Source organism: Arvicanthis niloticus, chromosome 20 (assembly GCF_011762505.2).
Source record: "Arvicanthis niloticus isolate mArvNil1 chromosome 20, mArvNil1.pat.X, whole genome shotgun sequence".
NCBI classification, from domain to species: domain Eukaryota; kingdom Metazoa; phylum Chordata; class Mammalia; order Rodentia; family Muridae; genus Arvicanthis; species Arvicanthis niloticus.
Window position 1 is genome coordinate 50466711 of NC_047677.1, and position 138006 is coordinate 50604716.

Sequence of the window (138006 nt, forward strand, 5' to 3'; positions counted from 1 at the left end):
AAAATTCTATTCTATCTCTCTAGTCTAACTCTATTCTAACTAATTTAACTAACTATTCTAAACTAACTCTATTCTATTTGTCTTTTCTAAGACCCCTTTTTTTTAACCCTTAGTCCTTGTGCCTTGAGGGACTCCTTGAGACCCTTTAAGAACAAATCACGTTTGCTCAATGCTTGTCCCATAATTGCGTTGCTTTTTCTTACCTTCATCGGATCAATCTCACAGGCGGGTGACTCTGTGGTGATCACAATTCGGATCTTCTCTCTTCTCTCTGGAGAAGTGTTGATCCTATGCTTTCAGGACGTCCCTGTGGAAGCAACGTTCGATCAGACCCCGACCCACAAAGCCCCACGTTGGGCGCCAAGTGCCCCGGCCCACGGGGATTCGACGAGACCTTAGGGAAGGGGGCGAACGAATGAAGGGACAAGAGACACAAAGAATGAGAGCAAGTCTGAGGTTCTGATCAAGCTCTGAAACTTTAATTTTGGGGGCAGGTTATAAAGACATAGCAAACCGGGAAGTTTGGGTGAGGGTCATTGTTTAGGGCTATCTTACTATGGAATCCTTACTGTCTAAGACCTTCCCACTGTCATAATCTTATCACCCTAGACCATCCCACTGTCATAATCATATCACCCTAGACCATCCCACTGTCATAATCAGCTCCAAGGAAATGCCAGACGTTCTTTAGGTTCCTAAGACCTGAGACCTGTGAATGTCCTTTCTTAACCTTGTACTGACTAGACTTTCTAAAACACCAGGTAATTTCCTGGGCTTGGCTCCCGGCATAAAAGGTTCAAATGTCATCTTTCATACTCGATATACATATGAAACCGCAATATAATAAATCCTTTCTTTTTAAATATATGACTGCTCTAGCTGCATGTACACCTGCAGGCCAGAAGAAGGCACAAGATCCCATAACAGATGGTTGTGAGCCATCACATGGTCGCTGGGAATTGAACTTAGGACCTCTGGAAGAGCAGCCTACTGTTGAGCCATCTCACCAGCCTAGTATAAGAAATCTTAATAGACTTGCCTTCTAAATGATTTGAAAGGTCAAAATAAGAGAACATTGTATAAGATAAAACTTGTGAACTTCCCTGGTGCAGCCTACACAGTGGCTGCCATCTCCTGCAGGGCATCCTAGCTCCTCTCAGACCCTCTGGGAAACCCCAAGGTCATCAAAAAGAGGACCAAAAAGTTCATCCAGCACCAGCCATACCAGAATGTCAAAATTAAGCAAGGCTGGTGGAAACCCAGAGTTTCAGACACACTCTTTTAGCAACTGTCATTCCACAATTGGGTTCCACAGGGCTATCTTCTGCATACAGAGCCTGCCCTCTAGTGGCACAACTTGGAATGACAGGTGCCTTTTTTTTTTTTAAGTGTGGATCACCACACGCTTATCAAATTGCAGTGAGAAAAAATTAATGATTGTAGCCTTGACAATGATGCTAAGTGTCCCGCGACTCATCATTTCATATCTGGGATGTGGGGGCAGTGATGTAATCTACTCATGTTCTACAAGTTAAAAATGGAGGCAGCTTGTCCCATCAGTCACCAACCAACAGCTACAAGAGTGTCCATGCCTGCTTGGACACTTGCCTGCTCTGGGTCCTGCTGTCTTGGGGCCTGGCCCCTTAGCAACAGCTCTTTTCTTTCTCTCCCCTGGAAAGCTCACTCACCACACATGAGTTTGTCTTCTGAGGCCTAAGGGCTGCACTGTATGAGCAAGCCTGCTTGGCAGAGCGGTGGCGCCATCCCAAGACACTCAGTTCCAGAACAGCCAGAAAAGAAACTGAGTCAAACTCAAGATTGTTGCTGGGTCTCCAGTACCTGGCCACTTAGCTACCAAGGTAAAATGTTCTTGTCCACTGTCCAGGGTGCAAGCTACCTAGGAAAGGTCAACGGCCAATCAGACCCCCCAGTGACGACCAGGAAGTCAAAGTCGGGGGAGGTGGATCTTTAAGGGACATTTCAACCAGATCATAGTAACCCAGGCCTGCAAAAGGGTGCAGGATCATTTACATATGCATTGCTTTAACATCGAAAGCCAATTAGACGCAGTGCTAAGTATCTCCCGTGTTAGTGTTGGGTGACTTCATCCCAACATTCATCCCAACAGCTGTATTTCATTCAGAGTTCTAACTATACCCATTTCACAGATAAGGAAACTGAGGTGGAGGGAGCTTATGCCGGGCCCATTACTTACATTATCCAGAGCTGTAATTATTCTATGTCATGAGAAGAGCAGCGTGAACGGGAGGAGGTGACCAGGGATCAGGACGTTTGCCTGTGAGTCACTTGCAGATGCACCGGCTTGTCTGTTTGGTTGTTCTGGTCTCATTGTAAGTCACTCTGCATGGTCCTTGAAAGAAAACAAAGGAGTCAAAAAGTTCTGGAGAACTTCCCCCACCAGAGTAACCACCGGAACCCTCGTGAATGGACTCTCACAAGAAAGCAGCTTTCAGTGATCAGAGATGCAGGGGCTTTCCCATGTAGGATGCCAGTTCCCTGGAACTTTCTGCCCCTCCCTACCCTCAAGCCTCTGGATAGAATGAGGGGGCAGGACCATCCTGGGGTCTGGATGCCTTTATTCTACCTGCTATTCGTCCAGCCTGCGGGTAGCTGTCCGAGGACACGGGCTTGCCCTTGCTCTCATTTGGTCAGTAGTTATTTGAAGTCTTAGCAAAACTGTGTAAGCTAACATTCATATTCACGTGCAGATTCCTGTGAGTGTGAAGGTCAGAGGGCAACCTCAGACGTGGTTCCTTCTCACCTACTATCCATCCACCTTCTGACAGAGACTGAGTCTCTCACTGGGACCTGGAGCAGGCCGGCCAGCCCATGAGCCCCAGGGACCCCATTGTCTCCTTCTCTCCAGCACTGGGGTTTATAACCATTCTCCATCGCACCCCACTCTTTAAAACTATTTATTATTTTTATCTTATGTGTACAAATGTATGCATGTATACGCACTAGGTTTATGCCTGGTGCCCGTGGAGATTAGAAAATGGCATTGGGTCTCCTAGGACCGAAGTTAAGGATGGTTGTAAGCTGCCATGTTGGTGCTGGAAACCAAATTGAGGTTCCCTTCACTCTTAACTGCCGAGCCACCTCTCCAGCCCCACACCCCTTTTTAATGCACATGCTGGAGTTCTAACTCGGGTCGCCATGCCTGGGAGGCAGCGCCTGACCCACAGACCATCTTACCAGTTCTAATACTTTTTAAAGCACCACAGACAATTCAATCTTAGTTTTCTTCTGAAGCAAGCCCACCTTCCCTTTCCCCTCTATCTATCCCCGACCCCGCACTCCCCTAAGGCTCCCCAGGTTTTGTGAACACCCTCTGGAATTAGACTCTAGTGGGCGGGTGGACCATTTACTAGACAGAGGTAGAGGTAGGTGGATGGGAAGACCAGGGCGCACAGTCATCCCGGCTTTAAGGGCAGGTCATTTGGTAGGTCAGTAGGCAGGTCAGTGGGCGGGTGCCCGCAGCATTTATGAACTAATTTGGCCCAGCAAACATTTTGAGTGTCATGCCTGACAGCCGTGCCTACCCAAGGTCCTCACCAAAGAGCAAAACCAGGCCAGCCCCGATCATCATCGGGTGGCTACGCAGGACCGACCTCTAGTGTGCGCTCCGGGTCAGGTCAGCAGCCAGCTAGCCTTTAGAGAGTGATGGGATTCCTGACTTAGAGGACTGGAGGTGACATATCCTGCCTCATAGAGACAATTAGGAGACTGACTAAGTACCAGGAGGGAGGCCACAAGGATTCCCATGTGAGAAAGAAGGGCATAAACAGGAAACAAATTTGATAATTAAACAAAGGTACCTCCCTCATGCGCACGCGAGGCCAGGCCCTGTAGAAACATCTGAGGAGTCACTTCCTCCCGTGACTCTGCCGGGGAGTCGGGCCCTGGCAAGCTTCAGGCCTCTCAGTTGTTCTGAGCGCACGCAATGCTCTTTCCTTACCGAAGCCCCTGAGAGCTTCCAGCTCTCCCCCCTTACTCACCCACACTTCCTCCCAGTCCCTTCAGGGTTCCAAGGGGTAAGTGTGGTCTGGGAAGACAGCTCAGCAGTGGAGAATGGGGGTGCAGAGGACCCCAGGTCAGTTGCTGCACAAACACACAGGCACATACAGTATACAAAATTTTAAAAAAAAAATTTTTTTGAGACTAAGTCTTATTATGTAGCATCGACTGGCCTAGAATTTATAGAGATCCACCTGCCTCTGTCTCCTAAGCGGTAGGATATAAAGTGTGTACCATCATGTCTGGCAAAAACTTTAAAGTGTGTGTGTGTGTGTGTGTGTGTGTGTATGCAGATATTAAAGAATTACATATTCTTTATATATCATATATTACACATCACATATAACACATTACACATTAAGCATTACATATTATATGTTATATATTATATTTTATATATTAAATTATATATATATATATATATATATATATATATATATACACACATAAGCATTAGGAAGTAGAGGCAGGAGGACTAAGAGTTCCAGGCTATTCCCAGCTACACAGCTAGTAGTAGAAGGCCAGCCTGGGCTACATAATAGATGCCTCGAAAACAAAAACAAAGAAATAGGATTCAGTGCATATATTTAAGTCAGCAAATTTGTTAACTTGATATCATTTTTCTACCTTAAAGGTAGTCAACAGATGAATTAATTAGCTCTTTTTATTTCCAGTGCTGGAGACCAAACTCAAGTTTGGTCAATGCATGCTAGGCAGGTGCCCTGTCACTGAACTATGACCTTACTTCCCAGGAGAGAAGCATCTTCTCGTCAGCTCTCATCTGGATGCCAGTACCTTGTCTGTGGTTCAAATACTAGTCTCCACTTAAGGAGATAAAGGTCTCACGGGACCAGAAAGATATCTCAGTTAAGACTCTTGGGAAGGATAGGATTTCAGTTCCCAGCACCCACAGATGGCTCACAACCACCAATAACTCTACTTTCAAGGGATCTGGTGCTCCCTTCTGACCTCAGTGGGTACCAGGCACACGTGCAGCACACACACGTACATGCAGGCCAAACACTCAAACATGTAAAATAAAAGTCGTTTTTAATGTATAAATAAGTCTAAACTAAAGATAAATTTTAAAGAGAGGGGAGAGAGGAAGGGAGGGAAGGATGAAGAGAGAGGGGAAAGAGGGAGAGAGGGAGAGTAGGAGAGAGAGGGAGAGAGAGAAAGAGAGAGAGAGAGAGATGCCTTAGAATGCAAAGCTTGAGCAACAGCTGGTTTTACCAGTCAGGGAACATCAGGACAGGACTGGAATGTTCTGTCATCTCCAGAAAGCAAAGATGTTTTCAAGAACGCCAAAGAAAGTTCCGGAAAGAACAACTGGTCTGCAAGAGTCTGCCATTGTTCAAGTGAGGACATGTAGGCACAGGACCTGAGTGGCAGGAATGGAGACTACAGAGGCTGTGGAAGCTCCTGACACTAACCTGGCACTGTTCATATGGAGGTCACAGATAGCCTTACAATAAAAAGGAGTAGCCTTCAGAACCAACATGAACAGTAAAGGACCCAGTGGGGGCTGTCTTCCCTGTTAATTGTGTGTTGTAAGCAGAGAAGAGACCTACAGGGAATCACAAAAAAGCAAGTAGCCCTGCATTTCAGCATGAACTTTCATTGAAATGAGGCCTCTGACAAACAAAGACTGGAGAGGTGGCTCTGTGGTTAGGAGCACCAGATGCTTTTGCAGAGGACCCAGGTTCAGTTCCCAGCACCCACGTGGTGGCTCACAACTGAATGAATGGGGTTCTTCTGACCTCAGGCCTGCGTGTGGTTCACAAAATACTCATACACGTAAAATAAATAAATCTAACAAAATCTTTTTTTTTTTTAAGATGCCTGATAAATAATGTCATGGAAGGCAAAAAGAGACGAGAAAGTGGCTTCAATAACAGATGCCAAGATGATAAATTCATACCAAAAATCACAGAAAGGGGAGTTATCCAGGCCAACTCAATTCCTCACTTCCTACAATATTAAAGGACTGTACTTAGAGCAAAAGACAAACAAGAAATGCATGTTTAATAATGATAATTGCTGGAGTCAACTCTTCAAAAGGGGAAATGGATTATGTATTACAGTCAATGGAGACTTTTAAATTAAAATGTTTTCATGTTTATTAGTAGTTTAAGAGTGTGTGTGTGTGTGTGTGTGTGTACACGCATGCATGCACTACATCACATGTGCAGGGAGCAGGGGACAATAGTTTCAGGAATCAGCTCCCTCCCTCCAACATGTGGGTCCTGGGGATTGAACTCAGGGCTTCAGGTCTGACAGCAAGAGCCCTTACCCCATGAGCCATCTTGCCCAAGGGAGACACTAAAATATTTTTTATTAGCTCAAGAAAATAGACTGCAAGCTTTTAAAAAATCTCTGTGAAAGCCGTGTATCTAAAAAGAGTTCTACGATAGCCTGCTATAGTGGCATAGGCCTTTTAATACTAACCTGTAGTCCTACAACACGGGAGACAGACTGGAGCAGCATCACAAGTTCAAGGTCATCCTGGTTGGTCTATTATAGCAAGACCCTATCTCAATCACCATCATCACCATCATCATCATCATCTGACAAAAAATAAAGAACTGGTACATGTCACCACATGAAAAAACACTATGCTAGGGCTGGTGAGATGGTGCAGTGGTTAAGAGCACTGGCTGCTCTTCCAGAGGTCATAAGTTCAAATCCCAGCAACCACATAGTGGCTCACAACCATCTGTAATGAGATCTGATGCCCTCTTGTGGGTGTCTGAAGACAGCTACAGTGTACTTGTGAGTAGGGCCGAAGCAAGAGGGAGAAAGGAAAGGGGGAAAAAGAAGAAGAAAAACACTGTGCTAACAGAAAATAAAGTTTTTATTTAATTTTACTTACATGAAATACTTCAGATAGACCAATTCATAGGGACAGAAAGTAGGTAGCCTAGGCTGGCAGGGGGCCACGGCAAGGCTGCCCTCGGAAGCCCCCCCCGGGCAGGTAACAGGGAGTTAAAGAGTTCACAGCATCCCAAACCTGTGTCGTATTCCTTTGTATAAACACTGGCGTTCCTCTCTCAAGGAGAGACCACAGGAAGCGTTGTCTTCTCAGCAAACAAGGGAGTGTGGCACCACCTTCAGTGTCAGATGTCTCTCTCTACACCCTATTCAGACTGTGATGTCACCAGGCTTCCTCCATTCCCCAACAGCATCACGACTGTCTAGTGATTCTCTTCTTACAGGTAAAGGAACTGTGGCCCAGATGGCCAGTGTCGGGTCACCGAGACCAGCATCCGGACGCTTTCAACTCCAAGACACCGGAAGGCAACTGGGACAGAGGTGAGGAGACTAGCCCACACAGTTAGTAGACATTCCTCCTTCATCCATTATCACCTGTTTCTTTCAAGTCAATAGAGAGCCAGTAGTCTGAGGTTGGGGTTGCCTCTGTAGACTAGACACCTATCTCCATCCTTCCTCCTCAGCTGGGAGGACACCTGAGGCCTGCTTCCATGTACCGGGAGACATTTTCCTTTTTCGTTTGAGAAGCTTGTTAACAATAACAAAAAAAAAAACAAAAACAAAAACAAAACAAAAAATACCTGGAATGTTCTCACAGGGCCCTCAGAAATGTTTGTCAGGGTACAGGGTGTTGTCCTGGTCATGAAGGATTGGGGAAGGCAGATGGATAACGGGAGCTCCAGATCCCACTCAAATTATACAACTCAGGGAGTTTGGGTGTGTTCACAGATTGGCTAGCAGGCAAGTCTGGGGGGCATTTTATTGATTAATGATTGTTGTGTGTGGTCCCAGCCCACTCTGGGCAGTACCACCCCCTACCAGGTGGTCCTGGGTAGTGTAAGAAATCAAGCTGAGTGAGCCAGGGTGTGCAAGCTTCTGAGCAACACTCCTCCATGGTCTCCACTCCAGTCACTCAGTGATGGGCTGAGGAAGTATAAGCCAAACAAACTGACTGTAACTCCACCTTCTGGGGATCCAACACCCTCTTCTGGCCTCCTTGGGTACTGCATACTTGTGGTACACATACATAGATGGAAGGAAAACACTCATATACATAAAAATAAATTTTTTTTGATCAGCACTCTGACCACACCTCAGAACCCTCCACCATTCTGTTCTCCACTGCTGAGAGTCATAGCGGCACCTGCCAAGGCAAGCTTCACTGCATGCTCAGGGTTGTCTGTTTGCAAGCCCTCACCCCCACCCTGTCTGGGGCTCAGTGTCCCCTGCACAAGGGGCACTGCCACACCTTCTGCGGAGGGGGGTGGGAAGATTAGTTAAAAGGATTTTCGTACACACCTTGTCCATGAGGTAGCACACACAGTTAGCTGGTATTTCTGCTAATTACACGGTGCCTGAACACTCCCTGGATGGATGAGCTTGGAGTCACTGTCTCTGCCATCCCTGACTGTGTGAGTTGCTTCATGTCCCTGACTCTGTTTCTCGGTGGATTAAAAAAAAAGAAGAAGAACCTTATAGTACTTTCGTCACAGGTAATGACAAGGATGACATGGTGAGAAGTGTAGAACCTTGCACGGACTGAGAACAGTCTCAAGAGGCTCTGGGAAGGATAGGGACATGGCAGCCATTCAGTGAAGACTGTGCATAACCCAGTGGTTGAAAGGATGGAGTACGAGAAAAAGAAGCCTGGAGACTTGGTGTTGGGTGGAGCTATAATAACTCACCTGAGACAGTCAACTTACAGAGAAGAGGTTTGTCTGAGCTCACGGTTGCTCCTGTTGTCTGAGGGAGGGGAGTTGGCGAGAGACAGCTCATCAAGCAGGAGTGCGCTATCGAAATAAACCATTCACCTTATGAACAACCAGGGAGCAAAGGAAAAAAGAGGCCAGAGTCCCGTGATCTCATTTAACACCACCTCTCTTCAATGATCCAACGCCCTCCCTTGTAGGCCCTGCCTCGTAGAGCTTCCAGTGGCCCCTAAGGGTACCAGGCTGCAGACCAAGCTGAAAAGCATGGGCCTGTGAGGATCACCTCAGTTCAGTGCTGCCTGTGAGTGGATGAGTGGGTGAATTTGTGGATAGATTGGTGGGGGGATGGATGGATGGATGGACTGACAGACAGACAGTGAGAAGATTTGCCTATTCACTTGGTGTTTGATGAGTGCTTGCCCTCATCCAGCACTGTTCTGGAAGAACAAGAATAAACACACGAGTTCCTTATCTCACTGGTACAATTATAACAGGTCTGTGAGATGGACATATAACTTAAAAATGCATATAGGAGGGGCTGGAGAGATGGCTCAGAGGTTAGGAGCACTGACTGCTGCTCTTCCAGAGGTCCTGAGTTCCCAGCAAGCACATGGTGGCTCACAACCATCTGTAATGGGATCTGATGCCCTCTTCTGGTGTGCTTGAAGAGAATGACAGTGTACTCGTATACATTAAATAATTCTTCTGCCGGGATGGTGGTGGCGCACGCCTTTAATCCCAGCACTTGGGAGGCAGAGGCAGTCGGATTTCTGAGTTTGAGGCCAGCCTGGTCTACAGAGTGAGTTCCAGGACAGCCAGGACTATTAATGCACATGGGAGTGACTGTGGTGGGCAACTAGAGAGAGAAATGAGTTTGCAAGCCTGATATGACCTTGGCCTGTGGGAAAGAGAAGCTAAAAACAGTCCCCTACTCTTTCTCTAGAACTTAGGAAATTGAATCGTCCAAGCAGGAGAGAGAGGCATGTGAGAAGGTCGAGGAGACAGAGAAGTGTGGTTGGTTAGGGGAAACATGGCTTATAAGGAAATGTCACAACACAGAATTCTCACCATACATACCAGGACAGCACACCCCACTCCCATCCCTCGGCCTTTACCTGTTCCTCTCCTACAAGTTGCCCAGACTCCCGATCTGGGGTGTTACCAGGGTGTACAGATGGTACACACACCTGGACCACTGAGAGCCAGTACCGTGGAGGAAATGCAGTCATGTCTGTCCTGCTGACTTTTGTCTGTAGAGCCACAACCCCTTCCCCCCCACACCACTCCCATCCTGTGCCAGGATGCTGAGCTCCATGGGAAACCAGAGGGTGGAGGGAGAGACCACAGCTCAACCAAAGGAAGGGGCTGTGTGAGATGGCAGCGAGAACAAAGCGGCAAAGTGGAGGTGGGGATGCTGGCTGTGAGGCCCCGCCCTCTCTTTTCTCTCATCCTTTATCAAGGCTTCTGCTTATTGGGCAAATGTTCAAAGTCTGTGACTGTGCGCAAAAAGCGCTAAGTGATGCGTGCGAGAGATCGTTTCCAAGAAGCTTGACCATCGGGGGAATAAAAGATAAATGAAGGTCACATGACCTTCCCTGGCCCTGTGTTCTGTGAATGGAAAGATATTTGTCTCTTCCTGGCCTGGTGCCGGCTTGGTGCACCTCCTTGCTCCCTCCCTCATGCCCCAGGTGAACTCTCAACTCTTCCTACCGTCCTTCCTCTCCAGGACTATGTGGAACCAACTCTCCTACCTGGACAGGGGCAAAAGCAAGGAATGGGTCCACCCTCAAATTCCTGGGCTTTGATTTTTCTCCCCCAAAGATGGGGACAAGATGGCATGTACAGGGGACCCTAGAGAGGCATAACGGTGGTTAGAAAAAGAGGAGGGCCCAGGTGCAGTGCCGTTACACCCAGAAACAAAGATGCAGAGAAAAATCAAATTCAAGAACTGCTTATGTTTATTGGTGACCAGCTCAAGTCAACAGAAGAGGCTTTAAAAACGCAAAGAGAAGGAGAAACCGTGTGACCAGGCCCAATTATGTATGCTTCTGCTAAGCTCTAACACCCCACACCCCCAATTCCCCCCCCCACTATGCTGCAAACCAGTTGGGAGATTAGGGGGTGCTCCCAGAAGAGCCAGGAGGTCTGACTCCTGGGGGAAGCCGATTCTGACGATTACCCCCCCAGCTGCCTGGTGGGTACCGACCATTTCCCCCCCAGCTGCCTACTGGGTACTGACCATTACCTCCCCAGATACCTGGTGGGTACCGACCATTTCCCCCCCAGCTGCCTGGTGGGTACCGACCATTTCCCCCCCAGCTGCCTGGTGGGTACCGACCATTTCCCCCCCAGCTGCCTGGTGGGTACCGACCATTACCCCCCCAAATGCCTGGTGGGTACCGACCATTTCCCCCCCAGATACCTGGTGGGTACCGACCATTACCCCCCCAGATGCCTGGTGGGTACCGACCATTACCCCCCCAGATGCCTGGTGGGTACCGACCATTACCCCCCCAGATGCCTGGTGGGTACCGACCATTACCTCCCCAGGTGCCTGATGGGTACCGACCACTACCCCCCAAGCTAGTACCTGATACTACACCATTGCTACCCCATATTCCAGAAGGATATGGCATGGGCCTTGTTCCCCACCCAGTTCCAGCCCCTCCACTTCCCCAGGATGTTCCAGGCCGTGGGATCTTCCCAGATAAACCAGGCAGAAGCTTGTGGACAAGAAACCAGAATGGGCTCCTGGCAAAGGCTTCTGCCTCAGTTTCCAGTGAACTGGAACCAGGCTGCGGTCCAGGCTCTGAGTCCTGAGGGTAGGAAGCCTCTGGTGAAGGTTGCCTGACATATGCAGAGGAAGCCTTGGGCAGAGGACCATCTCTGAAAAGGTATGACAGGGCATCTGGCAGCACTGGCTCTAACTGGTCTTCAGTAGCAGCAGCCATCCATTGCTGAGGGTACTCTGAGGGCCAGGGCTCCATGGGGGGCAGCCCCCAGATGGGAGGCCCACTGGGCACCTCAGAGTTGCCCTCAGGTAGAACACCATTTTGTGGAGATTCGCTGAGCCTCGGAAGAACCCCGAGTAACTTATTATTCACGGAGTCTGGCTTGGGCTGAGGCTGTCCAGAGTCAAAGAGGCTGGTGAAGGAAGGTTGTCCTGAATGTGGGGAGACTTTCTCCTCTGGTGCCCCAGTGCTCCGTGCAAAGAGGCCTGAAGGAAATGGAAGATAAAGCAGTCCGTGGGTCAGATTTGGTACCAATTACTCCATTGATTTGCTTGCCCCTTCGCTGAAAGTCCCTTTCTGTATTGGCACTTCCCACTTTCCCTGGGGACCTAAGTGCACACCCTCCTAAAAGTGTGCATACCCCTGGCTTCACATTCTCCCTTAATTCCTGTTCCCAGGGAACCCAGTACCCTCCATACCTGGCAGATACAGACAGATCAGGAGCAGGCACAGGGGAGCCCGGCTCCCACCTGCAAGGCTCCGCATCTTGTTCAGCTCTGGCTTCTGCCCGGGCCCCAAGATAGCAGGCTTTATCCTGTTGGTGGGGTGGAGGACAGCAGAAACAGTCTGGGACAGTGGTTATAGAGACAATGGATCTGCCCAATCCACCCTCAATCTTGATTCGGTCTGTGGCAACAGGTGTCACTTGAAAGTCTCTGAGGAACTGGGTGTTCCTCACCTGGCTACTTCCTGGTACTTCCTGCCCCTTCCTCACCCAGGTGCTCTGATCCACAGGTCACCTCTAGTTGTCAGCCCTACCCTGTCCTGTCTGGACAGCAAGCCCCAGGATGCTGTCTTCAGTATGTTTCTCAGTAATCTAGATCTAGATGATTCGGTCTAGCACCTCCCTTTGTATATGTATATCCCTACAAGCCTACAAGCTGGAAGTCCTGGGGTGCAAGAACTCCCCTATCTAAGGAGCTGCTTCTAGGTGAAGTCCTTAGTCTGAAGAAACAGGTTTATTCCCAGCCTGTGATGTGATATATTAACTTCCCATAGCTCTTTCCTGTAACAAAAGCCATGAGATAACGAGTCGCAACATGTGTTACATTGTTTCTTTATTTTGTTTCCTTTCCTTCGTTTGTTTGTTTCCTTACTGTCTGGTTTTCTTTGGGGGGGGGGGGTCGAGTTGGAGTGGTTAAAACTGAGACTCGCTATGAGATGGGCCTCAAACTTACAATCCTCCTGTCTCAACCTCCCAAGGCTAGGATGACAGGCATGTGAAGTCATACCTCCCCTGTTATCAAGTTTGCAAAAGATTTGTAAGAACAATTTTTAGATTTTACTTATTTTTTTATTTTATGCAGTATGAGTGTTTCATGCCTGCATGCATGTGTGTGTACCACACATATGTCTGGCGTCATAGATCAGAAGGGGCTTTGGATGAGACATTTGTGAACCACCTTGTGGGTACTGAGGATTGAGTCTAGATCCTCTGGGAAAACAGTCAATTCTCCAGCCCTTATCTTATTCTTAATTACGTGTGTATGCGCTCGAAGGAGGGGGGGGGGGGGATGGTGCATGTGAGTGTAGTGCCCAAAGAAGCCAGAATAGGGTGTCAGACTCCTAGAACTGGAATTACAGGTGATGGCGAGGAGCCTGATGTTGGTTCTGGGAACGGAACTCTGGGCCTCTCAAGGGCAGCCAATGTTCTTAACCATGGAGCCATCTCTCCAGCCCAGTCACTATTCTTTACAACAAAAGTCTAAAATGGGTCTTTTTGGGTTAAAACAGAGGAATCTGAGGACTGAGTTCTGTTATGGTGGCTCTAGAGAGACTCCATTTGTGGCTTTTTCCAGTTTCCAAGGCCACCTGTGGTTTTTGTTGTAGTAATTATTTAATTTCTACCCCATATTTGATCATTTAGTTCCCAGATAAAAGACACAAAACCTTTATATTTATGATAAACCTTTAACACATTAGAGCTGGACAGATATCTGTCTTCTAAGCTATTAGTATTTGGGGTTCAGAACAAGGGCTAGAAACCATAGCACATGGTCAGGAGAAACAGCAAGTATTTGAGCAACATCACTGGGGAGGTATCAGGCCAGCACTTAGAAAAGTAGATTAGGGATTACTCACCCCCCACCCCATAATTGTCAAAGCCAAATAAAATAACCATAGTCTGAGTCTCATTTATTTGTAAACTAGTCAGAGATAAGCTGAAATTGGCTGTGCTACAGTTTCTGGCCTCTTGGCTCCCTCCTCCTTCCTTCCAAGCCCCACACAGTAGGTCTTCCCACACTGTATCATCTGGCTTCCTCTTCTGCCTCCCAAGCTCACAATTTGAAACACTGTGTTTATATTGGACCCACCCAGATAATCCTGGATAATCCCTTTATAGTAAAGTCAGGTGACTAATGACCTGAGCTGCATCAGGAGCTTTGTTTCCCTTTGCTGAGTGATATAATGTATCCATAAATTCCAGGGATTAGGATGGTGACATCTTTGGTAATGTTGGGGGTGGAAGCAGGTGTCAGATGTATCCAAAGAATATAAGAGACAGGGGGAAGATGGGGGGGGGCAGTTTAAAGTAATTGTTGCTTTTTTGTTTGGTAGGTTGCTTCCCCCCCCCCCCACACACACACACAGGGTTTCTCTGTGTAGCTCTGGCTGTCATGAAACTCAGTCTGTAGACCAGGCTGGCCTCGAACTCAGAGATTCGTCTGCCTTTGCCTCCCAAGTGCTGGGATTAAAGGTGTGCACCACCACCATCCAGCTGAGTAGTTATTATTTTTGCAGAAGACCAGGGTTTGGTTCCCAGAAACACTCCTCTCTTCACAACCTCCTTAACTCCAGTTCCATGAGATCTGACGCCCTCTTCTGGTGTTCGTGGGCAACAGGCATGCACGTGGTACACAGACGTACATACAGGAAAAACACTCATACACATAAATTATCAATCGAAAGAAGTGTTGGTGGGTGGATATAAGAAATGCTCAGAAGCAGAGCCCCGATCAAGCAGGACTCAGAGTGAGGGGGGGGGGGGAAGGGGGGGGCGCAAGAGGGAGAAGGGAAGGGCATTTAAACAATGCTCTCTTTTTAAAAAAAAAAAAAAAAACTGAGACTTTTTTAAACAATTATTTATTTATTTATTTATTATATATAAGTACATATAGCTGTCTTCAGACACACCAGAAGGGGGCATCAGATCTCATTATAGGTGGTTGGGAGCCACCATGTGGTTGCTGGGATTTGAACTCAGGACCTCTGGAAAAGCAGTCAGCGCTCTTAACCCCTGAGCCATCTCTCCAGCCCTAAACACTGCTCTCTAAAGATCACAACTACAGCCTTGTTGCACTGGGGTGACGGGAGCTCATTAATGACTGGTCTAGTTTTAAACACAGATGCTATGGTTTACATATACTTTGAGGGTATCCCTCACCAGTCTCCAATGTGGAGATATTGAGAGATGCAGGACCTTTAAGAGGCAGGGTCTCTTGGGAGGTAGGTAAGTCACTGGGTAGATTAATGGGGACTTGATGGCATGAATTATCTCCTGTGGGAATGTGTTGCTACTGGAGTGAGCCTTGCTGGCTATGACAGCCTCAGGCCTATAGTCTCAACTTCTTGGAGGCTGAAGTAAGAGGGTCACAAGTTCAAGCCCAACCTGGGCTACAGAGTGAGTTCAAGGGCAACTTGAGCAGGGAAGTCTCAAAAGAAAAACATTTGAAAGGATAGAAAGGAGGCTGGAGTGACGGTCCATGGTTGAGGAGAGCTTGCAGCTCTTGCAGAGGACCAGAGTTCAGTCCCTGGACCCCACGTGGAAAAGGTCACAACCAGCTGTAACTCCAGCTCTTGGGGATCTGACTCTCTCTTCCAAACTCCTCAGGTATCCATACTCATAATGCATATGCCCAAACACATAATTAAAAATAAACATTAATACCAATACTCTTTAAAGTTTTGGGGGGTTGGGTTTTTGTTTTGTTTTTGTTTTTATAGTTCAACAATAGAGCTGGGGGCTGGAGAGATGGCTCGTGGTTAAGAGCACTGACTGCTGCTCTTCCAGAGGTCCTGAGTTCAATTCCCAGCAGCCACAAGATGGCTCACAACCATCTGTAATGGGATCTGATGCCATCTTCTGGTGAGTCTGAAGACAGCAACAGTGTACTCATATAAATAAATAAATCAGCTGGGCAGTGGTGGAACATGCCTTTAATCCCAGCACTTGGGAGGCAGAGGCAGGTGGATTTCTGAGTTCGAGGCCAGCCTGGTCTACAGAGTGAGTTCCAGGATAGCCAGGACTACACAGAGAAACCCTATCTCGAAAAATAAATAAATAAATCTTAAAAACACAATAGAGTGCTTGCCTGATATACAACAATTCAGTCCCCAAAACTTTGAAACATAAATAAACAGCCAGGTATGGTAGTGCACGCCTTTGCTCCTTATACTCCTGAGACAGGTGGATCTCTGTGAGTTAGAGGCCAGTCTGGTCTATACAGCAAGTTTCAGGACAGCCAGGACTATATCAAGAGACCCTGTCTCAAAAAACAATACAAAAAATAAACAAACAAACAAAAAAAAATGATGAGCAACAAAGCAACAGTGAGCCCAGCCTCCTGCTCTGCCATGTGACCTCTCCTGCTCTGCCATGTGACCTCTCCTCTTTCATGATGCTCAGAACCAGGCAGATGCTAGGCTTCTCTTGAACTTTGAAAACCGAGCTTAAAAAAGAAGGAGGAGGAGGAGGACGGAGAGGAAGAGGAGGAGGAAGAAGAGAAGGAGGAAGAGGAGAAGGAGGAGGAGAAGGAGGAGGAAGAGAAGGAGGAAGAGGAGGAGAAGGAGGAGGAAGAAGAGGAGGAGGAGGGGAAGGAGGAGGAGAAAGAAGAGGAAGAGGAGGAGAAAGAGGAGGAGGATGAGGAAGAGAAGGAGGAGGAAGAGGAGGAGGAGGAAGAGAAAGAGAAGGAGGAGGAGGAGGAAGAGAAGGAGGAGGAGGAGGAAGAGAAGGAAGAAGAGGAGGAGGAGGAAGAAGAGAAGGAGGAGGAGGGGAAGGAGGAGGAGGAGAAAGAAGAGGAAGAAGAGGAGAAGGAGGAGGAGGATGAGGAAGAGAAGGAGGAGGAAGAGGAGGAGGAGGAAGAGGAGGAGAAGGAGGAGGAAGAGGAAGAGAAGGAGGAGGAGGAAGAAGAGAAGGAAGAAGAGGAGGAGGAGGAAGAAGAGAAGGAGGAGGAGGGGAAGGAGGAGGAGGAGAAAGAAGAGGAAGAAGAGGAGAAGGAGGAGGAAGAGAAGAGGAGGAGGAGGAGGAAGAAGAAGAGGAGGAGAAGGAGGAGGAGAAGGAGAGGATAAAGAAAAGAACTAGAGACCTGTGAGCTAAAATGACCTCACATTTCCAGGTCTCGGGTGTTTTATTATAGCAACAAAAAGTGAACCAATGCAAATGTATTTGAGGGGCTGGGGGTGTGGTTCAGTTGCTAGAGCACCCACCTGGCATGCACGAAGTGCTGCACCCCACTCCTACACCCTGTAAGACTGTACATGGTGGTGTACACCTGTAATCACAACCCTCAGGAGGCAGAGGCAGGAGAGTCAGGAGCTCAGGGTCATCCTTGGTGTCCCAGTTAGGGATTCTATTGCTGTGATGAAACACCATGACCAAAGAAATTTGGGGAGGACAGGATTTGTTTGGCTCACACTTGCATGTCACGGTTGATCATCAAAGGAAGTCCAGACAGGAGCTTAGTAACTGGACAGGAACCTGAAGGCAGGAGCTGATTCAGAAGCCATGGGGTGGACTACTGACTGGCTTGCTCAGCTTACTTTCTTATAGAACCCAGGACCACCAGCCCAGGGATGGCGCCATTCATATGGGCCCTCTCCCATTGATCTCCAATTTTAAAAAATGACCTACAGGCTTGCCTTAGTGCCCATCTTGTGGAAGCACTTTCTCAATTAAGGCTCCTTCCTCCCTGATATCTCTAAGTTGGGTCAAATTGACATAAGACTAGCCGGGACACTCAGCTTCATAGTGAGTTCAAAGCCAGACTGATCTGCATTAAATCTTGTCTCAAAAATTAAAATGATATATATGCGTGTCTTAGTCAGGGTTTGTATTCCTGCATAGAATATCATGACCAAGAAGCAAGTTGGGGAGGAAAGGGTTTATTCAGCTTACACTTCCACATTGCTGTTCATCACCAAAGGAAGTCAGGACTGGAACTCAAGCTGGTCAGGAAGCAGGAGCTGATGCAGAGGGATGCTGCTTACTGGCTTGCTTCCCCTGGCTTGCTCAGCTTGCTTTCTTATAGAACCCAGGACTACCAGCCCAGAGATATCACCACCCACCATGGGCCCTCCCCCCTTAATCACTAATTGAGAAAATGCCTTACAGCTGGATCTCATGGAGGCATTTCCTCAAAGGAGGCTCCTTTCTCTGTGATAACTCCAGCTTGTGTCAAGTTGACACACGAAACCAACCAGCACAATGCGTCTTCGAAATTCTTATAGTACGGGGAGTTTACTGTTGTTTTATAATATTGGAACTTGAACCCAAGTCCCCACACATGCTAGGTGAGCGCGCTACCACTAAGCTATGCTCCACCCCCTTCTCCCTGTTGGAAATAAGGTCTGACTAAGCCTTCAGCTCATTCTGTATCCCAGGCTGGCTTCAAACTTACCATTTTCCTGCTTCAGGCTTCCAAAGAGCTGGGATTACACAGGTTCTGGGGATCAAACTCAGGTTGCCAGCCTTGCAGGGCAAGCTCCTTTACCCACTGAGCCATCTGGCTGTCCCTTAACCACATTTGTTCTCTCAAGAAAGCTGTGGAGCGCCGGATGGTGGTGGCACACGCCTTTAATCCCAGCACTTGGGAGGCAGAGGCAGGCAGATTTCTGAGTTCGAGGCCAGCCTGGTCTACAGAGTGAGTTTCAGGACAGCCAGGGCTACACAGAGAAACCCTGTCTCGAAAAACCAAAAAAAAAAAAAAAAAAAAAAAAAAAAAAAAAAAAAGAAAGAAAGCAAGCAAGCAAGCAAGCTGTGGAGCAGGTGTCCCTCACTGCCTGAGGAGACACACTGACCATTGCCTGATTTCTCTAGCCCCTTCCCTCCCCCCCCTCCCCCCCCCCCTTCCAGCCATCAATAGTAAGCTCTTTCATGAACTGGCCATTAGGAAACTTAGAGTTTGGTTCCCGGTTTTGAGGTGACATACAGGATCCGTGCCCAATTTTGGGTTTGCCATTTTGAGACAAAGTCTCCCTGTGTAGCTCTGGCTCTCTTAGAGCTGGCCTCGAACTCACAGACATTTACCTGCCCCTGCCTCCCAAGTGCTGGGATTAGAGGCTTGTGCCACCATGCCTGCCTCGCCCAAATTTTTAATATGAACCGTACCAGAGACTAGAGGAGTCCTACGTAAATGTCAGCTTCTCCTGAGGCTCTCATCTCTGGAGCCTCTGAGGGCTGTGCCCCCCTGGCACTGCCTGGAAACAACAACTTTTTAAAAATTATTTATTTAATGTATATGAGCACACTGTAGCTGTCAGATACACCAGAAGAGGGCATCAGATCCCATTACTGATGGTTGTGAGCCACCATGTGGTTGCTAGGACTTGAACTCAGGTCCTCTGGAAGAACAGTCAGTGTTCTTAACCTCTGAGCCATCCCTTCAGCAGAACAACAACTCTTAAGTAATGATAAAGACAGGATTACATGCGAGCCTGCTTGGCCTTAGTGGACCCTGAAGCCTGACTTAGACCCCAGAGCATCTATGGTCAGTTCAGTGTGAAGCCGCTGGTTGTGGACTTGAAGTTTCAGTCTCTGTGAACTCTCTCCTTCCCAGAGGGAGGGGAAGGGGCCTACAGGAGGGCAGAAATGAGTCCCTTTTCAAAAGCTGTGAGAGTCTTGTGCATGGAACGAGGGTCTTCCTAGAGGGACACACACACTCATCTGTCCTTCCCAACCACAGCGCTTGCTTTCACCGCAGAGCTTGGGCTGAGGAGGTGGGGAGGACACTCTGGCTTTCTTTGTCTACCACAGGACCTTATTAAGTAGGGCGGTGAGTCACCAGGTTCGCTGCACTCCCGTCACACTGAGATGTTGTCTTTCTCTCCCCACCCCCAGCTCCCAGAACACCCAGGCTCCTGCTCAGTCTTCAGGAATCTTGCCTGGGCTGGTCCAGCGTCCCAGAAACTCAAGATCGGCAAGGTGACGCTCACTCAAGGAGAAGAGGCTAGGCGGGAGAGAAGGAGAGAATGAGGGCTTTTTGGAGGGGAGGACTCCAGCGTCCGTGGGAAGCACAGAGGGGACAAATTTCTTGGAGGTGAGACATGAAGAGGAAGGATTCGGACAGCAGTCAACTCTGCTGTCAGCTCAATTATAGTTTTCCTTCTCTGTGGGAGGAGGGGTAATATAGGAAACGCTGAGCCAAGTTACGAATAGAAATGGAAACCATGGGCCCTCTAGAGGCACGGGAGGTGTACTGGCCAGGTACTAAGAAGAGACCTAGGACTCTAAGAAGGCAAAAAGTCTGCACAAAGTTCACAAAGTTTATTGAGCCCTGTCCAGGATCCAGATAGAGTCAGGAGTCTGTGTCAGATTCTGTGGATGTCCTGGGGTACACACACACACACACACAGCAACATCTGTGCTTTGGGTGAAGTAGAAACCAGGCAGAAACTGACATGGAGAGTTGGGACGGGGCAGGCAGGAGTGTGTTGGAAATGGGTCTGGTAGGGTGTGGTGAGACTCATGATGAATGGCGGGAACCCAACAATTTAGAGGGCTGCCTGAACGGATGGTAGAGGAGTCGCTGAGAAATGCAGTTTGGTTCTCAGGTGATGGATTGGTCTTTGTCTTATTCAGCAAACGGGTGGAGGCATGCTTGACTTATCCGGGCACCCAAGGTTGAGGTCTTCCCAGTCAAGAACCTGAAAAAGTGCGCTTCAAGGCAGGTAATCGGGCAGAGAGAACACCCTAGCGGCATGGTGTGGAAGCACCAGGAAAGGAGGAAGAAGGTGGAGTCCACCATTTCGAGTGCTGAATAAAGTCAAGAGCATCATCGGGCTAACTGCAGCACGTGAGGCAGCTCTCCCTGGAGGAGGGCAGGAAACTGGGCCCCTGAACGTCTTCCAGTTGGGAGGTGGCTGACAATTGGGAAATAGCTGTCATGCGTGACTTAAGACTTCTCAAGTGGCTCTCCCTGTGGCAGAAAAACTTCAGGATCCATTAACTGGGGCCCCAAAGGCTTCACTTGGGTCAGAATGTTGCGGATGGAACGGCAGGGCACTCTTCCTGGGCTGTTGAGGCCACAGAGCTTGACACCCACGGAGGGAACAGGCTGAGGAGAGCCATTCAGACCCCCATTCAATGTGGAGGAGGGAACAGAAAGGCAGGGGTAACTGGAAGAGCTAGATTTCCTGCCACAGGGCTGAAGGACGATTTTGCCAGTGGAGGAGGAGCTTCCCCCACTGATAGAGCCTGTGCCTGGTGAGGAGCAGGGCCCCTGGGAAGCAGCACCACTGCAGGGGTGGTAGGAGGTACTGGAGCTGCCGGAGGTGATCTGAATTCTCGTACCAGAGCAAGGCCCCTTAGAGCTGACAGAGCCAGTGCCACAGAGCTGGACCCCACCAGAGCCCACAGGCTGGAACACAACGCCCGATGGATAGCCACTGGAACTGGATGAGCTGCGGCTGGGGATGATGGGATTGCTAGAGAAGTACTTGCCCTCAGAGACTGGGGGCCCAGCTGCAAAGGAGGGGGCCCCTGGCGAGCCCCTGATAGGGTTGTCCTTGGTGAAATAGCCCACGGGGTAGATTTTACCTCCACTGTAGGTCATGCCTGGGACCAGATAACTATTGGAAGAGCCACCCACCACCTCGTAGCCACCATAGGGTTTCTGAACAGAGGTGATGGGAGGGCAGGGCTTGCCTGAGGGGCCGCCATTGCTACAGGGCACGCCTTGAAACCCTCCAGGGCCACCAGAGCCATGTTGCTCCACCACCACCACTACAGGCCTCTGGCCACCTGATACGGTGTGAGAGCCAGAGATGTAAGGCCCTGAGTGTGTGATGACAGGCCCCCCACTGCAGGGAGAGTCAGGCGCGTTGGAGCTACAGGGCCGCAGGTTGGAGCTGCTGCTCTGGGAAGTGTATGAGCCTCCAGACTGGGAAGTGCCTGATATTTGGCGGGAAGAATTGTCATCGGTTGGTAGAGCAGAGCCATTTCCTGGTCCTTCCCGGCTGCTTCCTGAACTTCCGGATTGAGAACTGCTGCTTACCCATTGAGAACTGCTGCTTACCCATCTTCCAGACTGGGAGCTACTGCTTCCTGTCTGAGAACCACTGCTTCCTGTCTGAGAGCCACTGCTTCCTGTCTGAGAGCCACTGCTTCCTGTCTGAGATCCGCTGCTTCCTGTCTGAGAACCGCTGCTTCCTGTCTGAGAACCGCTGCTTCCTGTCTGGGAGCCGCTGCTTCCTGTCTGGGAGCCGCTGCTTCCTGTCTGGGAGCCGCTGCTTCCTGACTGGGAGCCTCCAGAGCCAAAAGAATAGCTACTCTGAGAATACCCTGTCCCTGGTTTAAATATCAAGGATCCTGAAGAACCTCCCTGGGAGCTGCTGGATCCACCTTGGCTGCTGATGCTGTTGGAGCCACCTTGGCTGCTGATGCTGTTGGAGCCAGGCTTTCCAATGAGACAAGGGTCATTCAGGGAGGTGATCCTCGTGGGGTCTTTACAGGGGTCCGAGAGGGTCCCAATGCTCTTAGCCAAGATTGCTGTGGATGAGAGCAGTGGTCTGTAAATATCTCCCTCACCCATCATGATGCCCCACCCCCCTCATCTGCCCAGTGTCTCCCAAGAGGAACCCAGGCAAGTTCAGAGGTAGAGAAGGAAAAACCTGGCTGTTATCTATGAAGGAGATGAGGGTGACAAGATCAGGGAAGTTTCATTGTCCAAGCAGTGGGGGGATGTGGGAATGCATAGAGGAGCTCAAATGTTCCCAAGAAAAACAGATGCTGAAACTCTGACATGGTAGGCGTTGAAGAGTACCCTTCAGATAGTAGGGAAGGGAACGAAATAAATCAGAAATGAGACAATGGGGAGGCTGAAGCTATGGGGCAGGGTGATCTGAGGCAATTGTGGATCAGACCATAGAACCAAACATAAGAACAAAGAGGCCAAGAAGGGTTTGGGGCCATTGACTTAGCATGCTCAAGGCCCTAGATCTGGTGGGGGAGGGTGTGCTGAGCCAGGAAGGACTCAGGGAAAAGGGAAGGCTAGTGCAGAGGGACCGGCTTACAGGAGAGGAGCATACTTAGTAACTGACACTCAACCACCAGCTCCGTAGTGAGAGTCCAGACTGGATCCCTACTTCCTGTCCTAACTGTGGCCATACCAGTAAATCAGGGTGGGGGCCAGGATATGGGGTCACCCACTTGTTGCTTCAGAACCTGCCAGTACCAGTGTGACAGGACACTGCACCCTGAGCCACCCATGTTCTTGCTGTCCCAGCCCAGGGTCAGATGCATAAACCTTCCTCCAAGACACGTGACCATTATCAATCCCTCTCTCTCTCCCTGCCCAGCCTTCATATGCACCTGCTGCCCCCGTTCCCTCCACAGTGACTCTTGCTACCTGGAATCATGTTTAGACCTATTCTCCACTGACTCTCCACTCCCAGTCCCATGTTCTTCTTCCTTCAGTCTGTCTGGACAGCTCTCACCTAAGTGCCTTCTGCCCACCGCAGCCCCTTCAGAGTGATACAGCAAGTGACTAGCCTTTTCTGGTTTATATATTCAGAAAGGCAAAGTTGGCCATGCCAACCTGCAGGCCACCATGAAGACCATGTGACATCTCTCTGGACCATATCCCAAAACACCAAACTAGACATCTCAGTTCATAATCGATACTCATACAAGAGCGGTCCAACAGCAGCCAGACGGCTACCGCTGGCCACCTCCCCAACCTCATCTCAAAAAGAAAAGCTGTGAATGCCAGACAGTGGTGGCACAAGCCTTTAATCCCAGCATTTGGGACACAAAGAGGCAGGGTCTTTGAGTTCAAGGCCAGCCTGGGCTACAGAGCTACACACAGATAATAGAAGAAGAAGGAGGAAGAAGAGGAGGAGGAAGAAGAGGAGGAGGAAGAGGGGGAGGAGCAGCTTTACCCCCACAACAAACCATTCCCTTGCCTCTGTCCCTTTAACCTTAACACAGGCCACAAGCGACCCAACCTGAGCATCTAAAGCCATTTTCCTGACCTCTCGGGCCTTCCAGATCCTCAGCTGCAGAGTGAGAAGGAACAGTGAGTCTACCATGCGTATCTCAAAATGCTAGTGTGTTTAAAGTGCCAGCTACAGTCTAGGATTTAAAAGGCTCTGCGCTGAGAGTGGTACATGCCTGCAATCCTAGCCCTCAGGAGGCTGAGTTGGAGGCGAGGCTGGGTCACAAAGCAAGACCTTGTGTCAAAAAAGAAGAAAAAGAAAAGAAAGCAAAAAGGACCAAAGGTCCTAGATCATTTAGCAAGAATGAGGCTTGGAGCCTCACTCCCAGAACCTCAGTAAATATAAAATAAATATATAAGGAATGAGGCTTGGAGCCTCACTCCCAGAGCCTCAGTAAATATAAAATAAATATATAAGAAAATAAATACATGCAAATTAATACATCTAAAATGCTTGTAAAGGAAAGCTCTGAAAATGGTAGCAATTGTTATTTCTGTAAAATGGGCTGATTGTATCTTCCTCTAGTGGAGCTGCCGCCGTTCATATAACAACCTAGAACTTCTCTGTCTTTGTCATATGCATTATTTGAGTCAGAAACTGAAGCTAGATGATATCAATCCCCTCTCTAGGTTTCAGAAACAAGCTCAGAACATTTACACAGGGCTAGAAGGCAGCGTGCTGGCAGAGCTCCTGCTAGACCACTCAGCCACTGTGGAGCAAAGAACAAAAGAATTTGCCTGCAGTGACCACACAGAGGGGGCCAGGCAAGAATGAGTAATCCCAGCTAGAAAGGTCAGGGTCTAGAGCCCTGCCTGTGTCCTTGATAGGGCCTCTCCTGGACCCAGTGCTCTAGATACTGGATGCCCCTAGCATCCCTGACCTCTGGTCTGCATCCCATACTGTCCCCCTCCCAAGGCCCCACACTCCTACCTGGCAGAATGAGACTGGCCATCAGCAATGCCATCAGCCCATGCCCTCCCGCACGCCCCATCCTGGGTGCCCGAGAGGAACCCATTGTGCACGGTGTGACCTCCTGACTGACAGAAGCTCTTGGGCACCGGGACCTTTATGCCGGGGCTGGACATTCTCTGAGCAGGAGTCACTGTGGGGAGGAGGAGGGGTGGAGGGGGAGCCTGCCTGGGGGAAGTTGGCGTGGCAGGAGAAGCTGAGGCAATCTGGTGTCACATCTGCCTACTCAGCAGAAGAGGTGGCTGCAGTAGGGGACCTGAAGCTGCTGGGCACTAGCCCCTACCCCAGCTGGCCTCCCTTAGCTCTTCATTGCCTAACTCAGAACCAGGTGCTCTGCCCCGGGGCCACCTCCTGGAAGCTGGCCACTCTTGCCTAGGGACCCAGTCACCCTGCTCTTACCTCCCTGGCTTGTCCAAGGCCCATCCTCCCAGCATCCCTCCATCAAAGAAGAATGGACAGTGCAGCTTTTCCTCCTGGACCTGAGAAGCACCCTGGCTGCCCCTGCTCACCCCTGCTCAGCCCACTGTACAGTACAGCTCCGCCGGGGTTCACACTGTGAACTATCCTATCAGCTTGGTTCCCCGGGATTCCATGCCTCAGTCTTCTCCTGCTTGGGATCTGAAGACCAGCCCCAAACTCCTGACTCCCTTAAAGCCTTGGCCAAGCACAAGCCTGCCACAGGCCTATTAAAGTGTCCCATCACCAAACAAGCCATTTTTCCCTCTCAGAAACTGGGCATCCACACACTGAAAACCTGAGGGCTCCTTTCTGGGGTCTCTTGGGTCAGCCAGGGTGGGGGTGGGCAGTGGATACCAGAGCTTGGAATAGGGAGAGGCCTGGGCTGGGACCCCTGTCATAGCTGGGCCTCGGTGACTCACAGACCACTCACAGTCCCTATCCCATGGTAGTGACCCAGACTAAAGAGGATGAGCAAGAGGCCAATGAGGATAATTGAGAAGGTAGTGGCCGGGCTGCCCAGTAGCCCGCGCCTTGGCCTAGATGGGCAAACAGGAAGCATCTGAGGTTTGAGCCTGAGTAGGATAAAGGACAGCCAGACCAGCCCCTGGGTTCCTGAAGGACAGAAAGACAGAGCCCTGAGATCCACCAAGAGGAAGATAGTTTCTCCTGTACTAATGTCCTTCCCTCCTCTGTAGCCCAGGCCCCACCCCAGCCAGTTGCTCATGAGTACTGTGGGAGTATCAGTATCAGAGGAAGGGCCCCGAGTTTCCCTCACGCAGCCCCTCCTTCTTTCCAGATGTCCATCTCTTCACAAGGTATCTCTGTCCCTCCAGACCTTGGGTTGGCCTCTTCCTTTCTCCCTGCCCTGCCCCAAGTTCTGGGCCCTGTGGTAGTGAATGGGGCCTGTGTGGGTACTGTCTGGCATCCTGGCTCTCCCCATGCCACACAGGCTACGAGCACTTAAAATGGTTTTAAGTTTAGTTAAGTCTAAAAGACCACACATGGGCTGGAGAGATGGCTCGGTGGTTAAGAACACTGACTGTAGCCGGGCAGTGGTGGCGCACGCCTTTAATCCCAGCACTTGGGAGGCTGAGGCAGGTGGATTTCTGAGTTCGAGGCCAGCCTGGTCTACAGAGTGAGTTCCAGGACAGCCAGGGCTACACAGAGAAACCCTGTCTCGAAAAACCAAAAAAAAAAAAAAAAAAAGAACACTGACTGTACCTGACTGTACTTCCAGGGATCCTGAGTTCAATTCCCAGCAACCACATGGTGGCTCACAACCATCTGTAATAGGATCTGATGCCTTCTTCTGGTGTGTCTGAAGACAGCTACAGTGTATTCAGATAAATAAAAACAAATATCTTACCAAAAAAGAAAAGAAAAAAAAAAAAAAAAAAAAAAAAAAAAAAAAAAAAAAAAAAAAAAGGGCCGGGCAGTGGTGGCGCACGCCTTTAATCCCAGCACTTGGGAGGCAGAGGCAGGTGGATTTCTGAGTTCGAGGCCAGCCTGGTCTACAGAGTGAGTTCCAGGACAGCCAGGGCTATGCAGAGAAACCCTGTCTCGAAAAACAAAACAAAACAGAAGACCAGGTGCAGCTGCTTGACACTGTGTAGTTCTTCGATTTTCCTTGGAGCCTAGAGGAGGGGCTGGAAGGGAGGAGGTCCAGGGAGCACGGCAGAGAGTAGTGACCAGAATACAAGCTCTGAGATGGGCATCTGACAGGGTTAACAAAACAACCATGGCTTTAGAACTAAGATGACAGTGGTCTAAATCCTGGCTAATCCCGTGGCTTTGAGCAAGTTACTAAGCCCCTCTAAGCTTCTATTTCTTCACCTGAAAAGTGGGAGATTCCTGGGATGGGTTGAGTTGGGGGGCGGGGACACTGAGGATGGGACCCTAGGCCTTGCACATGTTAGGCAAATATGATGTGGCACCGAAGTGCTTCTCTTCCTATTGGAAATTTTTGTTCTGTTTTGTTTTAATTTTATGTGTGTGCCACATACATGTAGTTCCGGAAAAGGCCAGAAGAGGGCGTTGGCTCTCTCTGGACTGAAGTTACAGATGGTTGTTAGCCTGCGTGGAAAGTGCCGGGAATCAAACCCAGATCCTCTGGAAGAGCAGTCAGTGTTCTTGACTGCTGAACCATCTTTCTAGCCCACTGGAATTATTTTAAACATCGACTACGTTCAAAGGTTTATAAAGATCAAACAGGAGATGATCAGAGAGAATAAATTAAATAGGATCAGAATGCGGGCTCCTGCAGCGTGGCTCCCTGGCTGGAGCTCTCAGTTCCTCTCGCCTGTGTATTCCCTTTGGAAAGGCAAGCCAGACATTCACTATCAGCCCTCACTCCGAGACAGGGATAATAGAAAGGCCGCTCTTTCTGGAGCCTGCGATGTCTTCCCAATCCCTCCCTAGACTCTCAGGCCCCAGCTAGGATCCAGAGAAGGAGTGGGGCCGAGGCAGGGTGAGGAGTGGCAGGAACAGGACAGGGAAAGGAGCCTTTGTGGTCTGAGAATGTGGGCATCCCCAAATGGGTGGAGAAAAAACAAACCGCTTTCCATCACAGCTTCCCCGTAGCCTCAGAGTAGGCACTGGCTTGTTTTCTTCTTCACATTCTTCCCTGTAGCCGTCAGACCTTGGCTAACACAGCCAGGCTGGGGGAGGCAGTCTCTCTCGGCCTCGCGCCAGCTCCCAGCCACCCACGCAGTCACGTTCCTCACCCGGCCTCTCTCTCCTCCTGTCTTCTCTGTCCACCCTCCTCCCATCCTTTACCACCCTGCCCATATCTGGGACCTAGAAGCCTCAATCTGTTCTCTGTGTTAGTACTGAAAGCCTATCTGTTCCCCCTTATCCAGTCTCCCTCCCTCCCGTGCCCATTATCTGCAGTCTGAAAATGGAAGGGGTGGAGGGATGGCCCAGTGGTTAAGAACACTGGCTGCTCACCCATAAGGAGCTCACAAATGTAACTCCAGTTCCAGGGGATGATCCGTGGTGCACCCACACGATACACTTACACATACACATACAGGCAAAACACCAATACACATTAAGTAAATATTTTTAATAATAGTAATAATGAATGGGAAATTACAGAAATAAGCAATTTGTTGACTTGTAAATAACTCAATATAGTAGATTGTTATAATTGTCTTGCTTATCTGTTTATCTCTTACTGGGTCTAATTCATAAATTAAAACCTCATCATAGTCTGTGTACAGAGGATGCCTGCCACTACCTCACGCATCATTAGGCTCTTGGATTGTACGCCCTGCAGATAAAGGGGTTGCTATTCTCTGCCAGGTCTCTCACTGTCGCCATTAACCCTTCAACTCAGGCAGCAAAACCCTAAAGCCAGTGAGGAACAGAAGCAGAGGCAAGGGGCATTAGCTGAGTGTCTGCACAAGCCAGGGTTACCTCAGGAGGCTGCTCGCTGGATGCTCTATCAGAGAGTGAGTGCCTTGTACAGTGAATTGATTGGGTAAGAAACTGTAGGTAATTCGAGCAAACCCTTTCTCAGAGGAAACCCAGGCTCAAAACATGAGCCTTTGATGGGTAAGAATTCCACAGAAGGGGGTCTTAGTGGGTGTGAGCTTAGGTTGGGGAAAAGGAAGTGAATGACAAAGAGGAAAGGCTCAGAGGAGCCTTCCTCCTTAGCCTATGGCTCCTCCCTTCTCTCCCCAGTACTCCAGAAGAAGGTGACAGTCCTGGCTCTCTCCCACTGGGCATGTCCTCAGAGCTGTTTTTCCTGTGGTGGGGATGGATGGCCCTGACCAAGAGCACTGAGGGACAGGATTTGTTTGAGTGTGTTGAGTACCTACCAGACTAGGTCCCCTGTGACAGAAATATGGCTCCCAGGGTTTTCATGTCTCTCAGCTTCCCTCATCCCTGAGAGCACTCTGCTGGCATCTCTGGGAGCACTCTGCTGGCATCTCTGGGAGCACTCTGCCGGAGTCTCTGGGAGCACTCTGCTGGCATCCCTGGGAGCACTCTGCTGGCATCCCTGGGAGCACTCTACTGGCATCCCTGGGAGCACTCTGCTGGCATCTCTGGGAGCACTCTGCTGGGATCTCTGGGAGCACTCTGCCGGAGTCTCTGGGAGCACTCTGCTGGCATCCCTGGGAGCACTCTGCTGGCATCCCTGGGAGCACTCTGCTGGCATCTCTGGGAGCACTCTGCTGGCATCTCTGGGAGCACTCTGCTGGCATCCCTGGGAGCACTCTGCTGGCATCTCTGGGAGCACTCTGCTGGCATCCCTGGGAGCACTCTGCTGGCATCTCTGGGAGCACTCTGCTGGCATCTCTGGGAGCACTCTGCTGGCATCTACAGTTTCTACCTATGGAAGACAACCAGCTTTCTTCACTCTCTCCTCACACAGCCCCTGCAACGTGTCTGGCTTCCAAACACAGGGAACATTTCCCTAGGACCTCAGACTCTGGGACAGTGAGTGACATATGTGTATACCTGAGTTCCCAGCACTCACCCTTGGGAGTCACATGGTGATGCGGGGTGCGTGTATCACATACATGTTCATGTGGGTGTGTCCGTACACGTGCACACAGAAGCCACAGGTCCACATTGAGCATCTTCTCAGTTACCTTTTAAATTTGTTCTTTGCAGTCAAGGTCTCTTACTGGCTGGATCCACCTGCCTACACCCCCTCCCCCTCCGGCCCTTGGAATGCAGGCTTTTATGTAGATGCTGTGGATTCAGACACAGGTCCTCAAGCTTGCCCAGCAGGAACCTTGCTGATTGAGCCATCTCTGAGGCTAGCAGTGTGTGTTTTGGATTGTGTGTTGTAGCCAAGCCATGTTGCCTCTTGCTGCTTCCTCCAGGGTATCTGGTGCCTCTCTCTGGGTCTTACACCCTCCTTCCTTCTGGATGCCTCATGCTCCTCCCTTTCCTGCTACATGCAAAACCCCCAGAGGCTCTGGGGGGACCTCTAGGGGGACTATGCTGGTGGGCAGAGAGCAGATACCCAGGCCTAGCTATTGACTCCCTTCTAGGCCTCAGTCTGTGCTGCCTTCATTCCTCCCAAGTGATTGACTCCCCTAAGCCACTCTTCTCCCCTTGTGGAGTATAGTCTCCCCCAAGGGAAGCAACACGTCTCTGACATACAGCAGTGCCCACGTGGCTGCAGTGAGGGTGTACAGGCTTTTCCCCTGAACCATGAAATAGTCAGATGCTGGACTGGGGTAGTACCCAGTATTGTAACCCCCCTAGGGGCTCTGGTGGGTGTCCCCTCCCTGTGTTACATATTGCAGCTGGCTGAGAGTCACACTCTGAGAACATCTATCCTATGTCAGAAGGTTCTACGGTATGAGCTGTTGTGAAATCTACCTCGATTTTCTGCCCCTCAGCTCCTACTGTCTGTCTCCTCCAGGACTTCCCTCATGAGCCCCAGCCTGGCCAGATTCCATTTTTCACACTGCCAATATCTATCCTTCTCCTTAGTGGCTCACTGACCCCTCCAGGGGATCCAAGGATCACAGTGAGGTCGGGTTCAGAGCCAAGTGCCTCTTCAGGCTTAAATTCTGAAAGGAAAATTTTGGTAAATGCCTCCCCCGCCCCCCCATGCACCAGGCTTCCTGCACCTGGACTCTACTCTTATCCCCTCATATCACTCTCTCCAAAGCAACAGAGTCACCTGAGGGACAGTCATGTTCCCTGAGCTCAATACATGGCCCTATTTAAGTGACATCTAATTTAGACACCACCCCTCTGATCCTGTGAGAAGACACAGAAAGAGGGTGTGATTAGCTCTCAGATTAACAAACTGTTTTCCTCTTGTCTGCTTTGTGCTGGGGAAACCTGTACTCATCACCTGCCAATCAGCATGCCTATTAAGTAGTCATTCTTCCATTGTGCCCTGGAATGCTTTTTAATTGGTCATCCAGAATCGGAGATCCAGCTCCCTTCCCAGCCAGGACTGAAATGCAAGAGAGGATGGAGGGAAGGAGGGAGAGTCAGAACACAGTCAGATGGTTTCATGGCCTCCAGGGAGGCTGGAAGGATGGGTACTGAGAGGGACTTCTAAGCCAGTGCAACATCCTGTGGGTCATCTCTGCTCTTCTGCTCTCCCCCGGCATCTGGTATGCCAGCTAGCACACTAGATGAGCGGAGAACAAATCCAGTCCCTGGATGCTGCAGCACTCTGACACACTCATAGTAAGGTCCCCCAGGTTCCTGGGGCTCAAAGGAGATGGAGGATCTCCTTCTCTGGAGTCACAAATGTAAATTCAGAACATCAGCATGATGCCCACTACGGGCCCTGGAACACTGGCCAGTAGGGAAACACTGAACTCCCGCTAACACTGCGCATGTCACACATGCTCCCATGATGCCTTGCTCTCTCGTTCTGGTCTGTTCTTGTCACCTGTCATCTCCTCAGAAGGGTCTTCCATACCTTTTTAACTTAAAAATATGTCGACTGGAAAGATGACTCAATCTGAGTCCAATCCCAGCACTCCTACAGAGAGACAGGAGGAAGAGATGCGAGGATCACCCAGAAGCCCATGGGCCACACTGCATAGAGTGTGCCAGGTAGCAGAAACCGGAGCGACCATGCCTCCACAGGGTGAAAGGAGAGAACCAGCTCCTGAAAAATACCTCCTGACCTCCACACATGCTCTGTGGCGCACACACATAAACGATTTTGAAAGTATGTCCTAGTCACCACATTCCCACCCCTGCACTGCAAGACTGACTCACCACCCATTGTCTGTCTCTGTCTTTCTGTGTGTATATATATGTGTGTGTATATGTATGAATGTGTATATATGTATGTATGTGTATATGTATATGTGTGTATGTATGTATGTATGTGTGTTTGTGTATGTGTGTATGTGTTATGTATGTGTATGTATATGTATGTGTGTATGTTTGTTTATATGTATGTGTGTATGTGTATATGTATGTATATGTATGTGTGAATGTATATGTGTATGCATGTATGTGTGTATATGTTTATATGTGTGTATTTGTGTTTATATATGTATATATGTGTGCATGTGTGTGTAATATGTATGTGTGTGCATGTATCTATATGTGTGTATATATGTATGTATATGTGAATGTGTGTATATGTGTATAGTATATATGTATATGTGTATCTGTGTATGTATATGTGAAAGGAGAGAACCAACTGCTAAAAAATACCTCCCGACCTCCACACACATGTGCACAAACATAAATAATTTTGAAAGTACGTCCTAGTTACCACATTCCCATCCCTAAACTGTAAGACTGACTCACTCTCACTGATTCTGTCTGTCTGTCTGTCTCTGCCTCCGTGTGTGTTTGTGTTTGTTATTGGACTTCATAGCAACACTACACGATGTCCTATTCCAGATACCTGTATGCCCCTTTTCCACAGTCACCACATCCCCCACTAGGGCAGCAGGGCCATTCTTAAGCCCCCTAATGATTGTCACCAGCTTTAGAGTTGGCTTCTGAAGGAATTAACATAATGGGTGAGAGAGGAATAGTTGCTGGAGTCTGGGGACCTGCTGTGCAAGCATGGGGACCTGAGCTCAGATCCTGTTGGATGGGTGTGGTGGTTCTCCTGTTATCCCAGACTTAGAAGGTGGAGAGAGGGGATCCCTGGATCAACAGGGCTAGCAGGAGTAGCCATACTGGTGGGCTCTGAGTTTGTCTGGGAGACCCTGCCTCAGTGAATTAGGTGGGAGAGCAGAAGGAAATGACTTCTAACATCAAGCTCAGCCTCCACAGGCACATGCACATACATGCACAGGAATGGACCACGGAAGAGCACATAAAGGGATGGTTGTAAAAACAAGCAGGCTGTAACAGAATTTTCCTGAAGTCTCTAGCTTCTTTCAGCTTACTTCAGCTGCCTGGCTCACTTGAAGGGGTCAGTCCCCCTGTGCTGACAACAACCCCTGCCTCTCCCCCAACAAAGAAGGGCTCCTTAATAACACCCATTAAGAAGCTCTAGTCTGCCCTCTGGTGGCCGCTCAAGGAACACCCACACAGGTGAAATGAGGGCTCTGCCCAACATTGAGTCCTCAAAGAACTCAGGTCTGGGTAGGAGTGTAGGTCTGCAACCCCAACCCTCTCAAAGTGGAGTAAGGAAGGTCAAAAGTTCAAGGTCATCATATAGCAAGTTCAAGTCCAACCCGGGCTATGTGCGACCAAGTCTCAAAATACAAAATAAAAAGCAAGGTGACTAATGCCTACAGTCCTAACACTCAGGAGGCCGAAGCAGGAAGATTGGCCACAAGTTCAAGACCACCCTGGACTGTAGCTCAATTTGTAAATTGAGAGAAAGCCTGCAAAAACACAAATAAAACCTTAATTTGGGTGCTGTGGTGCATATCTTTAATCCCAGCACTCAGGAGACAGAGGACGGTAGATCTCAGAGTACAAAGCCAGCCTGGTCTACATAAGTTCCAGGGTAGCCAGAGTACACAGTGAGATCCTATCTCAGAATAAATAAATAAAAATAGCTGGGTCCTGTGGTGCACACTGGCAGACTCAAGACCCAACTACTCTGGGGCTGAGTGAGGCTGGACTATCCTTTGATCCTGGCACCCCGAGATCACCCTGAACAACAGAGAATAACCATCCCTTAACAATTACAAAGAGGAAGTCTGGGATGTACCTCTGTGTAGAGTGCTTGTTTGCCTAGCATGCAAGAAGTTCTGGTTCAATGCCTAGTACCAGGATGGTAGTGCAATCCTAGCACTCAGGAGTTGAGGCAGGGGGATCAGACATTCGAGGTCATCCCGAGCTACACGGGAATTCAGAGACAACCTGGGCCAGATGAGACTGTCTCAAACAGTAATCATCGTAAGCATCCTAGTGGGCGAGACTTCCGGTGTAGGGCAGGGTTCCTGAGACCCAACCCAAGAATTGAAAAAGAAAGAACAAAATAGGGACAAATCAGTGAGAGGGGCTGAGTTCAGGGCAACGCAGTCGTCAGTCAGGATTTGAAGATGACACGGGCAGAGATGCCCTAACTTAACTGAAATATGCCTTATTGCCACCATGATTGACATGTTTATTTTTTTCTCTAGACACGGAGTTCCTTGAGGGCAGGGAGGACAGACACTGCTTCCTGGGTCTGTTACCACACCCACACCCCCATGGCAGCAGCTCAATAAATGCCGAATATGGGGAAACAGGAACAGACGATTGGTTAGAGGTTCCCTGCCCGAGATCTTCAAAGCTGGATGACAACCATCTCTTCTCACTGTCCCTCAGAGGACACTGTCCTGCCTGGAGGCGAGACTGCTGCTTCCTGTGGTGCTCAGCTTCTATAATTAGATTATCCCAGGAAACTAGCAAGGCTCTTCTGAGGACAAGCATTTATGGACTGCCAGTCATGTCCAAGTTGCTATTGTTACGTAAATCTGCTATTTTATTTCATCACTTAATTCCATGACTCCTTGTTGACACAAGAATGCCACCACATCCCTTCTGAGTGCACTCTTTGGTGACAAGGTACACAGAGAGGAAGTCACATCGATGGGCACAATGGCACTCCCTGTGTTAAGGATTCCTCACTGCCTGGTCCCACTCAGTTTCCATGCCATGTCGTCAATGCAAATACAGCCTATTAATAGGAACTGAAACCCCCAGTTATCTCAGTCTTCTTCGTCCCACTCACTCACCTGCTGGCTCCAACGGAGATTGAGTTAGAGGCAAGCAGCCCTGAACTGCCTCATCCACACTGGCATGTCTCAGGCAGGAGAGTTATCTCTCCCCCAACTTCTTCCCTTTCCCCCATTTTCTCCCTCCCTTTTTCTCTTCCTTCCTTCCTTCCTTCCTTCCTTCCTTCCTTCCTTCCTTCCTTCCTCTTCCTTGAGACAAGCTTTCACTGCACTTCTCAGGCTGGTCTCAAACCTTCAGTTCTGCTTCCTCAGGCTCCCAAGCAGCTAGCTACAGGCACGCACCACCTATACCTGGCTTCAGCACAGCATCCTGACCTTTGAAACAGGGCTAAGAGCCTGCTTTGTTGAAAGGCTCTTGGCTAAGTATCACGGAACGGAAAGAGAACACAGAGCCAGACAAGCCCCAGTCCCCAACTCAGGATGCCCACGCTTCGTAGAGAAAGACACAGCAAACAGCGTACCACAGAATCAAACGTGGATCGGGATGTCAAGAGCCCTTGCTGGACCACGCCATGGACTGCAGAACTATTCCATTCCATTCCTTCAATTCCCTCCCTTGTGGGATGTTAGCGTTGCTGTCCCCCTCCTCCCAAGTAGGCTGAGAATGTGCCTCTGTTAAAGAAGAAAAAAAAAGAAAAAAAATAGAAAAAAAGGTCCTGAGTTCAATTCCCAGACAACCACATGGTGGCTCACAACCATCTGTAATGGGATCTGATGCCCTCTGATGGAATCCAGAAGTTATGACTGAAATACTCAAAACCCTGGGCCAGATCTCTAGCGTATAAACTGGGCACGGTGGTAATCTACTGCTCAGGCAGTGGAAGAAAAAGACTCAGAAATTCACAGCCCAGCTTAGCCACACAAGGAGTTCATGGATGACATGACACCCTGTCTCAAAAGGGGGCGGAGGGGAAACAGGGTATACTGACTATGTCTTTAGTCCCAGCCCTTGGGAAAAGAGGCGTATAGATCTCTATGAATTTGAGGCCTACAGTCTGCTCTGGTCTACAGAGCATTTCCAGGCTAGCCAGGGCTATGTAGAAAAAACTTGTCTCAAAGGAGTGAAATAAAAAACTTTTTAAAAAATTCAAGAGAGAATGAATAAACAGAGAGGCAAGATGAGGTAAGAAAGGGCAAGGTAAGGCGGGCCTCGAACCTGGCACCAAGGCCTTGCCTAACAGTCTCTGTCTCTTGTCCAAGTTACAAAGTCTTCTCAGCCACTCTTTCAATCTACTCTCTCACCATTTGTTAGTGAATTCAGCTATTCATAAGATATGAATTAAGGGGCTGGAGAGATGGCTCAACAGTTTAAAGGACTGGTTGTTCTTCCAGAGAAGCTGGGTTCGATCCCCAGAACCCATGAATCCGCACGGTGGCTCACTTCAATTCAAGGGATTACGTACCTTTTTATTTTTACCTTTGGGGTGCCAGGTATGCATGGGATGTGCATGATATGTTTTGTAATGTGGTGGCATGCCGTGGACCGTCGAGGGAACCCAGGGGGACTGGTTTCAGGTGGACAAGGAGTCGGCGAATGAAAAACAGACGCAGATGCAAGGTGGTCTTGGATCTGAGTGCGATTTTACTATTCAAGCATCAGACTTTTATAATCATAAAGCAAAGAGAAAAGCAATGTTGCATATACAGAGGAACAGAAAGGACAAAGGTTCTCAGGAACATTCTTACAATGTCCTTATGAGATACTCATAAATTGAACCCAATTCTAAGAAATCAGTAAACTATTCATTCACAAGGCACATGTGAAGTTGATGTTATCTCTAATGTGCAAGACAGTGGCCAAGTTGGCAAGCCACCCAGTGGGACTTGTAGTCAGTAGTTAAACTCTCTGAGATGATACAGTAGCCTTCTTGTTGCTTTGCAAGCTGCCAAATTAGATTCAGCACATATGGGCTTCTTATATATCATATGTCTGGGGTCTTCTCATTTATTAATGTAATCTATATGTTAATATCTCTTGTTCCCTAGGCTTCTTCCTAATTTCCTCTAATATGTTTAATTCTAACACTAACTTTACTTAGGGGCTTATGTAACTGTCTAAAGACACTATCTCTATTCTCTTTAAATAATAAACACCATGGGGGTTGTGATTGTGCCAATTTCTCCATAAATGGGAGTGAATAATATACCTTTTCTCCATTGTGATTGACCCATTGATTCCCTAATTCATCATAAACACCTGTATATAGCAAGGGGTCAGGGGAGCACGCTGTGACCCCATCCTGATTACAGGGGAAAACCACCATCTCCCTGCTATAAGCCACTGCCATCTGCCATCCACGAATCTCTTAGGAATTTGATAAAACCCTTTCTTTTTAGAGTTTTCAGGGTTTTTATAAAAAGAAACCCATAAGAGTCAGTGACTGGAGTAATTTCCTGTCTAACCATCCCCACCCTTGGAGGCTGTATACCTTTACAGGAGGTTCTGGTAAAGCAATTCTTACTGCTGTAGTTCAGTCAAAAGTCCTTATTCTGTAGGCTTAATGGTGACATATTCCCACAGAAAGGCTAAGTCCAAAGTAAGCTCAGTGGTTACCTCTATTGCACTTTCCGTGACCATTCCTTGTCCATGGGAGGATAGCAGGGCAGGATGTGCCCTGAGCAAAGGTACACAGGGTAAAAATGAGATAGCAAGAAAAGATGTTCCAAGCATGGCAGCCATGACGCGTGAAGAACATGTCCTTCTGAGAGGACACTCTTCTGAGAGGACAGCCAAACCCCCCCCCCCCCAGAAGACTGACCTCCTTGAAGTCGTTGCTGCGGGTAAGTGTGCCAGGCTTTCGCCCAGTCACACAGACTCTACTGGAGGGGGTGTGGCAGTGGCATGATGTGTTGAGAGAGGGTGCCTTGTGGGCATGCACTGAGGTGTACTCTCCTCTGAGGTACCAACCTTACAATGTCTAGTATAAAATGAAGTTTATTTTTGGACATGAGAAGGGGTGTTGAGAAGGGAGTAGAGGCAGAGAAAGAAAGAGGACAGAGAAGGAGAGAGAGAGAGTGAAAGAGAGGGGACAGAGACAAGAGGAGAGCAAAAGAGAGAGGACAGAGAAGGAAGAGGAGGAGAGAGGGGGAGGAGGGAGTGAGGGGGGAGAGAGAAGAGGGGACAGAGAGGGAGGGAGAAAGAGGCCAGAAGCAGAGAAAAGCCAGAGAGAGAGAGAGAGAGAGAGAGAGAGAGAGAGAGAGAGAGCGAGAGAGAGAGAGGTGGAGAGAAGAGGGACAGAGAGGGAGGGAGAAACCAGAAAAAGGGAAAGAGGTCAGAAAGAGAGAGACAGAGAGAGGGAAGGAGGAAAAGGCCAGAAAGAGAGAGAAAGTGAGAGGGAGAGAGAGAGAGAGAGGGAGGGAGGGAGGGAGGGAAGGAGAGAGAGAGAGAAAGAGAGAGAGAGAGAGACCAGTCATTTTACAGCATCCAGGAGCCTACTGGCTGTTGCTAGGTAACCGTTGGGTGGAGCCTAGAAGAAATGCTAGCAGTGCATAAATACTGGCAGACAAATATTCATACAACCATACACATAAAAATAAATAAATCTTAAGAAAAAAACCCACTCATGCATTAAGGGTGCAGGACAGTTTAGGGACTGGGTTGTATGTGAGGTGCGCCCAAATGGGTAGGGACGAGCAAATGTATCCGCTAAAATTAGAGTTTATTAGAGTTGGTTCAGAATCAGCCAGAGTTCCCATCTCCTGCAGGACCTTCATGAGTCACTGTCTTCTCCCAGGCCCTGCTCCTATCTCTCTCCAAGATGGTGATTCCTGGGCCCTGCCAGGACAGCAACCGATGTCAGGTGAGGACACAGAGCTGCTTTGCCTCATTTTGCATGCCTGAGGCTCTGGGTTGTGCTCTGGGGACCCTCCTAGTCCAGCCCGCCCTTGCTCCAGGTCCCGAGGTGGCTTCCTGCTGTGACTATCCCTATTCACCTCCCTGTGACTCCTCTGAACTCAGGCGTTCCTGGAGCGGAGCTTACATAGCTATTTACTCGTAGGCACCCTTACTCACTGTAGGTTACTTAACACGGGAATGCAAATCCCGTCTCTGGCTTCAAGTTCCGGCCTGTGGAGTCAGGTTTTTAATCTTTGTTTGTTTGCATTTCGCTCCTCAAGACGGTTGCTCTGTGTAGCCCTGGCCGTCCTGGGAACTCTCTCTGTAAAACAGGCTTGCCTAAGACAAAGAGATCCACCTGCCTCTGCCTCCCAAGTGCTGAGATTAAAGGCGAGCGCCCCTCACCCCCAACCCGGCTCTGCTTGCTTTCTTACTCAACCCAAAACCACTTGTCTGTGGCAAAGATCACAGTGGACTGAACCCTTCCACATCAAGCATTAAGAAAACATCCCACAGATTCTGCCTACAGGGTACTTACTAAGCTGGAGGGATATGATAGCTTGTATCAAGTTGACAGAAACAAAACACTTAATTGAAACTCTATGGGTAATTTTTTCTTTTCTTTTTCTCCTCTCTCTCTCTCTCTCTCTCTCTCTCTCTCTCTCTCTCTCTCTCTCTCTCTCTCTGAGATCTAGTCTTGAATTAACCCTTGATCCTCTTGCCTCAGCCTCCTATGTGTTGGAATTATAGATGTGAGTCACTACACTCTGTTTAGAGGTGTAAAAATTAAATTTTAATGCCACAAACTTCAACTTCTTTTAGATTCTCTTCAACCCCAAACCCTGGTCAGCTACTGGACTGAAGCCAGATCAAAGGGTTGTATGGACTCTTGCCCTATGAACTTCACTGCTCCCAGAACAAATTTGAGGAACCTGTAACCCCAACACTCGGGAGGCTGAAGCAGGCTATCCTTGTCAGGGTTTCTATTGCTAAGATGAAATACCATGTGTAGCCGCCCGCGGCCACAAGTCAACTGTGTTCACCTGAAAGGGGGCTGAGAATGAAAGGGAGCGGAGGGCGAGAAGAGACGAAGCCAAGACAAAGTTCTCTGATCAAGGCTCAAAGCTTTAATGTTCAGCTCTCAATTTAAAGGGGAAGACCCAACCCACAACCCCTCCTGGTTTCAGATGGGTGGGATAATCCATAGTCGTTCCAGGTCACGGCCAGAGATGTCTCAAGGCAAGCCCAGGGGCAGTTCTGCTTCTGTGTTCTGGGCAGCCAAGGTGGGTAACTCCACCTAGATCATATCACTTGGTCTTGTGGTGGTAAACAAGGTCTCTCAGGCCTGCCCATGGTGGGGGGAAGGGCACAACCATGACCAAAAGCAAGCTGGGGAGGAAAGGGTTTATACTGGTTCCACATCATAATCTATCATTGAAGAAAGTCAAGACAGGAACTCAAACAGGGCAGGAACCTAGAGACAGGAGCTGACGCAGAGACCATGAAGGGTCTGCATCATGCTCCTTACTGGATTGCTCATCATGGCTTGCTCAGCCTGCTTTCTTATAGAACCCAGGATCACCAGCCCAGGAATGGCATTACCTGCAGTGGGCGGGGCCCTCCCCCATCTATCATTAATTGAGAAAATGCCTATAGCTGGATCTCATGGAGGCATTTTCTCCATTGTTGTCCCCTTTTTTCAGACAACTCTACCCTGAGTCAAACTGACATAAACTACCTAGCACACAGACAGATTTCTAATTGGAGGCTAGGCTGGGCCACATAGTAAGACTCTATCAAAAAAAAAAAAAAAAAAAAAAAAAAAGCCAGGTGTAGTGACAAATACCTTCTTTAATCCCAGTACTTGGGAGGCAGATGGCAGGCAGATATATCTCTATACACTTGAAAGCAGCCCTGTCTATTAGCAAGTTCCAGGACAGCCTAGGCTGCATAATAGAGAGACTCTGAAAAAGAAAAGAAAAGAAAAGAAAAGAAAAGAAAGAAAAGAAATAGACTGTCTCAAAAACAAAACAACAAAAAAGTCACAGAACCCTTTTACAGACAAAAGATAAGCTATAAATCCTGAGACTTTCATTTCTATCTGTAAAGAAATGCGTGCAAGCCTTTCAAATTTTATTTTTATATGTATGAGTGTTTTGCCTGCATGCATATGTGTGCCAAATGCATGCATTGCCCATGAAGAACAGAAGAGGGCGTCAGATCCCCTGGACCTAGATTTACTGGCAGTTGTGAGCCACCAACATGGAAGTGCAGGGAATGGACCCTGCTCCTCTGCAAACGGGTGCTCTTAATCACTGAGCCATCCTTTCAGCCCTGCCTGCAAGCCAGTATGAAATGACCTGTTTCCTTTTCTCTTCAGATTATCTCCTTTCCAGTCCCTAGAATTTCACCCTAGTGAAATAGATTTTTCATTGTATTTCTTTTTTCATTTTCTCTCTTTCTCTTCTTTTTTTTAAAAGGAATTATTTATTATATGTGAGTATACTGTAGCTGTCTTCAGACACACCAGAAGAGGTCATGGACCCCATTATAGATGGTTGTGAGCCACCATGTGGTTATTGGGAATTGAACTCAGGACCTCTGAAAGAGCAGTCAGTGCTTCTAACCACTGAACCATCTCTCCAGCCCTTTCTTTGTATTTCTTTCTTGTATTTTTCTGCTACTGTATCTATCTGGGGGGTCTCATGGACCTCGGGCTGTCTTCAAATTCGTTATCCAGGCTGTGGACTGAGCTGAGGGCTTTGCGGATGCTACAGGAGATCTCTACCAGCTGACCCACTCCCTTTTCTGTCTTGAGCCAGGGTTTCACGTGCTCCAGATGGCATCTAACCTGATGTGCTGTTGAAGATGAACTTGAACTGCTGAACCTTCTGCCTCCACTTCCCAAGTGCCAGGATGACAGATGTACGTCTCCATGACTGGCTCATAAGACTGGTATTAAATAATTATTCTGCACTAAGTTTATAGTACAGCTATCATACGACACAAATATTAAAGTTAAAAATACTAATTAGACATGAAAAACAAACTTTCATTGAAAATGCATCTTCAGAGGCTGGGGAGAGTTGGGTATGGTGATGCACTGTTTTAATCCCAACACTGGGGAGAAAAAGACAGGTGGATCTCTGTGTGTTGGGGGCCTGCCTGGTCTACATAGTGACAGACAGAACTACACTGAACGATCCTGTATCAACACACACACACACACACACACACACACACACACACACACACACGCACGCACACGCATGCACACACACACACACGTGCGCGTGCACACACGCACGCGCACATACACACACACACCAAAAAGAGGCTGAGAAGAGCTGTTTCCTACCAGCCTTTGCTGGGAAGCTTCCAGAAGATCACCCTGGCTAGGCTCAGTGTGGACCAGAGGCTCTGTTCCAGGAGGGCCTTGAATGCAGCCAGAATAGAGTCCCTTAAAACAAACTGCCCAGCTGGGTAGTGGTAGCACACACCTTTAATCCCAGAACTCGGAGGCAGAGGTAGGTAGATCTGTGTGTTTGAGTCAGGCTTGCTCTACAGACTGAGTTCCAGATAGCCAGGACTACACAGAGGAACCCTGTCACAGAGAAACCCTGTCTCTAAGATGAAACAAACTGCTCATACACCCTACGAGTTTACACAGACCACCTAGGGCAGACAAGCCATGGCCATTAGAGAGCGGCAAGCTTTCTCTTTCTTCACAGGGACTCCAAAAGAACAGGACCGTGGGTCTGCATACCCTTGTGATGTGAAAATACATACTCAGCCCTCTTCCTTGCACAAGAGCAGGGCAGGAACACAGAGCATTCCTAGGTCTCTGCAAGCTGAGGGCTGAGAGGAACGCAGCTGAATATTTAAAAACCTAAGCGATGGTAAAGAAGCAATCTGGATTCAGAAGAAAACTGTGGCTTTTATTTTTCCATTGGAAGCACCATCCTGGTCGACTGTCAGTTCCCAGCTAAGGACACCAGGAGGCAGAAGAGAGCACAGAGCTCAGGCTCTCCCTAGGAGTCCAGGTCTAGGCAAGCAAGAACAGGCTGAGTGAGGTAGGAGTGTACTTTCTGCTGATCCAGAGAAGCAGAGGGACAACTTGGGGGCTGAACATGGACCACAAGATGAGGGGGGGAGGAATGGGGTACAGAACATAGAAACTTCCAACATAGAACACAATCCAACCAGAGACTAAGGAGGGGAACTAAGGAATTAGGGGAAATTGAGATTCTAAGGGGGCAGCTGAAGAAAAAGGTGGGCTTGGGTGTGCTCTGTGGAGGCTCAAGTTCCCTGGGGTCCCCTATCTATACTCTTCCTGGGGTGGGTCAAGGTCTGGTTCTTCCTGAGATTCACTGTCCATCGCAGGGGCAGGAGGCCAGGGGTTTTCTGGGGGCTGGGTTCCTGCTGGCCAGGGGTCATCAGGGAGAGGGGGTTTAGGGGGATCAGTGCTCGGGGGGGTTGGGGGCCAGGCACCACTGTCAGGAAGATCTCTCCAGGGACGGTTGGAGCCTGGAGGTGGAGGGTCTTCAAACAGAGGAGGTGCCCCTGGCCAGGGATCACCAGGGATTGGGGGTCCCAGAGGCAATGGTGGGGAGTCCTCCTCTTCTTGGGTGTCTGTGGATCTGGGAGAGGGGTCCCCATCGCCTGAGATGCCTGTAGAGGAGGAAGGAGAAAGGTAATAAATACAGTCGCAGAGCACTTCCTGCCCAGCTTCGGACCCAAAGGTTGAGCCTCACTTAGACTAGCACAGCCTGAGCCCCCAAACAGACCTCAGAGTGACCCCAAAGTTCTCTCCATACTTCCAAATGGCTCTGTTCAACCTTGGTTGGGATACCCCACTGGAACTACCCCCCAGGGTAGTCTGCACCGGAAGTGGTCTTGGCCCCACCTGTTACTCAGGCCCCATCTCTGTAATAACCAGCCCTCAACCCAGACCCCAGTCCCGGTGACTCCACACACCAGGTGACTCCACAAAACTCTATCGCATCCCTCCACCTGACCCAGCAACATATTCAGAATCAAGGTGCCCCTGCCCGCATCCCCTGAGCTTCCCCAGTAAGGACACACGGAGGAGAATCCCTTCCAGTCTGTGTTCCGTCTACTCCTTTCCTCAAGGGGGCGTCCCCTCCCTAAGGGTGGGTCATTTTAACCATCTCCATCACCCCAGCTGCGCTCCTGGCCTCTTCCGACGACTCACCTCCTGCACACAGGCAAAGGACCAGCAGGCCTAGCAGCTTCCAGTTGAGCATCATGGCTGTTTACTGGTCCCCAAGGCGGGGTGCTCCGAGTCTAGGTACTTGAGAACCAAAGAGACTTTATAGCAGAGGAGGCAGAGGAGGTGGCCAGTCTGAGGGGAGGGGCCAGCTCAGCGTCCTGAGGAATCCCTATCAGAGCCTAACTGGTCAAACCCGTTTACAAAGAACCTTCCAGTAAGCATCCCTCTTTTCAGTCCCCCAGCCTGCCGGCAGCTGGGTCTCCCTATCAGTGACCCAGACCCCAGGAGGCTCCGCCCTGGTTTTCACACCTCCTCCATCCACACCCTGCAGGAACTGGGACCCACCTGTCATCTTTATAATCACAGGGCCAAGGCCACCTTTCATCCGTGATAGTTATTGGAAGCCACAAAATGGGGGCAAACCCCGCGTGGGGAAGCTTGGTAATTACAGACAGAGACAGGACGCCAGGGCCAGCCAGTACCCTCTAGACTGGCATCTCAGCCTCGGAGCTCTCCCTCCCCCCCCCCCCCCCACTTCCCTTTGGACCATGCAGTCTGTTCTCTGGCGTGTCTCTTCAGTCACGAGGACTTCCCAGGCAGTGACATCTAAGGAATTCCATGGGGAGCCACCTGGGTGACGGGAAGCCAGGATATCCTGGTTCCTGACCCCATGCAGAGGTGGTTGCATCAACAACAAAGGCTCAGGAAGCGCTCCCCCCCCTTCCTTCCTCAGGATGGCCCTGAACACCAGGACCCTGCGACCCCTCAGCTCCCCCCACCCCCCACCCCGGCAAACACATACACACAACACCAGGAGAGATTTCTTCAGAAGGCTTGAGAGTGTCTGAACTACAACTCCATTCACCACACATCGGTTTGGGATTCTGCCTGGGGCTGATCTGAAAAACTCAGACTCCACTTGCAAGTCCTGTCCCCAGAGCATCCATCTTGATCCTGGACCATCTCCCTCAGGCTCCCAAGGTTTTATTAACCCAGTTACTCTTTCTCCCTCCTCTCAAAGATTTTTTTTTTTTTGTTTAAGAAAACGTTTTTTACATACAAGTGATTCACAGGGAGGTCAGAAGGCACTGAATCCACCAGAACTGTTATAAACAGTTGTTAGCCTATGTGTGTGGTTGCTAAGAATTTAATCTGGGTCCTCTGGAAGAGCAGCCAGTGCTTAGGTACACCTAGCCATCTCTCCAGCCCACCCCAAAGCCCTTCTGGAACTCTACCTAGTATCCCCTACTCTGCCCCTGCAGGAACCTCCTGCCGTCCCTATCATAGTGGCCCTGAGCATCCGCCAAGGACGTCCCCCATCACAATGGCCCTGGGCATCCACCGAGGACGTCCCCCATCACAGTGGGGCTGGGCATCCGCTGAGACGCCTCTTGAATTTTTTTTTTTTTTCCCGAGACAGGGTTTCTCTGTGTAGTCCTGGCTGTCCTGGTACTCACTCTGTAGACCAGGCTGGCCTCAAAATCAGAAATCCGCCTGCCTCTGCCTCCCAAGTGCTGGGATTAAAGGCGCCACCACCGCCCGGCTTCCTCTTGAATGTTGAATGTTAAGTATCTTTTTGTTTGTTTGGGTTTTTTTGTTTTGTTTTTTGAGACAAGGTTTCTCTGTGTATCCCTGGCTGTCCTCCTGGAACTCACTCTATAGACCAGGATGTCCTTGAACTTAGAAATCCACCTGCCTCTGTCTCCCAAGCGCTGAGACTAAAGGCGTGCACCACCACTTCCGGGCGGATGTTAAGTATCTTGCTCTAGGTATTCATCAACACCCAAAGAAAGTAACTTTAAAACAGTGAGGACTAAGAAAACAGTCTGGGTAGCAATGGTGCATGCCTTTAACCCTACACTGGTGTGTGTGTGTGTACACTCGGCGTGTGTGTTTGTGGGGAACACAATACAGTGGCAGGCAGATCTCTGAGTCTGAGGACAACCTGATCTAAGGAGCAAATTCTAGGACAGCCAGGCCTGTACAGAGATCCTGTCCTGGAAAAAAAGGAAGGATGGGAGGGAGAGGGAAGAAACGAGAGAGAGAGAGAGAGAGAGAGAGAGAGAGAGAGAGAGAGAGAACACAAAATTGGGAAGCAGAGGTAGGTGGGTCTCTCTGAATTCAAGACCAGCATGGTCTACATAAATAATAAGCTCTAAGACATCCAAGGGCTATGTCTCAAAAGTCAAAACAAAACAACCTGGAAGCTTCTCAGAACACTTCCAGAGCAGTTAGAAAAGAGGTTTGAAAAGAGGTTACCCCCCAGAGGAAGGGCAGGGGTAGGGGGACAAGCTTCTCACAGGCCCTGCCTCAGGAGCTGGCTTCAGGGAGAATCCCAGTCTCCTAGACATCTCCAGGCAACGACTCCACTATAGCCATCTTTATTCATTGCAGAGTTTGAACTTGGTGGAAGCTGGAGTCTCAAGACTTGCTGGGGAGCAGGGCTAGGCTGGCCCCCGCCCCATGTCCTCCCACCCAACCCTCCTGGGGGGTCCAGCTCCAGGCCGACTTCACTCCCCCTCCCGGAAGCTCCGGATCAGCAGTGGATCTGGAGGGCTCTTGGTGTTCTGGTTATCTTCCAGATAAATAGCTTCATCTCTGGAAATGGCCTCGCTCAGGCCTTGCAGGTTATCAAGCAGGACAGTCAGGGAGCCTGATACAGAAGACATTGTAGAGTGGACACTGGGGTGAGAGCAGGCTGCACGGTGCCCAGGGCACGGGGCTGCACAAGCTGGGAGGCTCTGAGGGAGGTTCCTGGGCACACAGCAGCACAGGCAGCCCACAGGTAGGAGGCCAAGGGCCTCTGGGGCTCGGGCCTGGAACGCTGTGTCCTTCAGTGTACTCTACCTTTCATAGATTCCTTGGGCGGTGAAGCTGCAGGAGACTGAGGTGCTGGGGGCTCTACAGGCCGGGGGCTGCACTTCTTACCCACTTCAGAGGGAAGCACTGCTAACAGGCGCTGCTGCTTGTAACGCAAGAGGAGACCCTCCTGCTTCAAGGTGGCCTGGGAAGGAGAGGGTCAGCCGCACTGCCCAGGACGGCCACCCACCCCTCCACACCTCTACTCACCCACCAGCAGCCATGACTAGCTCCCTGCTGTCCCCTACCAGCATGAGGTTCTTGTCCCGCTCTAGCTCCTGCACTCGCCGGGCCAGCCGCTGTCCCTCTTCCTTCCGGGCCTCCTCCTGCAGCCGCCTGAGCTCCTGGTTGCGCTCCTTTTCCCGAGTGGCTTTGTGCTGGATCTGGCGCAAGGAAACCACTAAGGAGATGGGAGGGGGTTAGCCCAGAGCCCCAAAATGAGACCTGAGTTCTGACTCTGTCTCTCGGGGTCTCTCTTCCACGCCTTGGGTGGGCTGATGTCAGGGTATCCTGAGCTCTACGAGCCCTAAGTACTATCCCCATCCTGATGCCAGTTCCTTAGGCAAGACCTGGACAGGGGCCGGAGTCACAGCTCCTGTAGCTGGTGCTCATGTGATTCGTGTTGCTGTTGTTTTTAAGACAGGGTTCCCTATGTAGTCCAGGCTAGCCCTAAACTATCCTGCCTATTACTTTCAAGTGTTGGGGTGACAGGCAGGTGCTACCACGTGTGTCCAGGGCTCATGTTCTGAGGTGACACTGGTAACATGATTAGAGAATTTTCTATCTGCAGCTAAACCGTCATGTCTGCTGCAACTTACACGATTCAAATGTCTGCACATGTAACCATGGGAGCACAGGCAAGAGAGCAGGCTGTGTGTACTTAGGGAAGGCATGAACATTCACCCTGCTCCTCTAACTCATCCAAGCGTTGTTTCTGGGGGGGCAGTTGGCAGAACTGAGGATACAACAGTGGCGACCGTTGAGGGGCAGGGACGCAGGCCCGGAGCCAGAGTTGTTCCTGGTGTGGTTGGTGCTGGCTGCGGTGTGTTCACTGCCTAAGAACTCATTTATGTCAGTCCCACGTTACTTCGCTCAGTGCGGCCTTCCTCCCCGTACATCTCACCGGCCTTGGCCTGCTCCCTCCGGGCATCGTTCAGCCTCCTCTTTGTGTCTGAGAGCTGCTCCCGAAGCCGGGTTTCCACCTCGGCCACCTTCTCTTGCAGAGCTGCAGTTGAGGGTACGAGGCAGGGTCAGGGGGAGCTGCCCATCCTGGAGGGTGGCACACACTGCCATGCCCCCGTACCTTGCCCGTAGATCTCCTGCTGCTGGGTCAGCTCCTGCCGGAGGCTGGCAGCTTCCTCTGTGCTCTCCTGCTGGCTCTGACGGGCTGCCTCCAACTGCTGCCCAACGCTGGCCAGGGATTCCTGGGCGCGCTGCAGCTCCTGCTCCAGCTGCTGGGCCACCTCAGTCAGCTGCCGGCGCTCTGCCTCCCCTAAAAGGAAACTGTGGTCACACAATACCTCTGCTGGCACCTGAGCCTCAGATAATCGAGTCTCTTCCAGACCCATGCACACACACCCACATAGCCACGCACTCAGACATACCTTGTTCCCGTGCCCGGCCCACCTCCTGCTGGATGAGGTGGGCGCTCAGCTGCAGCTCTGCGTCCAGGCGGTTCCGCTCTTCCCGAAGCTGCTCCAGCTCAAGGCTCAGGTATGTATCCAGTGGGGGTGCAGGTTCGGACGGAGGACATCTGGGACAGCAATGATAGAGTCAGAGAAACTTCCCCCAGCAACTACCTGACTGGTGCCTCCACCCCTCCTTGGTCCCTCCGAGTCCTAGTAGCCAATAGGTTGCCCGCAACATCCACACACACCGCTCCTCTTCAATGTGCCTGAACTTTACCTCTCCAGGCGCAGCTGAGCAAGAGCCACCTTTCGAGCCATCAGACCTGAGGGGAAGCGAGGACAGGGAGATGAGTATACATGGACAGAGGGTGGCGGGAGCACAGGACATTGTGATGGCTACTAAGGTAACAGAGGGTAAATGTGGGGTTACATCCAGGGCTAAGAGGAAGAGGGCCAGGCCAATGGGACCAGGCTGGAAACCCCACGGCTGCTCTACGTACCCTTAATGGTGTGGACCTTACGGACAGCATAGCTGAGCCGGTTGCTGAGGCTGGGAATCCGGGCTACGGCCTGATCCACCCTGGTCATGGTGCTCTGGAGTTTGGCCTGAGTGCTGAAGAAGATATAGGCCTCTCACCGTCCTCCCTCCCCTCATCCCTTCAAGACCTGCAGGGTCTGGTGCAGAGGACACACCTATCTTGTACTCTTATGTGAGCAGAGAGGTGGGCTGTTAAGTAGCAGGCAAAGGAGAAACGGAAGCCACCAGGAAGGGCAGGATCTTGGCAGATCCTGCAGGTCAATCAAGCCCCTTAGCAAAAGCTAAAGAAAATCTAAGTGCTTGAGCTTGGTAACTGTCAGGTAAAAACATCCAGCTGGAAGCAAACTCCTGCCACAAAACCTACGGTGTCTCGTTTGGTCCCTTAGCGTCCTTTTGTATGGGTGGGAGAGGAGTAGGGTTAAGACAGGGTGGCTTGAAATTCACCATCACGCTTGGCCTGAAATGTCTATAATAACCTGCAGCGAGGAATCATGACGGTTCGTGGGCTCAACTCCTACCTGGATCTACATTCTGTAGCCCAGCAAAGGCTCAGCAACATCTCTACAGAGGCCAACAGCGGGCACCAGAGGCTAAACTCTGAGACCTGGACCTGTAGGCCACCACTCAGGCTCTAGGCACTGTCTGCCTCAGCAGGGGTTCGGGGTGTTCTAAGCCTGGAAGGGTTTTCTGGTGGCTTCTATTGAGAACCATGTCTGTGACCTGGCAGAGAGTAAAACCGCATGCACGACACCTGCCGTCACCCTCCTGGAGGCGGGCACGCACATTGCTTTGAATCTGGTTCTTCCAACTAGTCTGACTCTGTGCAAGTTTCAAAGTTTCATCTTTTTTTTTTCTGGTGCCAAGGATTGAAACCAGAGATTCCTGAATGCTAGGCAGGTGATCTACTTCTGAGCTATAGACCAGTCCCGTTGTACAATTAGGGTATTTCCCCCAACTAGACAGGGCGCATGTGCAAAGGAAGTAAGGAGGAAGAGAGGGAGGGAGGTCTGCACACGGCTCCAGTTCCCATCCCACAGCTCCGCCACCGCCGGCCCGGCTGCCCTGCTTAGCTTCAGAGAGCATTAGACTGAAGTGCGGGAAGCAAGATCCCCTGCCCAACCACAGCCACAGTGGGTGATGCTGGTGTGATGCAGAGGTGCTCCTCACCCCTCACCCCACCTTCCCGCCCCCCTGAGGCTCCTCCAGGTTCCACCACCTGCTGCTCTGCGACAGATACCTGTTCATAGCGCTGACCACAAACTTCAGCTGCTCCTCAGCGGAGGCTGTCTGCTGTTCCTGCCTCCGCCTGGCCTCCTGAGCCTGATTCAGCTCCATCTGCAGGGTCTGAGAAGGATGCCGCTTTGTGGGTACTTTTTCTCGTAAGCCTCCCTCCCTGGCACCTGGCCCACAGACCCCGGCCAGGGCCTTCTTCATCCTCCTCCCTTAGGGAGCACCCTCGGACCTTGATGCTCATCAGCTCCACCTCCACCTGTGCAGTTTTGTCTTGCAGGGCACGCTGCAAGATGGCCTGCTCCTGGCTTTGGGCGGTCGCTTGTTCCTGCAGCTGTGCCACCTACAGGAGCAGAAGGAGCTGAGCAAAGAGATGTAGAGTCATGGCTATGGGGAACACGGGTGGGAGGGGAAAGAAGGAGACAGGGCAGGAGTCTCCAGAGTGGGGCTGCAGAGATGGCTCAGTGGTTAAGAATGCTGGTTGTTCTTGCAGAGTTCATTCCCTTTTCCCACATGATGGCTCACAGCCATCTGTAACACCAGTTCTGGGGGAGCAAACGCCTTCTGACTTCTGTGGGCACATGGTACACACACATACTTGGTACACATACATACATGGTACACACACATACATGGTACACACACATACATGGTACACACACATACATGGTACACACACATACATGGTACACACACATACATGGTACACATACATGGTACACACACACATTCATGGTACACACACATACATGGTACACACACATACATGGTACACACACATACATGGTACACATACATTCATGGTACACACACATACATGGTACACACACATACATGGTACACACACACATACATGGTACACACACACATACATGGTACACACACATACATGGTACACATACATGGTACACACACACATACATGGTACACACACATACATGGTACACACACATACATGGTACACATACATTCATGGTACACACACATTCATGGTACACACACATACATGGTACACACACATACATGGTACACACACATACATGGTACACACACATACTTGGTACACACACATACTTGGTACACACACATACTTGGTACACACACATACATGGTACACACACATACATGGTACACACACATACATGGTACACACACATACATGGTACACATACATACATGGTACACACACATACATGGTACACACACATACTTGGTACACACACATACATGGTACACACACATACATGGTACACACACATACATGGTACACACACATACATGGTACACACACATACATGGTACACACACATACATGGTACACACACATACATGGTACACACACATACATGGTACACACACATACTTGGTACACACACATACTTGGTACACACACATACATGGTACACACACATACATGGTACACACACATACTTGGTACACACACATACTTGGTACACACACATACATGGTACACACACATACATGGTACACACACATACATGGTACACACACATACATGGTACACACACATACATGGTACACACACATACATGGTACACACACATACATGGTACACACACATACATGGTACACACACATACATGGTACACACACATACTTGGTACACACACATACTTGGTACACACACATACATGGTACACACACATACATGGTACACACACACATACATGGTACACACACATACATGGTACACACACATACATGGTACACACACATACATGGTACACACACATACTTGGTACACATACATACATGGTACACACACATACATGGTACACACACATACATGGTACACACACATACATGGTACACATACATTTATGCAGGCAAAACATTCATACACATAAACAAAATAAACGCTTTTATTTCTAAGACAGGGTTTCGCTATGTAGCTCTGGCTATCCTGGAACTCACTCTATAGACCAGGCTGGCCTCAAACTCAGAGATCCTCCTGCCTCTGCCTCCCAAGTGCTGGGATTAAAGGCATGTGCCACCACTGCCCAGCTAAATAAATAAGAACTAAAAAAAAAGAAAAGAAAAGAACAGAACAGAGCACCCGGTGTGGTGGGGCATGCTTTTAATTCCAGCATGACAGAGGGAGAGGCAGGCAGATCACTTATGGGCCAGTCCAGTCTAAAAGTGAGTTCCAGGACAGCCACAGTATACAGAAACTCTGTCTTGAATCTTCTCTCTGACTCAGGCAGCACAGGCCTACACTTTGGGAAACCATCCTGACCCCTTCCCCTGACAGTGCCACGCCCTGAGGGATGCTGTGGTCTGCTCAGAGAGGCTGTCCCTGACCATCCTATCCATCCACCTCAGTCTTGTCACCACTGCTTCTCCGTAGCACATATGATGATGTGACACCTACCCATCTTTCTGCTTATCTGTGCATCCTTTTAGAACTCTCAAGCTCTGTGAGAACAGGGACTTCTCGGCTCGGGGCTCTGTGCCCAGCGTGTGGCAACCACCCAGAGACTGTCATCACTGTGTAAGACACTGCGTTCAGGGTGACAGTGACAGATACAGCCCCTGACCTGTTCCCTCAGCCTCGTCGTGGACTCCCTGTGCTGCAGGTCCTGGGCTTTGAGCTGCACCATGAGGGCAAACACCTTCTCCCGCCAGCCGCGCAGCAGCGAGCGGCACTTCTTCGGAAACTCGGGCTCCAAGGGATCTAAAGGCTGGATCTGTACGGGGGAAGGAGGGAGTGGGTCTTCTAAGGAAGCAGGAATGGGGGACCTTTGTCCTTCCTGTCCTGCCATCCACAGTGAGGAGTTTAGGGGTCTCGGAGCCATATCACCTACTACTCCCAGAGAGGGAAGAGGCTTGCAGCAGGGCAGGGTCTGGAGGGATGAGGGAGGATCCTACCTTCCGGGTCAGCTCCTCTTCCTGCAGGGCGAGCATGTGTGTGAGGCTCTGTACTCGTACCTGCAGTAGCTCCACAGTGGCCTGAAGGTCAGCCCGGTCCTCCTTCAAGTGCTAGGTAAAAGAACCCCATCAGTCAGGATCCCCATGCTACCCTCAGGCCCTGGGCAGTCTTGAGGACAACATGGCTTTTCCCTTCTAGGGGCTGTGCTCTCTCCTCCCAGGCCAGCCCCTGATCCCCTGGTGTCTTTTCTCCCACCTTCAAGGTGTCTAGAAGCTTCTTCCGTTCCAGCTCCCACGCCTGGCTAGGAGCCTCAGGAGGGGCTTGCTCCCCCACATACTTCCTCAGACTTTCGACCAAGGTCACCTGAGCTTCCAGCTCTTCTTGGGTCTTACTAAGATTGAGACAGAAACAGGACAGTCCTCAGTGGAACAGCCTGGAGGTAGTGTCCGCACTGTATCACACCCCTGGCAGCCCACTGACCTCAGTTGGCTCCTAAGCAGGTCAGCCTCCTTCTGGGCCATAGCCAGCTGCTTGGCTTCCCCTGCCCGTTTCATTTCCAGGCTGTTGAGAGACTTCTCCAAGCTCTCGGCCTTGCTGGTCAGACTGTCGAGAGCCTTCTGGTGAGCCTGCGTCAGGGAGGACAGCTGTGGAGGAGGAGTGCAGGTCAGAAGAGGCCAGCCTGAGGGGCTGGAGAGGGGTTCAGTAGGTCAGACCCAACTTCAGTTCCCAGCACCCATGACAGGCAGTCCAGAAGATCCAAGGTCCTCTCCTGGCCTCTGAGGCCCTCACACACGTGGTGTACACTCACCAATTCAACATACACTCACAAACAAAAATAAATCTTTAGGGGACAGGGGCAGCTCACCCCACCTGGGGGCCTTGTCTCTCGGAGAGACATCTAACTGATCACGATGCTGTAAGCAAATGGAGGAACTCTTAGCCTCCATAGTTACTTTCCAACAATCCTCAGCTCCTGCCGGTTCACTTCCTGGTCTCTCCATGTTCATTGCTAACAGCTAGAGTGAACGACCCCACCTCATGCCTGAGTCTTTCAGACTGTGGAGATGGCTCAGTTGGTGATGTTCACCTCACAATTGTGAAGACCTGAGTTAAGAGCCCCAAAAAACCTTTGCAAAAAAGCTGGGCAGGCTGGCACATACCTGATCACCCCCGCTTGGTGGGATCAGAGGAGACATGGGCAGATCCCAGTCTGGCCTACATGATAAAGTTGCAGGCCAATAAAAGACCCTAAAAGAGCTTGAGACCCACATCCGGGTTTGTTCTCTGACCTCCACACCTGTGCCAGGCACACTGACACCCTCACCCACAGACCAACGCATGAATGTACACACACCCCTCAGTGCACGGTGGGGCAAATGTCTCCAACCCCACGTGCTGGTTCCTCTTTGGTCACTCTGACATGAGCTGCAGTTATTTGAGAAGGGAAACTCCGTTGAGAAAAATGATCATGCATCCATTAGACCCTCCTGTAGGCAAGCCTATGGGACATTCTCTTGATGAGCCATTGATTTGCGAGGACCCCGCCCACAGTGTGGTGGCACCGCCCCTAGATAGGCGGTCCTGAGTTATGTAGGAAAGCAGGCTGGCCAAACCTCAAGGAGGAAGCCCTGTGAGCGGGCCCTTCAGTGGCCTCAGCTTTCCTCAGTGGACTGCGAGCAGGGCGAGGCAAGCCAGAAGCCCTTCCCTTCCTTCCCAAAGTTGCTTTTTGTCAGTGATTTATCAGAGCAATAGAGACCCTAAGACATTCCAGTACTTGGGAGGCTGAGTCTGGAGTACTGTCTCAAGTTCAAGGCCAGCCAAGGCTACAAATCAAGACCCTACCTTAACACCCTTCTACCCACAAAAGACAGACTCACTACACCCACAAAACCTCCTGCACGAACAATATACTCTCTCCTGTGGCTCTCTCCCTGCTCCCTTGTGAAGGCGCTGGCCTACCCACAGAAAGACCTCCCATTTGCCTTGTCCTGCTGTCAGCTTTCTGAGATCTAGTGGCCAGTTGGACCCTACTTCAGTGTGATCATGAGGGTGCTCTGGGGAGGGAGGGTCTTTCTCACTAGATTCCAAACAGGGCCAGGGGCAGCGAAGCAGACAGAGCTGTAGAGCCAATGGGTAAGGTGTGTGCCCTGCTTCCTCCTGCAGGGTTGGCCCTGCCAGCCCTGTCTCTGTTACCGGTATCAAGTTTGGGAAATGAAGCACAGGTCTTTTTAGCCATAAAATACAAATCTGGTTGTGTTATCTCCCTGTTTCTTTTCTGAAGCCCAGTGTGGTGGTGCACACCTTTGATCCCAGCACTTGGGAGGTAGAAGCAAGAGCCAAGGCCAGCCAGAGCTACATAGTGAGAGACCCTCAACAACAACAACAACAACAAAAAAAAAAAAAAAAAAAAAAAAAAACCCTTCTTTTTTGGTGACACAGGGGCTGGAACTGTAGCCTTGGGCAGAGCAGGCAGGCACTCTGTCACTGAGCTACGTCCTCAGTTACTTAGAACCTGTTAATGGTTGTCTTTTTTTTTTTAAAGAGTTATTTATTTATTATTTATTTTATGTGTATGAATACACTGTAGCTGTCTTTAGAAACGCCAGAAAAGGGCATCGCATCCAATTGAACTCAGGACTTCTGGAAGAGCAGCCAGTGCTCTTAACCACTCAGCCATATCTCCAGCCCCCCTATTTGTCTTTTTTTTTTTTTTTTTTTTTTGACGTGCCAGCAGTCCATCTCACTCACGATGTCTGTCTAGCGCTGACTTCTGAACATGGTACCACTAATATAGGTTTATTAAACATCGGAGCAGGGCGCTTGCTTAGTCAAGTGACGGATTCCAAGAACCTTCCTATGGGTAACTCACAGGCAGCAAGGCTGTCCCTGCGCCAATATTATAAAGAAGACACTCACCTCTATAGCCTCCCTTCCTGACCTCTCCATCGCCTGGGGTGACCTTCTCTGTCCCTAGACTACACTTCAGTGCTTTCCCAGTAGCAACTGGCTATAGCTACATTAAGTGTGCCCCATGCTAGGCTATCAGCTGCATTGATGGGAGCAGAGACTCAGGCGACTTGAACCCCCAGCCAGCTCCTACCTCAAGGATGGCAAAGAGAAGCCCTGGATAACCTGACTACCTTTCCCAGTCTTCCCTAGGACCCACACCACCCGCCCCACCCCCACCCCATTCCTCCCTCCCTCCGCCATGTTCCATAAGAGTACTAGGGACAGAATAGGGAGAAATATTACTTCTGGGGGTTGCAAAAGTTGCGAGCTCACCTGACTCCCAAGTAACAGGTACAGCTTGAGGGAAAGCAAAATACTCAAGTTCTCCCTGACCCCCACGGGTCTGTTACTCCCGAGGTTCCTTGCAATTTACTGGACAGTGTGCTCTGAAAGGCTTCTAAGCCCCCTGCATGTCCTCCCCCCCCCCCCCCCGCGTTCACCTGCTCTTGGTGCATGTCTCCCCCCACACACCCCCACCCCCGCGTTCACCTGCTCTTGGTGCAGACTCTGAATCTCCTCCAACTCCCTCTGCTTTGCCTCTTCCAGGTTCTTCCGAACCATTTCGGCTCCGGCCAAGGCTGTGCGCAGGCCCTCAGCCTCAGCTTGCCCGGCCTTCTCGGCCACTGCAAGGGCATCCAGCTCCATGGCCTGAGTCTCTAACCTCATCTTCTGCTGCAGGGAGGTCTCCCGTAGGGACCGGACTTCCTCCTCCAGCCGCCGCAACTCTTGGAGCTGTCGAGAGATCAGCTCAGCCTGCTGGCTCAGGGCACCAGAGACCCCCAGCTCCAGAGACCTTCAAAGACAGGTGGGCACGGGTGAGCTGCTCAGAGGGTGGAAGAAGCAGGAGCTGAAGCTGAGGCAGGAGGATATATTCATCTACCACACCACCATCATCCATCAAGTCCCTACTAAACACATGAGGTCAAACACTTTCTGCGCTCAGACAACCCAAGGGCTAGTGAGATGTGCGAGGAACACCATCTATCTCTCCAGAGATCCACGCATAAGCAGATAGATGGTTTAAACGTCAAATGTACATGTACAGGCGGGGGGGGGGGGGGGGGGGGGGCAGGGCTACACATTTTGAGCTTGAGGATGTCTGAATTCTAGGTGAGGGCAAAGGTGGGTAGGGCAGCATGGGGGTGGGAACTGAGTTTCTGGTACCAAGACAGTAGCAAGGCCAAGTGATTTTTTTTTTTTTTTTACAGACTCTTTTGTTGTTTCATCTTGCTTTGTTTGATACAGGGTCTCATGTAGGCCAGGCTGACCCAGTACATAGCAGAGGCTGGCCCTGAATTTGGGATCCTCAAACCTCCACTCTTCCATCTGTGCACCAGGGCATGCCGGTGTGTGCGCAATGCATGGTGTGTGCGCATTGCATACCCACACTGAGAAGTATATAAATGCAACCAAAAATAAAGTTGAAGACAAAGTCATTCTTGTTTCCTGACAGTGTCTTCCGCTTCCCTTACCGACCTCTCAGTGGTCAGGAACCTTCTCTAACCTTGCACTGCGTCTCCATACCTTTAACTGGAGGCTAGTAATGACTTGCCACGGTTCCTTACCATCTGTCTCCTAACATCCCCCTCTGAAAGACTGACTGATACTCCAGTACACTGGGGGGAAAGACACAGACGAAACAAAAGTAAGAATTCTGCTTCACACAGAGCAGAGTATCCACAGGGGCTGGAGAGACAGCATGAGGGGGAAGTGGCGTTAAGAGTACTTGCTGATCTTGCAAAGAACCTGAGCTCAGTTCCCAGCCCCCACAGTCAAAGGCCGATAGCTGCCTGTGACTCCGACTACAGAGGGTCCTTCACCCTCTTTTGGCCTCCGAGTATGAATGCTCACACATAGTCACATACACATAAATAACGTCTTTTTTTGTTGTTGTCTTTGGTTTTTTTCCAGACAAGTTTTTCTCTATGTACCCCTGACTGTCCTGAAACTCAATCTCTAGACCAGGGTGGGGCCTTGAACTCAGAGGTCTGTCTACCTTTGACTCTCTAGGGCTGGGATTGAAGGCAGACCATATCCGGCTCAAAAATAAAAATCCTGGGGCTGAAGAGATGGAGCAGAGGCTAAGAACACTGGCTGCTCTTTCAGAGGCCCTGGGTTCAACTCCCAGCAACCACATGTTGCTCATGATCGCGTATGAGACCTGGCGCCCTGGCGCCCTCTTCTGGTACACTGGCATACATGCAGGCAGAACACTATATAATATATATAGTAATATACAGTAGATAAATACATCTTTTAAAAAAAAATTTAAAAATAAAAGTCTTTTTTTTTTTTTTTTGGAGACAGGGTTTCTCTGTGTAGCCCTGGCTGGCCTGGAACTCACTCTGTAGACCAGGCTGGCCTTGAACTCAGAAATCCACCTGCCTCTGCCTCCCAAGTGCTGGGATTAAAGGCATGCGTCACCACCGCCCGGCCAAATAAAAGTCTTAAAACACACATTCACAGAGCAGCACCAGCTCTGGTGCATATTCCTGTAAAGGTCTGCTTAACTACTCCAAAAGAAGGAGCCAGGATGTCGCTGAAGAACTGGGTCAATATGTCTAAGCTGCAAGTCATTTTGCTTTAAAAACAACAGCTTCTGCACAGCTTATCCCCTCCCTTAAGACATTTACATTCCTTATTTAGTTGAGAATTTAAGTCCAAACATCTCTCTGCGTTATCCCCAACGTGTGTGGCATATACGTCGTATGTGCCAACAACGGCCTATAGGAAACCACACAAGTTAGGGAACCAGGGGCTGAAATGAAGGCATGAGTGTATGAAGGACCATGAGTCAGTCTGAGGAAGAGGTGATTGACAGATCCCTACCTGCCTCTCCGCCCTAGCCCCTGCCCTTCTCCACAGAAATCCTGTCCCCACATGGTCACTGTCCTCTGAGCATCTAGCCGTCTCTCTAAGACATCTTGGCTGGCTGCAGATTGGACCAAAGGAACGTCTGAAGCCCAGGATGGGCCCATTCTTGGAAGAGTTGGAAGGGGCCGAGCTTGGAAGTGGGAGGGAGGAACCAGCCCAGCAAAACCTGAGAGATCACAAGAATAAAAGACTGTCAGTTGGGGGGAGGGGGGGAGGGCTGGGGGGGGGCAGATCCCAGCTCCTTGACTAGCCTCACTGACCTGATGGTGGCAACATCTCCCTGTTATATGAATCCTCTAGATCTTGTCTCCAATCACCTATGTTCCCCTGGACAATAGGAGAAACAAGGATAATCCAATTCAATTTTCAGGCCACCTTCCAAACAGAAAGCCCTATAACAACAAAGTCATAATCCTTAAGTTACTGACAGGTTTATCGGGCTGAGAGCTTCTCTTTACCTACTTTCCCTAGAAAGGCAGACCATAACCAAACCACTTGCTTGTCCCAACCGTGCTCCTGATAGAATGAACCAGGCAACAACCCTAAGGTAAATTTACTTGAGATGAGGCTTGCTTCTACTTACAGGATTCTGGGTGGTGCCTTTACCTTCCTCCTTATGTGTCTACGATCCCTGCAGCTCAGGACTCTGTGTACATAGTATAGGGAGCCCAATCTCCACAGTCCTCGCCATGGAATGGTAGGGCCGTTGGAAAGCCCATCTAGGCACCATCGAGCCATGATTTCTGGGTCATTTCCTATTAAAGAGTTAGCCCAAGGCCTGGCCCCAGAAGAATAAGGCCACATGTGGGGTTAAGTGGCTTCCTTAGGATCCCTGAGGAATCCGCGCAGCCTGGAGCCCGTTGCTGGGAAGCCAGCTTCCTGCCAACTCATCTGTGCCTCTCTGTAACCGGGCTCAATCGCTCTCTCTCCCCTCGGCTTCCATTCCCGATGCACCTCTCTTCGGAGTCCTACAGCATCTTCTTTCCCCCACTTCCATCAGAATTCAAAAAAAATTTTTTTTTCTACTCAACCCCCGAGATTCCTACCAGCTTCTCTTCCTAGTCCTAGTCTGCGTCTTTTTCGATGGAATTATCTTGGTCGCTCCCTGTCCTGTCTCCCCCTCTCCTCTCCCGCACACAACTCTGGCTCATCCCGGTTAGGACCCTGAACTCTGAGGCTGTCTTGACCTCCTTATCTGTCCTTTGACCCAGCTCCTGCACCCCTCTTGCCCTGTGGACCCCCTCCACCCGCCCTTGAACCCCCTCTCAGACTCTTTCCACCCCCAACTGACTCTCCCCGAACGCCCCTTACCCAGCGCGAGATCCGCCCTCTTGCCACGCCCCTTACACCTAGCTCCCTAGACGCCACACCCAGACCACGCATGCGCGAGGCGGGTGGGTTGGCGGGCTGCTCTACAGCGCCATTTCTCCCTACCGGAAATAGGAAGAAGGTGCACGCAGGCACACTGGAGGCCAAGACCTTCTCCGCGCCCTGACGGCCCCTCCCATCCCCGGGAACCCGGGAAAGCGTGTCGGCCAATCAGAAGTAGCGGAGGGCGGGATATGGGCAATTCCTCCCCGCTCATCGTCCAATAGAGCGGAGGCGTACAACTCAGATGGCCAATCAGAAGCAGTCGGTGGGGGGCCGGCTCGCGGGCGCGAAGTCGGACCCGGGAATTCTGAAGGAGGAGTTTGCGCGGGGCGCGCGCGCGCACCCAAGCCGCGCCCTCGGGGCGGCTTCTTTGGCTGTCAAACCGCGGCGGGAGCGCAGGGCGCAAGGCGTGGAGTCTCTTCCTCAGTTTACCCCGCGAGCGGAAAAGGAAAGGGTGAGATCCACTTTGTTACAGAAGTAGGGACCGGTCTGCGCCGCCCTTTGTGGGTGACAGCGGATTCACTTCTCTTCGGGGAACTGACCGAAGAGCAGGGGAGGATGGAAGAGTTGCTCTTCTTGGATTAGTAAATTTGACCATAAACTCCCTGGCTCCAGATTACACTTAGGGCGACAGTCTCGTGTCGCACGCTCGTTTGTGTAGCAGGACTCCTTTACCCCCTCTCTGCATGTTCCCAGCAGCGGTTTTAACTAGCTTTGCCTTGCACAGATTGTCAAAGGCTCCCGGATGTTGAGCGGCCTGAGGATCCGGCTTCACTGAGGTACCCCAGGACGGCTTCCTGGTTTAGCATCGCATCAGGACTTTCCTGGAGTTGCTTTTTAAACCTCATGTTGACAGCCTCTGCCGTGGTGCATATCCAGGCCTCTGGCGTTCTGAATCTGCACTTGTTAAGTTGGCGTTACTCACAGTGCTTAGCTGTTGACGTCGGAGAGAACTGAAGCCCACTGTGTATGACCCAGAAGTAGAAGAGGGAATGAATTGCTGAGGTGGGCGAAGTGGTGCACAGGGGGCACCCCCCATGCTGCCCTGCTTCCAGCTGCTGCGCATAGGGGGCGGCAGGGGCGGTGACCTCTACACCTTCCACCCCCCATCCAAGTCTGGCTGCACCTATCGGTTGGGCTGCAGGGCCGACCTGTGTGATGTGGCCCTGCGGCCCCAGCAGGAGCCCGGCCTCATCTCAGGGGTTCATGCAGAGCTGCATGCTGAACTCCAAGGGGACGACTGGAGGGTCAGCCTGGAGGATCACAGCAGCCAAGGTAAGCAGTGAGTGAGCAGGCAGCCCGAGGAACCTCTGAGACCCTTGCTACCTGCCTCCCCAGAGTCCTGTCCGTCTCTGGTGAGCAGTCATGGTCTGGTCTTGTCTGCCCATGAGAACTGCTCCTGTCAGCTGTTCACAGGACTAACCTGCTTGTCTGGTTTAGCTCACACCAGACCTAGGAGGGATGTGCTGGCTGTCATCAAATTCTACATTCTAGTCTTAAGCTCAGACTTGACTGTTTCCAGGTTTGCTGAAGCACCTAGTTCCCGTTAAGGCAGCTATGAGTATTCTAGTGACCCAGGTATTCCATCCCAACCCAAGGTAGCCCCCAAAGACTGGGGCTTACAATTCAGTATTCTGTTTTGAGTTCTTAGCTTCCTAGGTCAAACACATGGTTTTGGAGAAGCCTGACTTGAGGTGTCTTGGGCATTAGTCCCCAACAGGCAACACTGAGTGTTTACTGTATTATAGGCTAGGCCCTATTCTGTGTTACACGTCGATAGATGCCATCTGCAGCCAAGGGAAATGAGACACAAGGCTAAGAATGACAGCAAGAGGCAAGTATGGTGGTGTACTCTGTGATCTCAGCACTTCAGAGCTGAGGCAGGAGGATCGTGAGTTCTGGAAGAAAATGAAATAAGCCATTGTGTTCAAGCAGGAGCTAAGCACAGAAAAGCCTTCTACTGTCTTGTTGAGAAAAACAAGTTTGTTCCTAGCCAACAAAGCTTACATGTGGGGTTTTGAGTTTAAAGCTTAACCCCGTGTCCCCCTGAAAATCAAATGGCCAGATCATGGCACTTCTGACTAGAAGCCTATTCCTGTTCTTGTCATTTGTCTTGTGTCTCACCATCAACAGGGACTTTGGTCAATAATGTCCGACTCCCAAGAGGCCACAGACTGGAGTTGAGTGATGGTGACCTTCTGACATTTGGCCCCCAAGGGCAAGCAGGAACCAGCTCCTCAGAGTTCTACTTCATGTTCCAACAAGTCCGGGTCAAACCTCAGGACTTTGCTGCCATAACCGTTCCTCGGTCCAAGGGAGAAGCTGGGGGCAGTTTCCAGCCTATGGTGCCCCCACGAGGGGCACCTCAAAGGCCACTCAGCACCCTCTCCTCTGCCCCCAAGGCCACACTGATTCTCAATTCCATCGGCAGCCTCAGCAAGCTCCAGCCCCAGCCTCTTACCTTCTCCCGTGGTGGCCGCAGACCACAGGGCTTGGCTGCTCCCACTCAGCCTGGGGACGTGGGAGCTTCGCCTGCCCCACCCACAAGAAACCGGAGGAAATCAGCTCATAAAGTGTTGGCAGAACTGGATGATGAGAGCGAGGTTACCCCGGGCCCCCTATCAGTCCTGATGGAACCCAGGAAGAAGCTCCGTGTGGAGAAAGCCACTCTGATATCCAGTGGGTAAGCAGGGTCCCTGGCGTTACCCTGTTAGCACCTCAGATCCCAGACTCTTCAACAGCCTTAGACTGTGAGGTCTTAGAAGGCAGAGGGGTGCACAGATACAGGATACACCCCAGTTAGCTTTCACCCATAACTGCATAAGCTATGTGCAAGGTTGGGGGATAATGGCTAGGATTACACTATAAAAAGCAACCTGGGGGGTGGGGGGACATAGAGACACTCTCAAAACTAGAGTGCAGGTCACCTCAAGGCTGTTTTTATTTTACTTGCATAGATGTGTTGCCTCATGGTTGTGTACCACTTGCATGCAAATACCAGAAGAGGGTACTGGGTTCTCTGGAACTGGAGGGATGGTTGCTAGCAACTATGTAGGTACTGGGGTTCAAACCCAGATTCTCTGGAATAGCTTGAGACACCAAACTCTTTTTGATACAAAGTTCCACTGTGTAGCCCAGGCTAGCCTCAATTTCCTCAGGCAAATAGTAGGATAGAGCATTCAGAATCTATTAGAGGTGTCACAGTTCACATTCAAAGCTGAGCATCTTGTGTGCTAGGCAGGTGCCCTACTTAACACCCCTAACCTCCGAGTTCCTTTAGCCTCCTGTTCTGGCTAGGTATATCAGTTACCCAGAAGCAAGCAAGGTCCAGGCAAGTTACTCACAGTAGGTTTCTCAGGAACACTCCCTTAGGGGCAGGGAGCCCTGTGTGGCCTCTTGGTGCCAGAAGATAGCCTGGGTTTGGTGTGATGGCCTACACTGGCTGTAGCATCCAGCATGCCATACTGGCATCTTTGCAGTCAGGACACAGATGTGGCTCCTTCAGCTCAGGGTCAGATACAGTGTAAGAACAGATTTTCATGCTGGTAAGATGGCTCAGCAGTTAAGGGCACTCACTGGCCAGACCCCAGAGGTCCTGAGTTCAATTCCCAGCAACCACACAGTGGCTCATAACCATCCTCTAAAAGAGATCTGATGCCCTCTTCTGGCCTGCAGGCACATATGCAGGTAGAGCACTCAAAACATAGTAAAAAGAATGTCTCCTAAGGGCTGAAGCAGTGTGTGTGTGTGTGTGTGTGTTCATCAAAAGTAACCATGGACTTTGAGAAATGTTTTTCTCCAAAGGGAATGACCACAGGGAAAAGTCCACTGCTATAGACTGACTCAAGGCTGGAGGCTGAAGTGACAGAAAAGATGGCTTCCTGCCAAAGATGTGGCATCCCAAGTTACCAGTGAGCTGCAATTTGAGTAACAAGGAATAAAGCCTTGTTTCTATGGATGCCAGGATATCTGCAGTTAGAGCATTGATCACAGAAACCATCCCCAGAAGGCATAAGAGGGAAGGCTAAATGTCTTGTTTTGCTGAAGCCAGCAAGTATCTGCCATTGAGCAGCACCCTATCCCTCATTAACGCCCCTGAATGGCATTGTCTAAAGCATCCTGGAGGATCCACAGCACACCCCAAGGCTTCCTCTTGTCATGGCTAGCTGGCACTGCCACCAACCGCGCCTCTGTGACTAACTTTTCAGAGCTTTGCCTTTATTCCCAAATAAAGAATAAACCGCTTCACCTACACAGGGGTGTTCATTGAGTCTGCTTTTCAAAGGATGGGAAGGCTAGATTTGGTAAGGTCTGGAGATTGGATTCTCCACAGCAGGGACTTGTGGGTGTCAACAAAGCATGGGGTTGGGCATGAGGGAACTCCATGAGTAAAGGCACTTGCTACCAAGCCTGATGACTCAGATTTGACCCACGTCATGGAGAGAACCAACTTTTACAAGTTTTCCTCACATTGTGACAATCTTCACGCATAAATATACATATACTTACTGTGTCCAGGACAGCTTGGTCTATATATATATGAGATACTACCTTGAAAACGGGGGTGGGGGAAGGGCAGAGTTCTGGTGGGGCTGACATGCAGCAAAAAATGCTTCAAAACTTGGCTTTGGGTGTGAGAGATGGTTCAGTGGTTAAGAGCAATGGCCAGCTAGGCTGTGGTGGTACATGCCCTTGATCCCAACACTTGGAAGGCAGGGATAGGCTAGATCTGAATTCAAGGCCAGCCTGGCCTACAGAGTTCCAGGGCTACACAGAAATGTCTCAAAACAAAGACCAATGGCTGTTCTTGCAGCAGGCCCGGGTTGGTTCCTAGAACCTACATGGCTGCTCCTAACATCCTACAAATCCAGTTGCAGATCTGATGCCTTCTTTTGACCTCTACTGGCATTGCAGACATGTACAGACCAGACACCCCACCCCCCAAAAAAAAGGTGGCCATCAACTAGAATAGAAACATAACGATTTAGCCTGGAGTAGTGGTGCATGCCTTTAGCCTTGGCACTGGGGAGGCAGAGGCAGGCTGAAGCCAGCCTGGACAGCCAGGGCTACACAGAACTAATCTGTGTGTGTTTTTTGTTCTTTTTTTTGTTTTAAAAAAAAAGGTTTTTTAAAGACTTGGTTTTCAGGACTAGAGTGGTTAAGAGCACTGATTGTTCTTCCAGAGGTCCTGAGTTCAATTCCCTAAACCACATGGTGGCTCCCAACCACCTGTAATGAGATCCAATGCCCTCTTCTGTGTCTGAAGACAGCTACAGTGTACCCATATAAATAAAATAAACAAAACAAACAAACAAAAGACTTGGTTTTCTTAGTATAAGCACTAGAATTTCCAGAGGTGATAAGAGGAAAGGTGACTGCCAATACCTCTCTCTATAGGTTGGGCTCCAGCCCCAACTATCCCGTGGGCATTTTGTAACCTCCAACAGTTTCTATGGCACCTATTTTCGAAGACCATCTGGGTTTGAGAATCCAATACTGGCTTTCTCTATCCACAGGCTGTCTAGGAACTGAAGGAAAACAAAAGTCCAGCTATCTACTGTGTGTCCCAGTCTTTTATTTAAGAACAAAATGAAAAGTAATGGACGGGACTCTCGATCAACAGCATCACTGAACTTTCATCTCCGCGCCCCCCCCTCCCCGCCCCTCGTTGTGCTTTTAATCCCCCCTCAGTAAAAGAATTTAATCCCAAAGCTCCAGGTTCTCTTTGTCTACCTTCCTTCCTTCCATGCCTTGGCTCATCCCCAGGGAGGGCTGGTGCCTCAGTTTGAATGCATGGGAGAACCCAGAGTAGTGACGGGAACAGAGGGAAAGGCCTCACCCTCAGGAAAAGGGACGGAGTAGAGTGTGGTGAAGTGGGGGCTCCCATAGCCTGGGGCACCAAAATGGGGGCCTGGGGGCAGAGGAAAGGATACAGGCCCCCCCGGGAAAGGCGTTCCTGTAGCCTCATACTCTTCTCGTTGAGAATACTCAGTGCTTGATCTTTTGCCCTTCTGGCGCCGGTTACAGAACCACACTCGAACCACCTAGGATGGGCAGAGAGATGGATCCGTAAGCTCAGGGATGCTGCAGTGGGGGTGGGGCAGAGAAGGAATGGGAACAGGGAGACATCCGGTTACCATGGGGCAGGATCCAAGTACCCCGGGGAAGGATCTTGTGACACTCACATCCTTCTCCAGTCCAAGCTGCTTGGCCATGGCAGTGATCTGCTGCAGGGAGGGCTTCGGACACTTCTGAAACATGTTCTCCAGGTTCCACCTCACACGGTTCTCAATGCTTGTCCGCTTTCTCTTACGGGCCTGTACCAGGGTCTCTGATTTGCATATCTGGGCAGGGGAAGAAGGGGTGACAAGTTTAGGATTTGACTGGGCAACAGCCCCACGCTAGGATGCGACTGGAGAACAAACCAGACTGGAGATCATGCTAAGAGAGCATTGACCGGATGTGGCCCCAGAATCAGGGGTTGCTGGAAGAGGTTCTGGAGGGGGTGGGATAGACTTAGGCCTGAGCCTTTCCCAATGTAAAGGCCTTGGATTCTAATTCTCAGCACTAGAAAAAAGAAAAACCCATGACACAGAACTGGTAATGCTAGCTCTGGTTGGAGAGGGAAGAGTCTCAAGCCAGGAATGGAAGCAGCAGATGGGACTGTGCCTTGCAAGATACTGCACACACCCTGCCAGCCCCTCACCTCCTGAAGGTTCTCATTGTTGTCGGCTTCCTCCACCCACTTCTCCAGCAGGGGGCGCAGCTTACACATGTTCTTAAGGCTGAGCTGCAGAGCTTCAAAGCGGCAGATGGTTGTCTGGCTGAACACCTTTCCTGAGAGGCAGGTCAAACAGGGAGAGTGAGGCACCATGCAGGGCGCCCAGGCCCCCCTCTCTTACAGTTCAAGCTATGTGTCTAATCCTCTCTTCCCTCACCGGTGGAGCTCATAAGACGCCCCACCCCCTTGCAGCTACACTAAGAGCTACGGGATCAGAACATGCTGGGGGAGACTCACCAAAGAGAACGCCCAGGGTGAGCCCCACGTCGGCCTGGGTGTACCCCAAAGTGATCCTCTTCTGCTTCAGCAGCTTGGCAAATTGCTCTAACTCCTTCTGCAGGGCTTTCATGTCCTGGGACTGTATCGAGAAAAGCAGACTTGTGAGAGTCACACCAGCTATCAGCCTCCACCACTGGGACCCCTAGGGTGCTCCATGAAAAATCTCAGCCTCCAAGGCTGCCCAGTTTATAAATGGTCTGATTATACAAATGTCATTCACTCTATCCCTAAGTGACAGGGATGGCTCTTTTCTCCAGAACCTAGCCACATGCATTACTTACTACACTACCCAGAGTTCCACGCATTCAAACACCTGTAACAGTATCCAAATTCCTATGGATCTGATGCCCTCTTCTGGTGCCTCTGAAGAGAGGATGTTACATATATAAAGTAAATAAATCTTTTTTTAAAAAAAGAAAGAAGTGACCAGACAAGGTAGGTCAGGCATGTAAGCTATTCTTAAGAAACAGAGGCAGGAGGACTCGATAGTCCCTAGCTCAAAAACAGGGGTACTATTAAGAGCATCAGGTCCATTGATTCTAAACTCAACACCCTCCTCAGCTTGTTCTTAAAGTCCCAAAATATGACACAGTACAAGTGGAGATGATATTGAAACAGGCACTTGCTGGGTAGCTGTCCTGCCTCAGTCTCTCAAGCCCTGAGGCAACATGATCTGTCCCTCTATTCGGCTCTACATGAAAACGTAGAAACCACACAAAGTAGACAAATGTCCAGGCCCCGGGGAGATGACATTCTATCTTGTGAGGAAAGCCCATGCTATTCTGGAATGCTATAGAGAAAGGCAAGGCAGTAGGCTTGAAGCTTCTGGAGGATAAGTCTAAGATGATAGCAGATAAGCCTCAAGGCCTTAACCAAATGAAATCATCCCACTCACTTTTAAACCATGAATTTGGTGCTAGACCGACCAACTGAATTTGAAAGGAAGGGTGGAGAGAACCACCTCTGACACCCACGGGTGCATAGTGGCAAGCATGCACACACAACCAAAAATTTTTCAAAGTTAAAACAGGAACTTTGTATGAGCATTAGAATGGCACGGGCAAGCAAGGGTGTGGCTAAGGCTGAAGCCTTCTTCCCAGTAGACAGTTGTGGTTGGGACCAGGTGGGGAGGGCATAATGGCTGGCTGGCGGAGTGTGCTTCCAAGTTGCAGTGTGTGAATCCGAGCCCCCCACCCATGGCTGTCAGCCTTTCAGGCTATCTCTAACAGAAAACAGGACTGAGTTCGGCCTGAGGTGCTCCACTAAGACTGGCCAACCCAGGGGACAGACAGGAGCAGCAGCAGCCTGTGAGGCAAACCTAAATGCAATTTCAATGGGAAAGGATTCTCACGGCTTCAAACAGACTTTCATCTCCAACTGCTCCTCAAAGACCAAAACTTGTAATCGCCCTCAGCTGTGTCTTCGGCTTTTCTAAATCCTATTTTGGGGATTTGGGATAAGCTTAACTAAGATTCAAGTCCCTTGCTTCATTAAGGCCATTTAAGATATGAGATAAACTACTAATGCCTTCCTAGGGGGCTCCTGGTGGCTTAAAACGCTCAAGTTAACACAGAAACTGGCACTTAGGGAGAGGACTTCCACAACAACGATTGCTAAGTGGTCGGGACTCCCGGCGGGCATCTGTATCCAATCACACATTGTTCTTAAGGGCTAATTGCTTACACTTGCTTCACAGTGCTGGCTGTAGGCCGTCGGAGGCTCTACAACGCCCGTGCACTCACAGAATGATCTAGAGATGGCCTGGAGATAACCTGCTCCAACCCTAGTGTGTCGGTTTCTTATTTACAAGAAAAGGAAGTAAGGCTGAAATCGATCAGATCTGCACCTCCAGCACTCTATAAGGGTCGGCTCGTGTAAAGGTGACTCACGGGGTCCGAGGCAAAAATAGAGGATGGTAAACTTGACTGGAGGTGAGCCTGACTCCACACACTGCCTAAACAGGAGCTCCTATCAGTAGCCAGTCACACCCAACCCTTTTAGTAACAATAACTCCAGGATAAGCACCATTTTCACCACCACCAACCCCCCTCCCCTTAACCCTAAGGCTAAGGTCCTGGGTCCGACGGGGATCCAAGTCCCCAGAGAGGCTAACATGATTGAAGAAAAAAAAAAGATGAATTTCACCCAACACTGGTGTACAGACAGTGATGGCATGAAGCAAAGGCCAAGACACGGGCTAGGCCTAGGTGACCTACATGACAAGCGCCAGGCCGGAACAATCCAGGCCGGTTTCTGATTCTTACAACTCTGGCTTGTAGTTCAAACCTTGCCCTGCTTCTCAGGAGGCCTGGCCGGCAGCCACCAGCACCTTTGGCAGGGTGGCTATCCTCCATGTTCCCAATTCCCTTCACTGCTGCCTCGGCCAGCCCAGCCATGTCGCCTCACTTACCTCCTCGGGACTTGGTTCCACTTTCTCCATCTTCACAGCACTGGGGCTGGCGGCACAGGACTCAGAGGAGGTTTCCTCTGAGTTGCTCTCCACTCGTGCTCCTGCCTGGCCCTCAGGCTGCAAAGTCTCCACGCCAGCTTGGGGGACTAGGCCCAGTCCAACCTGAGGTCCACAGTATGCCATCCCTCCACAGAACTCATATGCTGGGGCACATGGGGAGATCCCCAATACCTCTGAGCCTGGTCCGATTCCAGGCCCACTTGGAGGCCCTTGGAAACTTAGCCAGGTTCGAGGGTCCACCCAGCCCGGCTCCAACCCTGCTGACCCATCACCCCCACCTGGTGGGGGTGAGAAGGCGAAGTCTGAAGCCAGGTGTCCAGCCATGGGTAAGGTGGGCACCCCGAGCCGGGGGCCTGGTGGAAGGACGGCTCACCTAGGGACTGTTTCACCTCTCTCCCTCCCCAATCCCACCCTCTAGCCTTGACCTCTGGCCCCGCCCCCTGGGTGGGTGGAGGAGTAGGGCAGTGGGGGTAGGAGAAACTGAGGCGAACGGTATTTGCCTGTGTCTGGAAGATGGAGGTTGGGGGACGTCTGGACGGGGCAACCCTTAGGACAGGATCCCAGGGGGCCTTCATTTTCAACCTTCAAGGTCCTCTCACTCCTGCCTTGGGCTCCCGGACACCTTAGAGACATCTCTGTCCCTTCCACCTCGCCACATTCCTCAGGAACCAGCTGCTTGGATCCCCCATTGCACCACAAAGCCTCCTGTCTGCCACTCGGTGCAGCCCACCCAGCCATCCTCACAAGAGCCTAAAACATCTATTGAATGTTCATGTGCCAACTCTTTCTGAGCCCACCCCTCAGTTCTTGCTCACTCACCGGACTACAGTCCTAGGTTCTAGATACCGGTGAACCCAGTATTTCAGCCTATGTCCAGGGCCAGGCCAAGACAGCCACTCCACCCCCAATCCTCCAGACTTTAGAGGTTCTACACCATGGGACCCGAGCCCTGAGAAGTGCTGGCTCTGCATTTTCAGAGCACAGTTTTCCAACCTATGTTGTCTAGGTTGGCAGACGTCAAGCCAATCAGGAATTACCCCTACCCCCATAAGACCTGCACTGAGGTCCAGGGTCCGTCCCCCTCACTGTTAAGCAAGAACTAGGCCTCACTTTCCTCAAGAATCTCAGTTGTCCCTCCCCCCACCTCCCCATCCCAGGCCTCCAGCCCAGTTCCTGGGTGGAGAAACCCAACTGGTGGGAGGTGGGTAGAGAGAAAAAATATCTGACTTCAGGTTCAAAGGGGCCTGGGAGGGACTGGGGGGGAAGGGGGCAAGACAATGGCCTTGGCTGGACAATCCTGGTCCCCAGAGGGGGCAGCTCTAACCCTAAACAAGTACTCAACCCTTGAATGGGCCTGGATGGCTCCCCTGGGGACAACTTCCTGCTCCCCAACCCCCTCCTGAGCCCCAATCCCCTCACACAAGATTTCCCTCAGCTCTCCACCTCCCCTCAAAGACTGAGCTTCAGACCAAGGTACCCTGCTTCCCTTCCTCCAGGGACTCCGGTGTTCATCCTCGTCACCCGCCCCTCCCCCAGTCCTCCGCCGGCGGAAAGAAGCTAAGGAGACAGGATTAGGAGGAGGGGGTGCAGGAAGCCTACCCTGAACTTTCCTAGAGTGGTTTTCTGGGCTCAGTCCCAGGATCCCGTTGCTGGCCGGGTACTTAGTTACCTTTTGCAAGAGAATAGCCCTCGGAGTGCCTGTCTGCAAGGGATGGTGTTTGTCTGTCTGCTCTGACACTGTGCCCTAAATGAAGGCCTCAGGGTGAATCACACAGAGCACCCTACAGTGTACACAGCCAGAACAGAGTTCTGAGCCTGGGCCCGGCCCCCCTGAACTGTTGGCTGGGGTCAGTGGCTCTAGGTGCCCTGACAGTCTGGTCTCCTGATGATAGTCTTCATCAGTTAGAGATGGAACCTTACTCTGTAAACCAAGCTGTCCTTGAACTCCTGACAATTCTCCTGCCTCAGCCTCTCAAAAGCTGGGAAGACTGGGATTACTATTCATCAACCTCACCAAATTCACAGTGAGACTTTGAAAAAAAAATGCATTTAAGTGTGTATATGTACCTACACACAGTGCACGTATGTTGGTCCCCTCCTTCCACCAGGAAGGTCCAAGTCATCCTGCTTGGTGGCTGAGCCATCTCTCTGACCCTCTCACCTCCCAATTTCTATACATTCATTGGAGAACTTTTCCATAGGTTAGTTGGAAGACCTAAAGGCAGTGAAGCTGGAGTTCACAAGGTAGATACAAACTTCTCCACAGGCAGATTAAGGAAGGCTTGGACAAGAGGGACCCCTCCCCAACCATCTTCTCTGCCCCCAGGATAGAGCTATCACACACCTTTGTCATGCATCTGCTGTCTGCCCAGAACACCCGGCCTCCCGAAGGGAAGGGGGAGGGGCAGGGACAGGCTACAACTCCCCACACCCAGTTCCTCTAAAGTCTAGAGAGCTCTCTCCTACACAGTCCAAGTGTGCCTGCGGCCCAGGGGCTTGTCCATATTCAACACCAACCTTGTTTTATGGATTGTAGTTGTTCTGTTGACTCTCACTGGCCTGGGACGGAGACATATTCTGAGTCCTTAGCCGCCTAGTGACTGGTGTCTGAGCCAGATTGGCCCTAAGCATACCTGAAGTCTAATGCAGACCTTAATAGAAACTTTGAAGTCACAAATCTTCTTAGAACTAGCTTGAAACTGGTCCCGTGCTGTCAGTCTGGTGGCCCTGGAGATGGGAGAGCAGGCCTGTTGGCTAACGTGACCCAGCTTCTTGCCTCCTGGTCTTAGAGAATCATCATACTATCTTTTGGTTTTGGTGGTTTTGTTTTTGATTAAAGGGTTCCCTACATAGCCTTAGATGGCTTGAAATTCACTATGTAGACCAGGCTGGCCTTGAACTCACAGAGATGCCTCTGCCTCCTGAGTGCTGGGATTAAAAGCTTGTGCCACTACACCAGGTTTAAGAGTCACCTTGATATCTTTTTTTTTTTTTTTTTTTTTTTTTTTGGTTTTTCGAGACAGACCTTGATATCTTAAATACCCCAAATTTGAGCTAAAATTCACTAACTTTCCACACACCACCTGTATTTTAGAACCAAGTCAAGATCTGTCTCAGAGGTTTGTCTGGAGAATCAGAGGCAGCATGGAAGCCCACAAATTCCCTGCCAGGGATGGCCTACCAATATGACCAAGAGGTATCATGGGAAGTCAGATGTGGGGCACCACACCTGTAATGCCTGCCCTTGGGCGTTGGAAGTGATAAGATCAGAAGTCTAAGGCTTAGGGACTGGGAATCAGCTCAGCCTTTGAAAGTGTACACTGCTCTCCCAGAGGACCCTGTTAAAATTCTGTTCCTAGCACCCATATTGGGTGGTTTACAGCTGGGGGGGGGGGGCACAAATCTCTGACCTCTGTGGGCATCTGCAGTTGTATGGACACACATATGTACACATGATTTTTTTTTTTTTTAAAGAGAATTTAAGGCCAACCTAAACCACAAGAATCTCCAAACCAGCTTGAGCCTCAGCAGGAGGCCTTGTCTAAAACAAAACAAACAAACAATAGGCTTTGACCCACAGCTTTCTGACTGTGAGCTCAGCCACCCCCTCACAGACTGGGAAATCAGCTAAAGGGACTCATGGAGGATGACCAGACTAGAGCTGGGAAATCACTGGTGTTAGCATCCAGGTTCTGTCTTCCTGTGAAGCCAAAGGAAGAAGTGTGCTTCAGAGACATGAGCTCAGACAGGCCTGGCTCAGTCAGGAACAGCTTCTGGGTTAGCGCTTCTCTCCAACTGCCCTGAGACCAGAAACTTCTCTTTTGACCTGAAGGGAGGAGGTAGTCTCTCTGGTTGGGATGGATTCCTTAGCTAACTGTACACATACACACACCCCTTTCCTTATCTTGGTTTTCTTGCCTAATAAAAAAAGACTTGGGGGGTGTGGGAATTAAAAAAAAAAGACTTGGGGGAGACAGGGGAGTAACCTGGGGACAGTTCAGTAAGTAACTGCACTTGCTGATCCTGGATTTGACCCCCGAGCCCAACTGGAAGAAGCAGAGAACCAGCTCCTCCCTATGTGTTGTCCTTTGATCTCCAGAGGCACACTATCACACTCAGGTACACACACATACACAATGCAATAAAAAAGAAAAAAAAGATCTAGGAACTGAAGTTATAGGTCACCAGCAGAACAGAAGGCTTGCAGAATGTGCCTGACTCCCTGAGTTCAATCCCCAGCACTACAGAAAAATGAGAGGGGGGAGGGGAGGAGAGGGTGGGGATAAAGGAAGGCCCCCTTGAAATAAATGAATTCTATTTTTCTTTTCCCTTTTGTTCTGAGACAGAGTTGGGGGTAGCAGAGGCTGTCCCTAAACTCTGTGTAGCCAAGAAGGACCTTGAATTCCTAATCCTCCTGCCTTCCCAGTTCTGATGAGCCTTTTAGACTGGCAGAAATAGCTTCACCACCACACACATAGCTGCCCCTGATAGCCAGAAGCCTGCTACATCACTCATCCAAAATAACCAGCCACCTTGATCTGCTTTGTGGCTGGAGAGTCTCCCCACCCACCAGGATCCTAATCCTCGAATCACAGACACTCTTAAGAGAATGGACCTGACCTTCAGCTAAGATATGTCATATAGGTGTGCAGCCTTCGGGGGACAGGCATAGGACATTAGGAATTTAGAGTGTGAACCTTACGTGATGACCTTCAGCATAATAAGATACAACTCTTGTTATACTAGTACATATAGCTACCAACTTGCTCATACCGCCGGTGCTAGAATTACTTGTGTGCAAATGTGTATGTGTGTGTGTGAGCACGTTCACTACCATGCCTGGCCTAACTCTCCCTTTTCTTCCAACATGGAAAGAAAACTACTGTCCTATTATCACACATCCCCCCTGCCCTTCTCATTCCTTGTGGTTGGGGGTGGGAAGTTCTCCCTGTGCCTCTGTAAAGAGAAATTTGGCATTAGAGAGATGGGAGGGGAACCTTGTGAGATGAAAGTCTTCTCTACCCCACCTTCTACCTCCAACCTCCACACAGCCTTCTTGGGAAAGCTGGCAAGGTCTCCTCTCAAGCTAGAGGAGACTTGAGCAGTTTGCAGACAAGTGGGGTTTGCTTTCAGTACTTGGATGTTTGTGAGAAGCACATCCCAAGCTGCAGGCTGAGCAAGGTGTCAAACTCCTGCAATCTTGGCACTGTGGAAGCTGAGGCTTGAGTATAGCACATTGAAAACTAGCCTATGCTACATGGTGAAACAATGTGGCAAAAAAGAAGCAAAAAAAAAAAAAAAAAAAAAAAAGCCGGGCAGTGGTGGTGCATGCCTTTAATCCCAGCACTTGGGAGGCAGAGGCAGGTGGATTTCTGAGTTCGAGGCCAGCCTGTTCTACAGAGTGAGTTCCAGGACAGCCAGGGCTACACAGAGAAACCTTGCCTCAAAAAACAAAAACAAACAAACAAACAAAAAAACAAAGAGGAGAGGGGCTGGAGAGATGGCTCAGCTGTTAAGAGAACTGGCTCACAACCATCTGTAATGGAATCTGATGCTCTCTTCTGGTGTGTCTGAAGACAGTGACAGTGTACTCACATAAATAAGTCTTTGAAATGACAAAAACCGACTCTGTGGGTGGTTCTAATGCTGTGAACACCCCTATTGTCCTGACCATTTACCTCCTTTGGTATGTCAGGAACACACCTTTCTCCACCATTACTCTCCTCCTAGCCCCCAGCCCCTATCAGTCCATGTAAGCAGTAGACATGACAGATACGTAGCTTTTGGAGTCTTTTTTTTTTTTTTTTTTTTTTTTCAAACAGGGTTTCACTGTGTAGTTCTGCCTGACCTAGAACTCACTTTGTATGCCAGGCTGACCTTCACCTCTTGGGATTAAAGGTGTGTACCATGCCCAACCCAAGTTTTTGAGATTCTTGATATAAAAGAGTCTTCAGGAGAGCTGGAGTGAGGGGAAGTCCATTTACTGAGAGATCAATGCACTTTGAGAGTCAAATTCAGGCATTAAGAGAGGAATGCACCTATGTGCTTTAGCCCCACAACTGACAGGAGCTCCTGGAGATAAAGTAGCTAAAAGAGGTGATTACAGCTGAGGTTAAGAGAGAAAGAAGAAAAACTTATGAAGTTTTTATTACAGTTAGGTGTTATGATGGACATCCTTAATCCCAGCACTCAGGAGGCAGAGGCAGGAGAATCTCTTGAGTTTGAGGCCAGCCTGGACTACAAAGTGAGTTCTGACACAGCCTGGGATAGAGAAATTATGTCTTTAAATAAATAAATAAATAAATTTTAAATTTTTATTTAGTGTGTGTGTGTGTGTGTGTGAACAGGAGGACAACTTTGGGCAATGGGCTACCCACTGTGTGGGTTCTGGAAATTGAACTCTTGGTTCTCAGGTTTGGTAAGAAGAGTCCCTACCCACCAGGCCCAGAGGTTAAAAGGGAGAAGGACCTGTGCTGGCCTAGGGCCTTTCCCAGACCCTCCCCACAAACACCCTTAGCATCTCCAACTTCCCTTTCACTGACCTAGCTCCCAGGGGTTTCCAAAGAGGATTTGCCTCTCTGGGTCAAGATAACATTTCTTTTCCTCCCCCTCTCTCTGTGGTTCTTCTCATTTCTGATTCAAAAGACTCCAGGGCACTGAGAAGGGTGTGCTGGAGGTTATGAGTGGTTGCTTGGTTACAATTACATGGTGAGTGTTTTCCTAGTGGCTCACAAGACTGTCCTGGTTCAGAGAGTGGCTCCTCTTACCTCCTGGAGTACCTGGGGTTCCCTGGTACACAGATAGACACTTATTCTGTCAAGTAGGTTCCCAGCAAAGGATTCATGCTGTACTCCGCCCTGTGTCCCCAGCAGGCAGTGGCTCCCTCCTGCACCACAACAAACCTCCTTCAAACTCACTTCCCTCATAAGACAGGGAGATAAGGGTCCATACCTTCCAAGGGAAGATGGATTCGGCTTGCTTAGAGATCTTCAAAGCTTAGACTCTGATCGCCAATGCCCTCAAAAGGGTCTCTACATGGCCTAGAACTTTCTATATAGACCAGGCTACTTTTTATATAAACCAGGCTGGTCTGAAACTCAGAGATCTGCCTGCCTCGCCTTTGAGTGACTAGATTTAAGTCATGTGTTACCACACCAGCCCTGCTCTGATTTCCTGCATTCTAATGCAACAAAAACAACAAAAAACAAACAAAAAACCATGCTGCCTTAATCCCAGCACTTGGGAGGCAGAGGCAGGCGGATTTCTGAGTTCTAGGTCAGCCTGGTCTACAGAGTGAGTTCCAGGACAGGACAACCAGGACTACACAGAGAAACCCTGTCTCGTCTAGGAAAAAAACAAAAAACAACAACAAAAAACATGCTTTCATAGATGTCCTGGAGTTTCTTACTGGTAGGGGGTAAGTGAGGGTGTGTGTGTGGAGGGGTGAAATTAGAGATAGGCTGGGGATATAGCTCATTGGAGAGTGTTTGCCTAGAATCCAAAAGGCCACGAGTGGGTTCCCCCTACCATTACCACCACCACCACATAGATTTAAAGAGCCAATCCATGCAAGTAAGTGGAGTGTTGCTCAGTGGAGGAACACACACCAAACACTCTGGTGGCCCCTGAATTCAATCCCCAGTGTTGCAAAGAAAACAAGAACAAAAACTGTACAAATAAGAATTTAAAGTCAGAAAAAAAAAAAAAAAAAAAAAAAGGCCGGGCGGTGGTGGCGCACGCCTTTAATCCCAGCACTTGGGAGGCAGAGGCAGGCGGATTTCTGAGTTCGAGGCCAGCCTGGTCTACAGAGTGAGTTCCAGGACAGCCAAGGCTATACAGAGAAACCCTGTCTCGAAAAAAAAAAAAAAAAAAACCAACAAAAAAAAAAGAATTTAAAGTCAGGGGCTGGAGGGATGATTCAGGGTTAAGAGCACTGACTGCTCTTCCAGAGGTTCTGAGTTCAATTCCCAGCAACCACATGGTGGCTCACAACCATCTGTAATGGGATCCGATGCACTCACTCTTCTAGTGTGTGTCTGAAGACAGCTGCAGTGTATTCATATAAATAAAAAATAAATCTTAAAAAAAAATTTAAAGTCAGATGGTGGTGGTGCTCACCTTTAATCTCAGTTCTGTGAGTTCGTGGCCAGCCTACGCTACAGAGTTAGTTCCAGGACAACCAAGGCTACACACACACACACACACACACACACACACACACACACACAAATCTGTCTCAAAACAACAATAGCAACAAAAAAGAATTTCAGGGCTGGGGCTGGCAGGTGGCTAAGAACACTGGCTGTTCTTGCAGGGGACCCAGATTCAATTCTTAGCACCCACATGCAGCTTACAACTTCTGTGACTCCAGTTTCAGAGTTTATGCTCCACAGTATCAAGCACATAGAGGGTATATATGCTTACACCAGCATAGGCACCACACAGACAGACAGACAGACAGACACACAGACACACACACAAACACACACACACACACACACACACAGAATTTAAATAGCACTTACTGCTCTTAAAGAAGACCTGGGCTCAGTTCTCAGCACCCACATGGTGGCTCACAACCATTTGTAATGTCAGTTCCAGAGGATCCAATGCCCTCTTGTAACCTTTAAGGGGAACAGGCATGCTCACATGCAAGCAAAACCCTCACACACATAAGAAACTAAATTTAAAATAACAGTAATGATAAGCGGCAGAGGCAGGCAAGCTTCTGGGAGTTCCAGGCTAGCCCCTGCTGCATAGTGAGACCTGAGACTGTGTCTAAAACAGAGTGGGGTAGGGGGTAAGAAAAGGAGAAAAAAAAAATGTAAGCCAGATGTGGTAGCACAGGCCTGTCACCCCAGGGCAGGGGAGACTGAGGCAGGATCTCACTTTAAAGCCAAGCTGTGAAAAGCAAAATTCTGAGTCCCAAACAAAAGTGAAACATGTTGTTAAGGGCTAGCAGCTGCCTATGGGAAGTGCATTGCATTGCTGGTGGTCGCATGAGAACACTTAGTAAGCCCAAGGTTATTTGCTAGTTGGAAACAAAGTTGTGTATGACAGAAATAAACTTTGCCATCTTTATAACTGCTGGATCAGGATAGGGGTATTTGGGAAAGAAAGCTGCTCCAGAATTTGAAAAGGCTGGATTAGATTGTTTTTTCCCTGTAGGGAAGGCTAAAGGCTAAAGAGGTGAAAACCTATCCTTGAGTGAAGGAAGAGGGGTGATCTTCCATCCCATCCTACCCTTCCCAGTATCCCTATGCAGGCCTTTGGCACCCCTGCAGAGTAACCACAGGAATGAAATTCTCAGGCAGAAGAAGAAAATAACCAGGATCTCAGGGAAGACCCAGCCCAGCACCAGGCCCAGCCACAAAGAACAACGAATCCCATACAGAGAATAATAAAAACAGCTCCACGTATTTTTTGGGGGGAAGATTTTTTTTTTGTTTCACTTTGCTTTTATGTTTGTGTGTGTGTGAGTTAATTTAACTTAATTTTTTGAGATTATATTTATAATGTTATCTAATCACTTTCTGCTTCCCTTCCCTCCTTCTGAATCTTCCCACACACCTCTCCCTGCTCTCTTTCAACTTCAGGGCCTCTGTTTTTCAGTAACTGTTGTTAAGTATATATACATGTATCTAAGTATATATTCTTAAATGTAACTGGCGCAGTCTGTGTAATGTTACTTATATGTATGTTTTCACGGCTGACAGTTTGGTATTGGATAACCAGTTGATGTGCTCTTTCCTGGGGAAGGCTACTTTTGCTCTCAGGTGTCCTTGGTTGCCTGCAGTTCTTTGTGTAGGGCTGAGGTCTCTTGGGCTTCCCCATCTGCTCCAACAAGTCCATCAGTGTCATCCTTGTCCCACTCCTGTTTGAATGGTCATGTTGGTGAGACTTTGTGGCATTATTAGAAGTCAAAGTCTCACAGTAAACTCCTGGGTCCTCCCTCTCCCTCTCCCTCTCCCTCTCCCTCTCCCTCTCCCTCTCCCTCTCCCTCTCCCTCTCCCTCTCCCTCTCCCTCTCCCTCTCCCCCTCCCCCTCCCCCTCCCCCTCCCCCTCCCCCTCCCCCTCCCCCTCCCCCTCCCTACCCCCCACCTTCTCTCTCAACATTCCCTGAACCTTAGGTATGGGAGTTGCTTTATAGTTGTATCCATTAGGGCTGGACTCCACAACTCAGCATTTTGATTGGAAGTGGTTTTTGTAATCTGCCTATTGCAAAGAGAAGTTTCCTTGGTGAGGGATAAGAACTACGGTTATCTGTGAGTAGAAAAACAAGTATTTAAAAGGTAGTTAGGGGCCATGCTGGTTTAAGAACACATAGTGGTTATAAATTCTCCTCCAAGATCCATGACTTCAAGAGCCCTGGGTGAAGGCTAGGTTACCAGCATCAGGCATGATTTCCTTCTTGTTGAGTGGTTAAGTCCGAGAGAGCTGTTAGTTACCACTAAGGATGTATGTGTGCCATTACTGCACCCCTGGGGTCCCATGGTGGTTGTGATTCCATGGCTGGACTGTTGGTTTCTGGTAGTTCTCTGGGGTGAACATTCAGGTCAGTTCCAGTTCAGGGACCTATGAGACCTGTTAACTTTTTTTTTTTTTTTAAACATTTACTTGTCTTACTCTATGTGCATAGGCCTGTATGTGCACCATATATGTCTTGTGCCCTTTGAGGCCAGCAGAGGTGAGGTAACAGATGAGCCCTCTCTCCAGCCCTTCGAGTATGGAGTATGATATTCTGCTACTTAAGGGTTTCATAAAATAAACAAATACTTTGTTTTTATTGGGGGTTAGAGAGATGGTACTGGCTGTTCTTGCAGAGGACTAGAGTTATAAAGGTTCATAACTACAATTCCATGGACTCCAACACCCTCTTCCAGCCTCTGTGGAGCCAGATATGGGTCCATAGACACATGAAGGCAAAACACTGTACACATAAAATAATTTTAATAATTATAAAAATTTTAAATTATTTTTAATAATTTAAAAGTCAGGCTGTTTGTGGCACATGCCTTTAATCCCAGTACTGGGGAGGCAGCCTCCCTTGGTGGCTCCAGTGTCTGCAGTGACCAGAGGGTTCTTCTGGTGGCTTCTTCAGGGCTCCTCCTGGCTCACACTGCAAAAGTTGCAGGGCATGACAGGCTAACCTCTCACCCCCTTCACTGGTCTTCTTTATCCTTCTTTCTCTTGAGGCTCCCCTCTTCTCTCCTGCACACAGGGGACCTTTCCTGAACTCATCTCCTTGTGCTTTCCAACAGCAATCCTTCAGTGGACTGTCCCACTTCCTGTAATAAAAGTCAGTATCTAGGCTTGGCTCCTGTAGGAAGCTGAGGCACCTGCCTAGGATTTACAAAAAAAAAAAAAAAAAAAAAAAAAAAAACAAAAAACAAAAAACAACAACAAAAAAACTCAGATAGATAGACATCTCGAATCCAATGCTAGTAGTGTGAATTTCTGGGAAAACTTCTAAGCCAGGGGCTGGAAAGATGGCTCAGCATCTTATAACAGTATCTTGCAGAGGACTCAGGTTCAGTTCCCAGCACCCACACGGTAGCTCAGAACCATCTGTAAGTTCAGTTCCAGGGGTCTGTTGCTTTCTTCTGAACTCCTTGGGCACTGGGTACACACAAGGGACACACACATACAAGCAGGCAAAATCAAAACAAACCAACCAACCAAAACACACATACAAAACCCTCACATACATAAAATTAATGGATCTAAAAAATTTACAAAACAAAGCAAAAAAAAATTTTTTTTTTTTTTTGAGACAGAGTTTCTCTGTGTGCCTCTGGCTGTCCTGGAACTCACTCTGTAGACCAGGTTGGCCTACAAACTCACAGAGATCCACCTGTCTCAGCCTTCTGAGTGCAGGAATTAAAGGCATATGTCATTACCACTTCCCTGAAGTATTTCTGAACTCCTTTTGTTTGTCAGTAGCCCAGAAATTAAACCTTCTAGGAGAGCTTTGCTCCTTAGTAAATGTTACAAAGTATCTTAGAAGAGCCTCTCCTGTTCCTGTCTACTCCTGCCTCTGTTGTGTTGCAGAGCCCCACTTTCTGGCTTCTTGTTGCCTGGAGAGCCCTCCAGTGGCCCCACCTTTCTCAATCAAGGTTGTCTGCTTCCAAGGCAGAATTAATTCCCTCCCCACTTGGGGAGGGAATCCCAGGCTGCTATAAAGTCTGCTGCCTTAGCTTCTACATTTTATGGATCTGCACAACAGTTCTCCAAGAGGAGATAGCCTCCAAGATCAGGACTCATTCATCTTCTTGCCCCTTAAATCAAGTAGGAAGCATATATTAGAAAGTCAGTCTCATAGAAAACTTATTTCGTTGTTTCCCTTTCCAAACTGAACTGTTGGGAGGGGATAAATTCAAGAGTCAAAGGTATTAGAGGGCAGGTAAGATTGCTCACACCAGTGGTTCCATCACTTCAGAGGTTGAGGCAGGAGGATTCTGGGTTCCAGGTCAGTGTGGCCAGATACCCAGACCCTACTTAAACCACAAACCATCACACCAGGTGTGGTGGAATTCACTGTAACTGTAGCATTCAGAAGGCAGAGGCAGGAGGATTGTAGTAGAGTCTAGACCAGCCTGCTGTACATAGTGGGCTCCAAGCCAGCCAGGACTACACAGCAAGACCCTCTCGAACAAACAAAACAAAATAAGAGAAGATGATTGGGCAATCAATCGACCTGAGAGGTGACCAGCCTCTGGAGGACCCTGTCTCACCTGGGCTTCAGGAGGGTCCACAGGGCTGTATAAAGGTTGCAGAACAGGGAAGGCTATTGTTCCCCAGAAAGGCAAGGTTTCAACACAATGGAGCACATTTGAGTCCTTAAGTCATTAGCGCCTTGTGAATGGGGACCAATGGTAGCAACTGTGGTGCACCCAGCCTTAGGTTTCCTAGAGCGCAGGCCTATCCCGTAAAGCTGGGTCTGGTGCAGCCTGGGTTGGGACTCAGCAGAACAGTAAGAAGTAGGGACAGTGGACACTACACACACGGTGTCCAGCAGCCCCTGGCTTAACTTCTGCCAAGAGCTGAGTCAGATTGAATGCCAGACACCTGGTGCATCTATCTCTCCTGTACCTGGTACAGGCCTTAAGGACCTCAGCAGCAAAGTACAGCTTCCCCAGGCAAGGAAGTCTGGGAGTGGGAACAGAGAGCATGGTGAACCCAGAAAAGCCCAACACGGTATACTTTGAGACAAGGTCTCTCAACTAAAGCTGAAGCTCCCCTTTTTTTGGGCTAGGCTCCCAAGATCTGCCTGTCTGTGCCCTCAGTGTTGGGGTGACAAGCAGATACAGTTGTGCCCAACTTTTATGTGGTCGCTGGGAAATCAAACATGACTCTTCTTGTGTTCACAGAAACCTTTCTTAGCAGTGAGCCATCTCCCTTGTTTTCCGCTTGTCAGCCCGGGATCCCAGGTCACAGGACTACTGCTGCCATAACTTCGGTGACTCTTCCCATGTTTATAGTATAATTAACTTAACCTAGATAATCTCTCACAGCTATGCCCGGAGGACTAATCAAGGTTACCCTTACTTAGCTGGCAGGCACAGAGGTTCTTTTCCCAGTGATACTAGATCCTGTCAGGTTGACACCTTTCTTTTTTATAACTTGAAAATGTAGATCAGGTTATACTCAGACTCACATAGATCCACCTACCTCTGCTTCCCAGTGTGCTGAATTTAAAGACAGAGGTGTATCAGGATGCCTAGAGACAATCACAATTAACCATCACAGTGGGTAGCAAGTCAGCCTGAGGCACATGAGTCTCAAAAAAGAAAACAAGATACTATAGAGATGACTCAGTGGCCAAGGGCACTTTCTGGGACCAGAGTTCTTCCTACATCCCACAGTGGCTCACACCACCTCTAACTTCAAATCTAGGGTATCAGATGCCTCTGGTTCCAGGGGCCACCTAACTCAGGTGTACATCCTCACATGGAAACACACACCTACAAATAGTTAAAAATAAATCTTTTTGTTTTTTTCTTTCAAGACAGGGTTTCTCTGTGTAGCCCTGGCTGTCCTGGAACTCGCTCTGTAGCCCAGGCTGGCCTTGAACTCAGAAATCTGCCTGCCTCTGCCTCCCAAGTACAGCGATTAAAGGCGAGCACCACCACTGCCCGGCTAAAAATAAGTCTTAAAAAAGAAGAATATGGGGGGGTGGGGGGATGGGGAAGGGGGATAACATCTGAAATGTAAATAAATAAAATATCCAGGGGGCTGGAGAGATGGCTCAGTGGTTAAGAGCACTGACTGCTCTTCCAGAGGTCCTAAGTTCAATTCCCAGCAACCACACCGTGGATCACAATCATCTGTAATGGGGTCTGGTGCTTTCTTCTGGTGTGTTTGAAGACAGCAATGGTGGTGCACTGTTATGCATAAAATAAACAAATTAATCTTTTTTAAAAATCCAATTTAAAAAAAGACGAATACTGTATTTTGAGAAAGAAATAAGGATAGGTATCTTGTTTGATTGCTGGCTCAGGCTCAGAGAGTATTTTTATGGATGGTGTAAGGCCACAGGTTCTTTTATTACCTCCTCACTTCCAGAAGGGTCTTTTTCCTTGCTACTTGTCAGGCATAGGTGTTAGGCCGGCCATCTGAGCTTGTAAATAAAGCTTTGGGGCAGGTTGAAGCACCTTATCTCTGGTTCAGGCAGGTGACCAGTTCAACTGTGGCTTCACTAGCACACCCTGGAAGAGGCTGGAAGTAGCCCTCGGGTCCAAGGTGAAGGTCATGGGCTTGGCAGCCAGGAGCTGAGAATTTGGCCTGGAGGAAACTTCATGGGGGTTGTGAGCTACAACTCAGCCTCCTGGCCAGTGCTTGAGGACTAGAACTTTCCATTTTTTCACAAAGATCTTGCCCGTCCCTCAAGATGATGGGAAAAAAAAATTGGAGAAATCAGCCTCCCTCCGCCTCTGAAATGTTGGGAATTTAAAATCATTTTTTAAAATTTATTTTATGTGAACGTGTGTGAGCCTGAGTGTGTGTGTGTATGTATGTATGTATTGGTACCACATGCATGGAGGTGCCTGCCTGAAGAGGGCGCTTGATCCCCTGGAACTGAAGTTACTGCTGGTTGTGAGCTTTCCATGTGCATGCTGGGAAATGAACTTAGGTTCACTGCAAGAGCAGCAAATGTTGTCAGCCTTGCAGCTATCTCTCCAGACCATCCAGCCCTCAAGGGCTTTGGATGTAGTTCTAAGAGCAACCTGGAACTTGCCTGGAGTGTGTATGGTCCTGGGTTCAAGCCCCTGCACCAAAAATAGATAAAGAAAAAAAAAAAACTCGCTGAAAAATACAAATTACTGATTTTAAAATTTATTTTATTCTACTTTTTAGCAATTGTATCATTGTAGTGCAGAACAAAAGGGGACCTTGCCTTGGAAATCAAATCCCTACAGGAGAGTCAGGCTCAAGATTCCCAGAATCCGGGGTGCCGGGCAGTGGTGGCGCACGCCTTTAATCCCAGCACTTGGGAGGCAGAGGCAGGCGGATTTCTGAGTTCGAGGCCAGCCTGGTCTACAGAGTGAGTTCCAGGACAGCCAAGGCTACACAGAGAAACCCTGTCTTGAAAAAAAAAAAAGAATTCTCAGAATCAAGACATAGTCTAATCCCAGCACTTGGGAGGCAGAGGAAGGCAGATCTCTGAGTTCGAGGCCAGCCAGGTCTACAAAGTGAGTTCCAGGACAACCAAGGCTACACAGATCTGTTTTGAGAAGGAAAAAAAAATCCCCAGAATCCTTCGTATGTCTTCATTTTGTGCACTTGGGGATGGACTGGGGAGACGGGAGAGGCTAGGCGCGACTGACAAAGAGAGTGGACCCAAGGCACAGGGCTGTATTGCTCCAGAGGAAGGAATGGCAGGGCCGGGTACCAGCTGCAGCTAGAATCTTAGTACCTGGGCTCCACTTTTCATTCAGTTTGTCACTTTCTTAGTTTTGGTGATGCAGGGTCTGGCCCAGTGATGTTCTCCTGGCACTAAGCATTGTACATTTCCTACTTCTGAGTGCCTTGGTGGGTTTCGCGCCTGTGGCCCCATCAAAGCCTCCCACCCCACCCACTTCTGATGAGTGGGGTTGCCTTTAACCCCTTCCCTCCAGGCCTCTGAGCCAAACCAGTTCCTTCAAAGAAACACCTCCCCATTCCTGTGGCCACAGTCCTCGCTACTGTTGGGGGTGGGGTGTGCTGCTCACATCAGCGGCTTGGTTGGTCCTTCTCCGGCACCTTTTCTTCTTGGCTGTCTCTGAAGTGAGAGGCCCAGCAGGGATTCAGCCCAGCGTCAACCCTGGAAACCTCCTGAAAAAAAAAAATCATATATTATCAGAAATGGTAGCCCAAGTCTTAAGGCCATGAATTAAGACCATGAATTTGTGGCTAGCCTGGGGAAGTCAGGCTTTACCTTCAAAGCAGAATGTGTGTGTGAGTGCGCGCGCATGCTCTCTCGTTTGTCAGAGACAGAGAAAAGGAAAGAGGAAGAGAGAGACTTTTACCAGTTTGAGTTGTCCACTTTTAAAACCGGGGGGGGGGGGGGGAACAGAAAAACAAACAAAAACAAAAAAAACGAAACTGGAAGTTAAAAACTGGGCCAGAGAATGTCAGTTTTTCATAAGTTTCTAGAACTGCTGGGGGAGTTTAATTTTTTAGATTTTAAAACCAGTTTCAGGAGATTTCCCGGAAGGCTGAAGGTGATAATTCAATAAGAATTCCCTTGTCTAGGTCCCTGAGATTAAGAAGAATACCAGAGCCCAGCCCTGCTCCCCTCGCCCAGTCACCTCAGGGCACCGGTCTCCTGTCTCACCTGAGTCCACTTTGTTCTGGTTCTGGCTTCAGGCCAAGTTCCTGTGGGCGGTCCTTCTCAAGGTCACAGGCTCCTTATCAGACTTCTTCGTGGTTCCCTGCCTCTCAGTGGCTGCCCCTGTAGAGTGAAAAATTATAAAGGCCATCTTATGAAATATGTATAAATTTTTCGCCTTAGACCTTGGGCAGAAAAGCACCTGCCAGCAGGTTTGGGTCCATCTAATTAGTTACAGAGGAGGGGGGAGTTACAGTACAAAGGCCTGTTAAGAACATCCCAGGAACTGACTGGCCAAGGGAAGAACTACACCCTGCCCCATGGTACGGCCTACTAGTGTTCAAAAGAGGTAAAACAACCAATCCTGTGCACCCGCGCGAAAGTTCGCTTTTTCCCTACCCCGCCCATATTTAAGCGCTATGCCCCTGAGCCACGAGGTCAGTCCCTCTATCCCCTATGTGAGATATGGGGATATGGGCTGGCCCAGAGCTCTGATTTAATAAACCACCTCATGTGCTTTACAGCAAGATGGTCTCTCGTGTGTCCTTTGGGTGCGCGCTATCCTGTGACTTAAGTGGACCCCTTTCTGGGGAGTCCCGGACCTTTCACCCCCTTTATTTGTCTTGCTAGGCTTCTGTGTATTTACTGATCACATGTTGGGAAGTAGTTCCACACTGAAAAAGGGACAGAATTGGAGGGAGGTGATGGAAGCCAGGTGTGGAGGCAGGTCTGAAATCACAGCACTCTAGAAACAGAGGTGGGGGGGACCATTAGTGGTCAGCCTGGTGCATGGTCAGGCTTTACCTCCAAAATAAAATGTTCTCTCTCTGTGTGTTGTGGTGTGTGTGTGATGTGTGTCAGAGAGAGAGACTTTTTATTTGTCAACTTTTTTTTTTTTTTTTTTTTTTTTTTTTTTTTTTTTGGTTTTTCAAGACAGGGTTTCTCTGTGTAGCCCTGGCTGTCCTGGAACTCACTCTGTAGACCAGGCTGGCCTCGAACTCAGAAATCCGCCTGCCTCTGCCTCCCAAGTGCTGGGATTAAAGGCCTGCGCCACCATGGCCCGGCTTATTTGTTCATTTTTAAAGCCCCCAGAAGACAAACCAAACAGAACAAAAATTAAAAAAAAAAAAAAAAATGGGATGTAGTTCATGACAGGCCAGGCTTTGGGGCCAACCCCCAGCACCGAGATGCAGGAACACAAAACAAAACATAAAAAACATGCTAAAAACAATGTTCTTGCTTCATCCATTAAAGTTAAACAACACAGTTAAAAAGCTGAGCGTTGTGCTGGGCTTAGGTCTGTGTCCCAGCACTGGGGGCTGGAAGACATGAAACTTTGAGGCCAGCCTGGATTACAACACACACACAGAATTTAAAAAAAAAAAAAAAAAAAAAAAAAAAAAAAAAAAGTTATTGTTTGGTTTTGACAAGGTCTTCCTATGTAGCTCTAGCTATCCTGAAATTCACTATGTAGACCAGGCTAGTCTTGAACTCCCAGAGATCTACCTGCCTCAGCCTCCCAAGTGCTGAGATTTAAAGGTGTATGTATGCCACCATATCCAGCACAATTAAAAATTTTAATCATTAATAAAAGAAACCAGAGGGATGAATAGTTGGTTCACTGCCTGTTCTTCCTGAGGACCCAGATTAAATTACCAGTACCCACTTGGCAATTCACAACTGTCTAGTTCCAGGGTATCTGACATCCTCACACAGACATATGTGCAAGCAAAACACCGAACCAGATAACAAACAAAGATAAACAAGTCTGAGAGAGAGAGAGAGAGAGAGAGAGAGAGAGAGAGAGAGAGAGAGAGAAGAAGAAGAAGAAGAAGAAGAAGAAGGAAGGAAGGAAATCAGATTGGGAATATTAGCAATTCTCAAGTAAAGATGTCTCCTTCCATTTTAATAGGGCTTTTTTTTTTTTTTTTTTTTTTTTTTTTTTTAATTCTAATCCATCTCTCTTCACATATGGGTTAAATGGCCAAATAGAGCCGAATGTGGAGACTCCCAGGAACCATATCAGTATTTGGGAAGCTAAGGTTGGAGGATCACCTTGGGTTTGAAAAGAGCCTTAATAATATAATGAATCGGGCTACAGGTAAGATCCTTTCTCAGAACCCTTTCCTCTGCAAGATAAAAGAAAACACACACACACACAAAAGAAAACACATGGGCTGGAGAGAAGGGTTAACGGTTAGAGCACTTGATGCTCTCCCAGAGGGTCTGAGTCTCAGTCCCCACATGCCTGTTCACTCCTGTTCTAGGGATCCGGTTCTCTCTTCTGGCTTCCCAGAGGCACCAGACGCATCTGTGAAGGCAAAACATCCACAACCACAAAGTAATAATAATAAAAAAACTTTTTTAAAGCATAATTTTCATGATAAATTCAGTCTCTCAAAGGACAGTATGACTAACCTTTAAGGCGTCTCACCTGGAAGGAGTCTGGGTGGCTTCCGCGAGCTCAGCGCGCCCCCTAGTGTCGTCTAGGCTTCAGCACACCACAGGTAGAAAATGTCGAAGGTACTTGGGTAAACCTGGACATCTTTGAAGCCAATGACCACATTTTCAGCGTTACTCTACCATCTTCTGATAACCCTGTAATTTTCTCATACCCCTCAAACTATGCCACTACATCTGAGGGTGCGAGGAGTCCTGGAGCCCCTCAGGTTACAGCCTATCCCTGACAGTAGCAACAGTACAAGGCCAACCAGAAGGCCCCTAGCACGGTAGTGTTGTCAGCATCTGGTCATGGTATCTGGTTCTTTTGGGCAACCAAGAACAGTGGAAATTTCCTGTGTTGTTGTTGGGGCCTCTCTGCCTGACAGCTCAACAGGGAGATAGCTGAGCCTCGGAACTGGGTACCATTTTAAAAACCTCTGGCTCGGGAAATAGCCTTTTAAAGACAACCTCAGTAAATCTGGTTATCCTGGAGCTTGCTATACAATGTACACCAGGCTGGCTTCGAACTCACAGAGATCTGCTTGCCTCTACCCTCCTGAGTGGGTAATTCCTCTTTTGAGAGATTTCTGTTCAGTGCCACGGCCCACTGTTTGATTGGGTTGTCTTCTTGGTGTTTAGTTTTTGAGTTCATGTATATTCTGTATATTAAGCTGTGTCGCGTGTAGAGCTGGCAGATTTTCTTTTATTCTTTAGCCCGGCCCCCTTCACTCTGATAACTGCCCAGAAGTCTTTAAATTCTTCGAGGTCCTTTGTTGACTGGTGGCTTCTTTCGTAGGTGACTAGAGTCCTATTTAGAAAGCGCTTTTCTCTGCCTCTGTCTTCGTTTGTTTGCTTTTTGTCTTTGTTTTCTATTTCTGGATTTTATGTAGTCTTGACTGTCCTGCACTTTTTCTTCTTTTTTTGTTTTTTGAGGGTTTCTCCGTGTAGCCCTGGCTGTCCTGGAACTCACTCTGTAGACCAGGCTGGCCTCGAACTCAGAAATCCACCTGCCTCTGCCTCCCAAGTGCTGGGACTAAAGGTGTGCGCCACCACCGCCCGGCTCAAAGACATTTTTTATTCACTATTTTTGGTGACTATAAGTAAGTGTTTCCACTATGGAAAAGAAAGTTAGCACAGTACATTTTCTTTTCTTTTTTATTTATCTTTATTTTTTTTTAAACTGGATATTTTATTTACAATTCATGTTATCCCCTTACCCCATTTCCCCCCTGCCCTGGAAGCCTCTATCCTATCCCCCTTCCTCCTGCTTCTATGAGGATGTGCCCCCACCCCACCCCCTACCCACAGCACAGTACATTTTCATGACTGGGGAACAGATTTCTGAAGTCATGTTCAATGGTGTCAAAACTTGGAAGAAAAAAAAAAAGTTAAAACAAATAAACAAAAACAACCTGGAGGTTGGAATTCAGTTTTTTATAAAGTCCCTTGTAAAAACAAAACAAAAGGCTGGAGAGATGGCTCAGCACTGACCGCTCTTCCAGAGGTCCTGAGTTCAATTCCCAGCAACTACACGGTAGCTCACAACCATCTGTAATGGGATCTGATGCCCTCTTCTGGTGTGCCTGAAGACAGCGAAAGTGTACTCACATACATAAAATAAATAAATCTAAAAACCAAACCAAACCAAAAAAACCAGAACTGGGCAGTGGTGGTGCACGCCTTTAATCCCAGGCAGATTTCTGAGTTCAAGGCCAGCCTGGTCTACAGAGTAAGTTCCAGGACAGCCAGGGCTACACAGAGAAACTCTATCTCAAAAAGAAAAAAAACAAAAACAAAACAACAAAATAGAAAACCAAACAAAACAAAAAACCCAAAACAGAATAAAAACAAACTTTACAGGGTAGGGCAAATTTTTAAAAAGAAAAGGAAAAAAAAACAACAACAACAACAAAACAAACCAGAGTGATTCATTGCTTCTCTTCAGACTTCTCTTCAGCGTTGTCTCTGGCCTCCCTCACAGAAAGGGCTTCCAGCTTCTCAGCCACCTTTTCAGCATTATCATTTTTGCCTGGTCCTTTCTTTTCTCTCTCTTCAATTTATTCCCTGAGTTCTTCAAACTTTGTTTTGAACTTTTGTACATTCTCAGCGTTTAGGAAGCGGATGGCCAGCGCTCAGGCTTGGGACACTCATCAGCAAAGTCGGCCTGGGTATTCCAGACCCAGGCGCGGTCACTGCCAGCATTGGGCTTCAGCTCCATCATCGGTGTGACAGAGTGGTTGGCGCATGTCTTCAAGGTTTTGTCCCTCCTTATGAGAAGGCGGATGGTCCCTTTCTTCTTATGCTTTAGAAGCTTGACATCTCCAGTGCCTCGCTCCTTCCATTCTGGGAGGTTATTCTCTGAAGCAAACCGGAAGAGCTTTGCACTCTGTCTTAAAAAGTTCCTCTTCATCTTCACCCAGCGTTTTAATTTTTTGCTCAGGAAGAGAAACTATTGGCTCGAACTGGGGTCGTGGCTGGACTCATCTGCATTCTTGTGGAAGTATCATCACGGTTCTCGTGACTGTCTTTGGTGGCCGCGGGGGTGGGGGTGGGGAGGCGACAGCGCTTGAATAACTGTGGGCCTGGCCGAGAGTCTTCCCTCCTGTCTGCTTTTCCCTCTGTTCCTGATCCTAGCACCCACGTTTTTATTGAGGGCTGGGATTAAAGGTATTCCCAAAGAAACTCGGGAGCCTTTTTTAAAGATGGGTCACTTTAAACTCAGCTGGTGTGTAGTTAAGACACGGTCTACAGGTAGGAAGCTCTGGGATAAATCCCAGGCAACAGCAACCACAAAAGAAAAAGAAACTAATGCTCTGATGTGGGGGCTGTGCAGGGGATATCTGGATATCCTTAGTGTGGCCCTTCTTCAGTGTGACCTGGACAGCTTCGGGGGCTGGAGAAGTCAACTCGAAGAAGTCCAGTTAGTTCCTGGACTCTTTAGTCTGCAGTCTGGAGGGACATTTGACATAACCTAGTCTGTCTCCAGGACCCTTGGGAGCTGCAATGCCGGTAATGGCCGCCAGGGGGCAGCAGGAGTAGGAGCCGGTCCAGGTCCAGATCACCTAAGCAGCTGTGAGCTTTGAATGCTCAGGAAGGCAGGGAGTTGTCATCGCCTCTGCCTCTTCATACTGAAGCAGCCAGAGATTTTCCCTTCAGCCCCAAACCTTCTGTTTTGCGGTTTTCACGGGTCCTTATGATCTTCGGTCTGAAACACAACTTCTGAGTGAGATTACACCTCTGGCTCCTCCCCCAGATTGTTACTCAGCACCACGCTCAGACACACACACACAGACAAACACCACACTCAGACACACACACACACACACACACACACACACACACACACACACACAGCACGTGTGATCCCGACCGACACTTGGCATGCTGAGGTGAGGCAGTTGGATCAAGAATTCAAGGTCGGGACTGGAGAGATGACTCAGAGATTGAGAGCATTAACTGCTCTTCCACAGGTCCTGAGTTGAATTCTCAGAAATCATGCAGTGGCCCACAACCATCTATAATGATATCTGGCGCCCTCTTCTGGCGGACAGGCACATATGCAGGCAGAACACTGTGTACATAATAAATAAATTCATGTTAATAAAAAAAAGAGAATTCAAGGTCAACCTGAACTACAAGAAGACATAACAACACAAACAGCATAAATGAATGAACACACACATCATAGACCAGTAGCATCAGGGCCACTCTGTAGGGGGAGTTGTGTCAATTTCTCCCTTCCTTGTGAAATCCCTAAGACCAGTGTCTAGAGTGGGGGACCCTAGAGTCTTGCACTAGGATTTGAAAGGGTTACTACATGCTGTAATTACCCTCAATCTCTTTCTTTACAGAAATCTTATTTCTCTACATTTCTTTTTCATTCTTTTAAAAATTATTTTTATGTATACTGGTATTTTACCTGAATGTATGTCTGTGCGCCACATGCATGGAGTCCCCCAGGGGGTCAGAAGATGGCGCCCTATCCCCTCTGAGATTGCAGTTACAAGTGGGTGAGAGCTGGGAACTGAACCCAGGTCCTCTGGAACAGCAGTAGCATTCTTCACCTCTGAACAATCTCTCCAGCTCCATAATTTTACTCTGAAGTGTCACCATCTTTATTTTTATGCTTGGCTCTCAGTGATTCTTTTCTCTGCAGCCACAGGGCCTCACTCAGGCCTGAGCCACCTAACTACCCTGCAGAGAAGGTTTGAATAGGAGAAGCCCTGGTGCCTCAGGGTCACAGAGTCCAAGAGAAGGAGCTTCCCAATCTGTCCCCACAGTGCTCAGTCTACCCAAACGTCTGATGTCCTCCAGCACCAATGCAGCATTGGTAACATAACCCACACATGGAACATTCCAGATGCCCTGTGTAGGCTTATATTGTCCAAAACCTACTTTAATAAGCTTACTTAAATGTTTTAACCTCTCTTCTAGCTCACCACCCACCAGAGGTAGTAGAAAGAAAAGGTTACTAGGTCAAAGGAGGGTGTGGACCTGTTTAGAAATAGTTCTTTGGGGTGAGTTCAGTCTGCTTTGTCAGGATATCAGCAGTTGAGTTCACAGGAGTCAGCAATGGCAGTTCAATCTAGAAGAAACTCCGAGGTTCTACCAATCAGCCTGAGTCTGCAGAAGCAGGAAGAATCTACTGAAACACCAACAGATATTCTTTGGTTCATTTCTCTCTACAAAGTCATGACAAATGATCAGCAAATAAGGCAAGGCTAACCAATGCCACAGCATCGTCAGTGAAGACCAGCATCAGCAAAGCCCAGCAAAGTCCAACAAAGACCAGCAAATACCAGTAATGAATGGCAAGTGGAACCAATGCCACACAGCATCGTCTGCTGTCTGTTGGGTTTTATTTATACTCTTTCCGAATGTCATGTGTTCTCCAAAAGAACATCTCTCAAGATCTAGTAGAATATCACATGTCCCTTGTCCAGGCCACTTCCAGAAAAACACCACGTGTCTGCTTCAGCAAAAACATCCTTTCATAAGAGAGTTTTCAGAAAAACATCACACGACACCATCGAGTCTCCAAAGAAACCAGAAATTTCCACTTCATGCCTGGTTCTCCTAGATCATCCGGCTATATTGCCAAAGTGCTTCTTGTATGCCACCCATGTCTGTTTTTAACATAGAGTCTGTAATTCCATCTGTATCCCTAATCTTTATTTATTATGATCCTTTGAAATAACAGAAAGCCATTTTCTCCTGACTGGTTTTCAAACATTGGGAATGTGACACACTGACTAGAGTTCTTGTATACCACATGCCACAGGTTTGATTTCTCAATACCTCCAAAAACAGGGTGGTGGCACCCAGTCCGGGATAGTGAGGTGACTCAGGTAGAGGTGCTTGCCACCAAGTCTGACCACCCAGAACCCACATGGAAGGAGAGAACTGTCCCCCCCAAGGTTGTCATCTGACTCCTTTCCCCCAACACACCCACCGCAATGGTGACCTCATTGCATACCGTAATACACATAAAGCAATAGTATGAATACATTGCATGTAAAATAGTTTAATGTTCCTGTGATTATCCTTGCATGGGTTGCCCTTAAATCTGCCTGATGGCTTCTCATCACAATGTGGGTTTTGGACACAGGAAAATTTGCCCACTGGAAAGTCTGGAGGCAAACTGAACACAGCTTATATTTACGTGTCCTTAGACATACGTGTCTTATACACATGTTTACATTTTCTTCAACATGAAACTGTCATAGTTCCATTTTCATTTTTATTGCACTGATGTAATAATTATGTGTAGGGATGTGCATGTCATGATTCTCATGTGAACCTCAGAGGGTAACTTGCAGGAGTCAGGTCTCTCCATTCACCATGTGGCTTCCATGGATCAACCTCAGGAAGCCAAGCTTGGTGGCCAGAACCTTTACCCTCTAAGCCATCTCCATGGTCCTCTTGGAAACCACTGGGTTTGAATGATTCCTTTTGAAAGTTTCTTCATTCCTGGACTTGGCACAAACAGGAGGTTCCCACCATGACATTATAAAAGGCATTTCCTGACAGATAGGTACTAATATTGCCTTAGATGACTCTGGAGAACCAAGCCTTCTTGCCCAGTTCCCACCTGTGGCAGTGTCAGCCAGCTGCCACCTGTGAGAGGCCAAACCTTTTAAATTCAGACTCCATTTTACAGAACTTGAACTCAGACAAACTAACAGGCTGGCACCCACCATTAGTTTCCAAGTTACCTTCTAACAAAACCCGAGCCTAGCTCCAGTCTTTAGGCTAACCCCTAACAAGAACAGCATCTCCTGGTTATTATCCCAACAAGACCTGTGTCTCCAGGTTATTCCCACAACAAACCTGCACCCCCAGGTTACAAGCCAATCCCCTGACTAATGGTCACCAGTGCAGAGGGAAGCAGAAAGTAACATTATAATATGACTTCAGCACCAGCCAATAATGTTAAAAGCCACAGTAACTTCCCAATTAGATGCTTGCACACTCACCCTTCACTTGCTGCTTACTATAAAGCCTTGCCCTGATAGATATTCGGAGCTCCTCATCACCAAAACTGTCCTGCATGACCCAGTGCGTTGGCCTGAGCTAGCTCAAATAAAAAGGCCCTACTGTGATTACATCAGATCGGCTCCTGTCTAGTTTTGGGGGATCGCTAACATTTCCCTGGCACTACACCTGGACGATCCCATATTTGCACTGAGAGCTTGTGTGTGTCACTGTCTGTGTAAGTTACTGTGGTCCGTTGAATAAGATGACCCCCATTTTCTTGGTCATTTGAATACTTATTTCCCAGTTGGTGCTGTTTGGGGAAGCTCAGGAGGTGTGGCCTTGCTGGAGGAAGTATGTCACTGGGAGGCATGGTTGGAGGTGTGAGCTCTCAGCTGTTCCTGCTGCCATGCCTGGTGTTTGCTGTCATGATGTTGATGGACTCTTAACTCTTTGGGACCCTAATCCCCAGATAAACTGTCTATAAGTTTACTTGGACATGATATTTTATCACAGCAACAGAAAAGTAACAAATACAGTTCCCTTTTCTATCACTCTGGCTTAACATCTGACAAGACACAACTTAGGGAGAAAGGGTTTATTCTGGTTTATTGTAGTCCCTAACACTAAATCTGTCAAAGTGGCCGCAGGCCCTTCCTTCCTGTTCCAGCCTATGGGCCACCTCAGTAAAATGTCCCACAGGAGTGGCACACTGCCGGGCAGTGGTGGCGCATGCCTTTAATCCCAGCACTTGGGAGGCAGAGACAGGCGGATTTCTGAGTTCGAGGCCAGCCTGGTCTACCAAGTGAGTTCCAGGACAGCCAAGGCTATACAGAGAAACCCTGTCTCAAAAAACAAACAAACAAACAAACAAACAAACAAACAAACAGTCCCACAGGAGCTGTCCAAAATGGGGACTCCTGTTATGAATGGTGGCTCCACTACATCTCCTCAGCCTGCAGGCATCACAGGAGCTGTCCACGGTGGCGACACCTTCTGTCCTGCTTCAGTCTGCAGTCCTGGTGAAACACTCAGGAGCTGTCCACGATGACATCACCTCTCCAGGCTCCTCCTGTCCCCAGCAGCCTCAAGAAATGGCAGCTCAGCAAAAGCCTCCTGCATCTGAGAAGGACTTCCCACACTAACCCATGGGGCCAATGCCAGGGAAAAGGGGGTGAAAAAAAAAAAGCTAGCAATCCCTGAGTAGGAAAATCTCATGACAGTGATGTGATTCATTGACAGCTCTCTCTCTCTCTCTCTCTCTCTCTCTCTCTCTCTCTCTCTCTCTCTCTCCATATATATAGATATATATATTTTTTCCGCTTGGAAGAGCCTCTCTGGAAGGATAACCAGGTAAGTGATGGGGATTTCCTCTTTGGGCTTGCAGGAACAATAGAGATGCATCTGGCAGGATCCAGATGAAACAGATATCTAGGAAAGAGAGCTAAGGAGCCCTCTTGGGTTTGGAGGAGCTCTAGAGAAATGCAGACTAGTGTGATAGAATGATATGAATAGAAAGAGATTTCAGAAGAGCGGACAGCTTAGTTGTAGAATCAGGCTTGTAAAAAAAAGATATCTCATATAAGTTTTAAAAAATGTTTCCTTGCTGAGCTGGCAGATTTTACCTCAGCTTATGCTTCAATATCTTTAGTGCTAGAGATATTAGTTAATTTAAATGGTTACAGGCCTATGAGCAGGACTTTGGTCTCCTACAATACAGAGCCATCCACAATGCAGAGCAACAACAGGCTTATGAAACAGGACTTTAAGGCAGACTATGCTGATTACCGCATCCATCATTCCCAAGTCAGGGCTGCAAGCCACAGGTTCACTGAGCTGGGAACAGAGATTAAGAGACTTCAGAGAGTTAACTCCAGAACACAAGCTGCTAAAAGATAAGATAGTCCAGGAGTATAAAGGGTTCAGGGGCGCAGTACCCAAGTTCAGGAGAGAGAAGCATCCTTGTTCTGGAAGTGGAAACTTCTGGTTCCTTCAGAAAGTCAGTTGTGGCAAATGATGTTTTATAAGCAGACACAGGTGAAAAAAACTGTTTTGCTAAAGCAGACACGTGAAAGTACACATGGTGTTTATAAAGAATATAAATAAAACCCAGCAGACAGTAGACGAGGCTGCATGGTATTGGTCAACCTTACCATTGTTTATTGGTCATTGTTTCTCCTGACTCCATAGAGAGAAATGCACCAAAACTCTTCTGGTGATGTTCTGGCTGTTTCTTGCTGCTTCTGCAGACTTGGGAGGATTGGCAGAGTGAAGTGGAAGTTTCTGGATATGTCAGCTGATACAGACTCAAGTGGAGTTTTGCTCAAACTCATGTGGTGTTTTACTGAGGCAAGACTTATGTGAGGACATGTGATGTTTGGAGGGAGTATAATAGGACACAGTGGACAGTGATGGCGGGCTTGCATAGCTGGCTTTGCAATGCTACCTTGGTTTCCTGTCTTCATCTTCACTGATCTTTGCTTTGTTGAGAGAGTCATGGCAGAGAACTTCTCCTGGTGTCCCTGCTGGTCCTGGTCATTCCTGCTGACTCATGCCAATTTGATGGAGGCCTGGCTGTTCCTGCTGGGTTGTGCCCCAGCTGATGATTCGTGTTTGCTATCCAGACACTACTGACCTGGACTGCTGGTATCCTGTCAGTTGGAGATTGAAATCACCCCAAGGCACTACTTCTAAACAGCAAACAGCTGAGCCTCCCTGCTTCTTCTAGATTGACCCGCTGTTGCTGATTCTTGTGAACTGAATTGCTGATATCCTGACAACACAAACTGGATTTGCTGCAAAGAACCATTTCTAAACAGGTCTGCTTCTCCCCCATCCCAATAACCTTTCTTTTCCACTACTTCCTGTGGGTGGTGGGCTAGAAGGGAGGTTAAGCATCTAAGATCCCCTATTAAAAATAGGTTTTGAAAATCTAAGTCAATAATCTCAGCTGTGGATTTGCTCCTGAGAGTTCAACAGAAAATCACATCCTATACCTAGAAACCCTGGAAAGAAGGAGAAGCAGAAACCACAACAGTAGCATGGCTACAGGGAGCGCCCAGGGCAGCTTCAAGACTGCATCATTAGTAGCTAAAACAAAAGGATGGGAGGAAATGTAGTGACATATCTTGTGCACCCGGCACATTGAAGGATCCCCACTGGGTTCTCTGATCTTTAGACCTAGTGACTCATAATCCTGGAAACAGGAATCAGGGTCTCGGGTATAGGATGTGATGTCTGTTCATCTCTCATCCCTGTGTCCTTGTGATCACAGACTCTCAGCATGTGCTTCATAGTGATGGAGGGAGCAGAGACCGGAGGTGACACAGCCCAGGAGTGACCCCATCAAAGATAACAATGGACTGAGCCCACCTAGGCACAGCCTCATCCTGTTCCAAGAGATACACACAGCATAGTGACACAGATTCTGGAAGGTTCTCCATCTGCCAATTTATTTCTTCAAACATCTCTAAGTATTCTCACTTCATGAAATTAACAAGCAGCCAACCCTCAGGTCAAGATGTTAACAATCAAGTTCACATTCAGATTCTTATTCTCAGTGTGGAAGTGAGGAGCTGCAGCTCAGGGCAGCATGGAGCTGACAGGATGCAGATATCCCCAGTGTTTGGCTAGATCAGGAAGGTTGGCTGTGGAAGGGAACACAGGCAGTGCAGGGACAGGGTCCTGGTGTGCAGGGGCAGGCTGGGCTCCACAGTTCTTCACATTGAGCCCACAGGATCACAGGGAACATCAGACAGTGTTGTCTAAATAATCCTGAGGGCTCTGGATGTTACAGGAGAGACCTGAACACACTGTCTGTCACTCAATCCACTCCAGGCTGCTGTCTTCATGCTAGAGAATGAAGAGTCATGAACCATCACTGTGAAGACAACATTCCAACAACCCACCACTCACAGGGGATTCTGGGAGTCCCTGAAACCCAATCATGTCCACATTGCCCCTCCCCAATCAGGCCCCAGAGTGTTACCTTTACAATCTGGAAGAGACATATCAGAGCTCTGGGAGCTGTCCCTGCCTAGGGTAAAACAAAACAAATGTATATATATTTGTGTGTATGTGTATGTATTATATCAAGGTACAAAAGACACCTACAGAAGATTTCTCTGGAGGAGCTATTATGGATTCCCAGAGCTCCCATCATCTCCAGCTTCACTCCAATGGCCTCAGGGATAATTCTGTCCCCCACACTAACCTGGAGCTGGAGCATAGTCTCCTCCTTTTCCACCTGTGAGAAGAAAAGCTGTGAGAGTTCAAGGCAGATCTTGACACTAGGAAGTTCCCAGAACTGACAGCAGACCCAGTTGGAGACAGCAGCAATGCAGAATGTGGCTGTGTTTCCCATTAACGGAGCAGAGCACACTTCTAAAGGAGGCTGAAAGAAAACTCAAACCCTGCCCTTTCCTACCTGTGTTTCTCCTCCTCTTTATCACAAAAGCCACCACAGCTCCAATGATGGCCACAGCTCCAAGGACAACCAGAACAGCAATGATCACCATGTTAGAGTCAGTGGATGGAGGAGGCTCTGGGAAGGACAGGTACAGGAAATGAAGGTGAGGGTCATGACCCCAGCTCTCAGCCCTGACCAGCTCAGGGTCTGCAGAAGCCTCTAGCTTTCCCTAATCCCAGCTCTGCATCCACAAGCTCCTTACCCCATCTCAGGGTGAGGGGCTGAGAGAGCCCCTCATGTTGCACATGGCATGTGTAATTCTGCTCCTTCCCAAGAGGCACCACCACAGATGCCCACTTCTGGAAGGTTCCATCCCCTGAAGGCCTGGTCTCCACAAGTTCCATGTCCTGGGTCAGGTCCTCCCCATTCAACTGCCAGGTCAGGGAGATGTCAGCAGGGTAGAAGCCTAGGGCCCAGCACCTCAGGGTGACTTCACCTTCAGATCTGGGGTGATGGGTCACATGTGCCTTTGGGGGATCTGTGTGGAAGATTTAAGAAATCCCACAATGAACAAGACAAACTGAAATCTACATAAGACTCAGTTGAATCAACGATGACACTGAACTATGTGTCTGACACTTCAACTGTCATCGCACTAGTGACCTGTAGGTAGAGCTGGTCCCCTCAGCACAGAACTGTACATTTTCCTGGGGACTCAGAAGCTAAGAGGGAATCCACATGAGCCAGTGGGTCAACATGGCCGTCCTTATGTGATGTTCTACAGCATGAGATAGGTAGTCACAGAATGGAAGATGGAATGGAAAATAAGTAATTTAATATGTGTTTATGTTCATATCTGTATTAGAAATTAGAGCTATGTGCTACTGGAAGGGGTCCAAACAGAGACTCACCCACCGTGGTCATCTTGCTGACCAGCATAACTGTTAGTCCAAGTGAACAGCCATCACAAAGTGTGTAGCAGAAATGTGGTGAACCTCTGACACCCAGCCTGAGAAAATGACTCCCAGCCCTGACTCTGAGGTGACAAGGCACAGGTGTGTTACACAGGATCCCTGGAGTGTGCTGTGGACCCCAGTGCAGCACTCACTGGAACACAGCAGGCTCACAGGGTGTTGGATCTTCCCTCTCACTCCAGCCCTGGATTGCAGAAGACCCTGTCTCTCAGAAAGTCCAATTCCTGATTCACTAGGGGGAGCACTGTAACTTGTGGGGGCAGAGGAAGAGCAGGAGGCTTCTGGATGTTTAGTTCTGACAGGAAACAGTCTAAGCTCACAAGAATCTCTCCTTTAATGAGAACCCTGATTTAACTTGTCTAATTATCCAGGTTAGCAGTCTCCCCTGGCACCTGTGGAGACTGATACAAATGATAATACAAGGGCCTGGAGAAACAGGATCACTCCAGTGCAGACAGAAACTGACTGGAAGTAAAGTAATGCCAGAAGAAGGAGAGGGGGAGGGGGAGGGGGAGGGGAAGGGGAAGGGAAAGGGAGGGAGAGGGAGAGGGGGAGGGGAAGGGAGACAGAGGGGGAGGGAGAAGGGAGGGGAAGGGACAGAGAGGGAGAGGGGGAGGGGAAGGGAGGGATGGGGGAGAGAAAGGGAGAGGTAGTGGGAGGGGGAGGCAGAGAGAGAGGGGGAGGGGAAGGGAGAGGGAGGGGTAGGGAGTAGGGAGGGGGAGGGGAGGGGGAGAGGGGGAGGAAAGGGGGAGGGGAAGGGAGAGGGAGTGGGAGGGAGTAGGGAGGGGGAGGGGAGAGAGGGAGAGGGGAGGGGAGGGAGAGGGAGGGGGAGGGAGAGGGATAGAGGGAGAGGGGAGGGAGAGAGGAGAGGGGGAGGGAGAGGAGGGGGAGGGAGTAGGGAAGGGAGAAGGAGAGAGGGAAATGGGAGGGGGAGGGGAGAGGGGAAGGGAAGAGGGGAGGGAGAGAGGGGGAGGGGAGGGGGAAGAGAAGGGAGAGTGAGGGAGTAGGGAGGGGGAGGGGGAGAGAGAGAGGGAGGGGGGAGGGAGAGAGGGGAGGGGAGAGGGAGGGAGTAGGGAGGGGGAGGGGGAGAGGGAGAGGGGGAGGGAGAGAGGGGGAGGGGAGGGAGTAGGGAGGGGAGGGGGAGAGACAGGGAGGGAGAGGGGGGGAAGGGACGGGGAGAGGGAGAGGGAGAGAGGGAGGGAGTAGGGAGGGGGAGGAGAAGGGGGAGAGAGGGAGGGGGGAGGGAGAGGGGGAGAGCAGGAGGGAGAGAGGGAGAGGGGAGGGGGAAGGGGAGGAGGAGAGGGGGAGGGAGAGAGGGAGAAGGGGAGGGAAGGGGGAGGGAGAGGGGAAGGGAGAGAGGGAGAGGGAAAGGGGAGGGGGAAGGAGTAGGGAGGGGAGGAGGGGGAGAAAGAGAGGGGGAGAGGGGAGGGGAGGGGGAGGGAGAAGGGGAGAGAGGGATGGGGTAGGGGGAGGGAGAGGGGTAGGGGTAGGGAGTAGGGAGGGGGAGGAGGGGAGAAAGAGAGGGGGAGGGGAGGGGGAGAGGAGGAGGGAGTAGGGAGGGGGAGGGAGTAGGGAGGGGGAGGAGGAGGGGGAGAAAGAGGGGGGAGGGGAGGGAGAGGGGTAGGGGAGGGAGAGAGGGAGAGGGGGAGGGAGTAGGGAGGGGGAAGAGAAGGGGAGAGAGAGAGGGGGAGAGGGAGGGAGAGAGAGAGGGAGAGAGGGAGAGGGGGAGGGAGAGAGGGAGAGGGAAAGGGGAGGGGGAAGGAGTAGGGAGGGGAGGAGGGGAGAAAGAGAGGGGGAGGGGAGGGGGAGAAAGAGGGGGGAGGGGGACGGAGGGAGAAGGGAAGGGAAAGGGAGAGAGGGAGGGAGAGGGAAAGGGGAGGGGAAAGGAGTAGGGAGGGGGAGGAGGGGAGAAAGAGAGGGAGAGGGGGGGGAAGGAGAGAGGGAGAGGGGGAGGGAGTAGGGAGGGGGAAGAGAAGGGGAGAGAGGAGAGGGGAAGGGGAGGGAGAGAGGGAGAGGGGGAGGGGGAGGGAGAGAGGGAGAAGGGGAGGGGGAGGGAGAGGGGGAGAAGGGGAGGGAGAGAGGAGGAGGGGAGGGGGAGGGAGAGAGGGAGGAGGAAGCGGAAGCAGAAAGAGGTCAGAAACAAGAAACAGAAAAGAGATCCCACAGTTTACATTGCTCCAGGTTACCCCATAAAGGCTCACGTGACCATTCAGCACTGTGGAAATAGACAGAATTATGTTGTCAAAGAGACGAAAACTCTACAGACAGACAGGGGTCTGTGAGAATGTGTTCATATCGAAAGTTCTAGAAACTGGGGGAACCAGCCTAGTGTAGGGGAGTCCATGTCTCCCATCAGGGAAAGGAGACTTCCGGTCCTGAGGTGTAGACTTCCGGTCCTGAGGTGTAAGGGCTGACACACTCAGCATGACAGGAGTCAGTGTCCACAGACAGTGGGTGTGGGCGGAGAACCCGGCCTGGGAGAGGCCATGGCTGACAGCAGGGAGCCCCTGCTGTTCTGTCAGGAAACTCTCTCCTTCCCTCCTGAGACAGACTGGGAACTGTGCAGGGAGAAGGCTGAGCCCTGGGAGAGTCAGTGCAGTCATTGTGATGAGGATCAGGACACCCAGGGACACTCTCCCCTCTGAGACAGGGGCATCACCCCAGCTGAGGGTTTCTTCTTCCCCAGGACTGAGCCCCAGCCCGAGGGCAGAGGGAGGAGCTGCCCGCGGCCCTGCACCTGTGCGCAGCAGCGTCTCCTTCCCGCGCTCCAGGTATCTGAGGAGTGACTCCACGCACGTGCCCTCCAGGTAGGCCCTGTGTCTCTCTGCTTCACCACCCTGCTCCCACTTGCGTCGAGTGATCTGCGCCGCCATGTCCGCCGCCGTCCACGTTTCCAGGTCATCGTTCAGGGCGATGTAATCGCGGCCGTCGTAGGCGAGCTGCTCATACCCGCGGAGGAGGCTCCCGTCCGACACCTCACAGCCAGTCATCCACTGGATAGTGTGAGAACCTGCGGGACCCCGCGGTCAGCCCCGCCCACCCGCCCCGGTCCCGCCCACCCGCCCCGGCCCCGCCCGCCCGCGGACTTCTCCAAACTGAAAGGGAAACCGGTCCCGGGTCAGTTCTGCCCACGAACCTCGGACTTGGGACCCGGGGCGTCTCCGGCCCCTGTGTCTGGACGTGGAGGGGTCGTGACCTCCGACCCGGGGTCACTCACCGCCCTCGCTCTGGTTGTAGTAGCGGAGCAGGGTCCTCAGGTTCACTCGGTAAATCTGCTCATTGCTCTTGGCGATCTGTGTCTGCTCCTCCCAATACTCCCGCCCCTCCTGCTCCATCCACCGCGCGCGCGGCTCCATCCTCGGATTCTCCGCGTCGCTGTCGAAGCGCACGAACTCCGTGTCGTTCACGTAGCCGACGATAATGAACCGGGGCTTCCCGAGGCCGGGCCGGGACACGGCGGTCTCGAAATACCGCAGCGAGTGTGAGCCTGGGGGCGGCGCGCGGTGAGACCCCGACCTCCTCCCGGGACCCCGGGCGGGTGCGCGGGCCGGGAGGGGAGCAGGGCGCGGGCTCGGGACGCGGGTGGAGAAGGGGTCGGGACCCGCGTGGCTCTGGGTCGGGGCCAGGGCGGCCGCCAGCAGCAGGAGCAGCGTGCGCGGCGCCATCGCTCCCATCTGGGATCCGGGGCGTCTGAGTCCCTCGGGCTGCGTGGACTTTATAACCAGTGTCCGCGGCGACGCTGATTGGTTCCCCGGGATCGCATCACCCAATGGGAGTGAGACCTGCCCGCGCGTCATCAGTGTCCGGGCAGAAGGACCTGACCCAGGTTAGGAGCAGAAGTGAAACTGGGGAGATGGGGAATCCCCAGCCCTGGGCTTCCCCACCCCTGACCTCACCGCCTGGAGACTGAGACTTTGAACCCTGTGCTGCGGACAGAGCGCTGTTTGTCATGGTGTCTCCGAGTTCTGCCCAGGAGCTGTCTGGACACCAGGAGAGACCCGCAGGCCAGACTCTCTGTGTCCTCTCCTCCACCCTTCCTCTTCCTTCTCTTCAGAAGTCAGACTCTGGAGTCTTCTAGAAGAAAAGCCACTTCCGGGAATACAATGGCGGTACAAGTGGTTGGGGATGAAGTGGAGAGATGCTTCTCCTTAAATGGAGTCGCTGGGCTGCAAGTCCCACACGGACCCCACAGAGTCCAGGCTCTGTGTTCACCTGCAGTGGGCGGCTCACACTGCCAAGCCTGACTGTAAAGAGGACTTTGCCTCTTACCTCAGGATCTGTCTTCTCAGACTCAGCTGAAACACGGATTCGTCCTGTTTCTTCCCAGATGAAGCATCTGTAGATCCAGATGGGTGTGTTTTATTTACAAGGATCTTCATTCTCAGTCCTGAGATTGTCTGTGTGGACCTCTGCACTGTAGACCCCCTGTCCACTGGGAAGACGGTTTGGTATCAAAGGGCACATAAATCACCCCATTCTCCATGTTTCCTCCCAGTGTTCTGCAGTGTTTATCTAAACGTGGTTAACATTAGGAACGGTAGGGTGGTGTATATCTGTAGTGTGGGCTGTCCCATGCACCCACATTTTTAACTTACAGGACCAATAGGCAAATCCTCCATAGGTGTTAACGTCCTTAAGGCATGAGAGTCTGATTGTCAAGGAAAGCAAGCAAAGGAATCAGCACTGGTTGTGGCATTTGTGTATAGGAATCATAATGGGTTTCTGACTTCCTGCTGGTGAGCAGTCTCCTGTCCCGATTAGATTATCTGGTTCTCCCCATGAGATGGTTCCCTGACATTAACAAGGAAAGCATAGTGTTAGCAGGAGTGGGGCTAGCCCCAGCATGGTGTTAAGGAGGGTAAAAACAGCCGTGAGAGTGACACAGAAGGAGCCTTGTGTGGGGTGGGGGAGGGGTGGAAACAGCTGCATCGAGCTGTGTCAGTGAGGACATGAGTGTCCTTCCAGGTGATCTGGTTGTGTGTCCTCAGGTACCTGCATGGTTGGTCTCCTCTTTGTTTTCTCTGTGATCCCCAGGTGTGACCTCTTTCTGACTGGAGGGGTCTCATCAGATATTGCAGGCTGGCCCCCAGACAGGGTGAGGTTGGTCCTCTGGAAAGATACAAACAAATCCCCTTTCTGTAGTTAATAGGTAACCCGACCCTCTCCAACACCTGTCAAATGGGTCCTTCCATCTGACCAGGATGGATAGTGGTGGTTGACTCCAGTGACAGACAATGGGAGGTTTGTCTTGGGTGGCATAGAGATTGAACACATTCATTGTGAATAATGCCAGGTTTAATTTGGTAGTTGGTGGTAGGAAGCCTTGTGTATAATTAATTATTTTCTAAAGTATTTGGTTTGTTCTTTCAATGACAGTTTAGTTTTGAGGGTTGTGAGGGATACCAGTGTGGTGGACAATTTTCCAAGACTTGCAGAAATTTTAGAATTGATAGCTGTTGAATGAATGCAGGTCCAGTATCAGCTTTGACATGGAGAGGGACCCCAATAATAGCAAAATTGGAGAACATGTGATTAATTAGGTTTTAAATGGGAATAGGTATCAACAGTAACAAAGACAAATTTTTGTGTGTACAGAGTGATAGGATGTGGGTGATGTCATTCTTGCAAGAGGGCATTAGCCTGAGGGCCTCCTGGGGTTGTTGTATAGCACGGGTGCAAATTAGGGAGGGACAGGAGGAGCAAGTTCTGAGGACGTGTTTGAGGTATTTTATGGGGGTATTGGGGAATTTGAGCTGTAGCCCCTTCAGGTTAATATGGGTTATCTGATGGGAGTTCTTTAGCAGTGAGGGGTGACAGAGTGAAGGCCCCAGCTGTGACAATCTTACCAGCTGATGTGTGGCCATCAGAGACGGCTCTGGTGAGGGATGAGTGTGACCACACATGGCTGACTAAAAATGGGATATGTTCTAGTTTAAAATATTTTTGAAATCTTAATTAATAGTTGGGAAAAAGGGTCACCACCAAGTCTGACATAGGAGCAGGCTAGCCACGGGAGGAAGCTGACCATATAACTGCTGTCTGAATATAGTTTAGCTGGTTCTTTTAGATATGTTAAGATCAGAAAGATGGAATACAGTTCTTTAAGTTGGGGAGATTTATCTGTAAGAGGGGAAAATGTGACCAAGAGCCCATGTCTCTTTGGTATACTGTGTAGACAGCATCCTGTGGCTCTCCATCTGTAAAAGCTGTGGGCCTTGGGATAGCAGACCAAGAGAACAGTGGAGAAGGAAGCCACCTAAAGAGTGGTGGGGCTGCAGGAATTTATCTTTAGGGTAATGGTTGTCTGTGTCCTGGGAAGCCAATGAGGCTATTAGCAAAAGAGGTTTGATTTCTCAGGAGCCATTGGATGTCTGAGATGGGGAAGGGAAAACAGAAATCAGGTTTGTTTTTTTTTTTTTTTTTTTTTTTTTTTTTTTTTTTTTATATATATATATGATGAGTACACTGTAGCTGTTTTCAGACACACCAGAAGAGGGCATCAGATCCCATTACAGATGGTTGTGAGCCACCATGTGGTTGCTGGGAATTGAACTCAGGACCCCTGGAAGAGCAGTCAGTGCTCTTAACTGCTGAGCCATCCCTCCAGCTGGAACAAGTTGAATCTTAACTGTGGATAATATAAAGCCTCTTTCTGTTAGGGCTTTTATGGCTTCCTGTTTAAGATTCTCTGAGGTTAGGGTTCGATCTTGCCTTCTAGCTTGTCATACTAACAGGTCATCCAAGTAATGAAATATTCAGAGGCCTGAATTAAAAGGGGTTTTAATGCACCGGCTACAGCTTCTTAACAAATGGTGGAGCCATGCTTGAGAGAGTTCCCTCCACTCAATCCTATCAGCTGGTCCTGAGGCATTGACTTTAGGGACTGAGAAGGCAGTTAGGGGGTTAAATGGTCCCAGGCCTGGAGTGTACATAAACAATCCTGCTTAAAGCAGCCAGCAGGAAGTACAGCTTACTAAATACCTGTGGAGAAATTACACTGGAGGAACCATTGGTGTGAGGCAGTGATCTCATTTCGTTACAGGGACAAGTGTGAAACACATGACTATGTAAATATATTATGTCCATTTTTCCTTTTCCAGACCGGTTCCCAATGTTTTCGAGATTACAGAGCTGCTCTGTCTGAGGGTTCAGGGAGATGCTGTAGATGTGTTTCTGCTCAGATGGAACGGGATCTTGAGACTTGGAAGCCCAGGAACCACACAGCTCTGAGGTGGGACAGTGTCCCAGTGGAAGGGCATCCTGAGACACAGGAGACGCATCCTGACCACACAGCTCTGAGAGGAAGTCTCCTCAGCAGAGGCGTTGCAGCTCCAGGGGAGGGTCTCCCCAGCTGAGCTGAGGATCTAAAGTGTCTCAGTCCACATCTTCTCTTCCCTTCTTCTCTTCATTGCTGTTTCTTCTTGGCTTCTCCTGAGATGAGAGAAAAGTCACACCAGGCAGCAAATCTCACGAAAGAGATTTATTGCAGGATCCAGGGTGTGGAGGGACGAATCCAGAGATCGTGGCCTTTGCTCTCAGGTGTGGGCAGCAGGGAACTGGACAAAGGGCGGGGCTTATGCAGGATTTCTGAGGGGGTGGGGTTTCTCAGAGCAGAGATTTCCAGAGTGAGGATTGATGGGATTTCAAGTCCTCAGTTTGGGGTAGCTCAGGGATTGTTGGGTTTTCCTGTTCAGGGATTAGTGGCTTTTTTCACCCTCTTTTCCCTGGCCCATGGGTTAGAGTGGGAAGTCCTTCCCAGATGCAGCTGGCTTTTGCTGAGGCGCCATCTCTTGAACTTCTTGAGCTGATGCACAGCCATGGAGTTACGCTGCTTACTGGTTTGCTTCCCCTGCCTTGCTCAGCTTGTTTTCTTATAGAACCCAAGACTACCAGCCCAGGGATGGCACCACCCACAATGGCCCACCCCCCCCATATTACTATTTGAGAAAATGCCTTACAGCTGGATCTCATGGAGGCATTTTCTCAATGGAAGTTCCTTTTTCTGTGTCTTTTTTTGTGTCAAGTTGACACAGAACCAGCCAGTGCACTTTGAGAAAGAGGGTGTGGCATATTTATGAATGGATGCAGAGGGTCTGCCACATGCTGGCAGGCATCTTCATTCATTCATCATAGTCTGTCCAGTTGCACAGTCTGCAGGCAACAAGCTGGGTTACACGAAGCACCAGGAAAGCCAGGCTTAAGTTTAAAGCAGTACAGCTACTGTTTCTGGAGTGTTCTCTGGATCCTTGTAAGTGCAGGGGGATTTCTGTGTGCATCTACAGATGCAGGGTGAGTCTCGATGGCACCAGTGTGGTACAGTAAGGTTCCCTGAGCATCCTGCACCTCCTTTAGAGCATTTCCACATCAGAGTAACCGTCGGCAAAGGCAGGGCTGATTGGAACAGCTCCCTTGTAACCCATCAGCCCCTCCTGCGGTTTTCCCTGCTTACAACTTGCTAAATTCAAATGTGCACCCGCTTTGTGTGACAGGATTGTGGTGGTAGACTTGACACCCCTCTTCTCACCCCAAAATGTGAACCCACGGCAGACAAAAGTAACGATGGCACCAAAGTCCACCTTGGTGAGCCAGTGAGATTGTACTGGGTTACCCCGAGTACAGGTGATGGGTTATTGTGCTGGTTTGAATAAGATTGGCCCAGGGTGTGGCACTATTAGGAGGTGCAGCCTTGTTGAAGTAGGTGTGGCTTTGTTGGAGGAAGTGTGTCACTGTGGGGATGGCAATGAGACCCTCCTCCTAACCACACTAGGTCTTCTCTTAGTGGCCTTCAAATGAAGATGTAAAACTCAGGGCTAGAGAGATGGCTCAGTGGTTAAGAGCACAGACTGCTCTTCCAGAGGACCTGAGTTCAATTCCCAGCAACCACATGGTGGCTCACAACCATCTGTAATGGGATCTGATGCCCTCTTCTGATGTGTACTCCTATGCATAAAATAAGTAAAGAAGAAGAAGGAGGAGGAGGAAGAGGAAGAGGAAGAGGAAGAAGAGGAAGAACAACAACGACAACGACAACAACTCCTCTCTGCTCCTCCAGTGCCATATCTGCCTGGATGCTGTCATGCTCCCGCCATTGATGATAATGGACTGAACTTCTGAACCTGTAAGCCAGCCCCAATTAAATCTTGTCCTTATAAGAGTTTCCTTGGTTATGGTGTCTGCTCACAGCAGTAAAACCCTAAGACAGTTACTTACAGGAGTAGGGGGTGACTCAAAGGCAGCTCACACAACCCGGATGAAGACTCATGACAGCTGGGACCCCGGAACTCTGAGAACCTCCAGAGGTGACTCTGGGAGATGATGCTTGTGGATCGAGCCAGTTTCACTTTCTCAGAAATGTGCTTGTTGCCGGGCGGTGGTGGCGCACGCCTTTAATCCCAGCACTCGGGAGGCAGAGGCAGGCGGATTTCTGAGTTCGAGGCTAGCCTGGTCTACAGAGTGAGGTCCAGGACAGCCAGAGCTACACAGAGAAACCCTGTCTCGAAACCCCCCCCCCCCCAAAAAAAAAAAAAAAAAAGAAAAGAAATGTGCTTGTTTACTTCCTGAGTCCAGCCTCCCCCCCTCACCTCCTGGGGGATGTCTCAGTTTCTCTGCTGTTCAAAAAAGCTGCAAGCTCTGGGAAGATGGATGGTGCTTTAGACGCGAGCTGACCTTGCTTCCCTGCTTCACTGCTGTTGTTACCCTCAAAGCTCCGGGTAGGCTGCAACACTGATCAGGATGTGTGGTTACAGTTCCACACATGGCCTGCAGGCGGCTCTCTCCTGGCCTGTGTACTATGATTTGAACAAGCCAAGGAAAACAGGGAACCACACCGCTGTCAAAAAGTGTACCTCTTTCATGACACCTCTGAAATTGTTACAAGCCATTTGGGAAATTCTAGGTCAGCAATGACAACCTTTAAATAATTTATCATTAAAGCTGATCAAGATGTTATTAAAACTTTGGCATGGTACCCATGCCTTTAATCTCAGCACTAGGGTGGTGTGGTGGTGCACCACCACTGCCAGGCACCTATAATCTTTGAGGTTAAAGCTGTCTTGAAACTCTTTAATCCCAGCACTTGAGTGGCAGAAGCGGATTTCTGAGTTCGAGGCCAGCCTGGTCTACAGAGTGAGTTCCAGGACAGCCAGGACTACACAGAGAAATCCTGTCTCAGAAAAAAAAAAAGCTCACACACACATACATATATATATATGCACACACACACATACATACACACACACATACACACACACACATATATATATGCACACACATACACACACACACACACACAAACACACACACACACACACACACACACACACACACACACACACGTCACCAGATGCTCCCGGGGCAGCACCCAGGATAAAGCAGCTGTCAGCAAGCTTGTCTCTGAGATCCAATGCTTGTGGACAATGCTCAGTTGCTGACTGCAACTGCCTGCTTTCCTTGTAAGCATTCGCCAGACTTGAAACAGGCTTCTGCCAGAAGGGGGTTCTGTTTAACTGGCAGGGAGCTGAAGTGAGCAGGTCTGTCCAGCCTTTGAGTGTGTAACAGAAGCGTGTAAGTGAAAAGAATTAAAGCCCATGGGCATTGTTAACTCTTGCTTCCAGGGTGGCATGCAGTGAGGCATACAGGCACACACTGTCGCTGTCTTCAGACACACCAGAAGAGGGCAGCAGATCCCATTACAGATGGTTGTGAGCTACCATGTGCTTGCTGGGACTTGAACTCAGGACCTCTGGGAGAGCAGTCAGTGCTCTTAACATCTGAGCCATCTCTCCAACCTCTGATTTATTACTATGTGTATGGGTGTTTTGCTTGCACACTCATCTGTGCACCATATGCACGCTGTATCCACAGAGCAACATTACCCACAGAAAACACTATCTGAATCTTTTTTTTTTTTTTTTTTTTGAGACGTTAAATCTTACTTTATGTGTGAGCATTTTGTCTGTATACATGTCTGTGCACCACGTGTGTGGAGTGCCCATGGAGGCTCTAAGAAGGCAACAGATCCTCCCCTGGAACTGGAATTACAGATGGTTGTGAGCTGCCACGTGTGTGCTATGAACCAAACTCAAGTCCTCTGCAAGAGCTGCCAGTGCTCTTAACTACTGAGCCATCTCTCCAGCCCCAGCACCTGGTTCTTTTTTAGATAGATCTTGGGATCCTTAGCTCCTACTGCAGCCGCCACCTGCAAGAACATTTCTAGAGATGGCTGGAAGAGGGCAGCAGCTGTATTGGTGTTTTGGAAGGGTGAAGGGGTTGCCTTCACTCTCTAGGGCTTTCATGGAGACTGTACTGTGTGCGAACCAACCTCACAGTGACATGTCTCTGTTGAGGTTTCTATTGCCATGGTAAACACCGTGACCAAGGAAACTTGGGGAGGAGAGAGTTTATTGGGCTCACACTTCCACATCACTGTTCATCATGGAAGGAAGTCAGGACAGGAAGTCAACCATGGCAGGAACCTGGAGGCAGGAGTTGATGCAAAGGCCATGGAAGAGCACTACTTACTGGCTTGCTCAGCCTTCTCCCCCAACCCCCAAGCCCCACCACTGTGATTTCAACAGGATTGGGTTTCTCTGACATCCCTGGCAGACCAGGCTGGCTTTGAACTCATAGAGATCTGCCTACCTCTGCCTCCCAAGTACTGGTATTAAAGGCATGTACCACAACCCAGAAGTCAGCCTTTCTTTTTTTTCCATTATTCACTTTGCAGCCTCCACCCCGTCTCCTTTTAGTCTCCCCTTCACACATTCCTTCCCCCCCCTCCTCCCTCCCCTTTTTCAAGAATGTGCTCAGTCCTGCTTTCTTATAGAACCCAGGACCACCAGCCCAGGGAGGAGGGCTGGGCCCTTCTCCATCACTCACTAATTGAGAAAATGCCTTACAGGCTTGCCTGCAGCCCATCCTATGGAGGAATTTTCTTACCTGAGGCTCCCTCCTGTGATGGGCTTAGCTTGTGTCAAGCTGACATATAAACTATCCAGCACATGTGACCGGGCAAAGGGAACTCTAATGGTAGTTGTCTTCAGTGGGGAAACCTAGCAAGGCTAAGTCTTCTGGCTTTCGCTGTGAACATCCATCCCTTCCCACCAGGATGTGGCGGCCAGATCTCTTCAGAAAGAGGGTCTCAGGAGCGGAGCGCTAAGTGGCGAGAGCACTTGCTGAAAACCCAGCTGTGATGCACAGCACTGAGTCACGTGGCTCACAACCATCTGTAACCCGCTCCACGGGTGCCCTCTAGTGCCCTCTGCTGGCCGCCACAGGCAATGCACATTTAGTGCATTTAGACAGATGCTGTCAAAACTTGTACACATACAGTAAAATATTCTGAAAATTACAACAAAGAATGAAACGGAGACTGAGGCATTTGGCCGTAGGTAAAGGCAGTTCTGCCTGAGGAGAGACCTCGACTGTGGGAAAGCTCTTCTGTGCAGAGACCATCCTCCTCTTTGCTAACCCAGGGAGGCATAGAGAGGTGCAGCCAGGAGCACTGAAGGTGAGACTTTTGCTCATACTTTTGAGCAGGGGCAGCTGCTCTTCCCCAGGAAGCCTGCACTTTCTGAAGACATCCATTTCCCTCGTGACCCAGAGTAATCCCACCTACCCCTTCTGAGCCACGCCCACCCACATGGCCTCCCTCACAACACTTAATGCTGAGGCTGGTGGTACAACTGCAGTTGAGTGGATATGAAATCTCAAACCAGCAACACAAGTTCCAGCCTCTGTCAGGCCAGACCGGGCGGGGCCCACGCGGTGCCTTAGCAATGCCTGACCCTGAAGTGCACTAGAGGTCTGCAGAGGCCAGTTCCGGTACAGCAGTGCTGGCAGCGGCTGGGCTGCACTCTGTACTTTCACTCTGTACTTTCACCGCCCCTCCAGGGATCCCGGCCACACTGCCAAGAACTCAAGATAATCCTAGAACAGGCCTGCTCCGCAGACACAGATCCATGTCTGAGGTCATAAGCTACCTGGGCTTCACGTACACACTTCTGAACTTCCTACAAAAACGAGAAAGGGAAGACAGGCCAGACCTCCCACAGCTTCCAAGGCTTCAGGCCCCTGCCCTGGTTGTCGCTGTCTTTAATCCCAGCCAGGGACTCCAGGCTCTTTACAGAGCTAAGCCTGTGTGTGTGTGTGTGTGTGTGTGTGTGTGTGTGTGCGTGTGTGTGCGTGTGTGTGTACAGCTTGCGCTTGGGCAGGCTCTACCAGGCCCCCACTTAGAAGGGCAGTCTGCCTGGGAGGCACAGGCCCTTATACAAGAAACCCAGCTGAAGACGAGGTACCAGGACAGGACATGCTCATCACCTCCCGAGCCCCAGCAGTGCCCCAGCCTCCCGTCCACAGCCACTTTAGAAAGTGAGTGAAACCAGGAAGAGAAGGCACAGGGAAGCCACAGGCTCTTGGGTCTGGGCCCTACCTCACTATGACCCTGCTGCCCCATGATAGAGCTCACAGCCCTCAGAGTGACCCTGGTTCAAGCCCCAAACAGCACTTACAGACACCACAGACACAGTTGTTTCATTCTTAGTTTTGTTAAAAAACAAAAACAAACAAACAAACAAACTCTGATAAATCAGGACTAGGTTTAGGAGTGGTGGTGACACAGAGAAGCATAGATAGGGTGGGCCGAGGCGTCAGGGGTGGCCGGTAGTGTTTCCTCCTGACCCCGTGTCCTCTTCTACAACAGACTGCCACAGTCCAGAATGGGTGACTCCTCTACCGTGTCTGCTCAACTGAAAAAGAAACTGTTACAGTAAGATTCAAAATGGGAAAAACACACGCATACTTGCGCGCACACACACACACACACACACACACACACACACACGCGTGCGCACACACACACACAGCACACACACGAAGGCGGCACTCACTGTAGGAGGAAATGTCGATCTCATCGGGCAGCTCACTGATGTTGACCTCGAAACGGTCCTGCACGTCATTCAGGATCTTGGCATCGTTCTCGTCTGACACAAATGTGATGGCCAAGCCCTTGGTGCCAAACCGGCCCGCTCTGGCCACCTGGAAGGAGAAGGGGAAGACTGCAAGCCTCATAGGGAAGACAGAGGAGAGGAAGGTGCAGAGCACACACACAGGCAGTGGGGGTGAGAGTGGGCAGCTTACCCTGTGCAGGTAGGTGTCCGAGTCCTCTGGCATGTCATAGTTGAACGCGATGTTCACACGCTCAATGTCCATGCCTCGGCCAAACAGGTTGGTAGCCACAAGAATCCTCCGCTGAAAATCCTTGAACTGCTGATACCGAGAGAGCCTTTGGGAGAGTAAATGAGAGGGTTGAGACTCCCTTCTCTCCACACCGCTTCCCCCTCAGGACAGGACACGAACACACAGATGGGAGGACACGCAAGGACACATGGCTAACTGCCTGCCCACCTCTAACCCACCTCTCTTCCTGGGGCATCCCATGGTGGATAGCAATGGCTGGTAAGTTCTGCTCCACTAGAAGCTGAGCCAGGGCGATGCAGCGCTGCACGGACTTCACAAAGATCACCACCTGAGGAAGCACGGGCTTGATGTTTGCACACCACCTGAGGGAGCACGGGCGTGATGTATGTACACCACCTGAGGGAGCACGGGTGTGGTGTATGCACACCACTTGAGGGAGCATGGGCATGTATGTACACCACCTGAAGGAGCACGGGTGTGATACAGGTACCAGCTTTCCACAGTCAGGCTCAGGTGTGTGGACTCTGTCTGCACACAGGCTTGTGCATGCACGCCTGGTGCCTGTGGAGGCCAGCAGAGGACACTGGACCCTCTTCTTCCACCAGCTGTAATTAAGTGACTGGGAGCTGACATAGGCATTGAGAATTGAACTTGGGAATTCCTGGAAGAACAAAAGTGCTCTAAACTCTGAGTCGTTTCCCCAGCCCCAGAAATCTTACTTTTGAAGTTTTTAAAATCTATGTATGCCTGGTTTTATGAATATATGACAGGTGTACATGGGTGCACTTTCAAGAGTGTGTTCAATCACCAGGGCAGTTATATGGACAGGTGCTATGTACTCAGTGTGCGTCCTCTGGAGGGCAGAAAGTTTGAGACAAGGCTTCTCTATTAGCCCTAGTTATTTTGAAACACATTATGTAGACCAGGCTGACCCCAAACTTGTATTCAGAGATCCACCTGTCTCTGTCCAGCGCTTGGGATTAAAGATGTATGCTAACACATCTGGCAGAAGTTTGGTATTTTACTTTTCTTTTTTTCTTGTTTGTTTGGGTTTTTTTGGTTTTTCGAGACAGGGTTTCTCTGTGTAGCCCTGGCTGTCCTGGAACTCACTCTGTAGACCAGGCTAGCCTCGAACTCAGAAATCCTCCTGCCTCTGCCTCCCAAGTGCTGGTGGTGTGTGCCACCACCACCCGGCGGTATTTTACTTTTCAAGGCAGCACTTCTCTGTGCAATCCTGGCTGTCCTGTAACTCACTCTGTAGGCCTAAGAGCTGCCAGCCTCTGCCTCCTGAATGCTGGGTTTAAAGGCAGCATTTCTAAAAGAAATGCTTTAAACCTGACAGAATTTCTAAAAGAATTCCTTCCTCAGTCTCTTATTCCAACACAGATATCCCTACACAGATGCTTTTTCTGCTCTTCAACCTGACTGCATGTATGTCTGTCTAGGCCTTAATTTCTGAACATCTTGGCCTCTGAGCTGCGTGGACACAAGACCTCAAACCAGCACTCACAAGGGCGAGGCAACCTGTGAACATGTTAACAATGAGAACTACAGACTAGAAAACCAAATGATCTTCAAACACCAAGACCCCCACAGCTCTACAGCGGCCTAGCACAGCCGCCAGGCTCGCTCTGAGGTGTCAGGTGCCTGCAAAGCTCTTCTCCGCTTACTGACGTCAAGTACTCTATCTCACTCTTACCCAACTCCATCTTCCCACTTCAGACTTGCGCCATCCACTGCTTCATCTACACGGCCTGTCAATCACAGGCTACTTCTACACAGGCTTCTGCCACAGCTGGAGACGTGCAGTGCTCACACCACCCAGACCCTCGATACTGACCTGGTTGAACTCGAGGACATCGAGAAGGTCAAAGAGCTTCTGGTTCTTCTCGTTGTCCTTCAGTTTCACGTAGTATTGCTGCAACCCGTGCAGTGTCAACTTGGTCTCGTCATCCACGAAGATCTCCATAGGCTGAGAGGGAGGAGGGGTGGGGGCAGGAGGAGGGCAGAGTGGGGGGGGTTAAACCTGGGAGGGTGGAGGACGCTGATCTCCAATACACCCCATGGAAAGATGGGGAGGAGAGAGAAGACTGAAAACCCTTCCCCACTACAAAAAATACTCTATGCTGAGGTCTCTTTCCAGCTAGATCTGGTAGCATCCACATCAATTCAATTTTAAGCCCAGCTGACAATGGTTAGAGATGGGAGCTCTGCACAGAGCAAGGTGCCGGCTGCCAGGTGGAAGTGGCGGAGCAAAGATAACAGGGCATGGTGCTCAAGGGAAGAGCATGACCAGAACACCAGGAGAGGCAGTGATGTCACCAGAACAGGACAGGGACAACTGCCCCACTCAGCTGTCCTCTCTGCACTTTTACAAATGTCCTCAAGACCAGAAAGCTGCACTGGACACCATCAAAAGCCACTTAATGGCCAGGCATCGGCAGCACAGGCCCCAGCTCTCGGGTGGTTGAGGTAGTACATTCTCTAAAATGTCACTAAAGAGGAGCAAACATGGCTCAGGGTGAGAGACACCTGCTCTGAACCACCAGATCTGCTTTAGAAGAGAATGGCCTCTGAATTCAGTGAAAACCATCTACATTTGGGGGATTGGGGACAAAGGGTCCCAGACAACAGAACTGCAGCCGCCCTCACCCACACCTGCCTCAGCCAGGCCAGGCCAGCTCTGAGCTCTAACTCAGCACAACTTGCCCTTTTCCTCTCTTCTCTCCTGGTACCAGGCAACACCCTAAGCAGCTCCTCCTACCTGACCCGCTGAGTCCCAGCCCCTGCAGATGCCCTCAGACCTCCATCCCTGAGCCTGCCCGCTTTCTTGAACTCCTAACTAGAGGGCATGGCGTCTCTTTCTCTCTCCATCTCCCTCCTCACAGCAGCTGTGAGATTTATACCTCGGCTGCCACTTTCTCTTCAGTTCTAATACAAAGATCTTTTAGCATCAAAGGTGAAAAGAGCAATGGAAAGGAAATTGCCTCACATTTTATAAAAAATAAAGCGTACCCACCCCTAACCCTTGAAGGGAAGGAAGGAGTATAAACAGAGGCAGACAGTGAACTCCAGGCTGGACTTGCCTCACTCTCCACACTGTCTTGAGAGACAGTTTACACAGCCAGCGACCAAGGCAGGGGTCACAGAAACCTCTTCCAGAAGGCAGGCTCCTCCAATAAGTCCCACAGCTGCCTCCTAATTCTGCCCCAGCCCAGCCCCACAGAAAGCCATCTTCTCAAGGGAAGGCCCAGGAAGGGTGGAAGGACCCACTGCTCCGTCTCTCCACCGACACCCACTTGGTTGCTTGTCAGTACAGGTTCCCAAGTTCGATGTTTCCCATAATCCTCATTTTAAAAAAATGTAAGAAAAAAAATCCACCATCCCACTCAGGACACTTCCTCCCCCAACATGTATGGGGAAAAAGGGGTACAGCACATTAGGTTCAGGAAAAACCGGGAACAGAAAAAGAGGCTGGATGGGTCCTCAGCATCCTGGTCAGGCTCCCCGTGGCCTCCGCGGCTGCTCCACTGCTCGCAGGTCTGCATCTGCCGTCGTGCCTCGGTGCTTCTCTGCTGCCAGCTCACATCAACCAAGGCTCCGGTGGGCGCAGGAAGGTATGGGGGGGAAGGAGTAGGGAACTGGGGGGGGGTGCTGAGGTGCCAAAGGCCCCCGCTCCTGGAGGTTGGGAGGGGCCGATTCATGGTGCTGTTTGTTCTTCTTCTGGACAGGCCCTGCACCTGACTGTCCCTCTCTCGCTCTCCTGCCACTGACTGTAGAGTTTCGGTGAGCAGAGGCTCCAGCTGAATGCTCCATGCCACCTGGAGGGTGCGTGGCTGAAGGGGGTGTGTAGGAGACGGTGGGAGGGTGATAGGGCACACAACTTTGCCCTACCCTCACAGGGAGAAGAGGTTAAAAAATGTTGTGATCAAAAAATGTCAAACACTACCCGCTCTCACGTTAACCTGACCAAGTCTTCCGGAGTTTCCCTGGCACGCGCAGACCCTATCACTAACTGTCTCTGCCTCTGTGTTTTTCTTCAAGGAGTTGTTGCTCCCAGATGGGCACAAGCTCCCTTCTTGGTGCTTGAAGGACAAGGGAGTCTGGAGGAAGAGGGCGGGGAGTGGAGAGAGAGAAGGTAGAAGGGTATTTACATCTTGCATGAACTTGCGGCAGACTGGGCAGATCTCTTTGCTCAAGTTAGCACTGAACATCATGACCTGCTTCTCATGGGGGGTCTTGCGAAAAATTTCCTGGACATCCCGATGCATGTCTGCAAGAAAAATTCACAGAAGACAATGAGTCAATGACTTAAGTCTGGTGAGGCCAATGAAACTCTGAGGGAAGCCACTGCAGAGATGTGGCATTTCCATGATCTCAGGAACAAGCCAGGCTTCGTGAGACATGTCTGTAACCCCAGCACTTAGGAGGTCCTGGCTGGAGGACCAGGAGCTCTGTATACTAGTAACAGCATGGAGTTACGAATGCACTTAGAAAAAGACTTGGGGTCAAGTTTTATGCCTGTGTTCAGACAAGAAATTGACTGAACCTAAAGTCCAAATTTACAAAGTGGGGACAAAGCTCACCAGCAGCTCAGGCAACAGTGGCCCTTAAATATGGAGTATGATGCTGGACAGAGGTCCAGCAGTGAAGGGCACCTGCTGCTCTTACAGAACACCCACATTAGGTTCCAGCTCCCACAACTGCCTGTAACTTAGCTGCAGGGGTTCAATGCCTCTGTCCTCCTCTATGGGCACAGGCATGCATGCACACATACACATTTAAAAACAATAAACTCACATCTGTAATCCCAGAACTCAGGAGATAAAGGCAGGCAGATCTCTGAGCTTGAGGTCAGCCTGGTCTCTAACATAACAAGTTCCAGGCTAACCAGTGCTACACAGTAAGACCTATACATACACATTGTCTCCAAGAAAACTCGCACACACCTCTGAAGGCCCTTTCCCGAGCTGCTCTCCCTACGCCTGTCTAAGAAGCACTTACTCTCTACACCAGTCCACTGTGCCTTCCGCCTTCACCTCTAGCCTCACAGACCCTGTTTGTGACAGATATGGCCTAATGCCACCATCAATGTGCCATCTTGGGACAGCCAAAGGCCACTTGGAAAGACTTCTCTCTACGGCTACACTCTTTTCTACTCTCCCAACTCAACAAAGTCAATTCTCCCTGAACCCAACTCTCTCTTAAAGGTAAGGGCTCACCATGAAGCCCTTGGGATTAAAGGCTTGTGAAGCCTTTTTTTGTTTGTTTGTTTTAAAGATTTTCCACAAGTTTCTCTGTGTAGTCCTGGATGTTCTTGAACTGATTCTATAAATCAGATGGGCCTCCAACTCCTAGAGACTCACCTGCCTTAGACTCTTGAAGTGCTTGGATTAAAGGCTTGTGCCAAAACTAGCACCTGGAGCTCAGTTATGTTTTTTACTTATATTATGTATGTAGGTGCTTTAGCTTGCATGGACATCTCAGTAACATGTGCGTGCCCAGTGCTCAGAGAAGCCAGAGGAGTGTTTCAGGCACCCCTGGAAACTGGAGCTATATGTAGTTGGTTATATGCTGCCGTATGGATGCTGGGAATGAAACCCAGGTCCTCTGCAAGAGCAGCCAGTGCTCTTAACTAAGGAGCCATTTCTCTAGCACTCCCCAATGAAACTCTTAATGAAAATTGTCTTTTAACCCCACTTGGCACACTACAACACCAGAACACATGCTCTCCTGTGAACATTTACCAGATGCATTCCAGAGTTTAACTCCAGAAACCTGCACGTGTGAATCCTGATCACGCATGCTATACTGGGATACAAGGGAAGGCACCTGCTGCTCTAGTGTAACACCCAGTAAGTACGTGGTCCATCCCTAAGGAGGGGAGGCCAGTGGTGATAACTTGTGGTGTCAGCACATTTCATTCCCTGCTACAGAAAGGAGAGCACAAGGCTGAGCACATGGCCTCGCTGCACAGCACAGCACCAGGGGAAGAGAAGGAAGCCCAGAGCCATCAGTCATAGATAGATAACGGTCGTCCTTGCACATGAGTTCGAGATGGCACCAAACAAACAAAACCACAGGCAAGCTCTGCTAACTGAACTGTCAGTTAGACAGTCGAGCTGGACCAGAGCCTTTGCTTCCTGAGTGCCTGAGATAAGTCACACTGTGTGTAAACCACTAGGTGAGTGTGTGAACTGACACTAGGTGAGTGTGTGAGCTGTGACACTCGGTGAGTGTGTGAGCTGTGACACTCAGTGAGTGTGTGAGCTGTGACACTAGGTGAGTGTGAGCTGTGACACTAGGTGAGTGTGTGAGCTGTGACACTAGGTAAGGGTATGAGCTGACACTAGAAAAGTGTGATCTGTGACACTCACTCAGTCCTGAGCCACCTAACTACCCTGCAGAGAAGGTTTGAATAGGAGAAACTCTGGGTTTCTCAAGATCACAGAGTCCAAGAGAAGGAGCTTCCCAATCTGTCCCCACAGTCCTCAGTCTACCCAAGCGTCTGATGTCCTCCAGCACCAATGCAGCATTGGTAACATAACCCACACATGGAACATTCCAGATGTCCTGTATAGTCTTATATTTTCCAAAACCTACTCTAATAGTGTTACATAAATATTTTAACCTCTCTTCTAGCTCACCACCCCCCAGAGGTAGTAGAAAGGACAGCTTAACAGGGCAAAGAAAGATGTAGACCTGTTTAGAAATAGTTCCTTGGGGTGAGTCCAGTCTGTGTTGTCAGGATATCAGCAGTTGAGTTCACAGGAGTCAGCAATGGCAGTTCAGTCCAGAAGAGACTCTGAGGTTCTACCAATTGGCCTTAGTCTGCAGAAGCAGGAAGAAGCTGCTGGAACACCACCAGTTCTTTGGTTTGTTTCTGTCTACAAAGTCATGACAAATGATCAGCAAAGAAGGCAAGGTGAACCAATGCCACACAGCGTCATCCATGCTATATTGGGTTATATTTATACCCTTTCCAAACATCACGTGTTCTCCCAAGAGGACATCTCTCAAGCTCTAGCAAAGCATCACATGCCCCTTTTCCAGGCAGCTTCCAGAAAAACACCACATGTCTGCTTCAGCAGAAAACTTCCTCCCATAAGACAGTTTCCAGAAAATCATCACATGACACAACTGAGTCTCCAAAGAAACCAGAAGCTTCCTCTTCAGGCCTGGTTCTCCTAGATTTATGTCCTCAGATCAGGGGCTGTGTTGCCAATGTGCTTCTTGTACACCACCCTTGACTGTTTTTAACTGACAGTCTCTAATTCCATCTTTATCACAAAGCTTCAGTATAGTCCTTTGAAATAACAGAAAGCTCTTGTCTTCTGACTGGTTTTCAAATATTGGGAATGTGACTCAGTGACTAGAGTGCCCACCTTGTATGCCACAAGCCCTGGGTTTGATTTCTCAGCACCTCCAAATACAGGGTGATAGTACCCAGGCTGGGATGGTGAGATGACTCAGCCAGAGGTGTTTGCCACCAAGTCTGACCACCTGAGTTCAGTCCCCCAGAGCCCACATGGAAAGAGAGAACTGGCACCTCAAGGTTGTCTTCTGACTCTCTTTCCCCCAACACACACTCCACAGCTGGGGAGTGCTCTCATTCACACACCATACCCATAAAGCAATAGTATAAATACATAACACATAAAACAGTTTAAAATTCCTGTGATTATCCTTGCACGGGTTGCCCTTCAATCCTCCTGGCAGCTTCTCATCACAATGTGGGTTTTGGACACAGGAAAGCTCACTCACTGGAAAGTCTGGAAGCAAACTGAGCACAACTTATACATACGTGTCCTTAGACATATGTGTCCTTGTACATACGTGTCCTTAGACATACGTGTCCTTATACATACGTGTTTCCATGTCCTTCCACAGGAAACCATCATGATTCCTTTTTTCATTTTTACTGTTTAATTTAATAATTATGTGTTGGGATGTGCAAGTCATGATTCCCATGTGAACCTCAGAGGATAACTTACAGGAGTCAGTTCTCTCCATTCACCATGTGGCTTCTGTGGATCAACCCCAGGAAGCCAAGCTTGGTGGCAAGAACCTTTATACTCTGAGCCATCTTGATGGCCTCTTGGAGACTACTGGGTTCGAATGATTTCTTTGGAAAGTTTCTTATTCCTGGACTTGGCACATACAAGAGGTGCCCACCATGACATTAAAAAAGGTGTTTCCTAACAAAAAGGTACCAGCATTGCCTTGGGTGACTCTGGAGAACCAGGCCTTCTTGCCCAGGTTCCACCTGTGTCAGTGTCAGCCTGCTGCCACCTGTGAGAGGCCAAACCTTTGAAATTCAGACTCCATTTTAGAGAACTTGAACTCAGGCAAACTAAGAGGCCTGTACCTATCATTAGTTTCCAAGTTACCTCCCAACAAAATCCAAGCCTAACTTTAGTCTCTAGGCTAACCCTCAACAAGACCAGCGTCTACAGGTTATTACCCTAAGACCTGTGTCTCCAGGTTATTCCCCCAACAAACCTGCACCCCCAGGTTACAAGCCCATCTCCTGTCTAATGACCATCAATGCAGAGGGAAGCAGAAATTAAGTTTATGGTACCTTTTTGTACCCAGCCAATTATGTTTAAGCCATAGTAACTTCCCAATTAGATGCTTGCACACTCACCCCTCACTTGCTGCTTAGCATAAAACCTTGCCCTGATAGATATTCCAGGCTTCTCATCACCAAAACCATCCTGCATGACTCGGTGTGCTGGCCTGAGCTAGCTCAAATAAAAAGGCCCTACTGTGATTACATCGGATCAGCTCCTGTCTGGTTTTGGGGGATCGCTAACATTTCCCTGGCACTACACCTGGAAGATCCCATGTTTGCACTGGGAGCTTGGGTGTCACTGTCCGTGTTAGTTACTGTGGTCCTTTGAATAAGATGACCCCCATATTCTTGGTCATTTGAATACTTATTTCCCAGTTGGTGCTGTTTGGGGAAGCTCAGGAGGTGTGGCCTTGCTGGAGGAAGTATGTCACTGGGAGGCATGGTTGGAGGTGTGAGCTCTCAGCTGTTCCTGCTGCCATGCCTGGTGTTTGCTGTCATGATGTTGATGGACTCTTAACTCTTTGGGATCTTAAACCCCAGATAAACCTTCTATAAGTTTCCTTGGACATGATGTTTTATCACAGGAACAGAAAAGTAACCAACACAGTTCCCTTTTCCATCACTGTGGCTTAGTATCTGACAAGACACAGCTTAGTGAGAAAGGGCTTATCCTGGGTTATTGTAGCCCTTAACGCTAAATCCTTCAAAGTGGTGGCAGACCCTTCCTTCCTGTTCCAGCCTATGGGCCACCTCAGTAGAATGTCCCACAGGAGCTGTCCAAAAAGGGGGCTCCTGTTAAAATGGGCGGCTCCACTACATCTCCTCAGCCTCCAGCTGTCACAGGAACTGTCCATGGTGGCGAAACCTTCTTTCCTGCGTCAGCCTGAAGCCTTGGTGAAACATCTCAGGAGCTCTCCACAGTGGCAACACCTCTCCAGTCCCCTTCCATCCCCAGCAGCCCCACAGAAATTGCACCTCAGCTAAAGCCATCTGCATCTGGGAAGGACGTCTCACTCTAACCCAGGGGCCCAATGCCAGGGAAAAGGGGTGAAAAAGCTAGCAACCCCTGAGTAGAAAACTCCCAGGCCAGTAACATGGTCCAGTCTGCCAAGGGTGTATGGGAGGAGCCAGACTTCTTCTATAAGCAATTGGACCTTTGAGAGCTCTCTCTCTCTCTCTCAGATTGGAAGAGCCTCTATGGAAGTAGCTCTGGGTAAGCAATGGGGATTTCCTCTTTGGGCTTGCAGGAACAACAGAGAAGCATCTGCCAGGACACAGATGAAACAGACATCTAGGAAAGATCACTCTTGGGTTTGGAGGAGCTCAAGAGAAATGCAGACTAGCTCAGTAGAATGGCACAGATAGGAAGAGATTTCTAAAGAGCTGGCAGTTTAGTTGTAGAATCAGGCTTGTAATAGACATCTATGTAGTCAAGAAAATAGTTTCCTCTCTGAGCTGGCAGTTTTTACGTCTGCTTATGCTCCTGGTGTCTTTAGTGCTATAAATAGTTAATTTAAATGGTTACAGGCCTTCAATACAGAGCCATCCACAACGCAAAGCAACAACCAGCTTATGAACAAGACTTTAAGGCAGACTATGCTGAATACTGCATCCATCACGCCCAAGTCAGGGCTGCAAGCCACAGGTTCAGTGAGCTGAGAAAGAAGATGAAGCAACTTCATGGAGTTAACTACAGAACACAAGCTGCTAAAAAATAAGATAGTCCAGGAGTATAAAGGGTTCAGGGGGCGGTACCCAAGTTACAGGAGAAAGACTGATGTTCTTGAAGTGGAAACTTCTGGTTCTTTCAGAAAGTCAGTTACACCAAATGATGTTTTGTTGAAGTAGACACAGGTGAAAGGACACATAATGTTCAGAAGGAATAGAAATAAAACCCAGCAGACAGTAGAAGAGGCTGCATGGTATTGGTAAGCCTTACCATTGTTTATTGGTTATTGCATCTTGTGACTCCATAGAGAAATGTACCAAAACAAAACAACAACAACAACAAACCCAACTTCTGATGATGCTCTGCTGGATTCTTCCTGCTTCTGCAGACTTGGGCTGACTGGCAGAGTGAAGTGGAAGTTTCTGGATGTGTCAGCTGATACAGACTCCTGTAAAGTTTTGCTGAAGCAAGAATCCTGGAAGGCAAGATTCAAGTAAGGAAACGTGATGTTTGTGGGAGTATAATGGGACACAATGGACTGTGATGGTGGGCTTGCATAGCTGGCTTTGCAATGCTACGTTGGTTTCCGTCTTCCTCTTTGCTTTGCTTCATGATAGAGTCACGGCAGAGAACTTCTCCTGGTGTCCCTGCTGTTCCTGGTCACCCTTGCTGACTCATGCTGATTTGGTGGAGACTTGGCTGTTTCTGCTGGGTTGTGCCCCAGCTGATGGTTCAAGTTTGCTATCCTGACAGTACACACCTGGAGTGCCAGGATCCTATCAACTGGAGATTGAAATTTCCCCAAGGAACTACTTCTAAAGAGCAAACAGCTGAGCCTCCTGGCTTCTGGATTGAGCTGCCATTGCTGATTCTTGTGAACTGAACTGCTGATATCCTGACAATACACTCTGGATTTGCTCCAATGAACCATTTCTAAACAGGTCTGCTTCCCCCCTATCCTAATAACCTTTCTTTCCCACTACTTCTGGTGGGTGGTGGGCTAGAAGAGAGGTTAAGCATCTAAGATCCCTTATTAAAAATAGGTCTTGGAAAAATATAAGCCAATTATCTCAGCTCAGGGCCTCAGGTATCCTGTCCTAACGGATAAACACAGCATAGTGGCACAGATTCTGGTCTGGAAGTTTCTCCATCTGCTATTTATTTCTTCAAAAAAAAAAAAAAAAAAAAAAAAAAAAAACCCTCTAAGTATCCATCTCAATCCCAGAAATTAACAAGCAGTCAACTCTCAAGTCAAGATGTTAACAAAGAGTTCACATTCAGATTCTTATTCTCAGTGTGGAAGTGAGGAGCTGCAGCTCAGGACAGCCTGGAGCTGACAGGATGCAGATGTCCCCAAGTGTTTCGCTGAACCTGGAAGGTTGGCTGTGGCAGGAAACACAGGCAGAGCAGGGACAGGGTCCTGGTGTGCAGGGGCAGGCTGGGCTCCACAGTTCTTCACATTGAGCCCAGAGGATCACAGGGAACATCAGACACTGTTGTCTAAAGAAACCTGAGGGCTCTGGACGTCACAGGAGAGACCTGAACACACTGTCTGTCACATAGTCCACTCCAGGCTGCTGTCTTCATGCTAGAGAATGAGAGTCATGAACCATCACTGTGAAGTCAACATCTCAAGAACCCACAACTCACAGGGGATCCTGGAAGTTCCTGAAACTCAATCATGTCCACATTGCCCCTCCCTGTAAGGCCCCAGAGTGTCACCTTTACAATCTGGGAGAGACATATCAGAGTTCTGGGAGCTGTCCCTGCCTAGGGTAAAACAAATGTGTATGTATGTGTATGTGTATGTGTATGTGTATGTGTATGTGTATGTGTATGTGTATGTGTATGTGTATGTATTCATATCAAGGTACAACTGAGGCCCCAAGAAGATTTCTCTGGAGGAGCTACTATGGATTCCCAGAGCTCCCATCATCTCCAGCTTCACTCCAATGGCCTCAGGACAATCCTGCCCCCCACACTAACCTGGAGCTGGAGCATAGTCTCCTCCTTTTCCACCTGTGAGAAGAAAAGCTGTGAGAGTTCAAAGAACATTTTGACACTAGAAAGTTTCCAGAACTGACAGCAGACCCAGTTGGAGACAGCAGCAATACAGGGGGTATGGATGTGTTTCTTGTTAATGAGCAGAGCACACTTATAAAAGAGACTGAGAGAAAACTCAGATCCTGTGCTTTCATACCTCTGTTTTTTTCTCCTCTTCATCACAAAAGCCACCACAGCTCCAATGATGGCCACAGCTCCAATGACAACCAGAACAGCAATGATCACCATGTTAGAGTCAGTGGATGGGGGAGGCTCTGGGAAGGACAGGTACAGGAAATGAAGGTGAGGGTCATGACCCCAGCTCTCAGCCCTGACCAGCTCAGGATCGGCAGAAGGCTCCAGCTTTCCCTGATCCCAGCTCTGCATCCACACCCTCCTTACCCCATCTCAGGGTAAGGGGCTCAGGCAGCCCCTCATGTTGCACATGGCATGTGTAATTCTGCTCCTTCCCAAGAGGCACCACCACAGATGCCCACTTCTGGAAGGTTCCATCCCCTGAAGGCCTGGTCTCCACAAGCTCCATGTCCTGGGTCAGGTCCTCCCCATTCAACTGCCAGGTCAGGGTGATGTCAGCAGGGTAGAAGCCCAGGGCCCAGCACCTCAGGGTGACATCACCTTCAGATCTGGGATGATGGGTCACATGTGCCTTTGGGGGATCTGTGTGGAAGATTAAAAAAATCATAGAATTAATAAGACAAACTGAAATCTACACAAGACTCAGTTAAATCAATGACATCACCGAACTATCTGTCTGTTTGACACTTCAACTTTCATTGCACTAGTGACCTGCAGGCAGAGCTGGTCCCCTCACCACAGAACTGCACGTTTTCCTGGGGGACTCAGAAGCTAAGAGGGAATCCACACAAGCCAGTTGGTCAACATGGTCGATCTCATGTGATATTTTATAGTGTGAGATAGGTAGTCAAAGAATGGAAGATGGAATGGAAAATATATAATTTATGTATGTGTTTGAGTTCATATCAAAACTAGAAATTAGGGCCATATGCTCCTGGAAGTCAGCCACCACTGAGACTCAACCACTGTAGGTATCTTGCTGAACAGCACTAACGGTCAGTCCAAGTGAACAGCCATCAGGAAGTGTGTAGCAGAAATGTGGTTAACCTCTTGACACTCAGCCAGAGAAAATGACTTGCAGACCCTGTCTCTGGGGATACAAGATATCAGTATGTTACACAGGATCCCTGGAGTGTGCTGTGGACCCCAGTTTAGCACTCACTGGAACACAGCAGGTTCACAGGGTGTGTGTATCTTCCCTCTCACTCCAGCCCTGGATTGCAGAAGACACTGTCTCTCAGAAAGTCCAATTCCTTATTCATCAGGGAAAGCACTGTAACTTGTGGGGGCAGAGGAAGAGCAGGAGGCTTCTGGATGTTTAGTTCTGACAGTAAACAGTCTAAGCTCACAAGAATCTCGCCTTTAATGAGAACCCTGATTTAACTTGTGTAATCATCCAATTTTTGGAAACTGATACAAATGAAATATAAGGGCCTGGAGAAACAGTATCACTCCAGTGCAGACAAAAACTGACCGGAAGCAAAAGAATGCCTTTAAAGAGAAAGAAAGAAAAAAGAAAAAAGAAGGTAAGAAATAAGAAGAAAAGAGAGGAAAAAGAAAAAAAAAAGAAAAGAAAAAGAAGTTCCACAGTTTATATTCCTCCAGGTTACCCCATAAGGGCTCATGTGACCATTCACCACTGTAGAAATAGATAGAATTGGGTTGTCAAAGAGATGCAAACGCCACAGAAAGGGAGGGATCTGGGAGAATGTATTCTTTGGAAAGTTGTAGAAACTGGTGAACCAGCCTAGTGTAGGGAAGTCCATGTCTCCCATCAGGGAGAGGAGACTTCAGGTCCTGAGGTGTAAGGGCTGACACACTCAGCAACAGAGAAGTCAGTGTCCACAGACAATCGGTGTGGGCAGAGAGCCTGGCCAGGGAGAGGCCATGGCTCACAGCAGGGAACCCCTACTGTTGTCAGGAAATTCTCTCCTTCCCTCCTGAGACAGACTGGGAACTGTCCAGGGAGAAGGCTGAGCCCTGGGAGAGTCAGTGCAGTCATTGTGATGAGGATCAGGAGACCCAGGGACACTCTGTCCCCTCTGAGACAGGGGCATCACCCCAGCTGAGGGTTTCTTCTTCCCCAGGACTGAGCCCCAGTCCGAGGGCAGAGGGAGGAGCTGCCCGCGGCCCCTGCACCTGTGCGCAGCAGCGTCTCCTTCCCGCGCTCCAGGAGTGTGCGGAGCGACTCCACGCACTCGCCCTCCAGGTAGGCCCTTTGTCTCTCTGCATCACCATTCTGCTCGCACTTGCGTCGTGTTATCTGTGCCGCCATGTCCGCCGCTGTCCACGTTTTCAAGTCTTCATTCAGGGCGATGTAATCGCGGCCGTCGTAGGCGTACTGCTCATACCCGCGGAGGAGGCTCCCATCCGACCCCACATCACAGCCTTGCATCCACTGGAAGGAGTGAGAGCCTGTGGGACCCAGCGGTCAGCTCCGCCCTCCCGCCCCGGCCCCGCCCACCCGCGGACGTCTCCAAACTGAAAGAGAAACCGATCCCTGGTCGGTTCTGCCCACGAACCTCGGACTTGGGACCCGGGGCGTCTCCGGCACCTGTGTCGGAAGGTTGAGGCGTCGTGGCCTCCGACCAGGGGTCACTCACCGCCCTCGCTCTGATTGTAGTAGCCGAGCAGCGTCCTCAGGCTATCTCGGAACCACTGCTCTGTGTTCTTGGCGATCTGTGTCTGCTGCTCCCAATACTCCGGCCCTTCCTGGTCTACCCACGGCGCGCGCGGCTCGTAACTCGGATTCTCCGCGTCGCTGTCAAAGCGCACGAACTCCGTGTCGTCCACGTAGCCGACTTCCATGTACCGGGGCTTCCCGAAGCCGGGCCGGTACACGGCGGTGAAGAAATACCGTAGCGAGTGTGAGCCTGGGGGCGGCGCGCGGTGAGACCCCGACCTACTCCCGGGACCCCGGGTGGGTGCTCCGGCTGAAGCAAGGCATGGGGCTCGGGACGCGGATGGAGAAGGGGCGGAGGGTCCGGTGGGTGACGCGGGGACGCGGGGACGCGGGGACGCGGCTTCCACGGTGCCACCCCCGCCCCTCCCCGCAGAGGACGTTTTCCTCCCGACTCTCCACTCACCCGCACGGGTCTGGGTCGGAGCCAGGGCGGCCGCCAGCAGCAGGAGCAGCGCGCGCGGCCTCGTAGCCCCCATTTGGGATCCGGGGCGTCTGAGTCCCTTGGGTTTTGTGGACTTTTAACCAGTGCCCGCGGCGACGCTGATTGGTTCCCCGGGTTAGCGCCACCCAATGTGGGTGAGACCTGCTCGTGTGTCATCAGTGTCCTGGCAGAAGGACCTGACCCAGGTTAGGAGCAGAAGTGAAACTGGGGAGTTGGGGAATCCCCAGCCCTGGGCGTCCCCACCCCTGACCTCACAGCCTGGCGACTTAAGACTTTGCGTGAACCCTGTGCTGTGGACAGAGCGCTGTTTGCCATGGTGTCTCCGAGTTCTGACCCAGAAGCTGTCTGGACACTAGGAGAGATCCGAAGGCCAGACTCTCTGTGTCCTCTCTGCCACCCTTTCTCTTCCTTCCTCTCTTCAGTAGTCAGATCCTGGACTCTACTAGAAGAAAAAGCCACTTCCAGCAATTCAATGGCGACACAAGAGGTTGGGGATGCAGTGGAGAGATGCTTCTCCTTAAAGCAGAGGCGCTGGCCTGCAAGCCCCACAGGAACCCCACCGACACTACCAGGATCTGTGTTTAGCAGCAGTGGGTAGCTCACACTGCCAAGCCTGAGTGCAGGACTCTCATTTGTAAAGAGGAGACTTTGTGTCTTCCCTCAGGATCTGTCTTCTCAACCTCAGTGTAAGACTCAGACTCCTCTTGTTTCTTCCCAGATGAAGTGTATGCAGCTCCAGATGGGTGTGTTTTATTTACAAGGATCTTCATTCCCATTCCTGAGTTTGTCCATGTGGACCTGAGTCATTGTCTCAGCACAGTAGACCCCGTTGTCCACTGAGAAGAGACCCCTGAGGAGACCACATAGAGCAGGACCCAGATCCATGTCTACACTGCACTTGCCCCGTGTCTGCACTTCCAAGGTACAGTTGCTTTAGTGACTCAGTCGCAGTAGGAGAGGAACTGTCACCGACTCTAACACAGAATAATGATGACAGTGTGGTAGAAGTTATGTAATCTCTGAATCTCTCACTCCCTCTGACCTTCACTCACACTATGAGCTGATGAGGTGAGGGACATGAATGTCACAGCTGTGGGGGACACTGGATGTGACCATCCTCAGGCCTGTGCAGTGTAGACACTGGAAGAAAGATGATTCTCATGCCAGAGAGTACAGACTGGTGATGTGAGGTTTCATCCCTGATCAGTAGTGTGGGGAAAGATTAAATTTATGTATTTCTTTATTCTGTGGATCTCTTCAAATCGCACCCACAGAACTGAATAGGAAAGAAGAGCAGAGATGGGCAGGGACTCCTGAGGAGAGTCACTCATCACACAGAGTGACAAATGTGAGTGACCACAGGTGTGAGCTCCAGTCACCTCCCCATGCAGGTCTTCACAGCAGCCCAGCAGCCTCACCAGGATTCAGCAGAACCTGTTTCTGCAAACCACTCTTATTAGATTCTGTGAGTATTTTCCATGGGAACTTGAAGCTCTTAGGTTTCATCCTGACTAACCTAAAGATGTTGCTGGCCTTAGGCAGATGCACAGAAAGTATCTGTCTCAGTTTCTTTTCTTTTTTTAATTCTGTTTTTCAAGACAAGGTGTCTCTTCAGAGCTCCTGCTATCATACAACTTACTGTGTAGACCAGGCCAGCTTTGAAATAAATTTTGGGAGTTAGTTTCCTCCTTTAACTATGTGGCTTCCATTGATCAAACTCAGGTAGCCACACTTGGTGGCAAGTGCCTTTACCCCTTGAGCAATCTCTTTGATCCTCTCAGGGTTCAGTGGGTTTGATCTTTCCAAGGTTCCCTTCATTCCTGCACTTGCCACACAGGATAGCTGGTCACCATGACATTAGAAAAGCTGTTTCCTGGCCTGATAGGTACCAGCATTGCCTTGAGTGACTCTGGAGAACCAAGCCTTCTGGCCCAGGTCCCACCTGTGGCAGTGTCACTTAGCTGCTGCCTAGAAGATCCCATATTTGCACTCAGTGCTTGGGTTTCACTGTCTGTGTTAGTTATTGTAGTTCTTTGAGTAAGATGACCCCCATATTCTTGGTCATTTGAATACTTAGTTCCCAGTTGTTGCTGTTTGGGGAAGCTCAGGAGGTGTGGCCTTGCTGGAGGAAGTATGTTACTGGGGCAATGGTTGGAGGTGTGAGCTCGTAGCCAGGCCTGCTGTCATGCCTGGCATTTGCTAACATGATGATGATGGACTCTTAACTCTATGGACCCCACACTCCAAGTAAACCTTCTGTAAGTTGCTTTGGACATGATGTTTTATCAGAGCAACAGAAAGTAGCCAATACACTTACCTTCCCCATCACGGTGACTTAATATGCAACAAGAGACACCTTAGGAAGGAAGGGTGTATCCTGGCTTATGGTTTGAAGGGATACAGTCCACCGCGTTGGGCAGGCTCAGTGCAGGAGCTGGAGGTGGCTTGTTCCGTTGAGTCTACTGTCTGGGGATGTTAGTGCTCAGTCTGCTTTCTCCTTCTTGTTCTGTACAAGACCCTTGCTGTGGATGGTGCCACGCACATCCAGAGTGGGTCTTCTCTCAGTTAAACCTTTCAGGACATGCATTCTAAGTGTGCCCAGAGCTGTTTCCACAAAGACTCTAAATCCCTTCCAGCTGACAATGAAGATTACCTATCACACAGCCTGTGGCACCTCCACATGTGCTCATTCATCACTTAACATCTGGATATGTTCCAGAAACCATTATATGAGCATACAGTGTACTTACATGAACCTACATGTTATGTCCTGTGTTACACATGTGGTTATGTGATGTATAGAATCTGTATGTAGTGTATGTCGTATGTCCATCAGGAGGCACAGTAGCATGGGTGTGTGAGTGTGTTCTGGTATAACACAGCACATGTTTATAGCACATTCATGTGTCTACCTGTGATTTGTGAGGTAGGTTCTCTCTATGCTGCAGTCTAACCTGGTACTCACTATGTGGCTCTGGCTTGTTTGGGACTCATGATTCGCCTGCCTCGGCCTCTGCATTGCTAGGATTATACTCAGACACCGTCATACAGCTGTGGTAGCTACTCTTCAGAAAATACTATACTATGAAATAATAAAGTACGACATAAGTGCATAAATTACTAACAGCTTTTGTCACTCTCAAGGATTATATACTATGCAAAATTACAGGTGCTTTTAACATTCTTAGTTTATGTATTTCCTATGCATGAATGTTGTGTCTGCATGTATGTGTGTGCATATATGCATGCAGTACCTGTAGAGTCCAGGACATGGAGTTAAGTTCCCCAGAACTAGAGTTAGAAACAGTTGTGAGCCTCTACAAGGGGGCTGTGAATTGAACCCAGATCCTCTGGAAGGGCAGTCGGGGTGCTTACCCTCTGAGCTGTCTCTCCACCCCGTCCATGTTCTGAACTCTGACTTCATTTTCATTTACTTCCATTTGCTGTACTTGAGAGAGAGAAAAAAAAAAACAGGTTCTTGTGCATTTGAAGTGAGTCACATCCCCAGCCTTGTACTGTGTGCGTGCGTGTGTGTGTCTGAGAAAGAGAGAGAGAGAGAGAGAGAGAGAGAGAGAGAGAGAGAGAGAGAGAGAATGTGTAGATGTGTGTGTGAGAATGTAAGGCTGTGTGTGTATGTGTGTCCTGTGTGGTGGGTATGTATGTGTGAGTGTGTGTGTGTGTCTGTGTTGGGAATGGAGGTTACTGGATTTTGAGCCCAGAGCCTTGAGCCCACCAATCAAGCATTTTACCACTAAACTATAGCCCCAGTGCTTTCCGTATGTTTTTAATTTAATTTTTTGTTTTTTATGTCTGAGTGTTTTGCCAGAGAACATAAATGTGATGCTGACAGAGGCCAGAAGAGGGCGCTGGATCCCTCAGAACTGGAGGGTCCTCTGTAAGAGTAGCAAGTGGTCTTCACTGTGGAGCCATCTCTTCACACTAGTGGGTTCAAGGCACTAGGATCAAACCTGAGTAAACTCCATCGCGCGCACATACACACACTAATTCTTACTCTGAGATGAGGTCTCACTGAATAGCACAGACTGGCCTTGGATTCACTCTGTAGCTCAGACAGGCTTTGAACTTGCCATCCTCCTGCCTGCTCCCTAGGAGAATGGAAAGTGTGGCAGCAGACAGCTCCAGCCACAGGAGCTTGAGGCTTGGCTCTCCCTCCACTCCTCACACCTCAGAGGAACAGGAAGCTGAGCAGCCCTGTGTTTCATAGCATCCATCACAGGAACTGGGTGAAATCCAGCCTGCTCCCCACCAGTGTCCTTTAACGGCAAACACATGAGCTGTGTCTTCCTGCCCTTTCACCTACTGCTTCCCCGACATTGCCTCTGGACCTTCTGTCCCCATGGAGCCTGCCCTATTCCCTCTCTAACCTGCCCTCCTGCCCTCTGATGAGCGCAGCCCCTCACCAACCTCACTAGTCTAAGAACTTAGCTCCCCTGGCTCCCCAGGCTCCCCCGGCTCCCCTGGCTCTCCTGGCTCCCCTGGCTCCCCAGGCTCCCCCGGCTCCCTTGGCTCCCCTGGCTCTAGCAGCACAAACAGAATGGAGGAACATGTTTCTTGATGATCGGTCGAAGCTGTTGAGAACATCCCATAACATAAAACTGTCACCTCAGGACACAGAGGGGAAGTGTACACTCTATACTTTTGGAAAACCATCGCATTTCTAAGAGTCATGGAGGTCAAAGGGTGACCTTTGACCTGTCCATCCCATCTGAAATCCTGGAACATCTAGATCCTCCTGCCCCAGACCCTGGCACGCACACACTTATGCAAACAATGTTTGTGGAGAATCCACTGCTGGGCTCAGGGGAAGGCAGAGCTGAGGGCCTACATCCACGGCCATGACCTTCAGGGATCTATGTCCTCCAGGGACAGACACCACCAAATAGTCACCTACATATGCAGAGGCCTGACTCTGCCAGTGCCTCGTGCGTGGAAGCTATGCCTTGACGTGAGGCTTTGGAAGAGGAGATTCCTAGAAGGAAGATTTCAAACCTTCCCTGAAGAAGCTGAGGTCTGAGTGTAACATGGAGCTAACTAGGGGAGACCCAGAGGCAGGAGCTTTCAGTTCAGGGCTCAGCAAACCCCAAGGCTGTGTGCAGGTGGGAGCAGGGCAGGGCTGGCATTGGAGTCCATGCAGTCAATTGGGGAGTAAGCAGGTGGGGCCACCACCCACAGGGCTTTGGGGAGCAGGTTAAGGTCATGGCCTGAACTCAAGTCAGTGTGACAACCTTGAATGGGTTTCAGCAGGGAATGAAACAATCAGGTTTGTTTCTCATGGTGACCATTAATCTATTTAATACCACGCTTGAGAGGTACAGACAAGTGCATGCCTATGAGCTTGAGGCTAACCTGGTCTACACAGAGTTCCAGGCATCAGTGAGAATTCCTACAAAGAAGCTATGTCTGCAAAGACTGATTAGAACTGCAGTGATGTGGAGGGGTTGGAATGTTGCAAATCCAGAGGCTAATCATCTTATCTTGGGCTAGCCTAAGACCCCTGAAGAACCATTTTCTCCAACTCTGGGTGGGAACTGTAAGCATAATGTTTTTGTATCTTCTGTGTAAAGTTTACCCTTTGCATTATTCAAATACTTAAAGATACAATGTAAAGTTCTGGTCCTTTTGAAAGCTGCTATTATAAACTGTTAGGAATGGATAAGAAATACAAGTTAATAGGCAGGCGATCAGGGCTGGAGAGATGGCTCAGGGGTTAACAGCACTGACTGCTCTTCCAGAGGTCCTGAGTTCAATTCCCAGCAACCACATGGTGGCTCACAACCATCTGCAATGGGGTCTGATGCTCTCTTCTGGTGTGTCTGAAGAGAGCAATGGTGAATACATAAAATAAATAAATCTTTTTAAAAAATAGGCAGTCAAACTCATGGTCATGTTAGATACTAGTTTAGTTAATCACAGCAAGATGTTTTCAAAGTTATTCAGATAGTAAGTAGCTACAAATAATGTTTGACAATTCAGCAATATGATGATAGATACATAGATAGATAGATACATAGATACATAGATAGGTAGATAGTTCTTCAAAACCCTTAGAGATCCACAATGGCATTTAACATTGTTTTGAAAGAAAATTTTGAAATAGGCCCAAACTAATAAAAATAACAGGGCCCTCTGATTCCTTTTCCCTAACCCAAATAGTTAAAAATGCCTGTCAGCAGGTTTGGGCCCAGTTAGTCAGCCACAGAGGATGTGGAGTTACAGGACAAACGCCTGTTGAATCATCCAAGGAACTGGCTGGCCATGAAAGATAAGAAGTATACAAGGGCATCCTAGAAAGAACAGAGATATGTCCAAATGAGTAATGAGCCATCTGGTGTTCCTCAACTCCCCTCCTGAGGCCCTCTCCAAGTTCCAGGAAAGTGTAATTTAAGTTAACCAGATGCTCTGCTAACTTAGATAAACATCTGCCTGCAGGAACTGCACTCTGCCCCCACCACCGGTACAGCCTGCTGATGTTCAAAAAATTGAAAACAACCAACCGTGTGTACCCACGTGAAAGTTTCCCCCTTTTCCCCACCCCGTGGCTATAAAAACCTTAAACCCTGGAGCCTTGGGGTCGTCCCCTCTGTCTCTTGCACATGACATGTGTCAGGCGGCCCAGAGTGCTCCATCATTAAACTACCTTATGTGTTTGCAGCACATGGTCTCTCGTGAGTCCTTGGGTGCCTGTGGTCCTGAGACTCGAGTGGGGACCCTTGGAGTCCCCTTCTGGGGGGGTCTTAAGCCTTTCAGTTTCATTATTAAAAATTCTTTTTTGACAATGGGACGGGTCTGCTCCTGACAGTACCCCCATCCCACTTCACAGATGATGACGACCATTGAATAACCTCCACATGGGGTTGCTTCAATTATGGCAAGCTAGACACTGGGGAAAATGCCCTAACCTCATCTTCTAACAAACTGCTGTGCAGAAAGGACACATGGATGCAAGGAAGTCAACTGCCGAGCTCTGCCAAGACAGGGTGAGCAAGTCCTTCATAATTCCTGCTTAACCAAGGGTCTGTCAGATATACTGGGTCAGAAGGCTAAAGATGGATGCTGCAATATTATAGAGACAATTCTGGGTGACTGTCTAGACAGCCTGCTTCTCTGTCATTTCTATAGTTTTGGAAGTTGTTTGTCTACACTTGTACCTACTCAGACAATATTTATTCCTTCTCAGGTCACTGATGTGGTTGATGTGGTTGAAGACTACA

The 138006-nt window shown here is 49.5% G+C and overlaps 9 protein-coding genes, 3 long non-coding RNA genes and 1 pseudogene across 33 annotated transcripts in view; 3 read left to right on the plus strand and 10 right to left on the minus strand.

Moving 5' to 3' along the window:
- Positions 1-10766: 10766 nt before the first annotated feature.
- Positions 10767-12348, minus strand: C20H6orf15 (chromosome 20 C6orf15 homolog). The gene is made up of 2 exons (XM_076916709.1): positions 12169-12348; positions 10767-11955 (listed from the first exon to the last, which is right to left on the minus strand). Exons 1-2 carry the CDS (start codon positions 12233-12235, stop codon positions 10853-10855), a joined length of 1170 nt encoding a protein of 389 aa, XP_076772824.1. The 5' UTR covers positions 12236-12348; the 3' UTR covers positions 10767-10852.
- Positions 12349-20859: 8511 nt separating this feature from the next.
- Positions 20860-24989, minus strand: Cdsn (corneodesmosin). The gene is made up of 2 exons (XM_034523704.2): positions 24833-24989; positions 20860-22454 (listed from the first exon to the last, which is right to left on the minus strand). Exons 1-2 carry the CDS (start codon positions 24915-24917, stop codon positions 20860-20862), a joined length of 1680 nt encoding a protein of 559 aa, XP_034379595.1. The 5' UTR covers positions 24918-24989.
- Positions 24990-42717: 17728 nt separating this feature from the next.
- Positions 42718-44748, minus strand: Psors1c2 (psoriasis susceptibility 1 candidate 2). 2 transcript variants are annotated; one of them, XM_034524613.2, is made up of 3 exons: positions 44379-44748; positions 44016-44114; positions 42718-43471 (listed from the first exon to the last, which is right to left on the minus strand). In XM_034524613.2, the coding sequence occupies exons 2-3, from the start codon at positions 44068-44070 to the stop codon at positions 43119-43121; spliced, it is 408 nt and encodes a 135-aa protein (XP_034380504.1). In that variant the 5' UTR covers positions 44071-44114; positions 44379-44748; the 3' UTR covers positions 42718-43118. The 2 variants fall into 2 exon arrangements, with proteins under 2 accessions (XP_034380504.1, XP_076772931.1); XM_076916816.1 differs by having other exon boundaries at positions 44016-44748.
- An 82-nt stretch (positions 44749-44830) lies between these two features.
- Cchcr1 (coiled-coil alpha-helical rod protein 1) lies at positions 44831-60491 on the minus strand. Of its 16 annotated transcripts, none has more exons than XR_004608843.2 (18): positions 59668-60349; positions 59322-59388; positions 59017-59227; positions 56677-56980; positions 53659-53822; positions 53434-53569; positions 53178-53288; positions 52847-52996; positions 50521-50631; positions 50296-50402; positions 49021-49133; positions 48798-48843; positions 48497-48645; positions 48196-48384; positions 48016-48117; positions 47141-47275; positions 46881-47037; positions 44831-46686 (listed from the first exon to the last, which is right to left on the minus strand). XR_004608843.2 is itself a non-coding variant. In XM_034524856.2 (18 exons), exons 2-18 carry the CDS (start codon positions 59335-59337, stop codon positions 46544-46546), a joined length of 2361 nt encoding a protein of 786 aa, XP_034380747.1. In that variant the 5' UTR covers positions 59338-59453; positions 60373-60491; the 3' UTR covers positions 44831-46543. The 16 variants fall into 16 exon arrangements, 12 of the variants coding, with proteins under 12 accessions (XP_034380747.1, XP_034380746.2, XP_034380743.1 ...); XR_013105382.1 differs by having other exon boundaries at positions 46881-46995; positions 59645-60349; XR_004608842.2 differs by having other exon boundaries at positions 46881-46995; positions 59668-60280.
- A 233-nt stretch (positions 60492-60724) lies between these two features.
- Tcf19 (transcription factor 19) lies at positions 60725-64686 on the plus strand. Its single transcript, XM_034524934.2, has 4 exons — positions 60725-60886; positions 61160-61707; positions 62566-63115; positions 64237-64686. The coding sequence occupies exons 2-4, from the start codon at positions 61470-61472 to the stop codon at positions 64241-64243; spliced, it is 795 nt and encodes a 264-aa protein (XP_034380825.1). The 5' UTR covers positions 60725-60886; positions 61160-61469; the 3' UTR covers positions 64244-64686.
- A 1466-nt stretch (positions 64687-66152) lies between these two features.
- Pou5f1 (POU class 5 homeobox 1) lies at positions 66153-70313 on the minus strand. The gene is made up of 5 exons (XM_034524516.2): positions 69903-70313; positions 67451-67571; positions 67139-67269; positions 66618-66776; positions 66153-66476 (listed from the first exon to the last, which is right to left on the minus strand). The coding sequence occupies exons 1-5, from the start codon at positions 70284-70286 to the stop codon at positions 66213-66215; spliced, it is 1059 nt and encodes a 352-aa protein (XP_034380407.1). The 5' UTR covers positions 70287-70313; the 3' UTR covers positions 66153-66212.
- A 10648-nt stretch (positions 70314-80961) lies between these two features.
- Positions 80962-87314, minus strand: LOC143435248 (uncharacterized). The gene is made up of 3 exons (XR_013105383.1): positions 86779-87314; positions 86174-86276; positions 80962-81250 (listed from the first exon to the last, which is right to left on the minus strand). It is a non-coding gene; the product is annotated as an uncharacterized LOC143435248 (long non-coding RNA).
- Positions 87315-91142: 3828 nt separating this feature from the next.
- Positions 91143-95766, minus strand: LOC117724271 (ran-specific GTPase-activating protein pseudogene; annotated as a pseudogene).
- Positions 95767-99113: 3347 nt separating this feature from the next.
- Positions 99114-104791, minus strand: LOC117724191 (H-2 class I histocompatibility antigen, D-K alpha chain-like). 3 transcript variants are annotated; one of them, XM_034523861.2, is made up of 7 exons: positions 104288-104788; positions 103808-104080; positions 100359-100634; positions 100115-100231; positions 99902-99934; positions 99677-99724; positions 99114-99540 (listed from the first exon to the last, which is right to left on the minus strand). In XM_034523861.2, exons 1-7 carry the CDS (start codon positions 104742-104744, stop codon positions 99536-99538), a joined length of 1209 nt encoding a protein of 402 aa, XP_034379752.1. In that variant the 5' UTR covers positions 104745-104788; the 3' UTR covers positions 99114-99535. The 3 variants fall into 3 exon arrangements, with proteins under 3 accessions (XP_034379752.1, XP_076772958.1, XP_034379754.1); XM_076916843.1 differs by lacking the exon at positions 103808-104080 and having other exon boundaries at positions 104288-104791; XM_034523863.2 differs by lacking the exon at positions 99677-99724.
- LOC143435250 (uncharacterized) lies at positions 104759-110225 on the plus strand. The gene is made up of 2 exons (XR_013105385.1): positions 104759-105422; positions 108171-110225. It is a non-coding gene; the product is annotated as an uncharacterized LOC143435250 (long non-coding RNA).
- Positions 110226-114595: 4370 nt separating this feature from the next.
- LOC117724228 (spliceosome RNA helicase DDX39B-like) lies at positions 114596-117250 on the minus strand. The gene is made up of 5 exons (XM_034523937.2): positions 117107-117250; positions 115485-115594; positions 115207-115351; positions 114957-115104; positions 114596-114815 (listed from the first exon to the last, which is right to left on the minus strand). The coding sequence occupies exons 1-5, from the start codon at positions 117233-117235 to the stop codon at positions 114799-114801; spliced, it is 549 nt and encodes a 182-aa protein (XP_034379828.2). The 5' UTR covers positions 117236-117250; the 3' UTR covers positions 114596-114798.
- Positions 117251-125757: 8507 nt separating this feature from the next.
- On the minus strand, positions 125758-130876 carry LOC117724273 (H-2 class I histocompatibility antigen, L-D alpha chain-like). Of its 4 annotated transcripts, XM_076916841.1 has the most exons (9): positions 130736-130876; positions 130253-130522; positions 129789-130064; positions 127956-128231; positions 127711-127828; positions 127638-127643; positions 127497-127531; positions 127233-127280; positions 125758-127098 (listed from the first exon to the last, which is right to left on the minus strand). In XM_076916841.1, exons 1-9 carry the CDS (start codon positions 130806-130808, stop codon positions 127094-127096), a joined length of 1107 nt encoding a protein of 368 aa, XP_076772956.1. In that variant the 5' UTR covers positions 130809-130876; the 3' UTR covers positions 125758-127093. The 4 variants fall into 4 exon arrangements, with proteins under 4 accessions (XP_076772956.1, XP_076772954.1, XP_076772953.1 ...); XM_076916839.1 differs by lacking the exon at positions 127638-127643 and having other exon boundaries at positions 127497-127529; XM_076916838.1 differs by lacking the exons at positions 127233-127280; positions 127638-127643 and having other exon boundaries at positions 127497-127529; positions 129789-130037.
- Positions 130845-138006, plus strand: part of LOC143435249 (uncharacterized) — an 8348-nt gene continuing 1186 nt past the window's right edge. Inside the window, exons 1-2 of the long non-coding RNA XR_013105384.1 lie at positions 130845-132239; positions 137616-138006. The exon at positions 137616-138006 is cut by the window's right edge and continues 1186 nt beyond it. This is a non-coding gene — a long non-coding RNA (uncharacterized LOC143435249). The remainder of the gene's footprint in view (positions 132240-137615) is intronic.

Excerpts from the sequence above, each read along its gene's own strand:
- Cchcr1 (XM_034524850.2), bottom strand. The coding sequence starts at position 59,865 with ATGTGGCCTTATTCTTCTGGGGCCAGGCCTTGGGCTAACTCTTTAATA. Across the intron at positions 59,389-59,667 it reads GTAGACACATAAGGAGGAAG|GGGAACATAGGTGATTGGAG; the intron begins GTAAAGGCACCA and ends CCTATTGTCCAG. Across the intron at positions 48,118-48,195 it reads GCAGGAGATCTACGGGCAAG|CTCTGCAAGAGAAGGTGGCC; the intron begins GTACGGGGGCAT and ends CCTCAACTGCAG.
- LOC117724228 (XM_034523937.2), bottom strand. The coding sequence starts at position 117,235 with ATGGAGATCTTCGTGGATGACGAGACCAAGTTGACACTGCACGGGTTG. Across the intron at positions 115,352-115,484 it reads GGGATGCCCCAGGAAGAGAG|GCTCTCTCGGTATCAGCAGT; the intron begins GTGGGTTAGAGG and ends ACTCTCCCAAAG. Across the intron at positions 115,105-115,206 it reads CGGACACCTACCTGCACAGG|GTGGCCAGAGCGGGCCGGTT; the intron begins GTAAGCTGCCCA and ends TTCTCCTTCCAG.
- C20H6orf15 (XM_076916709.1), bottom strand. The coding sequence starts at position 12,235 with ATGCGGAGCCTTGCAGGTGGGAGCCGGGCTCCCCTGTGCCTGCTCCTG. Across the intron at positions 11,956-12,168 it reads GATCTGTCTGTATCTGCCAG|GCCTCTTTGCACGGAGCACT; the intron begins GTATGGAGGGTA and ends CATTTCCTTCAG.
- LOC117724273 (XM_076916837.1), bottom strand. The coding sequence starts at position 130,808 with ATGGGGGCTACGAGGCCGCGCGCGCTGCTCCTGCTGCTGGCGGCCGCC. Across the intron at positions 130,065-130,252 it reads CTACAATCAGAGCGAGGGCG|GCTCTCACTCCTTCCAGTGG; the intron begins GTGAGTGACCCC and ends TGGGTCCCACAG. Across the intron at positions 127,530-127,710 it reads AAGAGGAGAAAAAAACAGAG|GTGGAAAAGGAGGAGACTAT; the intron begins GTATGAAAGCAC and ends TTCTTCTCACAG.
- Tcf19 (XM_034524934.2), top strand. The coding sequence starts at position 61,470 with ATGCTGCCCTGCTTCCAGCTGCTGCGCATAGGGGGCGGCAGGGGCGGT. Across the intron at positions 61,708-62,565 it reads GGAGGATCACAGCAGCCAAG|GGACTTTGGTCAATAATGTC; the intron begins GTAAGCAGTGAG and ends CACCATCAACAG.
- Cdsn (XM_034523704.2), bottom strand. The coding sequence starts at position 24,917 with ATGGGTTCCTCTCGGGCACCCAGGATGGGGCGTGCGGGAGGGCATGGG. Across the intron at positions 22,455-24,832 it reads GGCCAGTCTCATTCTGCCAG|CAATCTTGGCTAAGAGCATT; the intron begins GTAGGAGTGTGG and ends TCTCATCCACAG.
- Pou5f1 (XM_034524516.2), bottom strand. The coding sequence starts at position 70,286 with ATGGCTGGACACCTGGCTTCAGACTTCGCCTTCTCACCCCCACCAGGT. Across the intron at positions 67,270-67,450 it reads CACCCTGGGCGTTCTCTTTG|GAAAGGTGTTCAGCCAGACA; the intron begins GTGAGTCTCCCC and ends CCTGCCTCTCAG. Across the intron at positions 66,777-67,138 it reads ACAATGAGAACCTTCAGGAG|ATATGCAAATCAGAGACCCT; the intron begins GTGAGGGGCTGG and ends TCCCCTGCCCAG.
- Psors1c2 (XM_034524613.2), bottom strand. The coding sequence starts at position 44,070 with ATGATGCTCAACTGGAAGCTGCTAGGCCTGCTGGTCCTTTGCCTGTGT. Across the intron at positions 43,472-44,015 it reads CCTTTGCCTGTGTGCAGGAG|GCATCTCAGGCGATGGGGAC; the intron begins GTGAGTCGTCGG and ends CCTCCTCTACAG.
- LOC117724191 (XM_034523861.2), bottom strand. The coding sequence starts at position 104,744 with ATGGGAGCGATGGCGCCGCGCACGCTGCTCCTGCTGCTGGCGGCCGCC. Across the intron at positions 99,935-100,114 it reads AAAGAGGAGGAGAAACACAG|GTGGAAAAGGAGGAGACTAT; the intron begins GTAGGAAAGGGC and ends TTCTTCTCACAG. Across the intron at positions 99,725-99,901 it reads AGACTATGCTCCAGCTCCAG|GCAGGGACAGCTCCCAGAGC; the intron begins GTTAGTGTGGGG and ends GTTTTACCCTAG.